The 144,179-nt window shown below is 40.9% G+C and overlaps 2 protein-coding genes across 4 annotated transcripts; one reads left to right on the top strand and one right to left on the bottom strand.

Annotated features, from left to right (window-relative positions):
- Positions 1-37,216: 37,216 nt before the first annotated feature.
- On the top strand, positions 37,217-58,568 carry LOC140196739 (hematopoietic prostaglandin D synthase-like). Of its 2 annotated transcripts, XR_011885802.1 has the most exons (7): positions 37,217-37,358; positions 40,007-40,147; positions 49,992-50,084; positions 50,181-50,290; positions 51,553-51,651; positions 55,024-55,250; positions 58,279-58,568. XR_011885802.1 is itself a non-coding variant. In XM_072256453.1 (6 exons), the coding sequence occupies exons 2-6, from the start codon at positions 40,015-40,017 to the stop codon at positions 55,183-55,185; spliced, it is 597 nt and encodes a 198-aa protein (XP_072112554.1). In that variant the 5' UTR covers positions 37,217-37,358; positions 40,007-40,014; the 3' UTR covers positions 55,186-58,568. The 2 variants fall into 2 exon arrangements, 1 of the variants encoding a protein (XP_072112554.1); XM_072256453.1 differs by having other exon boundaries at positions 55,024-58,568.
- On the bottom strand, positions 56,290-139,030 carry LOC140196737 (SWI/SNF-related matrix-associated actin-dependent regulator of chromatin subfamily A containing DEAD/H box 1-like). Of its 2 annotated transcripts, none has more exons than XM_072256436.1 (23): positions 138,666-139,030; positions 127,990-128,164; positions 122,093-122,264; positions 119,359-119,422; positions 111,387-111,490; positions 106,000-106,089; positions 103,468-103,552; positions 101,458-101,864; positions 92,294-92,496; positions 87,262-87,352; positions 85,683-85,782; positions 85,364-85,423; positions 84,058-84,133; positions 83,351-83,486; positions 82,949-83,086; positions 77,206-77,301; positions 76,270-76,387; positions 74,263-74,381; positions 64,336-64,524; positions 63,512-63,630; positions 62,514-62,696; positions 60,454-60,563; positions 56,290-59,462 (listed from the first exon to the last, which is right to left on the bottom strand). In XM_072256436.1, exons 1-23 carry the CDS (start codon positions 138,853-138,855, stop codon positions 59,401-59,403), a joined length of 3,087 nt encoding a protein of 1,028 aa, XP_072112537.1. In that variant the 5' UTR covers positions 138,856-139,030; the 3' UTR covers positions 56,290-59,400. The 2 variants fall into 2 exon arrangements, with proteins under 2 accessions (XP_072112537.1, XP_072112539.1); XM_072256438.1 differs by having other exon boundaries at positions 56,290-59,459; positions 138,666-139,029.
- Between the last annotated feature and the right edge of the window lie 5,149 nt (positions 139,031-144,179).

Below are 144,179 nucleotides of genomic sequence, written 5' to 3'. Positions count from 1 at the left end.
GCTTTGGACAATTCCTTCCTGCTGAGTATTCTGACTGGTTGCATCACAGTCTGCTCTGGTGGGGCTACTGACCCAGACTGAAGTAAACTGCTGAGAGCGCTATAATTAGTCAGCTCCATCATGGGTACCATCCTCCATAGTACAGCTTTCCCCCGCCATACGAAGGTAGAGCGTTCCTATGAAACGGTTCATAAGCCGGGACGTCGTAAAGTGAAGAAGCAATTACCATTTATTTATACGGAGAAATTTTGTGACCGTTCGCAGAACCAAAAATAACCTACCAAATCATGCCAAATAACACTTAAAACCTAAAATAACAGTAACATACAGTAAAAGCAGGAATGATATGATAAGTACACAGCCTATATAAAGTAGAAATGCTTTTCCACAATCATTGCCAGCACTGTTCTCCGTAGCGAAAATCTCACGCAAGCGCTCTTGTCAGAAAATCTTATGCAAGCGCTGTTGGCAAAAACACTCTCTCCAGTAACCTTTAAGCTGTGAAGCTGCCAAATCATACCAAATAACACATAAAAATACACAGCTGATATAAAGTAGAAATAATGTGTGTACAGTGTATATCACTTACCGGAATCGGGAACACAGCTCGCAGAGCACACCGATGATGGTGTGTTAGACTGAGTCGTCGGAGTTTGGATGGTGCAGTGGCCCCCACCCTCTGGGCAGCGAACCGATACCGATCCGCAAAGCATGCAGGGATACAGCAGTAGCTGGGAGGCACACAGCACATCTTTAAGAAAAAAGCCAAAACAAACATGCTAATTAATTAGGTGCCGCCCGGCAAGTAAATGTCGGCCCAGATCATAGGTGATTGCCGATTGCGTCACCTCTGATCTGGGCCGACAATTACGTGCCGGGTGGCACCTAATTAATTAGCATGTTCATTTCGGCTTTTTTCTTAAAGATGTGCTGTGTGCCTCCCGGCTACTGCTTCATTCTCTGCGAATCGGTATCTGTCCACAGCCTGGGGGTTGGGGTAGTGGGACACTGAGGTGTCATCTCATCATCGTCTGTTCCCATTAGGGCAGGCAGCTCATCTTCTCCTATGACTGCCCGCCTCTACGTCGAAGGTCAAGGTTCGTCGTCTGCTGTGGCTGATGTGGAAGGCTTGCTCGACTGCTGAGCCTCGCACATTTTTCTACCACACAGTTCTTTGTAAGGACTCAAACCATCCTGCAAATATGCCTTAAACCGATGTACCCTTTCAAAATTAAAGTCGTACTTTATCATTACTCATTCGGTTTCGATTGTTATCCTTTCCTCTTGCAATTGCTTCAGCTCTTCATCTGTTAGTTCTCGGTCATGGGATGCCAAAATCTCTTCAACATCATCTTCGTCATCTTCCACAAGCCAAACTCACTTTGTCCTTACTTCATTCACCGTGATCAAAATGCTTAATTATGTCTAGTTTTACGCTAAGTGTAACACCCTTACAAGCTCTTTTAGGCTTTTCCGATACCTTAGAACTCATCTTGCAAATGGATGCTCACAGGCACGTGTTTAAGCAATGCCAGCGAGAATGCCATTCCGAATTCTGGGGAGAGCGGCTGCTTGGGGCGTGCGCTGCTTTTTTTATTGCGCGCTGATTTTTTTTTGCGCGCTGCCTTTCTTCGTAACAGTGAAAACACCTTCTGTTAGTGAAAACAGGGAACTAATGCAGGTTTTTCATAACAGTGACGTTTTGTAACGCGAACGTTCGAAAAGCAGGGGACACCTGTATTCAAGACATCTTCAAGGAACAGACGTCAAAAAGTTTGGATCCATCATTAAGGATTCCCACCACCCAGGACATGCACTCTTCTCATTTTTTCCTTCCCTTCTTTATATCTGCTCATCCAGGACAGTAAAGATACCAGGCAGGATAGTTGAATGTTCATCTTGTGGGGAGTGGGAGGCAGAGTCCTCCAGTATCGTTGACCAGTACAACTATGAGAAGTGCATCCAGCTGCAGTTTCTAACAATCCATGTTAAAGAGTTGGAGCTGCAACTGGATTAACTGCAGATCATTTGAGAGGCTGAAGGGGTGATAGATAGGACATAGAGAGGGAGCTACACCTAAGGTGCAGGATGCAGGAAACTGTCACCCGGTTTGAATATGGCCCAAGCGTGGAGTGAGAGACACTGAAGCGGGTCGATTGTTAAAGGGAAAAGAAAACAATAAACACTAGGCCAAACAGGGCTGTTAACTAAAACTCTCAAATGGGAAACGAAGCCTACACAGCGGCTGCAAGGAATAACTAAATATAAAACAAATACCGCTAGTCTTCAGAGTCAGTTGACTGGACAGTCCAATTTCTCAGGCAAGGCCGAATGCAAACAGGCAGCAAAGCGCTCCTGTGCTGTGTCCAAGGCTTGACAAGCACTACGACAAAAAGAATGGAGTTAAATACTGTCAGAATGAAATAATAATTAGCTGACACCTGCATATTCACGAGTGTAATTGCTGTATCTGCTGTGCTACCAAATCCTTGGTTGTTACAGGGCCCTCCTCCCTTGGCACAGCCACTGAGGCGCCACAGACCTGTGTCCGCTGGAAGTCCCGGATCAGCAACTTGTCCAAGGTGTCCTTCGCTGGGATCCAAGTACGTTCTTCTGGATCATACCCTTCCCAGTCCACAAGGGACTGGACCTTACCACGTACCCAGCAAGATGCCAGGAGGCGTTGCAACGTATAGACAAGGACACCTATAGATTGCCTTTTCCACTACAAACTGTCCCACGTAGCGTGGTGCCAATTTCCAGCTCAAGACTTTCAGAAGAAGATCCCTTGATGCCAACCACACCTCCTCTCCTGGTTTGAATGGCCTTACCTGTCGACGGAGCCAATCAGTCTGTCGGGAATGCCATTTCTGGGCGTGCAGCAGAGAAGCCCTGGCTCGTCTCCAAGTGCACTCGTAGCGCTGGATCTGCTGTTCAGCAGCAGGAACTCCTACGTCGATCTCCTGATCAGGGAAGAGCGGGGGCTGGAATCCCTTCTGGCAGCCAAAGGGAGACATACAGGTGGAGGACAACTGGAGGTTATTGTGGGCGACCTCTGCCCAAACCAATTGGGATCTCCAGGACGTGGGGTTGGAAGAGGCAAGACAGCGCAGTGTAGTCTCCAACTCCTGGTTCACTCTCTCAGTCTGGCTATTGGATTGGGGGTGGAACCCAGATGAGAGGCTGGCGGTGGCTTCTAAAGCAGAAAGCTTTCCAAAAGCGGGAAGTGAGCTGTGGTCCACGATCAGACACTGTGTCTTGAGGAAACCCATGGAGACTGAACACATGTTGAACCATGAGTGTGGCAGTCTCCTGAACCGACGGGAGTTTGAGGAGGGCAATGAAGTGGGCAGCCTTGGAAAATTGATTCACAATGGCCAAAATGGTGGAGTTTCCATTAGACAGGGGCAGACCAGTGATGAAATCTACTGAGAGGTGGGACCAGGGGTGGTGGGGTACAGGCAATGGACATAACAGACCCACAGGATGCTGGTGTGATGTCTTGTTCCGAGCGCAGGTGCGACAGGCAGATACAAAGTCCTGGACATGCTGGGACATAGATGGCCACCAAAATTGTCTCTCTATAAACTCTTGAGCCCGTTGAATTCCTGGATGTCCAGCCAGACGGGAGGAGTGACCCCATTCCAACACTTTGGAATGCACCGCAGCAGGGACAAACAGCCGGTAGCGAGGTCCCCCATCTGGGCCTGGATCTGATTGTTGGGCAGCCCTCACCTCTGCCTCTATTCCCTAACATAGTCATTCTTCTCGACCAGGCTCAAGCAATGGGAAAGAAAGACACAAGGGTGCAGCCGGCTATCTGCAGAAGAGAGCTGAGAGAGGACTGCCCCAGTGCCTACATCAGATGCATCCACCTCGACAATGAATGGCTGAGATGGGTCTGGGTGTTGCAGCAGCGGGGCAGTGGTGAAACGTCGCTTTAGCTCTGAAAATGCTTGGTCAGCATTGTCTGTGCTGAGGTCTTCTTGGTGAATGCATTAATTGGAGCCGCGATAGAGCTGAAATTCCGGATGAGGCGGCGATAAAGGTTCGCAAACTCCATGAAGCGCCGTACCTGTTTTTCTGTAGACGGTTTGGGCCACGCTGCAACTGCCTGAACTTTACTAGGGTCTATTTGAACACTGGATGGGGTATGTATATAGCTCAAAAATGACACCTGGTCTTCATGGAATTCATTTTTTTTCAGGCTTGGCGTACAGGTTATTTTCAAGAAGTTGTCTGAGTACTCTCCGGACATGCTGGACGTGCCCCTGATGAGAGCGGGAATAGATAAGGATGTCATCTAAATACACAGATACAAACTGGTTCAACATGTCCCTGAGCACATTGTTAACCAAGGCCTGGAATACAGCAGGGACGTTGACCAGACCAAAAGGCATTACCAGGTACTCAATGGCCATTAAGAGGTGTTGAAAGCCACTTTCCACTCATCCCCTTCTCTTATACGAATCAGGCTGTAAGCATTGCGCAGATCAGTTTCGGAAAATCTGGTTGCTCCCTGGAGATGTTCAAACGCAGGTGCCAGCAAGGGAAGAGGGTAGCGGTTCTTCACAGTGATGTTGTTCAGGGGCTGATAGTCAATGCAGGGATGGAGCTTGCCATCTTTCTTGCTCACAAGAAAAGAAGCCCGCTCCTGCCAGCGAGATTGACGGACAGATAAACCCCATGCTCAATGCCTCCTTGATATATTCCTCCATGGTCACTATTTCAGGGTGAGAGAGGGAAAAGAGCCGGCCCCAGGCAGGACTAGTGCCAAGTAGGACGTCTATGGCACGGTCATAAGGCCTGTGTGGGGCAGGATAATGCTTTTCTTTTACTGAAAACCTCAAGGAGATCCGCATATTCAGCTGGAATCCCAAGCAGCTCCACATCTTTAGCTGATACAGGAAGGTATTCATGGAATGGAGCTTGAGCTGGAATGAGACAGGTATGCCGGTCCCCACTCTTGGAGTACCTTCAGTGACTCTCACTCCACACCTGGACCATATTTGAACCGGGTCACAGCAGAAATCTTCGGACACATAGACAACTCCCCACCAGTCAACCCCTTCTTCACATGGTGGAATAGCAATTTGGATCGATCCGCCTGATCGAACCTCCAAAAGCCACTTTCACTGCAGGCACAACAATGCTCATTCAGTGTCCAGATCATGTGTCTGAGGTCTGTATCATCTGACCTCCCATTTATCTCACCAGGCTGAGCATCACCTGTCAATCAAAGAGCTCCTCCCTCCTCTGTCTGCAAAGAAGTGCAAGCAGGCAACCTGTCCTTGAAAGTAACATCAACAATCTGCCTCTGGTCACCATAGCAACCTTCGAGCTGCTCGGTGCTGTCTCCAACTCCAAACTCAGTAAAAATCCAAAGTTCCTTCCAATGCCTTAAAGTGACAGTCCAACCATTAATCTTTTTCTTTTTCTTTTTCTTTTTTTTTCCTCCCTCTCTCTCTCTCTCTCTCCTTTCCAAACAAACCATCAATGATGAATGTCTCTCTCTGTCTCTCTTCAAACAGTTAATAGGGGCACTCCTGGATCCCCTCACAAAGTCTCGACAGGCACTATGATGAAAAGAATGGAGTTAAGTACTATCACAATGAAATAATAATTAGCTGACACGTGCATATTCATAAGCCCAATTGCTGTATCTACCGTGCTGCCGAATCCATGGTTGTGACAAACTGATTGACATTCAGGAAGGCGAAAGGGGTTAATGAACCAATGCAAAATATCCTTGTGGCCATCTTCCCCAACAACAGGTATATCACTTTGGATACGGCTGGGTAGTGTTTACCTAACAGAGGAAAGTCACAGTGGTCAGCCCTCTGGCATTGAGTCTGCCTTTGTGACTCAGAAGGGAATTGGGGGAGAAGGGGCATGTTGTGGTGATAGGAGTTTCGCTGGTTAGGGGAATGGACAGGAGCTTCTGTGGGCAAGAATGAGATTCCTAGATGGTATGTTGCCTCCTGGATGCCAGGGCCCAGGATATCTTGGATCAAGTCCTCAGCATTCTTAAGTGGGAGAGTGAACAGCCAGAAGTCATGGTCCTTGTAGATACCAATGACATTGGTGGAACAAGTGACAAGGCTTAACAAAGGGAATTCAGGGAGTTAGGTGCTAAGCTAAAGGGCAGGACCTCCAGGGTTGTGATCTCATCAGGATTGTAACCCAGGCCCGTGCTAGTGTGACCAGATCTAGGAAGATTATACAGTTTAATACGTGGCTAAGGAGTTGGTGTATGAGGGAGGGCATAAGATTTTTGGATCATTGGGCTTTCTTCCAGGGAAGGTGGGCCCTGTACAGAAGGGACAGTTTGCGCCTGAACTATAGGGGAACTAATATCCTAGCAGGAAGGTTTCTTAATGAGGCATGGTGGGGTTTAAACTCGAGTTGCAGGGGGATGGGAGCCAGAATGCCAGAACAGTTAGTGGAGAGATTGTGGAGGTCGATGTTGGTAAGACCTCAGACAAAATTAGGAACTGAAAGGTTGAGCATGGTGCAACTAGTGTCCTGAGCTGCGTATATTCCAATGCAAGAAGTATCGTAGGAAAGGCGGATGATAGTGCTCAAGATGAGGGAGCTGCTTTACAAACAGGGGCAATGTGTGGTGAGGGGAGGCTATTGATAAGGCAGAATTGCAGCCAACAGGATGAGTTACAATGTAAAAGGCTGACAAAATCAAAACAGGTGAATACAGGACTGAAGGTGTTATATTTCACCAGAAGGCACAGGATCTATACATCCCAAAGAGGAAGAAGTATTCTAAAGACAAGATGACACAACCAGGGCTAACAAGAGAAGGCAAAGCCAAAATAAAAGCCAAAGAGAAGGCATACAATAGAGCAAAAATTAGTGGGAAGTCAGAGGATTGGGAAGCTTTAAATAAGTTATAGACCAGTGAGTCTTGATTCAGTGGTTGGTAAGTTGATGGAAAAGATCCTGAGAGACAGGATTTATAAACATTTGGAGAGGCATAGTGTGATTAGGAATAGTCGGCATGGCGTTGTCAAAGGCAGATCATGTCTTACAAACCTGATTGAGTTTTTTGAGGATGTGACCAAACACGTTGATGAAGGTAGAGCAGTAGGTGCAGTGTATATGGATTTCAGCAAGGCATTTGATAAGGTACCCCATGCAAGGCTTATTGAGAAAGTAAGGAGGCATGGGATCCAAGGGGACATTGCTTTGTGGCTTGCCCACAGAAGGCAAAGGGTGGTTGTAGACGGGTCATATTCTGCATGGAGGTTGGTCACCAGTGGTGTACCTCAGGAATCTATTCTGGGACCCCTTATGTTTGTGATTTTTATAAATGACCTGGATGAGGAAGTGGAGGGATGGGTTAGTAAATCTGCTGATGACACAAAGGTTGGGGGTGTTGTGGATAGTGTGGAGGGCTGTCAGAGGTTACAACAGGACATTGATATGATGCAAAACTGGGCTAAGAAATGGCAGATGGAGTTCAACCCAGATAAGTGTGAGGTGGTTCATTTTGGTAGGTAAAATATGATGGTGGAATATAGTATTAATGGTAAGACTCTTGGCAATGTGGAGTATCAGAGGGATCTTGGGGTCTGAGTCCATAGGACACTCAAAGCTACTGCGCAGGTTGACTCTGTGGTGAAGAAGGCATATGGTGCATTGGTCTTCATTGACTGTGGGATTAAGTTTAAGAGCTGAGAGGTAATGTTACAGCTTTATTGGACCCTGGTCAGACCCCACTTGGAGTACTGTGCTCAGTTCTGGTCATCTCACTACAGGAAGGATTTGGAAACCATAGAAAGGGTGCAGAGGAGATTTTCAAGGATGTTGCCTGGATTGGGGAGCATACCTTATATAACCATATAACATATAACCATATAACAATTACAGCACGGAAACAGGCCATCTCGGCCCTTCTAGTCCATGTCAAACTCCTACTCTCACCTAGCTCCACCCACCTGCACTCGGTCCATAACCCTCCATTCCCTTCCTGTCCATATATCTATCCAATTTAACTTTTAACGACAACATCAAACCTGCCTCAACCATTTCTGCTGGAAGCTCGTTCCACACAGCTACCACTCTCTGAGTAAAAAAGTTCCCCCTCATGTTACCCCTAAACTCTTGCCCTTTAACTCTCAACTCATGTCCTCTTGTTTGAATCTCCCCCACTCTCAATGGAAAGAGCCTATCCAAGTCAACTCTAACAATCCCCCTCATAATTTTAAACACCTCTATCGTTCCCTCTCAACCTTCTACGCTCCAAAGAATAAAGACCTGTTCTTATGAGAACAGGTTGGATAAACTCACCTTTTTTTTCCTTGGAGCGGCGGAAAATGAGAGGTGACTTGATAGAGGGCTATAAGATGATGAGAGGCGTTGATCATGTGGATATTCAGAAGCTTTTTCCCAGGGCTGTAATGGCTAGCACAAGAGGGCACAGTTTTAAGGTGCTTGGAAGCAGGAACAGAGGAGCTGTCAGAGGTAATTTTTTTTATGCAGAGAGTGGTGAGTGCATGGAATGGGCTGCCGGCAACGGTGGTGGAGACGGATATGATAGGGTCATTCAAGAGACTCCTGGATAGGTACATGGAGCTTAGAAAAATAGAGGGCTATGGATAATCCTAGGTAATTTCTAAAGTAAGTACATGTTCGGCACAGCATTGTGGGCCGAAGGGCCTGTATTGTGCTGTAGGTTTTCTATGCTTCTGTGTTTCTATAAAACAACAGAAGGCAACTAAAAAAGTCATTAAGAAGGCGAAGATGGAATATGAAAGTAAGCTAGCCAATAATATTAGAGAAGATTCCAAAAGTTTCTTCAGATACATGAGGTGTAAAAGAGAGGTGTGAGTGGATATCTGACCGCTGGAACACAATGCTGGACAGGTAGTAATGGGGGACAAGGAAATGGTGGATGAGCTGAATAAATATTTTGCATCAGTTTTCACTGTAGAAGACACCAACAGTATGATGGAAGTTTCAGGTGTCAGGGGTCATGAAGTGTGTGAAGTTCCAATTACTAGAGATAACGTACATGCCTTATTTGCTACAGTTGATAGGCTCACACATCTCCTGTATCTGTAGCACCTGATCTTTTATTTACAAACATGTAATGACCTTGCGTTCTTTTTTACTGATAAAATTCAGAAGATTAAACATGTTGTTTGTGTCTCTGCATCAGGCCAGGAGTTAATGTCATCCTTTCACTCATTCAGAACTAATTTAGTTAAGATGACACAATTCAAACCAATTGACTATAAAACTCGAGAAGAAATTGTGCTACTCCTGAAATCAAAAGAGAAGAGGCCCTGGGATGGCCTTTTGTTCCTCCTGTTCCCTTGATATTTTACCTGCAACCTTTTTAAAAAATGTTTTAAATTGCATGGTGCCAGGCATTCTGCAAATAGTCAACACCTCTTCGGTCAGGGTGCTTCCCAAAAGCCCTAAAAACTGCAGTTATTCAGCCTCTTTTAAAAAAGAACAACCTAGATGCCTCAGAAATTAATAACTACAGGCCTATATCGAACTTACCATGTTTGAGTAAAACCATTGAAAAGGTTGTTTATCAGCAACTAACAGCTTTGTGGCATTAAGCAACTGTATGGATGTCTTCCAGTCTGAATTTCGACAACACCATAGCATTGAGACTGCTCTGATCAAGGTTTTAAATAGCATCCTCTTAAACCATGATGATGGTAAAATTTCAGTTTTGGTTTTACTGGATCTTAATGCTGCTTTTGATGTAGTTGATCATGGCATATTACTGAACAGACTGGTAAAATGAGTGAGACTTTCTGGTACAGTCCTGAAGTGGTTTTAATCGTATTTATGGAACGGGACTATTTTGTATTGATTGGTAGCTACATATATGACTGAACAAAAATATATGCGGTGTGTCTCAAAGGTTCATACCAGGGCCTCTTCTGTTTAACATACGGGGGGGGGGGGGGGGGTGATTGATAAGTTTGTGGCCTAAGGTAGAAGGAGTCAATTTTAGAAAACCTAGCACATTTATTTTTCAACATAGTCCCCTCCTCCATTTACACACTTAGTCCAGCAGTCGTGGAGCATACAGATCTTGGACCACCAGAAGGTGTCCACAGCACAGCCGGGGTGATTGATAAGTTCATGGCCTAAGGTAGAAGGAGATGAGTTATACAGCTCTCGTTAAATGCACATGCAGTTCAACTCTTTGAGTGGTTATGCAGAAAGTTTGAAGTTAATAACTCATTTCCTTCTACCTTAGGAGAAGGGATCCGTATACTCCACGACTGCTGGACTAAGTGTGTAAATGTAGTGGGGGGGGGGAATGAGGTTGAAAAATAAATGTACTAGGTTTTCTAAATTTGACTCCGTCTACCTTAGGCCACAAACTTATCAATTACCCCTCATATATATGCTCCCTCTAGCTCAAATCATTGTAAGCAACACTGTGTACATACATCTATTGATGCTTCTGGACACATCTTCAGTGATGTTCCTGGAATCATCGGGTGTTTTGGGTCTTTCAACATCATACAACCTCCTCCAGGTGACCCAGCCGGGGCTGATCAGACCCCAGCTTGTGTCCAGATGGCTAGCTACTTATGACTTCATGGCTCCCCTCTTTTGAGCCACAGCCATCTTGAGGCCCTCTCTGCCACATCGGTGGTACTGCGGATGGCTCTCCTCTTTCTCTCTCCCTCGATGCCCAAAATGCTGAAGGCTCTAACTAAAGAACGGGCTACGAATCCCCTACAACCAACCTCCACTGGGCTTGCAGCTTCCTATCAACCCCTCCCTTCGCTGTTGCCTCCAGAATTTGGTTAATATCTTCATCAAACTGCTTCCACAGTGAAGTCATTTTAGCTGCAGGCCATTTGATCCACCTTCATGTTCGAGGGATTAGTTTGCAACACTTGGAGGTTCCGGGCACTATGGGGTGACTCTGGGCCTGGCCCCTCCTTCGTCTCACCAGGTTGGACACCTGCGCGTTGTGCTGCTCCTGCTCCCGCCAAACACTTCATCCTCGCTTACCATAATTATGCAGATGACACATTTAAATTACTGTGTCATCAAGTGACTATGGTCGCACACAATCACTAAAAAGCTGTATTGAAAAGATCACTGATTAATGTGCCAAAATTTCTTCCAGTTAAACAAAGAGAAAACTTTTTTGGTGCCAAAAAAGAACGATTAAAGTCAATGCTCACTTAGTCAGTGCACTTGTCGTTACAGACCACAAACCAAGCCAGAAACCTTGGTGTCATGATGGGATCTGACTTAAATTTAACTGCAACATTAAGATAATAACAAAGTCAGCGTACTACCATCTTAAAAGTATAGCGAGAGTTGTCTCAGACCTAGAAAAACTCGTCCTCGTATTTATTTTTAGTAGGCTTGACTACTGTAATGGTGTTTTCACAGGTCTCTGTAAAAAATCCCTCAGACAGCTGCAGCTCATTCAAAACGCTGCTAAGACCAAGAAAGTAGAACACATCACTCCAGTTCTCTGATCACCACACTGGCTTCCTGTCCATCAGAGGATTGACGTTCAAATATTACCACTGGTTTATAAAGCACTGAATGGTCTGCAGCCAAAATATATCTCCGACCTCTTGCTGCATTATGAACCTTCCCAAGTGCTCAGGTTGTCTGGGATGGGTCTGCTAGCTGTCTCCAAGATCAAAACTGAAGTTGGTGAAGCAGCTTTTAGCTACTATGCTCTACATATCTGGAATAACCTTCCAAATGTTCTGAAGTCTGCCCCAACTTTAAGATTTTTTTAAATGAAGGCTTAAAACTTTTTTTTGCTGTAGCTTTTAATTAGAATCTCCTGCACTGTAGTTTTTATTTCTTTAATTTTACGTGTGATTTTAGTCTCTTTATATTGTCTGAAATTTGATGTTTGATTTTTATATCTTGCTCTATGTAAAGCACTTTGAACTGCCTGGTGTTTCAAAAGTGTTATACAAATAAACTTACCTTGCGTTGCCTTGCCTAGAGAGTAAGTTCTTGGGAGACTGAAAGGTCTGAAGGTAGATAAGTCACCTGGACCAGATGGTGTACACACCAGAGTACTGAAAGAGGTGGCTGAAAAGATTGTGGAGACATTATTAATAATCTTTCAAGAATCACTAGATTCTGGAATGGTTCCAGAAGACTGGAAAATTGGAAATGTTACTCCACTCTTCAAGAAGGGAGAGAGGCAAAAGAAAGGAAACTATCGGCCAGTTAGTCTGATCTAAATGGTTGGGAAGATTTTGGAGTCAATTATTAAGGATAACGTCTCAGAGTACTTGGAGGCACACAATAAAATAGGCAGTCCATAGTCAGCATGGTTTCCCCAAAGGAAAATTTTGTCTGACAAATCTATTGGAATTCTTTGAAGAAATAACAAGCAGTATAGGCAAAGGAGAACTGGTTAAAGTTGTGAACTTGGATTTTTAGAAGGCCTTTGACAAGGTGCCACACATGAGGCTGTTTTACAAGTTAAGACCCCTGGTATTATAGGAAAGATTCTAGTATGGATAAAGCAGTGGCTGATATCAGGAGGCAAAGAGTGGGAATAAAGGAAGCCTTTTCTGGATGGTGCTGGTGACAAATGGTGTTCCACAGAGGTCCGTGTTGGGACTGATTCTTTTTACGTTGTATATCAATGATTTGAATGATGGAATTGATGGCTTTGTTGCAGACAATATGAAGATAGATGAAGGGACAGGTAGTTTTGAGGAAGTAGAGACACTACAGAAGGACTTAGACAGATTAGGAGAATGGGCAAAAAAGTAGCAGATGGAATACCGTGTCTGGGAGTGTATGGTCATGCACTTTGGTAGAAGAAATGAGAGGGTAGACTATTTTCTAAATGGAGAAAAAAAAACAAAAAAAAAACTAGGCACAAAGGGACTTGAGAAACTTGTGCAGGATTCCCCAAAGGTTGAATCTGCGGTGAGGAAGGCAGACATGATGATAGTATTCATTTCAAGACTAGAATATAAAAGCAAGGATGTAATGTTAACGCAGTATAAAGCAATGGTGAGGCCTCACTTGGAGTACTGTGAGCATTTTTGGGTCCCCTCTCTGGGCCTGAACTCACTGGAATTCAGAGGAATGAGGGGTGACTTAATTGAAACTTATCGAATGGTGAAAGGCCTAGATAGAGTGGATGTGGAGAGGATGTTTCCTATGGTGGGAGAGTTTATGACCAGAGGATGCAGCCTCAAAATAGAGGGGCATACTTTTAGAATGGAGATGAGAAAGAATTTCTTTAGCCAGACAGTGGTGAATCCATATAATTCTTTGCCACAGGCAGCTGTGGGGGCCAAGTCTTTATGTTTATTTAAGGCAGAGGTTGATAGATTCTTGATTGGTCAGGGCATGAAAGAATACGGGGAGAAGACGAGATTGCGGCTAAGTGAAAAATTGAATCAGCCATGATGAAATGGCAGAGCAGACTCAATGGGCCAAGTGGCTTAGTTCTATTCCTGTTTGTTATGGCCTTATGGTCTTACTATCAGGAAGGAGGTACAGAAGCTCGAAGGCACACACTCGGCTATTCAGGGCCAGCTCCTTCCCCTGTGCCATCTGATTTCTAAGTGAACATTGAGCCCATATATGCCACCTCACTACTTTGTTTTACTTCTGTTTTTGCACTACTCATTTTAATTTAGCCATTTAATATGCGTACATATACTTATAGTAATTCAGTTTTTTTTTCTCTATATTTATCACATGTTGCATTATACTGCTGCTGCAAAGACAACAAATTTCACGACATATGCCAGTGATATTAAACCTGATTCTGATTCTGGTTGTGATTCCGCACAGATACTGCTTTACCTGCTCAGTTTCTCCACAGGATTGTTTGTCACCCCACATTCCAGCATCTGCATTCTCTAGTGTTGACATTTTGATCAGTTTTGGCTCCTTTGCCAATTGACAACTCACGCACTTCTGTTCTCTCTCCTTTCTTTCATTGAATGACTCAAGCGGCTTCATTTGTTTCATCTCATACCCTTTGCAAACACGGAGTCTATGTTCACATCATCTCAGTTAGGCACGGTTCCTCTGGAAATCTGTCCTAATTAAGACATGGCATTGAAAAGCATATATTCATTTAGTGGCTTCACATCTCAGCATCACTGTCTAAAGTGTTGCAAATTGCTTCTCATTTAAACAGTCAATAAAGGATATTTATTCATGAAGGGGACTACCTTGCCAAATAGCAATTTTAGTCTCACTTTCTCCATGGAGACAGCCCCTGGAATTCATGCCTCCCAACAATCTTTGTAACAACAAAGAGCGTCAGTCACATGTACCAACGGGTAATGCACATACTGTCCATGGAGCAACAGAACAGAGTTAAGGGTTTTTTGCACATTGTCTGAACAGGGAGCTAGGACCATGATTTAATGTCATATGAAAGACATCTTTTAAAATTTGGCACTCCTCAACACTGTGATTAAGGTACAGATCTGGATTACATGCACCAGTAAACTACAATACCAATTAAACTAAACAGCCTATAACGTAACTGGAGGCTCTGAGCAAGCTGAAACAAGAAATGCAATAGCTGTTGCCAAACAGATAGAACCCTAGGCATACAAAGTGGAGGAGACAATGAATTCACTGTGGCATTTAATCCCACAGAGCAATTTCTGCTCTACCCTCCCCCATGTTTGCATTTGACTCAGTAAAGGGGCTCATTTTGTTTCTGCGATTATGTTAATTGGTTTGTGAGGCTTTCCATAAATGCTCCCTGATCTGCTGAGCTCCTCCAGCACTTTCTGTGTGTTGTTCTGGGTCTCCAGCGTCAGCAGAATCTCTTGTGTTTATAAAAGGACTGTAAATCACTTCATTGTTAAATTATGCTCAAACTTCTTTAAAACGTTACTTCCTGCGGTTAACATTCCATAATCTCACATTCTCAGGACCCTCGCAGTGTAGATTTTCCATACTAATGGACATTACTGCTATTATGACCCAGGTACACTTCTATTTATGTTACCAAATAGTATAACAAATTTTCAGTGAACCTGGTGCGTTTCAATAGAGTAGGAAATGTAAAAATACTCCAGACCCTGGCTTCAACCTCTACTCACCTACGCTTGTGGCCCCTGATGTTCCTGACCCCAACGCTAACTCTGTTCGCACATGCAGCTTATAGTCCACACCCCGGCCACTCGATCTTCTGTCCTGTCCTGCAACTCACTTGCACTCTGGGTGCCAGGCTCGGGATCCGGAGTAACAAGGGAACCAAGTACAGGACCAACCGGCAGGATTTCACAAATGCTCTGCTGCCAGCTTACTGCTTTCCATTACCAGCAATCCCCAAACCATCTTTTTAAGTGAAGAACATTTCCCACAGCTTGTCAGGTGAAATTAGAAACTTCTCTTCACAATCTTGGCAAGGGAAACAGGCAACTACTGTGGGGAAGTACATCTCCAATGTACCTTAAACCAGTTAGCCACTCTTAACAACGCTGAAAATGCCTTTTGTCAGATAAATGTGGGCCTCTCTCTTCATAAAGACTTAGACTGATGCTTTGAGACAGTGACTGACTGGAAGCCCTCTGTGAGAGCTTACATCTTTAGTGTGAAATATTAGAACAATCCCTTTGAATGAACCCATGGCCATTTCCAATAAACATGATTGACAGTCCAGTCATAATGTTTTACATGAATTAAAGCAGTGACTGCACTTCAAAATTATTCATGAAGTGTAGGTAAAATTTGGCTGCATAATTGTGCTATCCTGTTACAAAACTAACATGTAGATGTAATTCTCTTTGATTTGTGCAATCTATCTCCCTGAGATCTGAGGTCAAGTTACACACCTGAACTCTGACCAGCTTCTCCTTAATTACCATTATGCAGACTTCTCCCCAGCCAGCAGCTCATAATTCACCGCTGCACGAAGAATGAGCAGGTCCTTCTTTGCCAAGTAGAGCAGGAATTAGCTACAACCTTTAACAAACCACCACCCCAATTAGAACGAAACATATCAGCGGATTTATATTTGTATATGTCATAGCCAGAAAGGAAACTAGCCATTAGAGATACATGCTCATGTACTACAATAAAGAATTAGTGTAACTGTCCCTCAGAAATCCTAATATTGGGAGATGCATAATTCTCTGGCCTATTTATTGTGAGGCTGTCAGAATTATTGACCATATAACCATTCAGTTACAAGCCACTTCAGTTAAGCCAACCAGAGTTACTGTGTGACTATCCTGCAGAACTAACAAGTTGAGTTGTATTAGCTTATTGTGTCAGATTTGATTAAAGTAGATGTGATAATTGATCTATGTTACAACTGTGTTTCCTGATGAAATCAACACTTCTTCCACAAGTGTTTTCTGTTTGTTCATTTTCTCCCTTATGTCCTTGTTGTCTTCTTCTCTTTTACTCTTGCCATCTGCCTCTCACATCATTTATTTTCATTCTGTTACCCTCCTCAATTACTGCCCCTCAGTGTTACACTCATTCTCCCTGTAATTGTTATTCATTTCTCAGCCCTCTCTATCAAGCACTCTCCCACATCTTCTGGAGGAACTCAGCAAGTCAGGTAGCCTCTGTGGAGGGAAATGAGCTGTTGATGTTCTGGGATAAATCTAGATCGCCAGACACAAAGCATCGTCTGTCCATTTGCCTCCTCAGATGCTGCCCGGCCCATTGGAATCACCTGGCGTTAGTCTCTTGCTCCTGATTCCAGCATCTGCTGTCTCTCGTATCCTCCTCCTACATCTGTCTCACTGTCACATTAACTCTCCCAGAATGTACACTTTGATAATGCTAATACTTGGCCAGAGTGTTTTCTAGACATTTGGAGGCTGCCTCACTAATTCCTGCTCTTTCATTGAACTTTGTAACATTTTTTCTGAGTAGTTAAATAGGTTTTCCAGTAAATTTACTGAATTTAAAGGGATTGGGGTATTCTCTGTGGAATAATAACAGCGGTCTGTACCGCGTACAGGACCTCTACCATGACATCTACGGGAGGGAAGGCCAGTGGCAGCAAAGGCATGGGCAACACCACACTGGAAGTTGCCCTCCAAGCCACACGCCATCCTGACCTGGAAGTATCCTGCCACTCCTTCAGCATCACAATTCTGAAACTCCCCTAGCAGCACTGTGGGTACGCCCACACCTCAAGGGCTGCAGTGGTTCAAGAAGGGAGCTGACCACCACCTTCTCAAGGGCAACTAGGGATAGGTAATTAAATGCTGGCTCAGCCAGCAAAGCCCACATCCCTTTAAATTAATAACAAAACTTTCTGTTTGTGGCCTTACAGTTCCTGACAACCTCCAATCCACAGGACTGTACCACAAAGATTGTCTCTCCTAGGCTGGTCTATGCCCTCTCATAACCTGTGCTGACTGGAGCCTTGTAGAAACAGTGGAATACATATAAGCAAGGAAAACAAAAATTACCAAAAACCAAAATATATATGAAAACATCTATTCAACGCATAGAAGTTAATTGAACATATTAAGCAGCTCTCCACTGGACTCCTCACCTCTGGCCACACACCCACTGGTATTCTGGATCTCTGGCTCACCTTTCAGAACACGGAGAAGCTAGATCCTGGACCATCATATTTCATGAACAATCGGATGTTGGATTACCGGACTGTCTCTGGCATCCTCAGAATACAGGGATGTTCTGAGGATAAAGGGATGAGGAGGAATTTGTTCGGCCAGAAGTTGGTGAATCTGTGGAATTCATTGCCCCAGAGGGCTGTGGAGGACAAGTCATTGGTGTGTTTAAGGCAGATTGAATGGTTCGTGATTGGTAAAGGGGTTAAAGGTTATAAGGGGAATGGGATAGTAGATAAAAATGAGCCATGATTAAATTGCGGGGCAGACCCATTGGCTGCTCCTTTATGTTATGGTCTATTCTCATTTGTTATCCTCTAGCACTCTTTCTTCCCTTTACTACTTACTTTCACACTTTCTACTCTGCCTTCTCTCTCTCCAAACCTCAACTTATTTTCTTCTCTGAAAATCACAAAAACACTGCTAGTACCTTCTAAAAGTAACCATTCTTCTGTGTAACCTGTGTGAACTCTGAGTAAATCACCAGCTTGTTAAGAAATGCTTAGATGTCTTCTGAATCCCACAAAGTAACAATTCCAATAAAAGCACCAAGGGAAGGGACAACTTCTATATTCAAACATCCTTTCTCTCTTCAAACATAGTTACAGCCAGTGTTTTTTATTTCTACACAATAGATCGGAACAAAATCCACATTGGCAATTGCCAAGATCCCATTGAGATACTTCCTTCAGTCTCTTCTGATCTATGTTTCCTTTTGTTCTCATGGCCGAATCTGAACTCTGCCTGTTTCTCCAGATAAACCATAATGATATAAATATTTCAAGGTCATATTTCCTTATGACATAGGAGGCGTAGACCATTCAGCTCCTTCAGACTGTTTTGTTTCACATTCTTCACATATTTTCTGTTGCTTATTTTCTCATGCTATGGCAAATGCTGTGCATGTGTTGGTGAGAAGCTGCAGGCAATTGTGGATACCGCTTAGCATGTCACAGTAACCATCCTCTCCTGCATGGACTCCATCTGCATGTCTTGCCTCCTCATAAAGAAACAACATAATCAAAATCTCATCCCACCCCAGGCATTCTCTCTTCTCTACCCTCCTATAGGTCTAAACTTATAAAAGCCAGAATGCAAGAATGGCGTAAAGCGAAGGAGCAATTACCATGAATTTATATGGGAAAAATTTTTGAGCATTCCCAAACCCCAAAAAAACCTACCAAATCATACCAAATAACATATAAGACCTCAAATAACACTAACATATAGCAAAAGCAGGAATGATATGATAAATATACAGCCTATATAAAGTAGAAATAACGTACGTATAGCATAGTTGGGAAGATTAAGCCAAAACCGATCTGTGGAAAAAAAAAATTGGCACGTACGCACATGCACATGTCACATATGCGCACGTCACGCATGCGCACACAGGTGCCCGTGCAAGGCTTCATGGTCATGGTAGTCTTTCTCGGGGTAAACACAAGTGTCCCGTTTTTGACTGCTACTTTTGTCCCTTATTTGGAAGTGAAAAAGTTGGCAACCCTAACTGTAAAAGACATGTTGAGGATGTTGAGGTGAATTTAACCCTACTTGAACACCCTTTCCCCCCGGTCGGCCGGTCCGCAAGAATATTGTCAATATTAAACCGGCCCGCAGTGCAAAAAAGGTTGGGGACCCCTGGTTTACATCATCTGGTCTACATGACTTATCTGCTTTCAGGCCCTGAGTTTCCCAAGAACTTTCTCCCTAGCAATGGCAACTTCACACAATTATGACCCTTGAAACTTTTAAACTTCCAGTGTCTTCCACAGTGAAAACTGATGCAAAATACTTACTTCTTTCATCTGTCATTTCCTTGTTCCCTATTACTACTTCCCTGGCATCATTTTCCAGCAGTCTGATAACCACTCTCACCTCTCTTTTACACTTAATGACTTTTTTACTTGCTTTTTGTTGGTTTTTAAAAAGCATCCCGATCCTCTAACTTCTCGTTAACTTTTGCTCTATTATATGCCCCCTCTTTGGCTTTTATGTTGGCTTTGACTTCTCTTGTTAGTCATGGTTGTGTCATCTTGCCTTTAGAATACATCTTCCTCTTTGGGATGTATAAACCCTGTGCCCTCCAAATTGCTTCCAGAGATTCCAGCCGTCGCTGCTCTGCCGTCATCCCTGCCAGTGTCCCCTTTCAATCAAATTTGGCCAACTCCTCTCATGCCTCTGTAATTCCCTTTACTCCACTGTAATACTGTTACATCTGACTTAAGCTTCTCCTTCTCAAATTGCAGAGTGAATTCTATCATTTTATGATCCTTTCTATTACCTCCTCAGTCTCCTGAATGAGCCGAAGGTCATCAAGCTGCAGCTCCACTTACTTATTATGTTCTCTTAGGAGCTGCAGGTGCATTTATCTTGGAGACTGGGATTCCCACATCTTGCACCCTGTACAAAATGCTGTCCCTGGAGCATGGCTGCATTGTATTGACGTTTCACACCTTGCACCACCCCCGGCCCCAGAGTAATGCTTCAGTAATACATTCAAGGCATCAGCAAAGGCAGAACATCGCCCCTTCTCCACAGTCTCAGACTCCTAATATACATTAGCCATGCATTTCCCACGTCTCCAGACTCGTTAACAGATGAGGATTGAACAATTAAAGAAAGAGCAACTTACAAGATACTTTGCTTCACCCAAGCCTGATCTCACCTAAGGCTGATGAGTCAAAGCCACTCTCAACACTGGTAACTCCAAGAGCAGCTGCTCTGCTTGCACTTGTGTTATTTTTATTCGCACTTTCCAATGAATCCTGCTCGGCGATTGATCAGAGTCGAACTCTGAGAAACTGGCGCAACGTTCTGCTTTTTTAAATCTTGATTGCAGACCTGATTGAAAACGTAGCTCTCTCTACAAACTCCCTCTTGATGACTGGTCACAGTCCATCCTGTTAAGGAAACCATGTTGAGTTTGGCCTATTTTATCATGTGCCTCCAAATATTCTGACACCTCATCCTTAATAATGAACTCCAACATCTTCCCAATTACTGAAGTCAGGCTAACTGCTCTAAAATTTCCTGTATTTTGCCTCCCTCCCTTCTTAAAGAGTGGAATGACATTTGCAATTTTCCAGTCCTCTGGGATTATTCCAGAATCTAGTGATTCTTGAAAGATCTTTACCAATGCCTCCACAATTTCTGCAGCCACCTCTTTCAGAATCCTGGCGTGTAGTCCATCTGGTTCAGGTGACTGATCTATCTTCAGACTATTCAGCTTATAAAGCACCACCTCCTTAGGAACAAGAACTACACTCACTTCTGCCCCCTGTCACTCTCAAATATCTAGCATACTGTTGGTGTGCTAGAACTACCACCAACATATCACCTATGGAACCTGAGGAACCAGCATACTTGACTACTGTTATACCCACCATCAAGAACGCTTATAATACCATCCCCGCCCACACTCGAGGGATAGCCATGGGCACCCACATGGGCCTCAGCTATGCCTGCCTCTTCTTTGACTACGTAGAACGGTCCATGTTCCAAGCCTTTCCCAGTAATGCTTCCCAAATCTTCCTCCATTACATTGACTATTGCATTAGTGCTGCTTCATGCACACATGCGGATCTCATCAATTTTATCAACTTGGTCTCTAACTTCCATCCTGTTCTTAAATTCACGGTTCATTTCTGACACTCTTTCCACTTTCTTGATATCTTTGTCTTCATATCCGGAGACAAACTGTTGACTGACATCTTTTATAAACCTATTGACTCCCATGGTTATATTGACTATATCTCTTCCAACCCTATCTCCTGTAAAAATACTATTCCCTTTTCTCAGTTCCTTCATCTCTGCTGCATCTGTTCCCAGGATGCGACTTTCTTTTCGGGACATCAGTAATGTCCTCCTTCTTCACCATTGATGCTGCCCTCATGCATATATCTTGCATTTCCCAAATATTTGCATTCGCCCCATCTTCCCACTAACTTAACAGTGATAAGTTCCTCTTGTCCTTACCTATCACCCTACGAGCCTCCGTGGTCTACACATCACTCTCTGCAACTTCCGCCACCTTCAAAGGGATCCTACCACCAAACTTATCATTGCCTTGCAGTTTGAGAGGGAGAAGGCAAAGTCAGATGTGTCAGTATTACAGTGGAGCAAAATTACAGAGGCTTGAGAGAGAAACTGGCCAAAGTTGATTGGAAGGGAACACCAGCAGGGATGATGAAAGAACAGTAATGGCTGGAGTTTTTGTGAGCAATTAGGAAGGCATAGGATAGATACATCCTAATGAAGCAGAAGTATTATAAAGGGAGGATGATGCAACTGTGGCTGACAAAGGAAGTCGAAGACAATATATAAGCAAAAGAAAGGGCATAGAATACAGGAAAAATCAATGGCAAGTTAGAGAGCTTTTAAAAACCACAAGAAGGCAATGAAAAATGCCATAAAGAGAGAAAAGATGAACCATGAAGGCAAGCTAGCCTATAATATAAAAAAGGATACAAAATGGTTTTCAGATACATAAAAAGTAAAAGAGAAACAAGAGTGGATATTAGACTGCTAGAAAATGATGCTGGAGAGGTATTAATGGAGGAGAAAGAAATGGCGGATAAACTTAATAAGTATTTGGGTCAGTCTTCACTGTGGACGACACTACCAGTATGCCAGAAATTTAAGAATGTCTTCTCTCAAGTGATGCTATGTCTTAGTTTGGAGAAAATTAGAAGTTGAACCTTTGAATCTTTATTTGATTTTGAGAAAAAATGGGGCTCATTTGCTTGTTATTATCATTTGAGTTAATTGATATCATTTCTCCATGATCTAATTGTAAATTTTTTTAGTATATTTTCTTTTCTTGCTGGCGGTTTGATGTTTATTTTAGAAGCTTTTTGTATGACGCATGGCTCCGGGGTTGTACGCTGAATGGGTTTTTTTTCTCACTTTTCTACTTTGTAGGTTTTTTTGTTATCACAAAATTTTTTTTCAATCTTTAAGATAATGTTCTTTTTGAGGCATTGTAAGTGTTACTTCGATGTACTCATGTTATTTTTCCTGTATATAACAATAAAAAGATTTGAAACGAAAGAAAAGAAAGAATGTCAGAGGGCAGAAGTGGGTCCAGTTGCTATTTCTAATGAGAAGATGCTTGGGAAGCAGAAAGGCCTGAAGGTAGATAAGCCACCTGGACCAGGTAAAGTAGGCAAAAGTCATCAGTTTTCTGCAGGGAAACCTGACAAACCCATTGGAATTACAGTACTTGAGAAATAGTAGGCAGAATAGACAAAGGAGAGTCAGTGGATGTTGTCGCTTGGATTTTCAGAAGGCCTTTGACAAGGCGCTGCCTAACAAGATAACAAGGCTGCTTAACAAGATAAAAGCCCGTGGTATTACAGGGAAGATTCTAGCATGGATAGAAGATTGGCTGACTGGCAGGAAGCCAAGAGTGAGAATAAAGGTGCTTTTTTCCGATTGGCTGCCACTGATTAGTAGTGTTCTGCAGGGGTTGGTGTTGGGACCCCTTTTTATGTTTTATGTCAAAGATTTGGATAATAGAATTAGAATCAGGTTTAATATTGCTGGTATATCATAGAATATGCTGTTTTGTGGCAGCAGTACATTGCAATACATAATAAAAAAAACTTTAAATTTGAATAAGATATCTATAATTAAATTAGTAGTGCAAAAAGAGAGCAAGTAAAGAAAAAAGTTAGTGAGGTACTATACTTGGGATTATTGTCCATTCAGAAATCTGATGGCAGTGGGGAAGAAGCCTGGCTTTGTGGCAAGTTTGAAGATGATACAAAGATAAGTGGAAGGGCAGTTAGTGTTGAGGCAGCAGGGAGTCTGCAGGAGGACTTAGATAAATTAGTAGAATAGGCAAAGAAAAAGCGAAAGGAATATAGTATAGGGGAAGTGTATGGTTATGTTGTTTGGTAGAAGAAATAAAGGCCTGGACTATTTTCTAAATGGAGGGAAAATTCAAATCTTAAAGGTGCAAAGGGTCTTGGGAGTCCTCATGCAAGATTCCCTAATGGTTAACTTGCAGGTTGAGTAGGTTGTAAGGAAGGCAAATGCAATTTTAGCATTTATTTTGAGAGAGCTGGAATATAAAACCAAGGATGTAATGCTGAGGCTTTATAAGGCATTGATCAGACTGTATGTGGAGTACTGTGAACAGTTTTGTGCACCTTATCCAAGAAGTGATATGCTAGTATTAGAGCGGATCCAGAGGAGGTTCATAATAATTACTCTGGGAATGAAAGTGTTAATGTATAAGGACCATTTAACGGCTCTGGGCCTGTCCTCACTAGAGTTTTGAAGAATGGGGTGGAGGGATCTCATTGAAATATGCCATGAGAGTGATTTATTTCTTTGACCAGAGGAGTGTTGAATCTGCGGAATTCATTGGGTATATTTAATGCAGAGGTTGAGAAGCTCTTGATTACTTAGGGCGTCAAAGTTTTGAGAAGATGGCACGAGGATGGGTTGAGAGGGATAATAGATCAGCCACAATGGAATGGCAGAGCAGATGCACTGGTCTGAATGGCCTAATTCTGCTTCCTTGTCTTATGGTCTTAAGCTGTAAAAAGTGGAGAAATTATTTAAAGGATGTTGACGGAGTCAGGAGACTGAGTTATAGAAGTTGGGCCAACTAGGACTTTATTCCTTGGGGTGTAGGAGACTGAGAGAGGATCTTATAGAGGTGTATAAAATCATGATGAATATTCACAGTCTTTTCCCCGGGATTGGGAATCAAGAACTGGAAGGCATGGGTTCAAGGTGAAAGGGGAAGATTTAATAGGAGGAAGGGGCAAATGTTTTTGCAGAGGGTGGTATGTCTGTGAAACAAGCTGCAGGAGAAGATGGTTGAGGAAGCTTCAACAACAATAGTTAAAAGGCAGTTGGACAGGTACGTGAAATGGAAGGTATTGAGTGTATTTGAGTGATTGTATTAAATGGAATTAGAAGGTATTGAGCCAAACATTGGCAATTTGGACTTGGTTGGAAGCTTATCTTGGTCAGCACAGACAAAATGGGCCGAAGGGACTGTTTCTGTCCTCCTGTAGCCTGTTTCTGAGCTCCCATTTGATGTCCCTGCAGAAGAACTTCGATTCAAGATTCAAAGTACATTTATTATCAAAGTACGTATGCAGTATACAACCCTGAAATTCATCTTCCCAAACAGACAGTCATGAAACAAAGAAGAACCATGGAACCAACTCGTTCAAAGAAAAATATCAAACATCAAACCTCCCCCTCTCTCATACACAAATAAAATTGCGCAAACTGCAACAAAACTGATCAAAAACACAGAATATAAATCACAAAATCAAAAGGCACGTTTCAGTTCAGTGTGCAATTGTGGTGAAAGTGAGTTAGGGGTTTAAAATCAGGATTACCTCTCGTAAACACAGGCGACTTACACAGCAGTTCTGAAATAAAACCATCCCTCTGCTCCCATGGGTGTTCTCGGTCCTCTTGATTTCCTTCAGCAGTTTGTTTCTTAGCTCCAGATTATAGGATTTGCAGTCTCTCATATCACCACAACTTACATTCTGTTCCTTACACTCTGAGAAATGCTCCCGAATAGCTTAGGTGGATCCTGCTGTGAGGCCATCTCCGTCTCTGCGTACCTTCCAGTCTCACCGCCTCCAAGGAAAGCTCCTCTTGGCTCACCTTCACTGCGAGTAACTGGCTTGTGCAGAATGATTGAGATATCTCTTGTGAAAAGTATGGAAGCAGATATGATAGAGGCATTCTAAGGGCACTTAGACAGGCATCTAAGCAAGCAAGGAATGGAGAGATATGGACCAGGTGCTGGCAGATGAGATTAGTCATGAAGTGACGTCATGTCAGCACAGAGATTATGGGCTGAAAAGCATGTTTCTCTGCTGTACTGTTCTATGTTCTACATTCATTCCGTGGAAAGGTGGAAGCCTGAAGACCCATAATAGCAGGTTCAAGAACTGCTTTAGTACTTCCCTTCAACCATACAATTCTTGAAACAACTTAATCATTGCAGTGTAGCAACACAATGACCACTTTGATCACTTGGCACTAAAATTATTTTTTGTTTTAATTGTGTTTTTGTAAAAAAAAATGTATAATTGGTGAATGCTGCATCTCTATTGCTGTGAGCCTGTGGTTCTGCTGCAAGTTTTCCAATGCACATTCATATACTTATGCAGGTAACAATAAACTTGACTTTGTCTTTGGAGACTTCAAATGCAAGAGGTTACAGAGAGTGTTGGGCTCAGCCAGTTCCATTATGGGTACAGCTCTCCCCACTGTTAGGGGCACCTCCTAGAGGCGATGTCTCAGGAAGGAAATTTCCATCATGAGGGATACTCGGTATGCTGCCATCAGAGAGCAGGTACAGGAGCCTGAACACTCACACTTCAAGGTTCTGTAACACCTTTTTCCCCACTGCCATCAAGTTCTTGAACCAACCTGAAAACTTCTAATGCTTCCAAGGACTATAGCATATATTTTGTGTATACCTCTCTCTCTCTCTCTCACAGTTTTGCACTTGTTTTGTTTACTTCGTTGATTATCTTACACATGTGCAATTTACATATATTCTGTATGTTAATCTAAGTGTATGTTAACTTTTGTTTGTCTTTTATTCTCAGTGCTTCTGGAAAAAGCTAATTTTCGTGGTATTTGCTCTATGAAGGCAAATCAATAACAACAATAAACTTGAGCTTAACTGCCAAGTTAAGTAGAGGCGTGTTAATAACGTCACTCTGCTTGTAGTTCTCTCTATGTTCAATCAATTCAACAGGAACATCACAACAAAGTGATTTGGAACATACATAAAATGCTGGAGGCAGTCAGCAGGTCAGGCAGGTCCAATGGAAATTAATAAATAGTTGATGTTTCAGCCAAGGCCGTTCTTCAGAACTTTAAAGGAAGGGGGAAGATGCCAGAATGAAACAGTGGCGGGGGGATGAAGGTAAAAGGTGAAGCCAGGTGGGTCAGAAAGTCTAGAGAGGAAGGAATGCGATAGGAGAGGAGAGTGGACCGTAGGAGAAAGGCGGTGGAGGGGGTGAGGAGGGGACCAAGGGGGAAGTGGCAGGCAAGTGAGAAGAGGTAAGAGGCCAGAGTGGGGAAGAGAAGAAGAGGGAAGGGGGAGGGAATTTTTTTTCATTGGAAGGAGAAATCAATATTAGCACAAGAGGAGGCCATGGACCGACATGTTGGAACAGGAATGGGATTTGGAATATTGTTTTGTAAGCATGTTACTGAAATAGGTATCTACAAGCCTTGATTAATATTGGCACAATGAACTCAAATCACAGATGTCTTTTGTCAAGTTAAAAACATAATTGCTCTCTGATATGAATCAACAAGGCATCCAGACGAATAGCTGTCAGAATTAGAATGTAAATTCCAATTTGCCTCACATTCTGCGAATGTTCAATGTCAGCATACTACACTCTGTGATTTGGCAACTTCAGTCTACCAGGAAAAATCTTGTATAATTCAGTAATGACAAAGCTACCAAACTTCTCCAGATTCTGGGCAAGTCCTGGTGGATTGGAAGAAGGCAAATATCATGCCACTATTCTAAAAAGGATGTAGGCAAGAGGCAGGTAATTATAGGTTAGTTAATTTAACATCTGTAGTAGGTTACATCAACAAATCAAGAATATCACTGGTAAAAAGCTCCTCTGTTCTTCAGGTGGCTGTTTGAAAGCAAAGGACGGTACCATTATCATGAAAAAAGATGGGATTATGAACAGATGGACTGAGTATATTCAGGAATTGTTTGAAGACGATCGAGGCGAAAAACCAGAAATTAAGAAAAACGTTGAAGGTCCAAGTATTTTAAAATCTGAAGTTCGTAATACAATAAATAAGATGAAGAAAGGAAAGGCAGCAGGTCCTGATGAACTAGTAATTATTGCCCTTGAAGATTATGGAATTGAAAAACTTACTGATTTAATCAATGACATTTATGAGACTGGAATAATACCAGAAGAGATGAAAAAATCAGTATTTCTCACTCTTCCTAAGAAAGCTGGAGCAATAGAATGTGAATTACATAGGACCATAAGTTTAATGAGTCATATCACCAAGATACTTCTAACAATTTTGATGACAAGAGCTAAAAGTAAGATACAAGCTGAAATGGGCAAAGAGCAATGTGGTTTGTGAAAGACAAAGGTACTGTTACATGCTCAAGGAGACCTGTTTTTTTTTGTGAGAAGGATGTAATGGTCTTTTGGAGGTCACCTGATGTGATTTTCCCGCCGTTGTGAGGTCACGTGATGACATGTGCCCCGTGACTATATAAGGGTCGACTCAGGTGACGCAGTAGGTTTTTGAGTTTGTAAATTTCCAGGTAGAACGTGTTGTGCCTCCGTTTCTGTTGCGTGTTTGTTTTTGTGACACAGTTTCATTTTTAAACGGAAGGTGCATTCTCTTACAAGATTTGTATTATTGAACTGGGAATTTGTGGCTGGAAGTGCCAATCTACTCAATTCCGACAGTTTTGAAGGGAGAGTGAAGAATTCGTCGAAGTGAAGGATCGAGAGAAGTCGGCATCGGTTGGCAGTTTAATAAAGGATCGACCTTATTGAGTCTTCGTTGAAGAGAAGCTGCATTGAGATAACTCTTGCAATAGAGCAATGAGTTCATGCAAAGGCTCTCTCTCTCTAAAAGGAATTTAAGGTCAGTTGATTTAAACAGTTTAGTTTTGGCATCGGGAATCCTGTGGACAGAACCGGCAGTAAAGGTGCGTCGGTGAAGAAATCCTTCTCCAGAGAAGTCTCTCCCAATTGAATGTGTAAAACTGTTGGAGTTTCGACGTTATCGCTTTAATAACTATATCTGACTGTATTGCTTTAAGAACTGTTTTCAGCATTTACCGCTTTAAGAACCAGAGCCGAGTGGAGTTGATGAACGGCTGCATACCTGTTTAACCTCCGGTCAAAGTTTCCCTTTGTTTTTTTTCCCTTATCGCTTTTAGGTGTGTAATAAATGTTTGGTTGTTTTTATAAACTCTGTCTCGATTAATATTCATTGTTGCCGGTTACGTAACAGTACAAGAAACACAATATTTAAGGATACTAGCAAGGAATTAAGGATAAAAACAAGGAGTTAAGGATACTATCAGAACGAGTTATTCAAGTGCAAAAAGATTTGTTTGTTTGTTTTATCGACTACACAAAAGCATTTGATAAAGTGAAGCACAATAAGTTATTTGAAATATTACAGAAAACTCTAGATCTAGATTCGAAAGACCTCCGCCTAATCAGAAACCTGTACTGGGAACAAGCTGCCACTGTAAAAATAGATGGAGAAGTGAATCAGTTTATGATGTTACGTACCCCATAACTGGGTTGCCAAACCAGCAGAAATGGAACGCTCGTTGGAGTCTGTGATTACTAGGAACTAATAAAGTTTTATTGAAGAAATAGTACAGGACACTAATCGCAAGGATATAACTGTAACAGGTTAGCAATGATAATACACATATATACACAGAAATAGGGTAATAGGAATCAACCAAGCTCTATTACAGTCTAGGGGTAAAATGATCAGTCTTAAGTGAAGCAGAGTTCAGTTCAGTCTAGTGCAGTTCGAAGTAATCGCTGTTGTTGTACCGTTGGGGGGTGGGAGAGAGAGAGAGAGCAAGAGAGAGAGAGAGAGAGAGAGAGAGATGCAGTTGGTTTCGGGCAGACCTTTTGATGTCTTCTGATCCCGCTGTGGTCACCGACTGTGACCCCTCTGTTCCAGATACGATCGTGCTTCCACTGTGAACCCGGCACCCAGGCAAGGGCGGACACACACCCCAGCTTCCCACCGATCGTACCTTTACACCCTGTGAGCCTCTGACCAATTCCTGCGAACCGGTCCTCCAAACTCCACCAACTTGTCGGGGCACACTGCTCTTTCCAGGGTCTCGTGGCATCTCGTGCCTTAACAAACCTGCTCTTTTTATCCCCCTACTTGGGTATCACCTGTCCATCAAACTTCAAACAGTTCAGGTTAAAAGCAAACGGTCTGTCAATATCTGAATTGTGTTTCTTTCTCGTTAATCTCTCTCTTCTCTCTTATTAGCATTTTGAATGTTTCTCCATTGTCTTCCGTTATCTCTCTCATTAGCATCATCCATCTGGTAGCTCTGCTTGGCGTCACACATGACAACGAAAATCAAGAGAAGCATTAGACAAGGCTGTGTTTTCTCCCCTAATTTATTTAATGTGTACAGTGAAACAATATTATAAAAAAAAAGACAAATCTTGAGAATCAAAGTTGGCGGTGAAAACATCAATAATTTCAGATACGCAGATGACGCTATGTTAATTGCAAGTACGGAGGAAGAATTACAAAACTTAATTGATATAATTGTTGAAGAAAGTGCAAAAATGGGTCTATCTATCAATTGCAAAAGACAGAATGTATGGTGATATCCAAAAAGTAGGAGAACCCTATCTGCAGGCTGAGCATAAATGGGGAAGACATAAAACAAGTAAAGAACTTCTGCTACTTCGGAAACTGGGTGACATCAGATGGCAGGTGCGACTTGGACATCAAAAGAAGAAGAAAGGTGGCAAAAGACACCTTTACGAGAATGAAGAGTATACTAACCAATACTAAACTAGGTATGACAACCTGCCTCAGAGTACTGAAATGTTACATTTATCCAGTTATGTTATATGGCTCAGAATGTTGGACAATAACTAGTAACATGAGGAAACGAATTGTAGCAACAGAAATGTGGTTTTTGAGGAGGATGCAAAGAACATCATGGACAACACGAATATCTAATGAGGATGTCATGAACAGAGCAAACACAAAAAGAGAACTAATGTATGATATCAAGAAAAGGCAATGTAACTTCATTGGACATGTGATTAGGAAAGAGGAGTTAGAATACACAGTAATTATGGGAAAGATTGAAGGGAAGAAAGCAAGAGGAAGACAAAGACAAGTGATGATGCAGACAGCAGCCAGAGAATTGGAAATGAATACCAATGAATTGATCCACTTGACCCGAAACAGGAGTGTGTGGGTCATGGCAGTCAAAGCTCAAAGTGGGCATGGCACCTGATGATGATGATGATGATGTAGTTGTGAAAATGCTTGGAGCTATCATTAAAGAAGAAATAGGGAGGCACCTGGAAGGAAACGGATCTATCGGGCAGACACAGCATGGATTTAGCAAAGGCAGGTCCTGGAGTTCTTTGAAGATATAATGAGCACAGTGGATAGAGGGGAACAGAAGGATGTTATTTACTTGGATTTCCAGTAGGCCAGATAAGATGCCACATAAAAGACTTAGCCATAAGGTAAAGATGCATAGAGTTGGGGGTGATATATTATCTTGGATAGAGGATTGGTTAACCAATAGAAAGCAGAGAGTTGAGAAACATGGGTGTTCCTCTGGTTGGCAATCAGTGGTGAGTGGTGTGCAGCAGGGGTTGGTGCTGGGCCCACAACTGTTCACAATATACAGTACATTAATGATCTAGAAGAGGGGACCAAGTGTAGTGTATCTAAGTTTGCTGATGACACTAAATTGAGTGGAAAAGCAAATTGTGTAGAAGATACAGAGGGTCTGCAGAGAGATATAGGTAGGTTAAGTGAGTGGGCAAGGGTCGGGCGGATGGAGTACAAAGTTGATAAATGTGAGGCCATCGACTTTGGAAAGAAAAGTGGAAGATGATATTATGATTTAAATGGTAAAAATGCAGCGTGCTGCTGTGCAGAGGGACTTGGGAGTGTTTGTGCATGAATCACAAAGGGTTGGTTTGCAGGTGTAGCAGGCTATCAAGAAAGCAAATGGAATGTTGGTCTTCATTGCCAGAGGGATTGAATTTAAGATCTGGGAGGTTATGCTGCAACTGTATAGGGTGCTGATGAGGCTGCATCGGGAGTGCTGCATACAGTTCTGGTTTCCTTACTTGAGAAAGGATATAGTGACTTTGGAGGCGGTGCAAGGGAGACTCACCAGGTTGTTTCCAGGGATGAGGGAGTTAGATTATGAGGAGAGATTGAGTCACCTGGGACTGTACTCGTTGGAATTCAGAAGAGTGAGAGGAGATCTTATAGAAACATTTAAAAATTATGAAAGGGATAGATAAGATAGAGGCAGTAAAGTTGTTTCCACTGGTAGGTGAGAATAGAACCAGGGGACATAGTGTCAAGATTCGGGGGAGAAAATTTAGGGCAGAGATGAGGAGGAACTGCTTTTCTACAAGAGTGGTGAATCTGTGGAATTCTCTGCCCAATGAAGTAATAGAGGCTACCTCAGTAAATATATTTAAGACAAGGTTGGAAATATTTTTGCATAGTAGGGGAATTAAGGGTTATGGGGAAAAGGTAGTTAGGTGGAGATGAATCCATGGCCAGATCAGCCATGATCTTATTGAATGAGATAATGGGCCAGATTGTCTATTCCTTCTCCTATTTCTTATGTTCTTATGAGAACGAAACTGACCAATTAGAATTGCTTAAGATAGAGCAGAATCAAAGCAAGTTTAGATAGTGCAGGTTCTCAGTTGAACCTTCCTGAGACATTGCTTCTCATAGATGCCCTTAATGGTGGGAACTGGCAGAATTCAGCAGTCCCTGCGGCCTCTTGCATTCCTGTGCATTGGGGCTTCCAAAGTTCATTATCAAAAGCACAAAACACATCGAACACAAATGCAATGAAAAACTTACTGGCGGCAGCAACTCAGGCAAATAGCATCGTAGGCACAACATTCACAAGTAAAACATACTCTAAACATCAATTATAACTTTTTTTTTTACAAGAAAGAACACGAATTAAAACAAAAAAAATCTTAGTGCAAAGTGATCAAAATGGTCATAGTGTTTCAACTCTAGTGATTATGGTTTTTCTGGCTGGTTCAAGGGAAGTAGCATTTTGTTGAACCTGGTTGTGTGGCACTTCAAGTGTCTTAATCTCCTACCCAATTGAGGTTGCGAGAAGATGGAGTGGTCTGGAGGTAGGAATCTTTGATGATGGGTTACAAACAACAGAAAATCTACAGGTGCTGGAAATCAAAGCAATACACACAAAATGCCGGAGGGCCTCAGTAGGCCAGGCGGCATCTCTGGAAAAGAATAAACAGTCATGAGAACTGTTTACTCTTTTCCAAAGAAGGGCAAGATCCTTCATCAGGACTCTTTTCCATAGATGCTGAGTTCCACCAGCAGCTGTGTGTGTGATCTCGACGATGGGTGTTGCCATTTTGTGGCACCGTTTCCTGTAGGCACTACTGATAGCAGAAACAACTAAACTGATAGAAGATTAGGACCTCTTTAGATAAATCATTTCAATTTGGTATGCTGGAAATAAGTTGTCTCCTAATACTGAAGGTGCATTTTGGGATTAAGCATGGGCATTAACTGGGCAAGACGTAAATCTGCATCCAGGCGCAGGGGTTCGCAAGGGCTATGAAGATGATGGAGTGCCTCTTAATGGTCTCTGGTACTCCCAGGTGTTCCTTGGGCAAGGACTAGCACCTGTCAGCCTCCCTTACCAGGGTTACGGTGAAGACACTGGCAGCAGGGTGTTGGATGACAACATTGGCGGAGGAACTCAGCAGGTCAATGGCAATAATGTCAACTTTGCAGGCGGAAGAATGCCATAATGACATCAACAGCCAGGCAATTTGGTCAGTGAGCGACCACTGCGCTGTGAGGAGGACGTGGGGGACCACTCATAAAATCCTCTTTCCTCCAAGACAACCACTTTCACTCAATGATAGAACCAATGAATGACAAAACCCTTTCCGTGGGCAGTGGGACCCGCAGGCTGTATCACGGTAACAATGCTACTGGGGAAGAGGCTGACGGCACTTCAAGTCCCTCTGGTCATAATGACGACTCTGGGGGAAATCCTTTTCCAGGAACCCCGGAATCTGACACAACCAGTGCTGGAACGAAGACCCCCAGACTTAACAAACATTATATCAATATTGGCTCTTGGAATGGTCGCACTCTAAGAAGCACAGGGAAATTTCACCCGTTCATCGATGAAATCGGCAGAATCGGCTGCGATATCATTGGAATAACAGAGATCAGCTTATCTGACAGAGGTCATTTTACAACAAAGGACAGCTACATAATGTACTACTCCGGATCTGAGAAAGGAGGAAGACCAGGTGTTGCATTCATCTTGAAGCAAGAAATAGCTAAAGCGGTACTAGGCTACAACCCATTGAACAAATGACTAATGTCCATCCGCACAATGCAAGCCTATCCCAATCACAGTCATTGTCAACTACTCACCAACTAGCAATGCAAAGGAGGAAGAGCTTGAGGGACACTACAACAACCTGCAAGGCCTCATTGATGATACTCTGAAAAATGACGTTGTGCTCATTTTAGGTGATTTCAATGCAAAAGTAGGTCAAACATCTCTGAATAAGGAAGTCACGGGAAACAACGGTTTAGGATCACCAAAGGAATGGGGGACATGGCTAGTTATATCCTCACCAACAAAAGATGGAGATAAATATTCTGAAATGCAGGACACATCTGGGAGCTGACTGACTGTGGTACTGATCATCATCTGCTGTTGGCAAAGATGAAGCTCAGGGTTAAGAACATAAAATGAGCAAAACCACCAGTCAGATATGATCTCTCAGACATACCATTCAGCATAGAGGTTTGAAACAGTTTTGAAGCCCTGCTGAACTTACAAGAACAGCTCGAACCAGAAGAACTTTGGAACTCAACAAGAGATGCATTTACAACAGCAGCAGAGAAACACATTCCAAAGTGACGCAAGCACAAAGGCACAGAATGAATCACAAATGAAATGCTGTATGCAGTAGAAGAGAAGAGGTTGGTGAAAGGTCAGACAGGAACAACAATTAAGGAATACAAGGAGCTGAAGCATGAAGTACGACGACACTGCAGGCTTGACAAAGAGGTATACCTACAATGCATCTGCTCCAACATGGAACATGAGGCCACCAAAGGCAACAGCAAGGTAGCTTATGCTGCTGTAAAAGAACTTACCGGCACCTTCACACCAAGAATTGGTGCAATCAAAAATGATGAAGGAAAAATTCTGACAGAAGATGCAGATGTGATGGAAAGGTGGCTCGAGTACACCAAGAAACTCCATGAAAATCACAAGAATGAAAACCATGACAAAGCCATTGACTGGACAACACTAGAACATGAACCAGAGCCACTACTGTCATAAGTAGAAAGAGCAATCAAGACGATTAAAAAGAATAAAGCATCTGGTCCAGACAACATACCAGCAGAACTACTGAAAGCAACAGGGACCTCAATGGCCCACATCTTGCACCGCATTGTCTGCGCCATCTGGAAGACTGGCAAATAGCCAACAGACTGGTGCAAATCTGTCTACATTCCAATTCCCAAGAAAGGAGACCTTCTGCAGTGCAGTAGTTACAGAATAATTGCACTGATATCACACGCCAGCAAGGTTCTACTCATAATCATCTCCGAGAGACTGAAGAACTATGCGGATAGAGAAACTGCACTCGAACAGGCTGGCTTCAGGAGTGGCCAAGGTACCAGGGACCAGGGACCAGCTCTTCAACATGCGCCTAAAAATGGAGAAAATGAGAGCGGTCAATACCCCCCTGTATGTCTGCTTCATAGACTATTCAAAGACACTTGACTGTGTCCAATACACCAAACTGTGGATGACAATGATTCAACTGGGCGTGGCACCACACCTTGTGGCTCTTCTAGAAACACTGTATGCTACGCAATCCTCCAGCCCTCGGACCACATCTGGTGAGACTGAATCATTCTGCAATGGGAAAGGAGTCCGCCAAGGCTGCATCCTTTCTCCACACCTTTTTAACATCTACACTGAGATGATCATGAGACTGGCAATTCCAGACAACACTGGCATTAAAATAGGAGAAAGAACCATCAGTAACTTGTGGCCCTGCTAGCCACAACAGAAAAAGACCTACAAGCACTACTCAATAATGTTGCAAAAGTCTCTGCTGAATTTGGATTGCTGATAAATGGCAAAAAGATCAAAGATATGATGATAAGCAAAACTGCAATTCAAGCTGACATCTACATCAGAAACCACAAGATCGAACAAGTGTCCTCCTTTATATACCTTGGTGCAGAACTAAATGACACAAATGAATGCAGCAAGGAAATAAGGCGAAGGCTAGCAATGGCAGGCACAAGCACTACCAAACTCTGGAACATCTGGAAAGATAGATCTGTGAGCACTGACACCAAGATACGCCTCCTCAGGAGTCTCGTCTGGCCAGTAACCCTACATGGCTGTGAAACATGAACACTAAAAGCAGTTGAACAGAAGTTGACAGCATTTGAGATGTGGACATACAGACAGATCCTTTGGGCATCATACATTGAAAGGAGATCCAACAATTTCATCCTAGAAAAGATTGGCATGAAACCAATACTTCTGGAAACAGTTATCCAAAGGAAACTTTGCTATTTTGGACACATCTCAAGAACTGATGACACACTGGAACGCACCGTGCTTGAATGCAGAGTAGAAGGAAGCCGCTCCCAAGACAGACAGAGGACAACCTGGATCGACAACATCAAGAGGTGGACCAGCTTCATCGCCAGAGATGCAAGAGGTTTGACTGCTGACAGATCGCAGTGGAGGAAAGTGGTTGCCGAGGCTCTGACAGAGTATGGCACATGATGATGATGATTAACTAAAAATTGCCTATTCTGTATCTGGTAAATGACAGCTGTATATTCTAACCCTTGTATCCTGCATCCGATGACATTTTGGATAGACCACAGTGTTCATAATGGTTAAGAAATGCACACTATGGATCCAAACTTTGGACCTATGATATAATTGATTTTAAGTTTCTCTTATAGACCTGGGTGCCCCTTCAGGCCAACATTTATGACCTATCCCTAGCTTCCCTTGAGAAGGTGGTGATGAGACCCGGTTTTGAAAAGCTGTGAGCTGTGTACAAAATGCACTCTATCAGAGCAAAATAGGAAGAAATTTTGACTCCAAAGGACAGAGCTATTTCCAAGTCTCAGGGTTGGAGAAGAGCACATAATACAAACAGGTCTGGAGATTGTTTAATCCATTGTGCCTGCATGGGCTTTTTGAAATTATCTAACTGATCCCATTTCCTGACTCTTTTCCTGAAGGAACTGATTTTCTTACTATTCAATTCATTTCAATTTCCAGGCTCATATAAACTCAAGGAATCCAATTTTTTTTTGTCAATTTTCTTTTCATCTGGCTAGTGACCTTGCCAACCATGGGTAAAGCTCACCCTAGAAAAATTGCTGGTAATTTTGGAAACTTTAATTAAATTTTCCCCAGAATTGCTTTTTCTTCGGGAAACAGTCCCAGCTTCTCTAGTTTCTCTGCTTATTGGGATTAACATGGTAAATGTGTCGTGTGCACCTGAGTGAGAAAGAACCAGTACAAGTATGTGGGTTGAATAACTATTTTTTTGTATAAGATTCTGAGAGCGGGAATGGTCTTAGATTTATTTTATAGCAAGTGTTGAAGCTGCAGTATTTTTCAATTAGATTGTAAATGATTTTCTCTTGTTTCTTTTACCTTAAGTTCATCCCATTCTCAGCTGCAGAACTCGGGTTTCAGATGAGTCCATCCTTGTTTTCACTCCACCCCTCCCCTGTAGAACTGCTGTGCTGCTTACGTCAGCTAACGAAAGTGTTTAAAGAGCCCTGGAGGATGGTAAGAGGCAGTATCAGACTGCCGGATGGTCCAGTTACACTGAAGTCCGCAACGTTACCTGATAGGCTTTGATTTCAGTACCATTCGATACAAAGGAACTGAGCACATCTCTAAGCAGCACCGAGATCAAAACAGCGTGGGTAAGTGTAACAATGAACTCTTTTGTTGTGAAATGAAAGTGGTCAGGTCTGAGCTGTTCAGATCTTTATTTGAAAGGTGATGATACATTTTTTAAAACGTTTAAAAATTTCATTACAAATAACGGATGGGGATAACCCCTCACGAAACAGTCTTTTCAAATACTTAAAACCCTCTAAACCCCTAAATCCCTCCCTAATTTTTATAGTTGCACCGTAGAAAGCATTCTTCTAGGGTGCATCACAACCTGGTATGGAAGTTGTCCTGTCCAAGACCGGAAGAAGCTGCGACCACGGCGAAGCACATCACACAAACCAATCTTCCGTCCTTAGACTCACTTTACACCGCACGCTGTCGGAGCAGGTCTGCCAGGATAATCAAGGACACGACCCACCCAGCCAACACACTTTTCGCCCCTCTTCCCTCCGGGAGAAGGCTCAGGAGCTTGAAGACTCGTACGGCCAGATTTGGGAACAGCTTCTTTCCCACTGTGATAAGACTGCTGAACGGATCCTGATCCGGATTTAGGCTGTACCCTCCAAATAACCGGACCCGACTCTAGGTTTTTTTTTTCACTACCTTACTTGAAAGTTGCCTCACAGGTAGATAGGGTAGTTAAGAAAACTTATGGGGTGTTAGCTTTCATAAGTCGAGGGATAGAGTTTAAGAGTCGCGATGTAATGATGCAGCTCTATAAAACTCTGGTTAGGCCACACGGTGTCCCGTTCTGGTCGCCTCACTATAGGAAGGATGTGGAAGCATTGGAAAGGGTACAGAGGAGATTTACCAGGATGCTGCCTGGTTTAGAGAGTATGCATTATGATCAGAGATTAAAGGAGCTAGGGCTTTACTCTTTGGCGAGAAGGAGGATGAGAGGAGACATGACAGAGGTGTACAAGATAATAAGAGGAATAGATAGTGGATAGCCAGCGCCTCTTCCCCAAGGCACCACTGCTCAATACAAAAGGACATGGCTTTAAGGTAAGGGGTGGGAAGTTCAAGGGGATATTAGAGGAAGGTTTCTTACTCAGAGAGTGGTTGGTGCGTGGAATGCACTGCCTGAGTCAGTGGTGGAAGCAGATACACTAGTGAAGTTTAAGAGACTACTAGACAGGTATATGAGGAATTTGAGGTGGGGGGTTATATGGGAGGCAGGGTTTGAGGGTTGGCACAACATTGTGGGCCGAAGGGCCTGTAATGTGCTGTAGTATTCTATGTCTATTTTCTTTGCTGCCCAACTTTCTGTGTTTCTAAGAGACAAAATTGAACATGTTCACTAGTGTTTTTGCAGCATCATTACCCAAGGAATGGTTAAACTGTTAACCTATTATGTGCTCTTAACTTCTGGCTTCTCTAGTACCTTTTAAAATAGTTTCTAACAATTAAACCCTACAAAAATCCTTTAAATGGCATCAACCCACCAGTTAAATAATTCTTGAAGCTTCCCTATAGAAAGAATGATAAACCAAGTATAACATAATTTACAACTTTGCATTTCTAGTCTCAAAAGCCTTGAAAATTCAGGAATAACTTAAGGTAATAAGAATCTTGTAATTCTCAAGTCAAGCCACCTGTATTGTCATTTTGACCATAACTGCTGGTACACTACACAGTAAAAATGAGACAACGTTTTTCAGGACCATGGTGTTACATGAATAATACAAAAACTACACTGAACTACATAAAACAACACAAAACTACACTAGACTACAGATCTACCCAGGACTGCATAAAGTGCACAAAACAGTGCTGGCATTACAATAAATAATAAACAAGACAATATGCACAGTAGAGGGCAGTAGGTTGCTGTCAGTCCAGGCTCTGGGTATGGAGGAGTCTGATGGCTTGGGGATACCAAAACAAAATCTTACTGGAATCCTTAAAGAGGGTTTTAGAAGCAAAGATGTACATCCTGTCTAGTTGCAGTGTTGTCAGATAACGGTTCCAGATCTGGTATCAAAGGCTTACTCATCAGGGTGTTTGTGCCACCTGATCTGTGCTTTCTTGTTCTCAAAAAAATGCATTGATATGACGCCTTTAGTAATAGCCAGAAGCTACTACTAGACAAAGAATTGTCCATGAGTTACTAAGGGAGATATTAGAACAAGTGAACAAAAGCTTGACCAACCTCAAAAAAAAAGTTAGCAGCAGAGGAGTGGAAAGATCTGGGAAGAAGTTCCAGAGATTAAGATCTGAGTAACTTAAGATACAACTGTCAGCAACAAAACCATAGAAAGGGAAGGTGCATAATAGACTCACAGGATGGAAATCAAGAGGAACACATGCAAAATAACTCAGCAGGTCAGGCAGCATCTATGGAAATAAATGATGTTTTGGGCAGCGACCTTTCATCTGGACTGGGTTACATAACTATAGGGGTGGAGGGATGCAAATATCTTGCAAGGAATACAATGGTTGGGAGGAATCCAAAAGAACAAATTATATCTATGGTTCATATTTAATGAAAGTCCCACTGTTCTTTCTACTTATTGGAGATTTTTAATATAACAATATTGCAGTTGAGTAGTATCTTTCAATGATCTCTAGTACCCATTGTTTGGTATAATATTTGCTTACACTGTCTTTTATTGGCAGAATATTAAAATTATGTTTTTGTTCATTTCACATTTCTTACTGTAATCCCTGATAGGTTTAAACATGCCAAACTATAAATTAACCTACTTCAAACTGAGAGGGAGAGCAGAAACAGCTCGATACATTTTTGCATACAGTGGAATAAATTATGAAGATGAAACAATTGAAAGATCTGTTTGGGACCATTTAAAATCAAGTAAGTAGTATGGATTACAAATTAGATTTGTCACATCTGAAACTGTTGGTGAAGGACTGGCATACATGTAATGTTTTGCATGATATTCTAAATTATTTCACAGTCAATTGGAATTGGATTTGGTTTATGGTAGTCCAATGTACCAGGGTAAATTTTTCCTTCATACCATTCACACCTATTTATATACTTAGCGACATAGAGCAGAGTAGGCCCTTCTGCCCTTTGAACCATGCTGCCCCAGCAACTCCTGACAAACCTGATTAGCTCTAACCTAATTACGGGACAATTTATAATGACAATTAACCTACTCAGTACTTCTTTGGACTGTGGGAGGAAACCAGAGAAAACCCATTCATTCCACTGGGAGGACATACAGACAATCGTCACAGAACGGCACCAGAATTGAACTCCAAACTCCAGAATGCCCTGAACTGTAACAGTGTCGTGCTAATCGCTGCACTACCTTGGCATTTGTTAGAGTGGAGCTTTGAGGTAGTACTTAAATAGCTGAATATAGAATAAAATGTTGCAGCTACAGAGAAAGTGCAGTGCAAGTAGACAATCAGGTGCAAGGCCATAATGCCGAGAGTCCATGGCATCATAGTATACTGAAGTACATCCTGAGGTTTAGTCACTTACGAAGTTGGAAATTGAGCAGTCAGTTTATACACAGATCATTGAAAAGCAAAAGAATATAAATACTAGAAATCTGAAATAAAAACAATAAAAAATGCTGTATATTCTCAGCAGATCAGGCAGCATCAATGAAGAGAGAAACATAGTTAGTCTATTAATCAATGACCCTTCATCAGAACTGGAAAAGTGGGAAAACAATTGTGTTTTAAGTTCCAGAGATGGGGTGGGAGAACACCTGGCATAAAGTGGGGACCAAGGTTGTCCAGGTGACATAATTACTTGTAGTGCTATCTAAGATGGCACCTTATCAAATGCCTTCTGGAAATCCAACTGTACACCATCTACCAGTTCTGCTTTATCCTCTGTGCTCATTAAATCCTCAAAGAACTCCAGTAATTTTGTCAACCTGGACCCACCCTTCATGAATGCATGCTCTATCTACCTAATGGAACCACTCCTATCCAGGTGTTTAGTTTCTCTTCCTTAATGATGTTACACTGATGTTGTTGCCTAGCTGGGTAATGAAACGTCTGCAAGCTAACAAGCCAGCTCAGCCAGCCACTCAACAACAATAGCTTCAAGCATTAAGCTAATTGGCCTATAGTTAGCCATTTTGCTTGCATTTTTTAAAACAGTGGTGTGAAATTTGCTGTCTTCCAATCTGTTGGGACTTCCCGGAGCCCAGAGTATTTTGGTAAATAATTGCAAACTCATCTAGTACAACTTCCGCCATTTCTTTCAGTATCCTGGGATGCATCCCATCAGGACCAGGGAACTTTTCTATCTTTAGGCCCATTAGTTTGCTTATCACTGCCTCTTTAGTGACAATGATTCCAACATGGTCCTCACCTCCCATCACATCCATAACATCTCTCTTTAGCATGTCATGCATGTCCTCCACAGTAAAGACCGACGCAAATTAGTCATGGCCATTTCCATGTTACCCAATATTACTTCCACCTTCCAAGGGATCTACTTTCACTTAAGCCATCCTTTTCCACTTTACATAATTACCAAAATATTTACTATCTGTTTTCATATTTTGTACTAGTTTGTTTTCACAATCTATCTTCCTTTTCCTTAGTGGTTCTTTGTTTTTTTTTAAGTTTACTGAATCTTCCAGTTTCTGTTACTTTTGACAATTTTGGATGCATGACCTTTTAGTTTGATGTCTTCTTTTATCTTCTTAGTTATCCAAGACTGGCTGTCTCCATCCTTACTAACCTCGCTTTTAATTGGAATATCTATATGTTGAGCACTGTGAAAAATCTTCTTGACTGTCTTCCATTGTTGTTAAACAGTCCCATCATATAGTCTGTGTTCCCAGTCTATGCTAGCCAGCTCCTCCCTCATCCCATTGTAGTTTAAAGTAAAATTATTATCAAAGCACATGTATGTCTCTATATACTACCCTGAGGTTCATTTCCTTGCAGGGATTCACAGTAGAAAACGGAAATACAATAGAATGAATGAAAACTACACAGAAAAAAAGACTGATAAACAACCAATGTGCAAAAGACTGACTGTGCAAGTACAAAAAAAACAGAAGTCTCCCTTGCTTAACGCACTGGATTTAGATCAAACTATTGCACCCTTCATTTGTATGAGAATTTTAGTCATACTGTGATCACTCTTTCCAAGAGGATTCCTAACAACAAGATCATTACTTTCATTGCACAGTATCAGATCAAATATAGCATCTCCCTTGTAGGTTCAGTAACATGCCATTCAAGAAAACTATCATGGATGCATTCGCTAATGTGATTTGCCCAATCAATGTGCATGTTCAAATCCCCCGTGAGAACTGAATCAGAAACAGAATCAGGTTTATTATCACTGATTAATGCCCTGAAATATGTTGTTTTGCGGCAACAGAACAGTGCAATATATAAAAATTGTTGTAAATTACAATAAGAATATATAAAAAAATTGAAAAAAGAGATTAAATAGTAATGTAGTGTTCATGGACTATTCATAAATCTGATGGTGGTGGAGAAGAAGTCGTTGCTAAAATGAGTGAGTGTGTATCTTCAGGCTTTTGTACCTCCAAAGACAATTGTACTGCTGCAAAGAGTACTATATTCTGTAATTCTTACCCTTGGCCATTAGGCTCTATAATGTGTCAACCTATAGCCGGGGAGGTCATGACTCCTCCTGTTAGACTGTTTAAGGTAGCTTATGTAGCCCCCCCGGCCACCCTCAAGGTCGCTTGGCTGGCTGTCGTCTAGGGAAACAGCCCTCGGCCCCGCCAAACTGGGTAATTAGTTTGTGTGGATGCTGTGTGATGTACCCCACCCCGCCAAATAACAGACAATACACCGGATACAATTAAATGATTTACAGTTTATAGATATTACTGGAACTATATCATTAATAGAGAATAAAATATAAAAGGAAAATAAAAGGCACCACACTTATCAAAGTTCAATCTCTCCGTGCACAAATAGTTGGAGCTCAGGACCCTTCTTCTTCACCCTGCGACCCCTTGGACCACCTCGACTGACCGCCTGGGATCAACAACAGTGGTCGACCAGACGCTCCACACGAGTCCGTCTCCATCTCCTCGCCGAATGCCCTCCTCAGGGGCCGACCCCATTAGCGGACATCACAGCACCTGGTCCATCCTCTGTCTCTCTCTCCCGCCTTCTGCCCCAAAACCCCGCGCATACAGTATCTTCAAATACACCAAAAACATAACTATCCCAATTGGTTCGTAATATATTCTTATCACACTCTAAACCAAAACAAGCTGATAGCGCAAAAACTTTCTTAGCGTTTAACATAACAAAGAAGCCTTCCCAAGTACAGTATAACATAACAAAGAAGCCATTTTAATTAGCCTATGCAGTAACATAAGAGACGAAACCCCCTTACACTCTGCCTCCACCAAATAAAGTCATGTCCTCATGCCCTCTAAATAACTTGCCAACCAGTCCTATAGACACATAACACACACATACACAGATACACACAGTGACAGTGCTCCCCAAACAGTGGACCTTACTCCCGTCCCATGGGCGCTACATAGGCCAACCAATCCGGGAGCTTCTTAACCCTCCGCGACCTCCGTACCCCTCACCTAAACCCAAAAGGCTCGGACACTACTGGAGATACCTCGGGCCTGCTTGCCAACCCCTCTCTCACTCAGGCCACCATTACAGCTCGGAGCCCCGTGGCCGGGGCCCCGCTTCTTTTCCTTCCTGGTCCTGCCGTAACTCAGACTGCCCACAGCTAGCCCTCCCCACTACACCTGACTCAGTGGGAGAAGGGCCAAAGGTCTCTTCCTCAATCACGGGGAAGTTAGGGAAGGGCAGCATGTACCACATGTGCAGCACGTCATCCTTCGAATCCGTATCCTTCCTCATTCCCTCAATCGGTAGCTGGTGTATAAGTTTCTCCAAACTGAAACATTTAGCCGGGGCTACCCCTTCAGCCTCCTGCAGTCGAGACGTCAGCTTCTTTGGGGACTCCTTCAACTCTCGCTACAGCCTCAGCAGTTCTGACTCAGGGTTCCTGGCAATCTCCATCTGGGACGCAGTTACCCCACCAGCTTCTTCCACCCTGACCTGAAAAGCAGCAGTTAAAGGATGTTCAGCCTCCAGTTTTTCCTTCCTGATGACGTCTTCCAGGTCAACTTTCAGTTTTTCAAACTTCATTTAAACTCGCAATAGTCTTCAGGTTCCTTTAAAGCTTCCGCCTCCCTCTTCCGAGATCTGTCCTCCATTTCTTCACCTCCTCGGGAGTGTAGTCAAACTCCCCTCCCTGGACTCTCGGTTTTCTGTTGGCCTTAGTCAGAACACTTCCTTGATCTTCCCCAACTTGCAAGTTTTCCAATCTTTTCTGAATCGACGTATTGAGTTTCTGCTGATCCCTTCGAAGGTGGGTATTTGTTTCTTCTCGCTGAATTAATTCATCAATACATGGCCGCAGTGTCGGCTTGGAATTCCGTTGCTCCTTCTCCACGTTGACGAGCGTGAATTCCAAGTCTGCAATGGTCGTCCCACAAGTGCGGCACTCAGTCTCCGGCCGGCATTTCTGAGCACTCAGTTCAGCGGTGCTAATCCTCTCTCTCCCCTGTGTCTCATTCAGATTGACGACCTGGGTTTCCATCACCAGGTCCACCACCGTCTGTTCCAACACCAGGAAGTTCAACTGGTATGTCGGGTCATTTTTCTCACATTACACCAGACTCCTCCGGCCAAAAATCCCTCCACATTTGACACTTCGCTTCTGTCGCCCGGGCTCAGCCACTCGCCTCGCTTCATAGTTCCCTCAGGCGAATCCAAGCTCTAGGCGGTCATCCATATACGGCAAAACTCCACACACCTTCACTTCCCCCATGGTCTTCCTCATGCCCCACGGGAAGGATGCAGGGGCTCCGGATATGCCCTTGGGCATCTTTTCAGATCGGAAGAATCCTAGGGAACTAGTAACGGCCGTCTTCTGCTCGACAGCCTCGACTGCTCGGATCCAGCACATTAAACGACGTCGCATAATCCACACACACGCTGCCTCCATCTTCCACGGCGCCAGGGTCCAGTTGCCGCGACCTCTCTCTTACTGAGGTGTCTTCAGCGGTCAACTCCCCTCCCTCATGGTAGTTCAGAGCCTCTACTAAGAGGGTCTCACCCTCAGCTAATTTCCTCAGGCCGTACCACCGCTGGGTCTTGCTTAAATTCGGTACCGGCTCAAGGCTCGACACGCTGGGTGCCCAGACAATGCCCCCATGAACTCCAGGGTCATTACCCAATCATCGTTTTCTGGATAACTACTGGCACTGGTACCCAAAATCTCTGGTGCCCTTGCGGTTGTTAAGGGTAAATGCTTCAGACACCGGTTGTAAAACGAACTGCACAACAACTTGAACTGCGCCCCGGGGTCGATGATGGCTTTAGCATCGCTTCCCTCTATCCATAACGACACCCTGGGGCGTGGTCCCTCTAAGTCTTCAGGAATAGGGTCTTTTCCTTGCGGAAGTTCATTGGTACATTGCTGGGAACGTGCTTCCCAAGAGACCCCAAGCCGTTCCCCCACTGGGCCTCCACGAAGTTTCCCGACACCTCTCTGATCAGCTGAAGAACTGAAGGAGGGGCTGACCCCCTGAAATGATCCCCTCTGGCCTTGCAAGCAATTTAACCGCCCTCCTAGCCAGAGAAGACGCACTCAAAACTCCCCCCCCCCTTCAAATAACTGACAGCTGTCACTACGGTGTAAGTGAACCTGACAGCTCTAACACCGTCACCAGCCCGCATAAAACTTTCAACCAATCCCTGTCGCTCTCCCTCAACCGAGCACTGCCACTTATCTAACAACTGAGAGATCCGCTCCGCCCACGTCTCACACGCCTCCGCCCCTCTTGGGGTGGACACTAGCCCAAGCGCCAGGCGGAGCCTGCTGGAGCTAGACTTATTTTTTATTTCTCTTCTAATATTTGTATAACTGCATACTTGTAATGATACTGTGACACTGTAATTTCCTTTGGGATCAATAAAGTATCTAGCCATCTGATGACAATAGTGAGAAGAGGGCACGTCCCAGATGGTGAGGGTCCTGAATGATGCATGTCACTTTCTTGAGGCATCACATTTTGAAGATGTCCTCAATGGTGGCGAGGCTAGTGTCCATGATGCAGCTAACTGAGCTTACAGCCCTCTGCAGGTTTTTCTGGTCTTGTGCATTGGCACTTCCATACCAGACAGTGATGCAACTGGTCAGAATACTCTCCATGGAACATCTGTAGAAATTTGCTAGTCTTTGGTGACATACCAAATCTCCTTGAGCTCCTAACAAAACATAGCTGCTGGCATGGCCTCCTTGTAATTGCATCAGATCTTCTGAAATGTTGACCTCTAGGAACTTAAAGCTTTTCACCCTTTCTTTCATCATGTGAAGTACAGGTACAATGAAAAAATTAGTTGCAACAGCAACATAAACATGCAGAGTCAGACAGAATGTAAGTTATATGTTAGTTATACAAGACAGTGAAGAGAAAAAAGATATGCAGAACAAAACATTGGTGCAAAAGAAATTCAATTAAAGACAAGTCCATGCTTGTGTTCCATTGCTGAGGTAGAGTAAGGGTAATGTAGGTCAGTTCAAGGACTTTATATTATAAAGATAAAGACTAGCTTTATTTGTCACATGTATATAGGGACATCGAAATATACAGTGAACTGCATCACTTGCATCAATGACCAACGCGTTCCAAGGACACCCACAGGTGTCGCCATGCTTTGGGTGCCAATGTAGCATGCCCACAACTTACTAGCCCTAAGCCATAGCTCTTTGGCATGTGGGAGGAAACCCACATGGTCACAGGGAGAATGTACAGACTCCTTGCAGACAGCATCAGGATTTGAACCCTGATCTTTCAATCTCTGCTAATCTAAAAGTTATGTTAAACACCACGCTACCATGTTCTTGAGAAACAGCTTTTTCTGAATCTGGTGGTGTGGGATTTCATGCTTCTGTACTTAAAGTAAATGGGAGAATTAGTTTAAAGTTAAAGCAGAAAGATTTACAAAAGGACCTGAGAGAGTGTTTTTTGGTTTTTACGGTGGGTGTGGGTATGGAATGAGCTGCCAGAGGAGGTAGTAGAGGTGGGTACAATTATACCGTTTAAAAGATATTTGTTCGGGCATGTGGATGGGAAAAGTTTAGGGAGATATGAGCCAAATGCAGCCACATGGAGTAGCTCAAATAGGCAACTTGATCAGCACAGGTGAGTTGTGTGAAAGGGGCTATTGCCATGCTCTGTGACTTTATGTGCTGATGAATGGGATTAGTGTAATTAATTAGTTGGAAGACCCATGGTGGATCTGGGTACTAGGATAGTAGGACTCTACCTATAGCTTTGAGTATAAACCACTTGTATAATCATGGTGAACAGTTTGCTTCTGTCCTGTATATTACACGCAGGTTTGAACCCAGAACTGAAAGTCATGAAATCCACATTTGAATTTGATGAAAAGTTAATTAAATACATAAGGGAGAAAGGAATAGGAGGACATGCTGACTATGCAACTTGAGAAGAGGCTTGTGTAGAGCATAAACACCATTGTGGGCCAATGGCAGACTGACAATCTGTGCTTTGATTCCTGAGAGGAATACGTTTATAGCCTGGACGCCAGACAATAGTAGTGGGTGTGGCTGAAAGACCTGAAATAGAGGAGAGCAATTGACCTGACAGCAAGGGTTACTAGTTTATTTTTTCCCCTCTTATTTCCAGTATTTGATATAGAGAGAGGAATCCTTTTCAGTAATACAATGTGGTGAATAGAAAACCTGCAAACACCAACTGTACTTTTAACCATAAATGCTGCCTGGCCTGCTGAGTTCCTCCAGCATTTTGTGTTTAGTAGCTTTGTATTGTACAGAGCCTCAATAGATGCCGACACAACTGTTTATTTGTTTAATACAAAAGCAAACTCTTGTAGAAATATGGATATCTGGATCAGAATGCCCAGAAACACCGTGGCCAGATAGTACAGAGAAAAAAGAGCTAATGTGTTTTTTTTAGCATTGGAAATAGCCATTGTTTTATGAGTTTTTGTAGGTTGATGGTGAGTGCTGTATTGCACGGAGGGGAGGACAGTATGCTGATAATTGGTGAGAGCTGTGTTGCACGGAGGGGAAGATGGTAGGCTGATAATTGGTAAGCGTTGTACTGGATGGAGGGGGAGGACAGGCTGATGAGGAGCGTGATGTCTGTTTCCTGAGCATTGAATGGACTTGCTGAATTTGGGTTGTGATGTCAGTCTCTCCCTCCCGAATTACCTCCCTCAACTTCTCCTTACACGCCGTCCACTGGTTTATGGGAGAGAACAAATTACCGGTGTAGTAGAAAATTGGAGGGAAATATTCATTCTAAAGACGGTCCAGTGTGGCGATTTTTGAAGAGGAGGTTTAAGATGGAAGAAGAGGATTCTAGGGCTAGGCCTACAGACAATTCTGATAAGGTAAATGATAAAGAATTACAATCTTCTGAGTCATTTCACTACACTAATGCAACAACGGACACACAAAAAAAAATCTGTCTTTACAATGAAAGCTACTTATCAATGGATTTTTCATGGACTGGTGATCCAAGTTGTCCTCTTCCATTGGGCCTAGTCTGTGGCAAACAACTTACAAATGCAGCAACGTTTCCAACAAAATTGCAAAGAAACGTAACTATCTGATAGATTGATAGATTGACAGAGCATAGATGTTCAGCAAAGCGGTCTCCCAGTCTGCGTCGGCTCACAGGTGAAGTGTTGCCTCACCTGGAAGGACTGTTTGGGGCCCTGAATGGTGGTAAGGGAGGAAGTGTAAGGGCATGTGTAGCACTTGTTCCGCTTACAAGGATAAGTGCCAGGAGGGAGATCAGTGGGGAGGGATGGGGGGGACGAATGGACAAGGGAGTTGTGTAGGGAGCGATCCCTGTGGAATGCAGAGGGGGGGGGGAGGGAAAGATGTGCTTAGTGGTGGGGTCCCGTTGGAGGTGGCGGAAGTTATGGAGAATAATATGTTGGACCCGGAGGCTGGTGGGGTGGTAGAACATCTACGCTCTGTCTGCCAGAGAAAGCAGGATCTCCCAGTGGCCACACATTTTAATTCCACATCCCATTCTGACATGTCTATCCACGGCCTCCTCTACTGTAAAGATGAAGCCACACTCAGGTTGGAGGAACAACACCTTATATTCCGTCTGGATAGCCTCCAACCTGATGGCATGAACATTGACTTCTCTAACTTCCGCTAAGGCCCCACCTCCCCCTCGTACCCCATCTGTTACTTATTTTAATGCACACATTCTTTCTCTCACTCTCCTTTTTCTCCCTCTGTCCCTCGGAATATACTTCTTGCCCATCCTCTGGGTCCCCCCCCCCCGCCTTGTCTTTCTTCCCGGACCTCCTGTCCCATGTTCCTCTCGTATCCCCTTTTGTCTATCACCTGTCCAGCTCTTGGCTCTATCCCTCCCCCTCCTGTCTTCTCTTATCATTTTGGATCTCCCCCTCCCCCTCCAACTTTCAAATCCCTTACTCACTCTTCCTTCAGTTAGTCCTGACGAAGGGTCTCGGCCTGAAACGTCGACTGCACCTCTTCCTACAGATGCTGCCTGGCCTGCTGCATTCACCAGCAACTTTGATGTGTGTTGCTTGAATTTCCAGCATCTGCAGAATTCCTGTTGTTTGTATTTAATTGGTCTGTATGGCTCCTGTTCTAGATCTGCTGTTTAAACAACTTCCGATTCTGAAAATTGATAATATTGAACTGAACCAGAGCACTGCTATTGCAAGGTACCTGGCTAGAGAAACAGGTAAGTTAATCATTATTGTTTCTTTCATATTGGGAGTTTAGTGTGATCTCATAACAATGATGCATTTATTCACATTACACATTTTTTTTTACCTAGGCTTAGCTGGGAAAAGCAGCATTGAACAAGCTCAAGTGGATGCCATTGTGGACACAATCAATGACTACATGAACCTATTTCCTTGGACCGAGAAGAATGAGGCTGTGAAAGTAAGACAGAGTTTTATGCTGATATTGTAGTATCAGTGACATTGATATCAAATTAGCAGGTAGCATTTTTACTCATATTTTGAAATGTTGGATTTTCAAATATATAGTGGGGTTGTAAGAATCTAGACTTGTTATATTTGCTTCCTTAAAAGCTGCTGATGTCACCCAAGAACTAGGAGTCTTACTGTTTATTATTGCTGCACCTACCTTTTTCAAGATCCTTGGAGACAGTCATTGAAAGAGAAGCTTTCGGTTTTAGACCCCATAACTTCCCCAGTACTTTCTCTTTTATGATGATCACCTTTTAGTCCCCTCTAGTCTTTTGACTCTCCCCCTTTTATGCTATGATGATAAACAGATGTATTTATTTAACATTTGTAGTTTCTTTATTCCCTATTATCAATTCATCTCTTTAATTCCTAGTTCAAAGTAGATTTAATATCAAAGTATCAATGTGCAAAAGACAAACTGAAAATAATAATCATAATAAAGAAATAATCCTGAGAACATGAGTTGTAGAGTTCTTGAAAGTGAGTCCACATGTTGAAGAACCAGTTCAGTGTTGATGAATGATGTTATCTATGCTGGTTCAGGAACCTGATGGTTGAAGGGTAATAACTTGGTGGTATGGGACCTAAGGCTGCGGTATCTCATTCCCAATGGCAGCAGCAAGGGTGTGGACTGGGTGGTCAGAGAGCAGTGGGGGTCCATGGTGATAGATGTTGGTTTCTTGAGGTAGTACTCTTTATAGATGTGCATGGTAGTGGGGGAGGTATTTCCTGGGAGGGACTGTACTCTATCTACTACTTTTCGCAGTAACCTAATTATCTTTATTGTTTCCTTTCTTTACGTAACCGCAGAATTTCTTATCCATTGAGATATACAGCACAGAAATGTGCCCATGTCCCTGTTTTGCCCCTCTACATTAATCCCTTTCCTTGCAATAGGACCCTATCCTTCTATGTCTTTACTGCTCAAGTGTCTAAAAGTTTCTTAATGCAATAATTGCATTTGATTCCAATACCCAAACTAAGATGGCCTTTCCCCTAGTAGGCTCAAGCACAAACTGCTCTAAAAAGCCATCTCATCGGCACTCAGAAAATTCCCCCTCCTGCAATCGGACACCAACCTGATTTTCACAATCCCCTTGCACATTGAATTCCCCCGTTACATTTGTGACGTCACCCTTCTTACCTGCCTTTTCCAGCTCTCTTTGCAATCTCAACCCAACATTGAGATTGTCTTAACATTCTTCTTTCCAGCAAAGGATGAATGAAGATATTGTCACCAATAAAATACCCATACTTCTGGAAGGCTTGACCAAACTCCTGGGGGACCGATCTTGGTTTGTTGGCGATTCAGTGAGTACAATTTAATGAGCTTTATCTTGATGACTAACTATAGCAAAATAAATAAGCACCACATGCAGCAGAATCCAGAGAGCTAGTTGACTTAGCATTCATTTTAGACTGACAGTCTGATACACTATATGTACTTAGAATTGATAATTGGTTTCTTACTGCACATGTACAGTGGAAGAACTTGTGTTTACATACATGCCATCCATACAGATCATTCCATTTGTTTTTATAAAGAGGTAGTACAAAAGGGAAATATACAGATTGTTGTGTTACAGTTAGAGAAAGTGCAGGCAACAAATAAAGTGTAAGGGTGGTGACAAAATAGATTGAGAAATTAAGAGTTCATCTTTATTGTGACAGAGGTTCATTCTGGAGTCTTATAATACCAGGATAGAAACTGCTCTTGAGACTTTGCGATATGTGTATTATAGTTAGCTAGTTTCCTTTGTAGAAGAACCTGCCGCTTAATTCCATCTGGCAAACGTAAAGTCAGCAAACACATTTGCTTACTCGTTTCCCCTCACCCAATCTAGTGGCTGCCGTTTCACCCAATGAGCAGAATTGCCACATAGAGCAGCCCAGATTCCACTTCCTAAACTACAGAACATAGAACAGTACAGGCCCTTCGGCCCACAATGTTGTGCCGACCCTTAAACCCTGCCTCCCATATAACCCCTCACCTTAAATTCCTCCATATACCTGTCTAGTATTCTCTTAAATTGCACTAGTGTATCTGCCTCCACCACTGACTCAGGCAGTGCATTCCACACACCAACCACTCTCTGAGTAAAAAACCTTCCTCTAATATCCCCCTTGAACTTCCCACCCCTTACCTTAAAGTCATACCTCAATGGTGCCCTGGGGAAGAGGCACTGACTATCCACTCTATCTATTTCTCTTAATATCTTGTATACCTCTATCATGTCTCCTCTCATCCTCCTCCTCTCCAAAGAGTAAAGCCCTAGCTCCCTTAATCTCTGATCATAATGCATACTCTCTAAACCAGGCAGCATCCTGGTAAATCTCCTTTGTATCCTTTCCAATGCTTCCACATCCTTCCTATAGTGAGGTGACCAGAACTGGACACAGTACTCCAAGTGTGGCCTAACCAGAGTTTTTATCTACCTGTGAGGCAACTTTCATGGATTTGTGGACATGTGTCCCCAGATCCCTCTGCTCCTCCACACTACCAAGTATCCTGCCATTTACTTTGTACTCTGCTTTGGAGTTTGTCCTTCCAAAGTGTACCACCTCACACTTCTCCGGGTTGAACTCCATCTGCCACTTCTCAGCCCACTTCTGCATCCTATCAACGTCTCTCTGCAATCTTCGACAATCCTGTACACTATCCACAACACCACCAACCTTCGTATCGTCTGCAATCCTGCCAACCCACCCTTCTACCCCCACATCCAGGTTGTTAATAAAAATCACGAAAAGTAGATGTCCCAGAACCGATCCTTGTGGGACACCACAAGGCACAACCCTCCAATCCGAATGTACTCCCTCCACCATGACCCTCTGCTTTCTGCAGGCAAGCCAATTCTGAATCCACCTGGCCAAACTTCCCTGGATCCCATGCCTTCTGAGTTTCTGAATAAGCCTACCATGTGGAACCTTGTCAAATGCCTTACTAAAATCCATGTAGATCACATCCACTGCACTACCCTCATCGATATGCCTGGTCATCTCCTCAAAGAACTCTATCAGGCTTGTTAGACACGATCTGCCCTTCACAAAGCCATGCTGACTGTCCCTGCCTGATCAGACTATGATTCTCTAAATGCCCATAGATCCTATCTCTCAGAAACTTTTCCAACAGCTTTCCCACCACAGACATAAGGCTCACTGGTCTATAACTACCCAGACTATCCCTACTACCTTTTTTGAACAAGGGGACAACATTCGCCTCCCTCCAATCCTCTGGTATCATTCCCGTGGACAACAAGGACATAAGGGTCCTATCCAGAGGCTCAGCAATCTCTTCCCTTGCCTCGTGGAGCAGCATGGAGAATATTCCATCAGGCCCCAGGGACTTATCTGTCCTAATGTATTTTTAACAACTCCAACACCTCCTCTCCCTTAGTATCTACATGCTCCAGAACATCAACCTCACTCATATTGTCCTCATCGTCATCAAGTTCCCTTTCATTGGTGAATACTGAAGAGAAGTATTCATTGAGGACCTCGCTCACTTCCACAGCCTCCAGGCACTTCTTCCCACCTTTATCTCTAATCGGTCCTATCTTCACCCCGTCATCCTTTTGTTCTTCACATAATTGAAGAATGCCTTGGGGTTTTCCTTTACTCTACTCGCCAAGGCCTTCTCATGCCTTCTTGCTCTCCTCAGCCCCTTCTTAAGCTCCTTTCTTGCTACCCTATATTCCTCAATAGACCCATCTGATCCTTGCTTCCTAAACCTCATATATGCTGCCTTCTTCCACCTGACTAGATTCTCCACCTCACTTGTCACCCATGGTTCCTTCACCCTACTGTTTTTTATCTTCCTCACCGGGACAAATTTATACCTATCCATCGACCACATGTCCATAGTACATTTCCCTGCAAAAACATCATCCCAATTCACACCCGCAAGTTCTAGCCTTATAGCCTCATAATTTGTCCTTCCCCAATTAAAAATTTTCCTGTCCTCTCTGATTCTATCCTTTTCCACGATAATGCTAAAGGCCAGGGAGCAGTGGTCACTGTCCCCCAGATGCTCACCCACAGAGATCTGTGACCTGACCCGGTTCATTACCTAACACTAGATCTAGTATGGCATTCCCCCTAGTCGGCCTGTCAACATACTGTGACAGGAATCCGTCCTGGACACACTTAACAAACTCTGCCCCGTCTAAACCATTGGAACTAATCAGGTGCCAATCAATATTAGGGAAGTTAAAGTCACCCATGATAACAACCCTGTTATTTCTGCACCTTTCCAAAATCTGCTCCTCAGTACCTCTGCTGCTACCAGGGGGCCTATAGAATGCTCCCAGTAGAGTAACCGCTCCCTTCCTCTTCCTGATTTCTACCCATACTGACTCAAAAGAGGATCCTGCTACATTACCCACCCTTTCTGTAGCTGTAATAGTATCGCTGACCAGTAATGCCACCCCTCCCCCCCCTTTCCATCCCTTTTAAAGCACTGAAAACCACTATATACATCTAAATCCCAGTCCAGATGAAGGGCCATGACCCGATACATTGACCGTCATTTACCTCTATAGATGCTGCCTGACTTGCTGAGCTTCTTTAGTAGCTCATATTTTTCGCTCCAATACCAGCCACTTTACTTTAACAATTATTAATGATTTTGTTTTTGACTTCAAATATAAAAAAAACTAACTTTAAAATCATTTTTGCTTCCAGGTTACCTGGGCAGATTTTCACTGGGCTGTCTGTTCGATCACTCTCATCAACCTAAATGCCAATCTGCTTAACTATCCCAGTTTGTTGGCTTTGAAAGAACGAATTGAAGCTCTCCCTCAAATTGCAAGCTGGATAGAACGGAGACCAAAGACTCCACTGTAAAGTTACAGCCTCAGTTCTCTGGAAAAGCTATTAGACTTAAAAGGATTTTACATTTCCAGACTAAAGTATGATTCACGCAGTATCTTCAAGTTGTAAATACTAGTCTTTATCTTGGAATAATTGCTATAAATTTCAGAGATTGAAGCTTTCAGTTTCTAATCTGTTAGGATGTTAAAGAGGCTCCAAAGACAAGGCTCATCCTAAATGGCTTAAGTTTGCAATATTAGGAAGCATTTCTTCATAAAAGGCAGTAGAAATCAATAACCTATTCTCACAAAAATAAATGGAGCTTTAGAGAGAATTCAGAACTGAGTGATAAATTGATATACAGTCGGATTAGGGATTGTGAGAAATGTAGTTAAGATACAGATTAAGCTCAGGGCTTGAATGGCATCCACCTACTCAGCACTTGGGATGAGATGGGGTAGTTGTCATTCTGGCCTGTTCTGAGACACCTGGTTATGTCTAAGCAACATTGTCTTCTTCTTGTCAGATTGAAATATTTAAATCAACAGTTCAGGCAATGAAATAATTAAAAATAATTTCAGATTTTAAAGATACTACCAAACTGGTTTAAGTAACACTGAGAAGGGTTGTGCCAGGTGACAAGATATTTATGAATTTGCAGAACAGCCATGCTGGGAAATAAGTTTCAGCAAGTGATATATTGCACTTCAGTTAGTTGAAAAGAATTGGCTTTGAAACAAACAAACCACTAAAAGTATTGGTGTAGACAGCTCAATTTTAGGAGTGGAACTGTGCAGATGTGTTAAACATTTATTTGCTATTGTTTAGATTACACTTGAATATTATATACAGTTTTGGTCGTCATTGTGCAAAGGAAAAGGGAAAAGATGACCAAGAATAGCAGCAAAAATGTAAGGTGAATGCTCCTGGAAAAGGGTAAACATGATGGTTACCATATTTCATCAAAAGAGAAGGTTTAGGGAAGAGGCCTTTATCACGATTAGATAATTTGATGGAACAAGGTAGTGAAGTATAAAACTAAAGGTCATTTATGAAAGTCCGGAAATTAAATAGGGAATTCAGAATAAATACCATGAGAAAAGCTGGAATATTCTTGAAGTTATCTTGTGAAATACACCTTCAACTTTAATAGATATGCACTGTAATATTCTATCAAGATTATAGTTGGCAATACAGCAATGGAGATGTTTAATAATCTAAGCAATTTAACATATGTAACTCAATTACTGTAAAGCAGCTTTACGTTTTTAGTTGTGGCTTTCTTAAACATGAATTACTGCACTTATCTGTACATATTATTAATCACTATGACAATCAAATTGCCTGTACTCTACCTGCAATATACATTTCAGCATGTGAATCAAATATATGTGATGCAAGTTAATCATATAGCACAGAAATCCTTTGGCTCACTGAGGTCGTGCCATGCACCCACCCACAATAACCCAACCTCCCCCCCGCCCATGTTTTCATCAACTTTTCCAGATTCTCCCATTCACCAACACACTGAGCAAATTAATGTAGCTGATTATTCTACCAAACCTCAGCTTTAGAATGGAGAAGGAAACTGGAGTACCCAGAGGAAACCTGTGTGGTCACAGGGAGAATGCAAATTCCACACAAGCAGCACGACAGCTCATAATTGAGTGTGGGTTATTGGAGCACAGGCAGCATCTCTATTTGCTGTGCCCCCCATTAAATGTCCCAGATTGGCAAAGGGGAGTTAAAAGTTCAGGACAGCATAAATTCAATACTGCATTCATAATGGTACAAAAGAACCATCTGTAAACAATATCTGAAGATAAATTCTGTGCGAGACTTGAAAAGTAATAATGAGAACAAGTTTTACTTGCTACAGTCTGCTCTGCACTGAGTAGCTTCTAGCAAACATGACTCTGAACTCTGGGCTCCACTGGGCAACAGCCATTAGTATTATTACTGTCACACCTACCAAAATATAGTGAAAAACTTTTGTTTGGCATGCCATCTAAACAGATCATTCCATACAAAAGTACAATTGAAATAACAAAAATGAAAACAGAATGCAAAAAACCAGTATTAAGTTAGAGAAAGTGCAGGATGGATAAACAAGTAATTTGCAAGGGCCAAGGCACATCACACCCTTGAACGTTCATATAAGCAGCTTTGCTTGAATATGATGGTACATGCTTTTCTATCTTTTACCTATTGGGAGAAGGGTGAAGAGGGAGGATCCTAGACCATGTTGGCTGCTTTTCCAAGGCACTGAGAAGTGGAGAATGATCACTGTGGGGACACTGCTGATGTGACATTTCAGATACTAATTGTGAGATTGGAAATTTTGCTCTATGTTCAAAAAGTATTTTAAATAAATTTTTAATTATAATAGCATAAAATTAATAGCCTTAGTAGTATTTATAATCCCAAGAAAATAATATCTTGAATCAACTTCATTAACTAGATCGTGGAAATTTCACATAGAGAATACATTTCAACTTTGGTAACAATTGAACCTAGGACCATTGTTAACATTTGTGGAAGTCATTGGCTTACAAGATAATTCAGGTATATTTTGTATTCCTTAACCTTTTGTGATAATTTGGCTAATAATATGCAGACTGAGCCAGAATTAGGATACAAAGCTGTTAGAAATTTCTTAGGTTCTACCTACAGGTCCTCCCAATTATGAACTCCCAACTTATACAAAAGAATGAGTGTTTGGGAAACTAGTAGGACGGCTGTTGTGGACTACAGATTTTTCTGCTGTGTGGAGCTTGGTCCACAACTAGTTTTCTGATCATCATAACCTGGGGATCACAAGTAATGACTTTTACCAGGAAATACAAATTTTCTAATATGCATCATGCTATTGCAAAAGTAAAGCAATACAAATGCAAATTGATTCATTATTGTACTTGTCTTCATATGTGCATTAAGACTGTTCTACTCGTCTTTATGTCCTGATACATTTTCTCCTCAACCCTCAGCTCTTGAGATTTGGAACATTTCCAATTGAGTAAAGTTCTGCATTACTAACATGCATGCAGTACAAAAGATCAATCCCACTTAATATTGTGAAACATGGACATTTAGATCCATTTATAATTCATACTAATTGTTTTGCAGATAAAATTGGCTGCCAAGTCTAATTGGACCTCATTAAGCTGAAATTGGTAGAATCAGGATACAGAGCTGACAGAAACTTCCTTGGTTCCACACATATTGTTCCCAGCTTGCAAACATCCAAATTATGGACAGCCCATTCATATCAAAGAGGATTCGGGAGACCTGCAGGATGGAACTGTTGGCTGCCACAGGGCTGCAGGCATTTTCAGCCATGGAAACTTGGTCCACAGCTATATCTTTCTGCCATTAGCTGCCAGCCTTTTCTGTCTAAGGCCAACATTAAAACCAGAAGTCCCATGTGTACTGTGTTTACTTGAAAACAGCAAAATCTTTATTTGCACTTATTTCTCCTTTCCACTTACTATGAGTATAAGAAATCAGATAAACAAATAGGAACTCATCAATGGTAATCAACACAATGCACATACAAAGAAACACTGAATATAAGAATTCTACTTATGACCAGCCGATGCCCAAAGAGTTTACTGTAGCTGAGGTAGGATGTCCACCGAAATATTAAAATAACCACAAATTGAGTGATTCTTTTTTCAATATGTTTTTAGGATGTAGAACTGGTGGGCTTAGAATATTTTCTTAGTAGGTTTACCATTTTAATAAGCACTGCAGTTCTCATCAGAGTTCAATGAAAGCCAACCTACAGAAATACATGGTCCAAACAGAATTCAGTATCAGAACAAAAATCACCTGCTCTGAGGAAGTTATTAAGTTACAGGCACATGGATAAAACAAGTACATAAAGAAATGAAATGTAATGCTGTAGTATCTATGCTTGCATTAGATGCGAACTTCCAATTACATTATGTTATTGAAAGTCTGTGTCTTAACTGTAGAACTACAGCAATACAGTAACAATACACATCTTTACTTTGCATCTGCTGTGTTTGGATGCAGCGAAAATCTGGATTGGTATCTCACAAAAATCGTTGTTCCTTTTCCTCATTTAAAAGCTACTCTGCTACATCACATTGGAACATACAGGATTTTGGTACTTGTTTCTTCAAATGGAGGAGAGTTTTGAAGCTCTCCGGTTTCTGTTCAACACAGAATCCAACATACTTATCGCAACAGTGCTTATGAAGCACAGGAAAGAAAAATTCATTGCTACAATCCTAATGAAGTCTTCAACAGAGTTGCTATGTTCACTGGAATGCTCCCCTCACCTGCTTAAAAAAAGTAAATATATATTAAAACAAATTTGGAATCACTGAGCTCCAAAACACATTCATTTAGAGGCAACGTAAAAATCTTAGAAGCACCTCTAAAAGGTATTTCACAACAATGAAAAGAACTTTGTATGAGCAGATGTGAAGCCTGCTTGATTTCATCTGATCTGCCTCAGCACCATCATAATAGGAAAACAGAAAGTTAATGTCCACGGATGTATGTTTTGAAGGAGCTTGAAGACCAGACCTCCACATCTACTGTGGATTGAGAATTCAAATGGTCACCATATCAAGTGAAGAATTTACTCTGAAATCTTAAACAGTCCGCCCTTTATTTGGAAATCTGGTACTCCAAGCCACAGAATACTCAGCCCAGGGAAAATATCTTGCCTACTTTTGGGTTTACAAGCCTTTTAAGAATTTTGAAGTAAACAAAGAGAAAGAATAGAAAGTGAGTTAATGGCAATATATGGTTAGTAAGCTGCCCTCCAGCTATTCAGTAATGAATTCTTGGGTTGATGTGCATTCTTTTGATTACTGCTGGGATAGTTATATGGGAATATATAATCTCTTGAGAAGAAATTAAATACATATATTGATAAAACTTTCCACATATAAAGAGGCTACTTTATTCTCCAAATGTATGTGGATTAGCACCTAAAGTATCAAACGGGAATGTGCACCAGCGAGACGAGTGCCTGGCTACCCTGGTGCTGCAGCTGGGAGAGAGGTTTGCAGGTGCTGTTTGGAGGATCAGATCCAGGAGCAAAAGCATAAGAGACTGGGTGAGGAAAGGGCAAAGATTCAGGGTACCTTGTTTGATTTGCAGACCAGATCAATTTGTGTTGAATGATCAGGAGTTGTTAAGTAGTTCAGACTCCATTGTCAAACATACACAGGCTTTTTGAAATAGTGATAATTGGTAGGCTAACACAAACAACTTTACTTGAGAGGATTTGGAAAATTATTCATATTCAACTGCATAACTCACCTGTTTCTGATGAGGTCATATCCTGTTCCAGTTTCAGCTTATGCTCCCCAATTTTAAGCATGGACTCCTCAATAGTGCCTTTGCTGATCAGTTTAACAATATGCACTATCCTATAAACAAAAAAAACAAAACAAAATGTGATATCCTTACAAACATTTCATTCTTTCACTACCAGTACAGAATCAATGGCCTTTTCAATGACCTCACTGGTTTGAATGGGAGCAGGGCATTTGCTAGCTAGTTGGTAACAAGGAAAAAGATCCTCTGCCCCATACTTCTCCATGCCGACCAAGATATATATCCAAGCTAATCCCATTTCCCAGAACTTGGCCTGTATCCCTCTAAACTCCAAATATTTATTAAATAATTTTAATATATCTGCCTTAACCACTTACTCTGGCAGCTGGTTGCATATATCGAACATCTGCAGTTATAAAAATGTTGTCTCCTGTGTTCCTATCAAACCGTTTACCTCTAATCTTAAAACTATATCCTCTTGTTTTCAATTTCCCAATTCTGGGCACTTACCTGTGCCTCTTGTAATTTTATACTCCTCTATGAAATCACTTCTCAGCCTCCTATACTCCAAGGAATAAATCTCTCTCTATAACTTGGAAAGTGAGGCAACTTTTAATGGTATGTGAAAAAATTTTATGCTAGATTTCAATGCAGTGCAAATACAAATATTAAGAACAAAAGCTCATGAGCACTGCTTCCAAGCATACAAATTTCTGCAAAAGAAACCACTGAAAACTTCCAAACAAACTGAAAGAATAGGAGATAACGTCAGGCTGGAACTGTAACCTTCAAAACTGATGACAATATACACATTTCAATCTCAAAACTTCTCTTCAGCAAAGCAATCATTCACTAAATCCCCAAAATTCTTCCAGAGATGAAGAATAATATAGTGTAAATGGTATTAATGCAAGTATCCATGAATTTAATAGCCAGATGTGAAAATATATCAAAACTGTAAGATAAAAGGAGCTACTGTGAAACAGAACATATTTGGCAAATGAATGGGTATCTTTAATAAAAACTTTTAGTAAAAGTATCCAGCAACTTGCCATGCTGTTATTCAAGTTTAAGTGATCGAAGAGGGCCTGTAACTTTGCAAAGGCTTAAGAAAGATCTGCGGGGTTTGACAGCAGCAAACAGTGGGGAACAAATGAATTCACACTGACGAAGCCAAGTAATTTTTTATATACAGTGCTTAATTTAGAATAAACAATCCCTGCCTCTTCTAATCTCTAGTGGTCTATCTAGCTGAGTTCAAAGAACATCTGAAATCTACTTAGAATCAGTATTACCCATTGAGCTTGTTATTTATCTCTTTCACCAAACAGAAAAAAATGGACGAAGACATTGATTGAAAGAGTGGTGGGTAACAGCACCAGTATTGATGGTAAAGGAAGAAATTAGATTGCAATATTGGGGAAGAACTTTTGTAAAATTGGCAGTACGAATTAGGTTTGGGTTGAACAAGGTAAGGGAAGAATAGCCAAACTAGATGGAAGAAAACTAATCTATTAAATAAATATTACATGAAGGAACTTCAAACCATGTTCTTTTCATTGTCTCCATTGATGGATATATTTACAGATTTTAAACGTCCAGCATAGGCACTGGTGATTTGCATCTGAATGGCCATCACACAAAAGGATAAGGATATTCCTGTTCTAATCAACTCCTAACAAAAATATTGTAACAACAGCAAAAAAGTGTAAAGGTTCTTTACAAAATTACCAAGGTACAAGAACTGTAGAATATTCTGATGAAAGAGCCTATTTTTCCACTTCATTCACAGTGACTCTTCTCAGAAAGCAGGCAACCAGATTCCAGGCATCCACCAATGTGGTGCCAAGCAACTACTGGAAAGCACTCAAGGTCCTCAGAACTAATGCTTTCATCTCTTGGACAGCACTCCTAGCATTGTCAGATTGCAACAATGACCTGACTTTAAAATGGACTGAGAGGAAAAAACACCCTGCTGCTGAGCCAGTTTAAAATAAATGCTTTTGATGGGCCAAGACTTTTAGACATAAATTTAATCTTACTTTTTCTGTCCTACTCGGTGACATCGGTCTTCTGCCTGTTTATCATTGTACGGATTGCAGTCAATATCATGGAGGATGACAACGTTGGCCGAGGTAAGGTTTATACCTAGGCCCCCGGCTTTGGTTGACAGGAGGAAAACAAAAATATCCATATCTGTGTTAAACTGATCTATCAAGTGGATTCTGAAAAAGAAAGTCAATTGAAAAGTCATTCATAAATCAGTGATATACAAACCCTCTTCATACAAAGAGGAATAAAAGAGGCACACACAGTAAAGGCACATAAAGGTCTGTTGAGCCGCTAATCATACATCCAGGCTGTCTGAGGTTGGGTATGCATGAGCACAAATGTTTTCCTGAAGTCACTCATAGTAATTTCTAAACAGAACAGAGGCAAAAACCATGGCATCACATGCTGGTATTTTACTGCATTAAAGAGCCCAATTTTTTTCCCAATTTCAGTAGAGGGTTAACTTCACTTCTGTGAAAAGACCTTCACAGAAACATAACTTTTAAGTTTTATGGAATATTTTGCTTAATGAGAGCTAATTGATATTACAATTACAAAATCAACATACGTTACAAAAATAAACAAGCCCCTAAAGAACTCAGTAGGTCAGGTAGCATCTGTGAAGGAAAATGGACATTCAATGGGTTGAGACCCTTTATCTGGACTGAAAGAGTATATAATCAGTATAAACAGATGAGTGGCTGGTATTGGGTCAGAGCAGGCACGTGGTAGGTGGATCCAGGTGAGGTGGTGTTGACTCCCAGATGGAGTAAGGTACGGGAGTGAAGAGTGGCGACAACAACAACTGAAGCTGTTTACAAAAAAAAAAAGAACTGAGGTCTGTCTGTAAAAAAAAATCACAATTTTGTTGTTTTTGTTTGATCATGTTGGTTTAAGCAATGTTTCTCATATTTGCTGCAAGATCTTGCGAGGTTACAAGATCTTTCATACAACCCAACATCTAAAGTATGCAAATACATAATATTACCTGTCAGAGATTTGGGTTTTGCCATCCAGTCGAAGGTACCTGTGCTTATGGTGCTTCAAGAATACTTCTATAATGTCCAACATCATAGTAAACTGGCTAAAAAGAACAACTCTGGAGCCCTGTTGAGAAGAAATTTCATTGTTTCACAAATGTAGCTACAACTGGGGCAAGAACTACGATGGGAAGCCACTTTAATATTATCTGTGAAGGCAGTGTGAAAGTGGATTCAAAATCGTGACAAATAGTATCAGAGGTTGTCGATCCTCAAAACACTTGCAATGAAGATCATCAACGTGAATGAAAATTAAAATGCAAATTTACATAGTTAATTAGCCTATAACCCATGAGTAAATAATAATCATAAAATACTCAGCCTGGTCCCAAGGAAAACTAAATCCTTTGGCTTTTAATAGAAAATATTACAGCAGAAATGAAAGTTAAATTAAATCTGGATAAAATTCTAACAAACGTAAAAAGAACAAAATGGATTAAATTCCTGCACCTCTAAATTGTCTTAAATATGCTTCAAAGACACTCATACACAGTATATTGTGTGGATTGCATTTCAACCATGGAACTTCTGTTCCAGCCAGAACATCATGGGGCACAGAGAAAAATTAAAGTATCTAGATTACATCAGCAAATGAGAATACATTCTTATGTAAACACCACTACATTCAAAAAAACATACTTGCTGTATGTAGATTCTACTTAATTTATATAAAAGTAATCACAGCAAGAGCAAATCTCAACTTATTTCAAACGTGGCTTCACACCATGTTTATCAACTAAGATTGCAAACTTTGATTTGTTTTAAATATTACCTCCTCTTTGAGCTCTGAAAGAATATTCTCCAATCTTTGGAACTTTCCTGAATCCAACAGCAAGTCCGTTTCTAATTGGAAGCTCCTTATGCTGCTGTACTCTTGACACAGGCGGTGCAACTCAAAATCAGTCATCACTTCCATGTCTTGAAAGATGAAATCAGGATTGGCATCTCTATGAGAGGGCTCCTAAAATGGAATACAAGTTGGCAGTAAAATGAGAATAAATAGATTACTAGCTTGCTGTATTTTAATCACATACTATACAAGCCCTGTTTAGTTTCATAGTTGCCAAGTTTTAAAGTGGTGATAACTTTGATAAAGTAGTATTTAATTTAGACCACATTTGAGAAAAGGTGTTAAGTCAATAGTGTTTAGCTAAGATTGCGCTGAGAAGTGGCAACTCTTTGCGTTAACTCCAATGGGAATCATCAAATATTCCCATTTAGGACCAACTAATACAGCTGAAATCCACAATCACAGCCACTAGGTATTTCAGTAAGCAATGTCGGTGTATCTTGGACTGCACACTTCGGTTGCAAGTGCAGTCCTCTAAGAAAATGAAAGTGTGGAAGCCGAGCTGGTCTGCAGATACTGTGGATACGCAGAGGTTTTACTGCCGACCATGCTGCTAGCAAATGTACAGTCTCTGGAAAATAAACTGAAGACCTCAAAGCAAGACTGAAGTACTAGAGGGACATCAGGGACTCCTGTGTACTTGCTTCACAGAAACATGGCTCACACCCTCCATTTCTGACTCAGTGCTGCAAGCTGATGGCTTCACTATGCTCCACAAAGACAGGTCAGTTGAGTCCCTAAGGTAGAGGAGGTGAAAAAGGCTTTATGAATAACTCATCATGGTACACTGATGTGGTGGTCTGTCTCAGTTTTGTGCACCAAACCTGGAACATCTAGTGGTCAAATGTCATCCATTTAATCTGCCGAGAGAATTTTCCTCCATTATCCTGGTAGTGGTGTACATTCCACCTCATGCCATGTCAAGCAGATACTGGAGGAGCCGAGCACTTCGATCAACAGTCACAAAATAGCATAACCAAATGCTTTCCTAATCATTGTGAGGAATTTCAACTTGAAGTAGTCTCTGAAAACTACCACCAACATTACTGGTGGAAATCAGAGGAGCAAACATGCTTGACTAGTTATACCATCAAGAGTGCTTACCGTGCCATCCCACCCCCACACAATGGAAAGTATGATCATCTCTGGTGTATAGTCTGGTGGACTGTACTACTCCCGGTGTATAGGCAGAAACTAAACACCACAGCAACAGTGGAGAGGACCAAGAAGGGATGGTTGAGGGAGGTGTAGGAGCACTTACAGGACTGTTTTGTGTAACAAAATACCAAGTTATCAGAAGATTGAGGCCGATAAGAAAGACAATGGGGGAACATTCAGAAATGTTAATGGGAGACGAGAGAGATCAACGAAAGGAGACACAGTTCCAAGTATTGTCAGAGACCGGTTGCTTTGAACCTGAACTGTTTGAAGTTTGATGGACAGGCGATACCCCAGCAGGGGGATAAAAGGAACAGGTTCGCTAAGGCAACTGACACACCACGACACCATGAGACAATGAGACCCTGGAAAAGCGGTGTGCCCCCACAATTTGGTGGAAGTTTTGGAGGTCTGCCCACGGGACCAACCATAGATGCACAGGGTGAGAAGGTACGATCGGCGGGAACCTGGTGTGTGTGTCCAACCCTTGCCTGGGTGCCGGGTTCACCGCAGAAGAACAATCGTATCCAGAACGGAGGGGTCACAGTCGGTGACCTCAGAAGACATTACAAAGGGCTCGCCCGAAAGCTAACTGCGAGGAACATCAAAGGTCTGTCTGAATCCGAATTTGCATATTCATTCTCTCTCTCTCCCCAACAGCACAACAGCAATTACTGCGAACTGAACTAAACTGAACTGAACTCTGTGTCACTTGAGACTGATCATTTTACCCCTAGACTGCGATAGAGCTTGATTGATCCTATTATTCTAGTTCTGTGTACATGTGTGTTTTATCATTGCTAACCTGTTGCATTTATATCCTTATGATTAGAGTACTGTGTTGCTTATTTCTTTAATAAAACTTTCTTAGTTCCAGTAATGTAGACTCTAACTAAGTGGTCCATTTCTGCTGGTTTGGCAACCCAGTTACTGGGTACGTAGCATAAGTGGGGTTCTCCTCCGCGATTTTGAACGCTAAATTTGGGACGGGGTAAATTGATTGGGTTAAAATTCCTGAAAGAAAGAAAAGACAAACAGCAGAAATGGAGATTGAGGAACTTCTAAAGGCACCGACCTTGGAGGCATTAGAGGATGCCAGAAGAGTAGAATTGGCAGCTGTGGCCAAACGGTTGAATCTTTTTAAGGGGAAGTTGACAATGAGGAGACAGGAGATGCACAGAGCTATCATAGAGCATTATGTGTCTAAAGGTGTGTTTCCCCAAGGGGAGCTGGAGGTGATATCTATGGGAAAACCTGGTGGAGACGCAGTACAGGTGCAGATGGAAAAATTGAGACTCGAGCACGAGTTCCGGGTCAGACAGCTGGAACACGAAGAGAAACAGTTAGAACGGCAAGAGAGAGAGAAGCAGTTAGAACGGCAGGAGAGAGAGAGGCAGTTGGAGCGAGAAGAGAGGGACAAACAGTTGGAGCGAGAAGAGAGGCAGTTGGAGAAACAGAGGGAAAGGGAATTTGAGCTGGAGAGGTTAAAGATGATGGCAGCGCAGGGGCCCATGCCGAACCAAGGTGGAGGGTTCAGGGCGACCCAGGAGGTTAGGCTGGTTCTCCCATTTGACGAGACCGATGTTGGTCGGTACTTTCTCCATTTTGAAAAAGTTGCTGCAAGTCAGGACTGGCCGAGGGATAAGTAGGCTGTTTTGCTTCAGAGTGTACTTAAAGGAAAAGCCCAACAAGCTTACTCGGCTTTGTCTGCAGAAGATGCCCAGAGGTATGAGGTGGTGAAAGAGGCCATACTCAGGATTTATGAGTTGGTCCTGGAGGCATACCGGCGGAGGTTCTGGAATGTGAGGAAGCAGTATTTAATAATTACGCACGTATTTAGAGTTTGCCCGTGAGCTGCAGACATATTGTGAGCGTTGGTGTGCCTCGAAAGGGGTCAATGGGGATTATGACAGACTGCTACAGCTAATCCTGATTGAGCAGTTTAAAGGTTGTGTCCCTGAAGGTATGAGACCCTACCTATATGAGAAAGAGGCAGACACTTTAGCCGCAACTGCTAAGTTAGCGGATGAGGATGCGTTGACACATAAAACGAAGTTTGCCCCGAGTAGTCAGGACGGCGGGGAGAGTCCGCCAAAAAAGTCAGAAAATAAGCCAGGGACTAGTGAGAAGGATAAGGTAGACTGGGAGCAGTTTGGTAGGAAGTCTCCTGGGGTTGTATGTTATAATTGTGGGAAAGTCGGACACTTTGCGTCCAGGTGCTTTGCTCCAAAGATGGAGACGGGGAAAGGAAAAACGGCGGTCCTGACTGGCTGTATTGAGCTGGTAAGCAAACCGCTAGGAGAGAAGAGGTCTGACAAAGTTCAGGAAGGGCGTGAGAGGTTTACCTCGGCCGGATTGGTGTCGGTGAAGGAGGGGTTAAACCCAGTTCCAGTAAGGATCTGGAGAGACACGGGAGCCTGTCAGTCATTGATATTAAAGAGTGTGTTAGACTTTAGTTCAGAGACCCAGACTGGGGAGGTCAGGGTCATCAAAGGCATTGGAAAAGGGACTGAAGCAGTACCTTTGCACCAGATACACCTAAAAGGCGACTTGGTCTCTGGACTGGTCACAATCGGGGTGAGGCATGAACTACCGGCGAAAGACGTGGAGGTCTTACTCGGTAATGACCTCGCCGGCGGAAATGTGTTCTCAGCAGTAAAACTGACAACCTAGCCTGCCAGCATTGAGGCCCCGCCCATGGACTCACAGGTTTATCCCGTTTGCACAGTGACTCGGCGTGTGTCCAGAAAGGCTGCCGAAGCTGATATAGCTTTAGCTGAGACTTTTCTACCAGCCTTGTACCAGGGGGAGGTAGAAAGTGAAAAGAAGGAGCGTAGTGGAACAGGAGGAAGTGAGGGAGCTGAGGCAGACTTAGCATTAGCCAGGAAGGAATTTGTACAGGCACAGGAGCGAGACGAGGAGCTGATGGTTTCGGCGGAGACAGCGCTCTCTCTGAAGCAGAATTAAAAAGGGAGCCAGTGGGCTATTGTGTGGAGGAGGGAGTACTAAGGAAGAAATGGAGACCAAGTACCGTGCCCGCAGATGAGGAATGGGGGGTGGTGCCAAAAATTTATGGGGATGAGATTCTTAACCTGGCCCACAAGATACCCCTCGGTGGACATTTTGGGGAGAGGAAAACAGTTGGCGGAATCATGAAAGAGTTCTACTGGCCACACAGGAGGAAGGATGTTATTGACTATTGTAGACATGAGTTAACACAGTTAGAGGCTTTTGATATGCTAACAGCTTGCCACGATAGGCGAACAAACCTAGTCGGTGTTATCACGAAAATTAATGAGGCTAGGGTGCCACCTGATAAGGGGAGGACCCATTTTGAAAAGGTAAGTGTGGTGCTGACCAGATGGGAGAACTCTATTGTGTTGACCAACTTTGCTGATGAGTTCTCTCACTTAATCTCCGATCAAAGCGACCCGCTAAGAGAGCTAATTAAACGGCACGCACAGAATCATTCTCGTGAATCTTCTCTGTACCCTCTCCAACGTCAGCATATCCTTTCTTAAATAAGGAGACCAAAACTGCCCACAGTACTCCAAGTCAGGTCTCACCAGCGCCTTATAGAGCCTCAACATCACATCCCTGCTCCTATACTCTATTCCTCTAGAAACGAATGCCAACATTGCATGCGCCTTCTTCACTACTGACTCAACCTGGAGGTTAACTTTAAGGGAATCCTGTATGAGGACTCCCAAGTCCCGTTGCATCTCAGAACTTTGAATTCTTTCCCCATTTAAATAATAGTCTGCCTGTTTATTTTTTCTGCCAAAGTGCATAACCATACACTTTCCAACATTGTACTTCATTTGCCACTTCTCTGCCCATTCTTCCAATCTATCCAAGTCTCTCTGCAGACTCTCCGTTTCCTCAGCACTACCGGCCCCTCCACCTATCTTCGTATCGTCAACAAACTTAGCCACAAAGCCATCTATTCCATAATCCAGATCGTTGATGTACAATGTAAAAAGAAGCGGCCCCAACACTGATCCCTGTGGAACACCACTGGTAACCGGCAGCCAACCAGAATAGGATCCCTTTATTCCCACTCTCTGTTTCCTGCCAATCAGCCAACCATCTATCCACGTATGTAACTTTCCCATAATTCCATGGGCTCTTATCTTGTTAAGTAGCCTCATGTGTGGCACCTTGTCAAACGCCTTCTGAAAATCCAAATATACAACATCCACTGCATCTCCCTTGTCTAGCCTACTGGTAATTTCCTCAAAAAATTGTAATAGGTTTGTCAGGCAGGATTTTCCTTTAAGGAATCCATGCTGAGTTCTGCCTATCTTGTCATATGCCTCCAGGTACTTTGTAACCTCATCCTTGACAATCGACTCCAACAACTTCCCAACCACCGACGTCAAGCTAACAGGTCTGTAATTTCCTTTTTGCTTCCTTGCCCCCTTCTTAAATAGCGGAGTGACATTTGCAATCTTCCAGTCTTCCGGAACCATGCCAGAATCTATCGACTTTTGAAAGATCATCGCTAATGCCTCCGCAATCTCCACAGCTACTTCCTTCAGAACACGAGGGTGCATTCCATCTGGTCCAGGAGATTTATCGACCTTTAGCCTATTCAGCTTCCTGAGTACTTTCTCTGTCGTAATTGTGACTGCGCACACTTCTCTTCCCTGCCACCCTTGAGTGTCCGGTATCCTGCTGTCTTCCTCAGTGAAGGCTGTTTAAACGGCTGTTTAAAGCCAGCCTGACAGTGAACCTCGCAAAAAGTGAATTCGGCCACAGAAAAATCACTTATCTGGGATTTGTGGTAAGACAGGAGCAGCTGGCTCCAATACAAGCTAAGGTGCAGGCTATCTCTGAAGTCCCCACTCCGACAGACAAGAGAGCCCTGAGAAGGTTCTTGGAGATGGTGGGGTACTATCGGAAGTTTTGCAAAAAAAACTTTGCGGATATTACCCACCCTCTTACTAAGCCCTTGCCAAAGAATGCTAAGTTGGTGAGGGACGACCCTTGTTATCTGTGTCCGGGATGAAAACCACTGAGAAGTTACACTGATCACAACTCATTAGTGTTATTGGCCACTATGAAAGATAAAAACAAAAGTTCGCTAAGTTGGAGCCTGGTTTTAGAGGATTATTAAAATAACACATATAAAAGGAACAGAAAATGTGATTGCTGACTGTCTGTCAATGTGTTGGCAACTTAAAATTCTCTGTATTAGCCAAATAGCTGATGACCATGTATATTTGTGTGTATCTAATAATGTATTCATGCCTATAATTTTTACCCCGGTAAAAATCCTTGAAGGATAGGGGTATGTGACAAAATACCAAGTTATCAGAAGATTGAGGCCGATAAGAAAGACAGTGGGGGAACATTCAGAAATGTTAATGGGAGACGAGAGAGATTAACGAAAGGAGAAACAGTTCCGAGTATTGTCAGAGACTGGTTGCTTTGAACCTGAACTGTTTGAAGTTTGATGGACAGGCGATACCCCAGCAGGAAGATAAAAGGAACAGGTTCGCTAAGGCAACTGACACATCACGACACCACGAGATAACGAGACCCTGGAAAAGTGGTGTGCCCCCACAAGTTGGTGGAAGTTTTGGAGGTCTGGTCGCGGGACCAACCATAAGCGCACAGGGTGAGAAGGTACGATCGGCGGGAACCTGGTGTGTGTGTCCAACCCTTGCCTGGTTGCCGGGTTCACCGCAGAAGAACGATCGTATCCGGAACGGAGGGGTCACAGTCGGTGACCTCAGAAGACATTACAAAGGGCTTGCCCGAAAGCTAACTGCGAGGAACATCAAAGGCCTGTCTGAATCCGAATTTGCATATTCATTCTCTCTCTCTCCCCAACGGCACAACAGCAATTACTGCGAACTGAACTAAACTGAACTCTGTGTCACTTGAGACTGATCATTTTACCCCTAGACTGTGATAGAGCTTGATTGATCCTATTATCCTAGTTCTGTGTACATGTCTGTTTTATCATCGCTAACCTGTTGCATTTATATCCTTATGATTAGAGTACTGTGTTGCTTATTTCTTTAATAAAACTTTCTTAGTTCCAGTAATCCAGACTCCAACTAAGTGGTCCATTTCTGCTGGTTTGGCAACCCAGTTACGGGGTACGTAACATTTGAGTCAGTGGACTGGACAATATTCAGGAGCTCATAACTGAATCCGAATGAATATGCCACAGTTGTCACTGTGGATGACTGAGTGCCTTTAAAAACATACCTGAAAACCCCAAACCAAAAGCTGTGGATAAACCAGGAGATTCATAGTCTGCTGAGGGCTACATCTGTGGCATTCAAGACTGGTAATCCTGACCTATACAAGTAGTCCAGGTATGAACTACTGAAGGCTATTTTAAGAGCAAGAAAACAATTCTGATTGAAGTTCGAGGAATCAGTTGCACATTAGCTCTGACGGGGTTTGCAGGTCATTACTTCCTACAAGGTGAAATCTAACATCATGAATGCCTGTGATGCTTCACTCCCAGATGAGCTCAACACCTTTAATGCATGCTTTAAAAAGAAAAAATTACACCTGTGTGAATCTCTACAGCATCTGGTGACCCTGTGATCTGTCTCTGAGGCCCACATCAGAACATCTTTCAAGAGGGTGAACCTTTGCATGGTGTCAGTTCCTGAGTGTGTATTTGATATGGCTCTGAAAACTTGTACCAATCAAAAGGCAGGAGTGCTCAAGGACATCTTTAATCTCTCACTGCTGCAGCTGGATGTTCCCACTGTTTCAAAAGGATGTCAATTATACTAGTGCCCTAGAAGAGCAGGGTGAGCTGCCTCAATGATAATTGCTCAGTGGCACTCACATTTACTGTGATGAAGTGCTTTGAGAGGTTGGTCATGGCAAGAATTAATTCCTGCCTAAGCAAGGACCCAGCCTTGCTGCAACTTGTCTACTGCCACAATAGGTCCACAGCTGTGCAATCTCACTGGCTCTCCACTTGGCTGTGGATCTCCTGTACAGTAGCAATACCTACATCAGGCTGCTGTTTATTGACTACAACTCAGTGGACTTCAGGAAGGGGAAGTAGAGGGAACACATACTAATCACCATTAATGGTTCAGAAGTGGAAGGGGTGAGCAGTTTCAAGTTATTGGGTGTCAACTTTTCTGAGGATCTATCGTGTGTCCAACATATTGATGCAATGACAAAGAAGGTCTGACAGCGGTTATATCTCATTAGGAGTTTGAGGAGATTTGGTAAAGCCACTCACAAATTCTACAGATTTATCATGGAGAGAATTCTAACTAATAGGTTGCATAACTGTCTGGTACAGAGGGGCTACTGCGTAGGATTGGAAAAAGCTGCAGAAAGTTGTAAATGCTCCAGCTCCAACATGGGCACTAACCTTCCCAGCATCCAGGACACCTTCAAAAGGCGACGCCTCAAAAAGGCAGCATCCATCATTAAGCACCCCCATCACCCAGGGCATGCCCTCTTCCATTGCTACCATCAAGGTGGTGGAACAGGAGCCTGAAGATACATGTTTAATGATTCAGGAACAGCTTCTTCCCTAGTCATCAGATTTCTGAATGTACAATGAACCCATGAACACTTCCTCAGTATATTTCCCCCACTCTTTTTGCACTACATTTTAATTTAAAATTTATTTATATATGTGCGCGTGCATGCATGCACACACACACACACACACACACACACACACACACACACACACACACACACACACACACACACACACAGAGTGCCTATAAAAAGTATCCACCCCCTTGAAAGGTTTCATGTTTTATTGTTTTGCAACATTGCATTACAATGTTTAATTTGGCATTTTTGACACTGCACACACACACAAACTTCCTATTGTAATTTAGTTTTCTCTATTATAGTATGTATTGCAATGTACTACTGCCTCAAAGCAACAAATTTCATGACATACTGTATGCCACGATATTAAACCTGACACCGACTCTGAAAATTCATTAACTTGAAATGTTAAGGTTCTCTCTTCATAGACTGCGTGACCTGCTGGGTTTCTCCAGTGTTTTACATTAGAGTCACAGGTCTACTTTTAAGAACATTCTTTATACGAAAGTATTTATTTGACTGTTAAATCGAAGTTTTATTTTTATTCCATTATCTGCACTTTGTGGTGAGCAGCTGGTTAAGTCCTATGGTAAAATACAACCTGCTGGAAGAACTCAGCAGGTCATGCAGCACCCGTGGGAGGAAAGAAATTGTCAGCATTTCACGACAGGACGCAGTAGATAGGCGAGATGGCTGGCATAGAAATAAAGGGAGTGACAAGAAAGGACTCAGGTAACTGGAGGACAGAGAAGAGGTGTAACACGACAGGCAGGTAGTACTAGGAAGAAGAGGTGAATGGGGATAAAGTTGGAAGACTGTGGCAGGTGAATTATTAATAGAAGCAAACGAAGCATGAAAAACAACAAATGGAGAAAGTGCGAGAAGTGAGTAAACAGATGGATGACATCTGCTGGAGAGAGATAAATAGGAACACAAGTGGAAGCAATAATGGGAACCATTAGAGAAGGGTGAGGTGAATGACAATTGGAACCTGATGGGAGCAGAGAACTTGTGTGTGAAGTTGGTGGACGGGGGGGCGAGGGGGTGCGGAGAAAGGAGACAAGGATAAGTGAGGGTGCTGGTTAAGTCCTAGAAGTCATGATAAAAGTTAGGAAATGCCACGAGCCTTACCTTCTTCATTAGCTTGGCCATTTTCTTAAGCTTTTCAGTGGTATAATATTGCCTATGAAGCAGTGGGTGGTTCGCCATCTTTCGAAGTTGCATCATCACATTACATAACTCATTTTTTTCTGCAGTATAAACATAAAAATTACAGTATAGCTTAAAAACAGTAGAATGTAGAAACATTAAGCATTCTTCGCAAAATATTTGAAAATAAAACCAACAGGTAGAAAGGTTGATATGGCTGTGTGGGCAGAGGACCCATTTCTGAGCTGTAAAAATCTGTAACTATGACTCGCTCTTATTTAAAATGAACCAAGCAGATAAAAGATTCACTTGGCAAAATGGGGCACCACAGCAGATTTACACTCAACCAAATCACGCTCCACTGCCCAACAACCATATTGTACAAAATATCCACAGGTTTAATAAGACAGGCACTTGAGAGTAATTTATGCTGTAGTATGCAAAAAAAGTTTATAATTAAATAGTTCATCTATTGCAAGGGATCATCTTTCAAAAGTTGTAATAGGTATTGACTAACTGAAGAATAAAAAGTTGCTCATTTCCAAAGCTTAAAAGTCACAAACACGTTTATTGTTCTAGCTGCAAAAGTCACATGACACCATGATCTTTGAGTTACTTGACAGTAAAAAAAAATACTTGTTCTTTCAAGACACTACTGCATTATGGACTTAAGCAGTAGATTACTCCATACAACTCTCAGTGGTGCTGGCTGTATCTAGTGAATATCAAGAGTGAACATTATACTGGCCATCCCTGGGTTACAAACACCTGACTTATGGACACCCCTACACATAAATGAGCACTTGTAATAATTAAATTCAAAGTCTGATGTACATACTTATGCTCATTCTGCAAATGGAAAAAGTAAAACCTCCCTCCATTTTTCGAGTGCTTAAAGTAATAATTCACATGGGTTCACATGTTTATTCACTATAATAATGAGTAAATAAAGCCTGCTACAATTTAACATACTAAATATTATAGTCATACAGCATGAAAACAGATCTTTCAACCAGGAGTCTGTGTGAAACACCTATTAACACCAATTTGGATTTTTTTCTCACCACATTCCCACCAACTGCTTTCAGATTCTACCACTCATCTGCACAATAGCGGTAAATTACAGTAGCCAATTAACTTTTCAAACTTCATGCCTCTGGACTATGGGAGGAAAGTGATGCACTTGGAGGAACTTAGCATATGATAATAGGGAGATCTTGGAGTTTCACACAGACAGCTCAAGAAGTTAGGATCATATACAGTTCACTGGAGTTGCCAGGCAGCAGATCTATCAGCTATGCTATCATATTGCCCTACATTGGTCTTGACAGTTGTTTATTATTTTTTCACGTACCAAGATACAGTGAAAAGCTTGCCTTCGATACCATTTACACAGATCAAGTTAGTGCACTGAGCTAAAGTAAAGTAAAACAAGAACAATGCAGAATAAAGTGTATAAGCTCAGAAAGAGCGCAATGTAGAAAAACAACAAAGTGCAAGAGGTAGATTTTGAGGCCAAGAGCCTATCGTATGGTATAAGAGGTCTTTTAACAGTGGGATTGAAACTGTCCTTGAGCCTGGTGGTATGTGTTTTCAGGCTTTTGCCTAATGGGAGAGGGGAGAACAGAGACCATTCAGGTTGGATGGAGTCTTTGATTACGTTGGCTGCTTTACTGAGGCAGCGACAGCATCCACAGAGGGAAGACTGGTTCCTGTGATGCACTGAGCTGTGTCCATAATTTTCTGCAGTATCTTGTGGTCATGTGCAGAGTAGCTGCTATACCGAGCAATTATGCATCAGATAGAATGCTTTCTATGGTGCATCTATAAATGTAGTTAAAGTAGTGATTGATTCAAATTGTGGTCTCAATCTAACAAAGGAGGAACAAATATTTTAAAGGATTTTAGATCTATAAAAACTGCTCAAGATAAATACAAAATGAAATTGAAAAAAGGCACACTAGATACCATTACAGGCACGAAACATACCATTACTGCTGATAGATTTCTTTAACTTCTTATAGAGGGCAGTATACGCCTGCTCTTGTTGATGTGACATTGCACACATCTCTATACGATCTTGTTTTGGTGGCAGTTGCTGCAAGACCTAAAATTATGGACAACAGATTGCAGGTAATTAAAAACAATTTAAATAAATAATCAGAGTTTTAAAAAAAAAGATACACTGGCTAATTTCAAATTTAGTAGCTTGCACAACAACTAAAACACCACAATATCAAAAGGATTTCAGCACTTTTACAACGAAAAGCTAACTTCCATAGCATTTATACACTGTGTACATATCTCTGCCTATCACAATAAACATGAACCTGTGAATTACCAGTGTCATTTTTGTTAAATTTATGATCAAGATGGTTGTCTGGCTACCTACCAAATGTCTATAAAAATGCATGCTTACATTATTATCCTCATTAATTTTTATTGATGCTGTTACTGACACCAAGATCTTGAACAAAAGGTAGCGTATCAGGCTTACCCTACTAGCTGAATCATAAAATTCAAACAGGGAAGACACAAAAATTGAAGTCCCAATAGGATAAATACAAAACATGCTGGAGGAACTCAGTAGGTCAGGGAGGGGAAAATGAACAGTTGACATTTTAGGTCAGATCCTTTTATCTGAACTGGTCAATAGGAAGTTGCTCATAGACTAGATTACAACAGAACTATGCTGTCATCAATGATAAGCCTTATTACAGATGCATGTTTCTGCTAATTGCAAACATAATACTGAGTCATTGATGATTGAGCATTGGTGATTGAATTTGCATATTCCCATTGACAGAGATCTGGACATTATGTTCTGACATTCTGCATAACATTAAGTGAGAACTAAAATGACTCTTAAATGTTTCACAAGTCAGAACCTGAAAGTTTACAGAGATTACAGGTAGAGCGGCTTACCTCACTCTTTACTCTCCTCAAGATAAACGGCTTCATGATTTTCTTAGCATGAACAATCCTCCCTTTCTCAAAAGTGCTTTGTTGCTCCAAGATTTTCTAGAGTACATGAAAGTATCAAGTCACAGACTGGTGAATATGCAAGATTTAATGCTAATCAAGTAAATTTGCTCTTGAATAAAGCCAGAAAAACACATGGAAACCATAATTTCAAAGAAAATTCACGTAGATAGTCATAGAGCACTACAGCATAGAAACCAGTCCTTTGACCAATCTAATCCATGCCAAAATATTATTCTGCCGAGTCCCATTGACCAACACTTAAGACCATAGCCTCCATACCCCTCCCCATCCAGGTACTCATCCAATTTTCTCTTACATGATGTGCTACTCAGATATTTACCAAAGTGTAAATCAAAAAAGTCAACTGTATACACTTGCTAATAAATAAACACGCACAACACGCTGGAGGAACTCAGCAGTTCGGGCAGCATCTGTGGAAACGAACAGTCAATGTTTCGGGTCAAGACCCTTCGTCAGGACCAAAACGTTGACTGTTCGTTTCCACGGATGCTGCCCGACCTGCTGAGTTCCTCCAGCGTGTTGCTTTGATGCCAGCATCTGCAGAGTATTTTGTGTTTGCTAATAAAGAAATTAGGCCACAACAGGCAAATCTGCATTATCTTGCAGCAATAACTTAAACAAAAAGTTTAGCTATTTCTAAACACAGGGTAACACTTGGTATTAAGTTATACCAATTAACACAAAAATAGTGATCAAGATCTAAAATACAGGTTAGTGGCTGGAATGGAGACACCAGGTCGATGCTACAGGTTTGACTACAGAATCATGAAGTTCAGAGATGCAAATACTTAACCAAGACTCACAAGTTGACAGGAGGATACTGAGAAGCCCCAGTATGATTTGATTTGGATAACTTGAGTGAATATATGAAATGCTTCAAAGATGCAGTATGACATTGCTAAATTCAAAGTTATCCACTTTGCTTATCAAAATAGAAAGACCCAAAATGATTTGAATGATAGATTAGGAAAATGAAAGATGCAATGATATCTGGTAGCCCTTTTATATCAGTCACAAAAACAGTATGCTCAAGCGGTTACGAAGGCAAAAGGACCGTTAACCTTTTTGCAAGAGAATTTGAGCAGAGGAACAAGGTGGTTTTGTGGAACTGTATTAGACCTTATCTGGAGTTTGTCTCCTCATCTAAACAGGTTCTTACCTTGGAGGCAGCAAGAAAATGTTTAACAGAATGAACCCTGAATGTGGAACTGACGTTTAGGGAAGTACTGGATCCATTAGGCCTATATTCATTTCAATTAGAAGAATGTTACGGAATTTTCTCGAAGCCTGAAGAAATTTCTAACTGAACTAAAGGATACTTCCAGTACTTAGGAGTTCTGAAACAGGGGCCACAGCTTTATGATACAAGATATACCATAGAAAAAAGAGATTATGAGCAATTTCATCACCTGAGAGTCACAGTGCTGATTTCACTAGAAAATTTTGTTTCTATGAAACATCTTTTCTCAGAAGTGTATTAAATTATGTGGGATACTAACAGAAATAATATTCAACAGTCTAGTACCAAAGTCGCAAGGGTGCTGGATTACCAGTTTTACTCAATTTCTTAATTCTAGAGGGATGAAGAGCTGTGGAGGGAATGCGAAAGTCAAATTCCCTCCTCAAGCTTCTATAGTCTGTTTACTATTTCCTAAAGAGGCTCTGATCGCACCTTTGAATCTTTTTCCTCAGTCTTCCACTGTTACACCACTAAGAGTGCTTAACATGCCATTCCAAACCCACACCTCAGAAAGTCTGATCATCCGGTTGTACTTCTACTTCCTGAATACAAACAGAGATTGAAGACTGCAGCACCAGTAGTGAGGACCAAGAAGGTATGCTCAAGGGAAACACAGAAGGATTTACACAACTGCTTTGAATCGGTGGATTGGACTGTATTCAGGGATTCATCTTCGAATCTGGATGTGCATGCCACAGTTGTACCAACCACAAAAACCAGCATGGAAGAGTGTGTGCCTATAAAAACTTGTTGTACATTCCTAAACCAAAAGCCATAGATGAACCAGGAGGTTTGTCTTCTGCTGAGGGCTAGATCAGTGGCATTTAAGTCTGGTGACCCAGGTCTGTACAAAAAAAACAGGTATGACTTGCGAAGGGCCATTTCAGGTGCGAAGAAACAATAGAGAGCAAGGTAGGAGCTGACATCAGAAGCAAGTCAACTCTGGCAGGGTTTGCAGGATATTATTTTCTACAAAGTGAATCCCAATAGCATGAGTGGCTACCAGATGAGCTCAATGCCTCTATGCCCATTTTGAAAGGCAGAATATCAGCTGTGAATATCCCTGTTGTACCTTGTGACCTTGTAATCTCTATCCCAGCAGTGATGCAAGGCTATTTTTCAGGAGACTGAACCCTCGCAAGACTGCAGGCCCTGATGGAGTACCTGGTAAGGCTCTGAAAACTTGTGCCAACCAGCTGGCGGGAGTACTCAAGGACGTTTTCAACGGTCGGAAGTTCGCACCTGCTTCAGAAGGGCAACAATTATACCAATGCCCAAAAAGAATAGTGTGAGCTGCCTTTTTGACAATTGTCCAGCAGCACTCACACCTACGGTGATGAAATGCTTTGAGAGGTTGGTCTTGGCTAAAATCAACTCCTGCTTCAGCAATGACCAGGACCCACTGCAATTTGCCTATCATCACAATAGGTCTATGGCAGATGCAATCTCAATGGCTCTTTGCATGACCTTAGATCACCTAGATAATACAAACACCTACGTCAAGATGCTGCTCACTGACTATAGCTCAGCATTTAACAACAACATACCCACAGTCCTGATCGATAAGCTGCAGAACCTGGGCATCTGTACCTCCCTATGCAATTGGATCCTTGACTCCCTAACCGGAAGATCACAATCTGTACAACCTCTTCCTTGCGGACGATCAACACTGGCACACCGCAGGAACATGTGCTTAGCCTGCTGTTCTACTCTCTCTATACCCATGACCGTGTGGCCAGGCATAGTTCAAGTGCCATCTATAACTCAGCTGATGATACACCTATGGTTGGCAGAATCTCGGATGGAGACAAGAGGGTGTATAGGAGCAAGATATCACCTAGTGGAGTGGTGTCGCAGCAACAACCTTTCGCTCAATGTCAGTAAGACCAAAGAGCTGATCGTGGACTTCAGGAAGGGTAAGACGAGGGAACACGAAACAATTCTCATAAAGGGATCAGAAGTGGAGAGAGTGAGCAACTTCAAGTTCCTTAGTGTCAAGATCTCTCAGGATCTAACCTGATCCCAACATATCGATGCAGTTATAAAGAAGGCAAGACAGTAGCTATATTTCATTAGGAGTGTGAGGAGATTTGGTTTGTCACCTAAAGCACTCAAAAATTTCCGTGGAGAGCATTTTGACACACTGCATCATTGTCTGTTGGGTTGGGGGGGGGGGGGGGCTCCTGCACAGGATTGAAAGCAGCTAAGAAAGTTGTAAAATTAGTCAGCAACACCTTGGGTACTAGTCTCCATAGTATCCAAGATAGCTTCAAGGAGCAATACCTCAGAAAGACAGGCTCCATTATTAAGGACCCCCCATCACCCAGGACATGTCCCCTTCTCATTGTTACTGTCAGGAAGGAGCTACAGAAGCCTGAAGGCACATACTCAGTGATTCAGGAACACCATCTTCCCCTCTGCCATCCAATTCCTAAATGAACATTGAACCCATGCACACTACCTCATTAAAAAAAAATCTGTTATTGTACTATTTTTAATTTAACTAATTAATACACATATATATTCACTGCAGCTGATTTACTCATTTTTCTACATTATCATGTATTGCATTGTACTGTTGCCAGTAAGTTAACAAATTTTACGACATGTGCCGGTGATATTAAACCTGATTCTGATTCAAAGCTTGGAATAGATGGGCTAATGTGGACTGTCAACTGTGAATTGTGATTGAATTGTCCCTCAGTACAAGAATAACTTCCTTTTCATTAACTAGGTGATGAAGTTGTAGCTGAGTAACTGGGAACAGACAGCATTCCTGTTGAAGTCCTAAAACCTGTTATGAGAAGCCCCATGTCTTGTTACAGAATTGGGATTATGGCTTTGATGATTTCTGGCAAGGCTGACCTGGTACAGGTCCGCATCAAGAGCCAAGCCAAGGCTGAATCACACTCTGGTTCTGTGGGGTGGGGCCTTGTGGATGGCACTTTCTATCAGAGCTGCTGAGCCTCCCGTGTCCTCTCCACACACACCTATTCTTTAGGGCCTGGGTTGCTGTCTTCAGTCACTTGTAATGCAGTTTCCTTTCGCTTGAAGAGAGACTGTCAAAACCCAGTAACACCTTACGCAGAGTTAATTAATTCCTTGATCTCTTGATTATTCTCAAACTGGCTAGGTTCTGCTTGTTCAGAGTTGAAGGCAGCTCATAAGCTGTAAATAGCACAGTGACTTTTCTGCATGTGGCTTGATGCTGCTGTTTTGATTCCAGGTTGATGGAGATAACACAATGGATTAGGGCAAGTGATATGGCTAGTTTTGTGGTGCCTTGCTTAGATGATATCAAACACCTTTCAGGCGCTGCTGTGGCGTGTTCATCAAGGACATTTATTAACTCTGAGAAAAGGTAGACTTCTTCTGATTTGTCCCTCCAGAAGACGGCTGACCCACCTATTAGTTCTTTAACATAGCCATTTCCAACTTGTATCAAAGAATATTAAGAGATGATAAATTGTTAATTGGAAAGTTACACACGATAGCATCACATTAGGAATGACAAGCTCAGCAGCTGAGTACAACCCTTTGTGTCAAGGATGACCTCTATCACGGTGGAAACAAACTGATTCCAATTCCAATCTCGACCAAGAGATCTTCCTGCAGAAATTATAGATGTTTCCATGCCAGAGAACGACCATTTTATTTGATTTATTTCCTTCCTAAGTCTGTTATTTTCAGTATCAAAAGGTGGCTCTAGCTCAGTGAAAATGAATCCTGTCCTCCAGGAAGTTTTGGCTTCACTGATATAATTAGTAGCTTGCTCTTTCTAGCCTATTATGTCAATTTTATCAAGGCGTGCCTTCAGTATGATTTTGCAGCTTTTCTTTTAATTGCCGAAAGATCTCTGGTCATGACCAAGCTGGATATGCAGACATATTTGAAAAGTAGTTTGAGAAAAATAGACTCAAGACAGAACCAGGAGTATATTCATTTCCACTGCAGGCTTATACACAGGCTCATTTTAAAACAACTTGCCTTGCACAGGAGCAATTAATTTGAAATCTTAACGCTGAGTTTAACAGTACAGAAGGCATTTAGTCCACTGTCTGAAATTCTTTTTAATAAAAACATAAAATACTAGAATTACTGAGCAGGTCAGGCCATGTCAGTGAGAAGAGAAATGGAGTTAAGGTTTTAGGTCAAAGACTTCATAATTCTTTACTGGATGTCAGCACATTTAACTACTACTGGAAATCTGGGGACTTCGAACACTTCAAATAACAAAGATTCCTTAAATTTAGAGCCTGTAGTAACTGCCTATCTATTCTTTAATTTTCAAAGCAACTGCACAGCTGCATGTTTTCTCTATTAGTCTAAACATAAAGCAAGACTGACTCAAATTCTGACATCACTATTGTTGGACTAGTGCTCCAATTTCTCAAAACGTTCTTTAAAACATCTCAAACTTACTGTTTTAGATGAAAACATCCTGCGGATTTCACTAGTACTACTGCTGAACATGTTCGGCATGACAAAATTCAAGAGAGACATTAATTCGAGAAGATTATTCTGCAGTGGCGTCCCAGTCAGCAGCAAGCGATGTTCAGCCTATTAAAAATACAAACCAGAATTTCACATTGAAGCAGATCAACATCCTCATCCAAGAGGGTCTTTATACAATTTCTTGGAAAAAATGTTAACAAAAAAAAGAGAAGAAAAGTGGAACACAATTATTTGAAGTAGTACCAAGGAGCACAAAACTGTCACCAATAAAACTCACAGTAATAAATAATGCTGATTTGGAATTACAGTGGACTTGCAAAGAAGACGGTGCATTAAAAAGGCATTTCAGTAACATAACTTATAACTTACATTGAATGTCATGAGATGCTGGTAGCGAATAGAACTCATATTCTTCAGCATGTGTCCTTCATCAAAAACCGCATAATGGAGCTTCAAGCGTCGAAAAAGTCCACGATCATCTGCATTACTGATTGCACAGTTATACCTGTTGATTAATTGAATGAATAAATATACTGAGTTAATGTACGAAGTGATGCAAATATATTCACAGCACATGTGCATGAAAAAAAACTTGTTCTAAAACAGAGCATTTTGCTGGGTTAGTGTCTATATTTCCCCCCTTCACTAACAATCAGCACAGCAATATTAAGTTAGAGCCTCACACATGAATGGAAATACATTAGATTTTCTGATATCAGGTAATATTTAGATGTTTGAGAAATGGACAGAGAAATTACATCAAAGTGGGATAATTTTGATTAGCACAAATCCCCAGTATCTAATTGAGATAGAACTCAACAGAGAGCAATCATGCAAAGGCTTTGCCACGAAGAAACTGGTATTATGGACTGTACTCTCTCTAGTAACATAGAGCATCAAAATTTATTCTTGCATTCTTAAGTTTTCCAACAGAACAGGCACCTTTATGCATTTCTGTACCTGCCTACACAGACAAGTTTTAACAAACACATCCAGAATTTGGCCATCTTCCCTTTATGCAACATTTAGTTTCTTCCAGTGTCTGTCACGTGTGTATTAAGAATCACAGAACTTACGTAGTTACTATTACATTGAAGTCCACACATTTGTGAAGGATGTCAGATCTGAGAACTCTCCGCTCTTCTAAAGATCCTAAACACCAAAAATATTAAATCTATATTAATAATTTTAGGATAAGCAAAGAACATTAAAAGCTAAAGCTGTAATTGGACCACAAGACATAGGAGCAGCATGTGATTTAGTGTTGTATGTTCTGTAAGTTACAAGAACTACAAGTTAGTCCAGTTTGCAGATAAGATATTACACTAAAGCTCCAATTGTCAATGCAAAAGGAAGTAAAATATACCAAAGTCCTCATTTTGAAGACAGGATAGTAGCTTCTTGCAGTCTGGCCTATATACACATAAAACAACACCAATGATGCATCATCTTTGCACAATATCTTAATCAGTTCAGATTCATAGAAATAAAGCCAGCAGTAGGGCACACAATGGAGATTCATCAGAATGATTCTTGGTATTAGTGGGATGATGGGAGCTGTGAAGAGCGAGCTTAGGCACTTCTGGGATGAAATACTGAGCAGAGGGCCTATATTCTCCAGAGTTTAAACACAAAGCACAGAATAGCACAGGACAGGAACTGACATTGGCCTATAATATCTATACTGACCATAATGCCCAATGAATCGACACATGACCCATATCATGTCATTCATTTCATGTTCTTATGTCTGCCTCAATGCTTCTTAAACTCTACTGCGTCCACCACCTCTTTAAGTCTTCCAGGTATGTACAAGTAAAAAAAATTGCTCTGCACATCTTTCAAATTTTCCCTCTAACAACTTAAAGCTATGCTCTCTAGTATTTGACAATTTTATTCTCAGGGAAATATCTGTCCGACCTATGTATCTAATAATTTTTTAATAAACTTCTATCTGATCTCCTCTCAGCCTCCAATACTCCAGAGAAAATCCAACTCCATCTAACTTCCCCCAATACCTAATACTCTAAACCAGGCAGCATCTTGGTGAGCCTCCTCTGTACTCTCACCAAAGCCTTCACACATTTCCTGTAATAACCAGAAATAAATGTAATATTCCAAATAGAGCCTAATCAAAAAGTTACCAGTAAAAGAGTTTGTATTGAAGCATACAAAACATGCCACTATTAATGTCTCACTTGAACAGGGGAAAAAAAGTATGCAGAAAACCTACTGCTGCTTACTTTAAGTAATGTTAAGGCAATATTATTATATCAAATTTACAGTACCAAATTTGTTGATATTTAGAAAATATATACTAAAGGATTATAGCTATACATTTATATCCTATCAGTTCCAAACTTTGAGACACACAAACCTTACCATAATATAGAAGAATCTTTAGATCAGGGCACCATTGCTTAAGCTCTCGGATCCAATTATCTGAAGAAAAAGTAAAAATGTTCATTTATATTTAGTACATGAATGAATCATTCCTACTTACTTCAGTTGATACATGCTGATGCTTCGTTTAAAAGACATTTCCTTAACTAGATACAAACATCTGTCAATGTCTTCATAATTTCAGGAATAAATCATTGGGAAGATAGCCAGAACTACTGCATGCTCTAAAAGAAAGACAAAAACTAGCAAATTATTGATAGAAAGCCTTTAAAATTGGCACTAAGTTTTAAAATGTTACCTAGGGTAGAGGCTGGTACAATGATAAGATGCGGTCCTTTATCTCCTTCTTGGAAAAGGTAGGCAAGAAATGATATGGCTTGCACAGTTTTCCCCAAGCCCTGAATGGAAGTAAGGCAGTACATTATTGAAACATAAAGGACCTACCAGTTCAAAGAGAAGTATTGGGATCCAAGACCAATTTGCATGCAGATCATTTTTATCTATCACATCAATATTTACTGTATGCAAAATATCCTTTGGGTAAAACCAAAAACAACACAACTTGCATTTAAAACAGTACAGTAATAGAGAGAGAAGAATCAAAGAAATGTTTTGCCTTTAACCCTCTGAAAATAAAATACTATTTTACAATCTTTGTACATCAGCTAAGAAGGGGTAATAATAGTATATCTGTAAACTGAGAACACAAGTTAGGATGAAGCAAGGTTGTCACGTTTAAGCCATGTGTTCTCTCTACCTCACTAGTAAGGCAATATTACATCCAATTTGCACACCAAATTAGTTAATTTGAATGTAAGCTCATTGAATGAGCTATAAGACTATAATTCAGAAATATATAGTACTGTGCAAAAATCTTTAGGCACATATATAGAGCTAGGGTGCCTAAAACTTTTGCACAGTACTGTATTCGTCAATGTGGAACAGAGAGCAAGTTTGTAAATCTGGAAGGAGTAAGGGTTATTGGGAATGGCGAGGGTAGAGTGGCACAGGAGGTAGGTGGGACAGGTGGCAGAGAAGTGCCGGAGTGGGGTGCATGCCTGAGACACCATGAAAAGATCATTTGATTCCAAACAATTGACCCATATCAGAATTGGTCATGACGTTTGGGTTTTGCAGCAGTAGTACAGTGCAATATATAAAATTACTTCAGTACTATGCAAAAGTTTTCGGCATAAATCTGTGCCCAAGACTTTTGTACAGTAATGCATACTAAAAGATTATAGCTATCCAATCACAGCACACCAGTTCCAAACTATCAGAGGCACACAAACCTTACAACAATACACAAAATCCTTTAGAACATGGAACCAAAGTATGGAGGTACAGATACAATGAAAAATTTGCCTGCAACATCACAGGCATACACAGTATATTCAGACAGGAACACAGAGTATACGAGTTACACAGAAATTATGTAAGACAGAGAAGATTGTGCAAAACGAGATATTAGTTCCAAAAAACAATAAAGGAAATGGAGACAAGTCTTTGGTTTGGCTTACATGTTCCCATTTACCATCCACAGGGACAAACTTCAATCCAGTTTATCAATTCACTTTTTAGCCTGAATAGTAGCCCTCAAATGGGAGTTAAGGTGACATATCCAAGTTGCTAAATGACAAGCTTGGAATTGAGTCACAGAAATGGAAACAGAAACATCTAGCCAGCACACTTCCCTTTTAATGTAAAAATGGAGGTTTATTAATTTTTCCAAATAAGCGTAATCAAGAAGACAAGTTAAAGAACAGGAAAATAAAATGTGCAAAGAATAATGAATTATTAGCACCTTGCCAGAGGATGAACAAACATGGGTCATCAAATGTAATGGGAAACATCACAAAAAAAATTATTGCACTTACCATTTCATCTGCTAATATTCCATTCACCCGGTGTTTATTCAGTAAAGCCAACCAATTTAATCCGATTATTTGATATGGTTTAAGTTCCAAACTACAGAAAAGAAAACAGACATCAACACGAAGTATGAACACTCCAAAAGTTAACTGCTTGCATATGTCATAAACTTTGAATAAGTGTTTCATTTGCTTTCTGTAGCTTTTTCAGTGAGGTTTTTTTGGGAACCAATATCTCTTTTGTATGAAGGACTGGCAGCTCAGTGTTCTGAGGTTCCATTTTTTTTCAGACATGACAGAGGGGGAGATATTAGATGGGGAGCGGTATTAAAGAGGGAGGGGAGGCATTACTTGTCATGGCAGTGCTCAGACAGCCCAGACTAGAGGGTTGGTCTACTGAAGCTGTAAGGGTGGAACTAAGAAATAAGGAAGGGATCACCATGTTATATCACAGATCTCCCAAGAGTCAGTGGGATTTAGAGGAACAAGTTTGTAGAGAAAGCTTGATAGTTGCAAGAAAAGAAAGATTGTGATATTAAGTAATTTTAAATTCCTACACATTGACTCGGACTCTCATACTGTACAAGGAATAGATGGAATAGTTTGTCAAATGCATTTAGGAAAGTTTCTTTAATCAATACGTAGAAGTCCCAACAAGCTCCTACAGGTCGATCTTCTATAATCCAGCACCACTGGGCAATAGCTAACCGCCTCATCATACCTTTAAAATATCAAAGGATTCAAAGGTTCATTTAATGTCAGAGAAATTTATACAATATACATCCTAAAATGCTTTTTGTTTGCAACCATCTACGAAAACAGGAGTGCCCCAAAGAATGAACATCAGTTAAATGTTAGAACCCCTAAGTTCCCCCTCCCGCAGTTCCCCACACTCCCGTGTGTAAGTGGCAGCAAGTAACAATCCCCCCTCCCCACCGGCAAAAAATAAAGCGCACCCACTACCAGCACTCAAGCATGAGCTAAGCGATAGCAAAGACACAGACTTGCAGTTACCCCAAAGACTACATTGCACTCGCAGTTACTGAGGGAATCCTCGTTAGTTTCTTTTCCTCTGCTTAGTAATATATTTAAATTCAGTGGGTCACCATGTCTGATCTGAAGTCGTAGGCAGAAGAGAACGGAGCACTGGCCGGGCGATGCCGGAAGGCAGTGTGTGACTGCCGGCAGGCGGACCAACCCAGTGCGTGCCAGCTCCCCCGCCGCTGGACGGTGAGACAGGCAGCCGCGCCGCACGCAAATAATATTAATAAATACAGGAAAACAAGCAGGAATCGCCTGTCTGCGCTTACAAGAGTGCGCCAACACTTGAACAGATCTAGCGTAACCAAAACAGTGCGCAGCAGATTGGTCAAGTCAAGTCATTTTTTATTGTCATTTCGACCATAACTGCTGGTACAGTACACAGTAAAAACGAGACAACATTTTTCAGGACTATGGTGCTACATGAACAATACAAAAACTACACTGAACTACGTAAAACAACACAAAACTACACTAGACTACAGACCTACCCAGGACTGCATAAAGTGCACAAAACAGTGCAGACATTACAATAAATAATAAACAAGACAATGCGCACAGTAGAGGGCAGTAGGTTGGTGTCAGTCCAGGCTCTGGGTATTGAGGAGTCTGATGGCTTGGGGGAAGAAACTGTTACATAGTCTGGTCATGAGAGCCCGAATACTTTGGTGCCTTTTGCCAGATGGCAGGAGGGAGAAGAGTTTGTATGAGGGGTGCTGTTTGCTTTACGGATGCAGCATGTGGTGTAAATGTCTGTAATGGCAGGAAGAGAGACCCCGATGATCTTCTCAGCTGACCTCACTATCCGCTGCAGGTTCTTGCGACCCGAGATGGTACAATTTCCGAACCAGGCAGTGATGCAGCTGTTCAGGATGCTCTCAATACAACCTCTGTAGAATGTGGTGAGGATGGGAGGCGGGAGATGGACTTTTCTCAGCCTTCGCAGAAAGTAGAGACACTGCTGGGCTTTCTTTGCTATGGAGCTGGTGTTGAGGGACCAGGCGAGATTCTCCGCCAGGTGAACACCAAGAAATTTGGTGCTCTTAATGATTTTTATGGAGGAGTCGTTGATGTTCAGTGGAGAGTGGATGTTCCGTGTCCTCCTGAAGCCAACAACCGACTCTTTTGTTTGGTACGGTGGCCCGGAAACTTTGAAATTACAGTTGTGTAGAAAATTTGAAATCAGTGCAGATTATCAAAGGAACTGGATTACAGGTAGTTGGATTAGTGAAGGTCGACCTGTATTAGGGAATGAGATAGGGCAGGTGACATTAGTGTATGAAGGGGAACACTTTGGATCCAGTGATTGCAATTCCATTAGTTTCAAAATAATTATGAAGGATAGGACTGGTTTTCAGGTTTAGATTCTGAATTGAAAAAAAGCTAATTTTGATAGAATCAGAAAAGATCTGGCAGGTCTGGATTGAGATAGGTTGTTTTGGGAAAAGATAATTGGTGACTGGGAGCTCTTCACAAATGAAATATCGAGTACACAGTTTGCACATTCTGTTAGGGTAAAAAGCAAGGCTAATAGGTTTAATGAAGCAAGGCTTCGAGGTATATTGAAGCCTTGGTTAAGAAGAAAAGGGAGATGCATAGTCGACATAGACAGCAAGAAACAAAGGTGGCGCTTGAGAAGTATAAGAAATGCAAGAGAGCACTTAGGAGGGAAATCACAAAGACAAAAAGGAGGCATGAGGTTGCTCTGGCAGACAAAGTGAAGGAGAATTCTAAGGGCTTCTACCCTTGATTGGTCCACTTGAAGAACAGTGTGGTCATCTATTCGAGCCAAAAGAGATGGGAGATGGACAGAGTCTAGGGATCTGAGGCAAAACAGTAGTGAGTTCATGGACCATATCTGGATTACAAAGTGCTTGTTTCTTTGAGGCAAAGTAGGGTGAATAAGTCCTCAGGGCTTGACAAAATGTTCTTTAGGACCTTGTAGGAAGCTAGTGCAGAAATTGCAGGGACCATGGCAGAGGTATTTAAAATGTCACCTAGTGCTTTGCTGGACTATGTCATTTGGCAGTTGAGAAGCAACCGCATTGGCAGAATGGTGGTGAGTGCTGGTGGAGGATCTCGAATTAAATGTAGGCCAGATAACTGCATGGATGACACAGCTCCTTTCATGGAGAATATCAACCAAAGTGGTTCTTTAACAATAAACTATTTGTTTACTTGGATTTAAATTTTGCTATTGCTGGCAAGGTGTGATTTTAAATTGTGTCACTAAATCTAAGAACTCTGCTACCATACCCATGAATTTTATGTAACAACTTTTGTACACTGGGATATATCACAGCATAATCAGTATATTCTGATTTAAAGGAGGAGGATAAAATTAACGTATCTCATGAAGACCCTGGTTAGGCTGAAGAAGTTAAGCCCAGAATTAGTGTTCAAGTGTGGTTGGTTCTGCAAGAAAGTAACTGAAGTTAGTATGGATTAGATAAATGAGAATTTTTCTATACTTCTCAAAACATAACCATGAGCTTCTATTTTGAGGAAAAGGAACAAAGAAATATAGTATAATCCAAATTGTAAAAAAACTATTGATATAAAAAATACTCTGTTCAATCACTGTAAAAGTACACGCATCCTCCACAGGGCGATCTTATATTACAGCTAAAGAGAGGAGGATGATAAAGACTGTTATCTCATACCTTTAAGAAACATTTTATCTAATGATATTTATTCTGTGATGTCAGATTTAAGAGTGCAATGACTGGCAGTATTTTGTTGATATTTGTTTACTTTTGATTTTAAGGTATATAAACTTTGTTCTTCAGGTGGAGACGAACAGCACTGTTTGTAGCATCTTAAAACTTGATTCCTTTGAGCTGCACTTCAAGTGAACAAAAGGAATTAAAAAGCACGAAGTTTAAGTATATGTAATTGTTTCTGAAATCAAAAGGTAACTTAATTACTGGCTGCAATAGATTCTGCTAGGTTTTCCCAATATATTTGCTAATTATTTGGCATTCATTAACAGTTTATTTTTCATCATGGTTTTTCTATCATGTTCTAAAGTGAAATTCTTTTGAGGCCATAGCTTCTCTTTTGAGATCTTAACTAAATCCAAATAGTTTACCTTAAAGGCATATGGTTGTAAGTTTTGCTCTGGTGGTGACAAGGCAATTCCAGTGATGGTTGCAGATTGATGAAGCATAATATTTCTCCCTTTATACTTTCCATAATGTTCATTTGTGAAAAAAATGATTTGCACACCAATAGGTCCCAACAAAATAATTCATATTCTTGTTTGCTGAACTCTTATCACACAAATTTATCTGTTGTTTTGCATTACCTCCTTATGATTCAAGAATACACCCAATATAAATACAGTGTAAAGAATTCAAAACTGAACTGTTGAGCAGTTTATCCACTTCCTCCAGCTCCCCTATAAATGACAGATCTAGATTTATCAAATATCTTATCAACCAAATTAATAGGAATCAGGAGCTTACATTCACAAAATTATGAATTCACAAAAATTCAGAACTTTACAGAAACACAAGAGATTTTGCAAATGCTGGAAATCTTAAGCAGCACACACAAAATGATGTTGAAACTCAGCCTCTATTGGGGGAAATGAAAAATCAATGTTTTGGACCAAGACCTTTGATCAAGATAGTAGCACCAAAGCAAATTTCATGTGTGGCACCAAAAAAACACAAGTCAATGACTTGCAGCCAATTCATTTGAAATTGGTAAAGTGCATCTCAGACAGTCCAAAATTTGTACTAATACTTTTCAACATTATGAACATACAAAATATCTACAGCCAAGAGCAATGGCGGAACTACTAACGATGTAGGAGTGAAGACACATTTTTAAAAAATAGATCGATTGATATGTACATAATGAAATCCATTTACTTCTTTAAATTCCTTTTTACAGATTGGAGGCGATATAAATGCAAGTTTCAAAACAAAGTAAGATATATTAATAAAATTTGCAGTGACAGTACAATCTCTTTTGTTAGCAACTTACTTACCTTTTATTAAGGATATCTGGCTGTTCAATGGTCCTGTGACATCCCCCATCCTCTGTTATTTCTGTCACTTGCTTTTCTAACCTTTGGGAAATTTCTGCGCACCTGTTCATAAGTAAAAGAACCACTTCCCGCTCCTTGATTACTGTTTTGCAGTTCCATATCAGGTCTTCAGACAAACCATGAGGCTTGTCAAACTTTTTAAACTGCAAGATTATAAAAAACATGATATCGTTAGTAATGCTAAGAATTTTGCTAAAGTACTAAAAGAATCTTTTTTGTTTCACTGATCTTTATATTCAGCAAGAAAGGAGATTCTCTCTGGTGTTGTAACAACTCAAGACGTTGTGATCATCATTATGCGTACACCTCTTCTTTAAGCAATAATGTCAGGTCCTACACATTTTTATTCATCTGTACCACATCGCACGTGGTTCTTTGATAATGTACCAAGTTCCACATCAGAACAGTGCGTTTTTAGGTCTTACTCAAGGCAGGAGGATAAAATCTATACTACATCGCACGTGGCTCTGTGATAAAGTACCAAGTTCCGCATCAGAACAGTGCATTTTTGGGTCTTACTTAAGGCAGGAGAATAAAATCTAGCTGACACCCTACTGCATGAAGTGCTTCAACGCTCTACGTGCCTTTTAAAACATTAAACCAAGGTCCTACCATGCATTAAATTTATCGTAAAAGGCGGTAACACTCATTTCAAGACATATCCAACTGTAGTGTAAACAGTTTGTACAAGTTCTGTATAAACCCTAAACAGGGCCATTGTTTTGTGCTTCCTTAATATTTGTTAAGTCACTTCCTCAAAAATAGAACAATGCGCCTTGGTATTATTCTCACGAGTTGATTTATCCTGTAATAAATAACGAAGTTGACATTTGCAACACAACACAGTGGTTGTTGCAGTACATAAATGCTCCCGATTGAAACGAATACTGTGCTGTCATTTTTTACAGAGCTCCGGCTTCACTTGGACATCCTACTAAGCAGCTTTCAAACCTGCCCAACTTGCAATTGAATACACTCTGGTTTCACAAGAACAAAAGGTACTTTCTGAGCTGCAGCAAAACTTTAATAACGCAGCAACGGTCATGATGTGAACATGTACATAAGTGCATATGCAATATAATACAAAACAAGACAAGAACTGCTCCAAAAAGCTTAATCTATTTAAAGCACAAACAAATTAAGCAACAAAATGGCTCCTACTAAATTTGCATTCAAAATTTCCCTGTTCCTGCAAGGTTAATCTCACATAAAAATTCAACCATGAATATAATGCAAACTCCTAATGTGTTCCAATGCTAAAAAAGGAATAAGAGGGGAAAGCTATGAAGTACTGAATAACATTTTTCTTTCTTGCTGCTAAGGTGGAGAATTTTCATGTGCCTTAGTAATAACTCTAATCAATTTATTTAACATTTAGAAGGGAGTTTCTGGATAATAAAAGGTATTTGCCTTAGGTGATAGTGATAGCAAAGTGTCAGGATGAGTACTGCAATATGCACTCCTGCACATCCCACCCTTAAAATGGGAACGGCTAGCATGGAATACAAAAATGCTATACAAGCTACTTTAGTGCACAATTGACTGAGTTGCTCAAATTTGCCTTAAATCGTAGGTATTTTCTTTAAGTTCTTATTATGGAGAATAAAGCTGGTAGATTAAAAATAACAAAATTTACCTTTACTTAGAAACAAAGAGCACATTTGTAAGCAACTGCAGTTAGCACATCAGATTGAAAGAGGTTGAATGATCCTCCCCCTTTCTAGAAGGTTCTACAATTCTGCAAATTCTTGAAAAGTTGTGGTTAATTTTACAGTATGCTTGAAAATACAATATTTGCATCTTGCACCTACTATCAGGAGCTGTCACACACAATTACCAACTTAATCTTGTACTTGCTTATTCTATAGAAGATACCTCAATTGGCATATACAAAATTTGAAAAGGATATAACAAGGTACTCATTATAAATGAGACCAACTTAGATGCCACAGTGCTTATCATTATAATGTACATGAGTTTTTTTTTTAGTCTTATTGAGGGCTATTTCTTTGGGATAATAGTTATTAAATAACTATTCCTTATTTTATTTGGTGTCAACAATACAGCCATTAAGACATTACACAATTTCTTATGGCAATGAACAGACAATAAACCAAATACTTAGAAAGCTTCTACTTCTTTCTTATACTCTGCTTATGATGAACTTTGTCATATTGAAATCAGTTCAAAAAGGCAATTGGTATAAGGTTATCCAAATAAACCTTTTGTCCACTAGTATCAGATGAATTGCTTCCCAAAACTGTAGTTAGCCATAGTTTTCTACATATCAACAACTTGTGTACTTGCAGCCTGTCTGATCATTTGGAGACAATTACAAATCCAAATGAAGACAATCTTGACAACAATGGAATTGATTTCAAAGAATCCAAAGGAGAAAATCAGCATGGATTAATTGATATAGCTGATGAACACCATCATTTTTATGATCACTTTCTCTTATCAGGTCTGATTCATTCACTCCATCTGTCTTATTAGTCCAGGGACAACTGGTAGTCAAACACACGTGGGAATATGGCCACAACAGTGCCAGGCTGGGTGAGGAAGGCAGATTTTCTACAATGGACATTACTAATCCAGAGAGGTTTTTAATAACAATTCAATAGCTTCCTGATTAACATAACTTACATTACTGCAATTAACTTATTAAACTGAATTAACAGTTCCCCAAGTCTTTGGAGGGTGGAGACACATCTCTGCCAAAGGAGATGTAAGGCGCTATTTCCCTCTGCTAGCTTTGGTCACCTTGGATAAGGTGTGGCACCTGCTTGGACCCCAATAAGGGTCATGTGAAGCCATGGGAACAGGTGCTAGATGGTCGTACGAGTAGCTGGAGCATATCACATGTCCTAGTTATGCGAACGCTGACGCCATGCAGGCAATATCTGAAGAATATTGATAATGGCTGAGGTCACCCGTCTTGTAAAGACACTGCTCAGAAGGCGGCAATGGCAAACCCTTCTGTCGAAAAATTTGCCACAAACAACCATAGTTACGGAAAGACCATGATCACCTATGTCAGACAACCCCAATAAGTGGACCGCGGGCCAAGTACGGACCCCAAGAACCAAATGTCTGGACCGCGCCGACCCATTGGCACTTACGTGAACGCACCTGTCATAAAGCGCGCACTGCTCTAGTTTATTTTAACCTCATCCCACACCGTACACTTGACCTGCGTGCTCTCTACGGTCCTCGACTAGACAGCAGCACGCACCAGCTACTCGCCTGTCATCTAAGAAGTGAATCTGTCATCTAAGTGAATTGTAAGTCACGGATCCTAAACCAAGAACAACATGGCCCGCACGAAAAAGCCCAAAGTCAACCAGGAAAACCGTCAGTTCAAATCTGACTGGACTGATCAGTTTTGTTTCATTTTACCAGACCATGTCAATGCTAAACCGACATACTTAATATGCATGCAGTGCGTAGCTGTCTGCAAATCAGAAAATCTAAAGCCGCACTTCAACACTATGCATGCTGCCAGTTTTAATTCCAACTACCCTGCAAAATCAGATCAACAGAAACAAAAAGCTGCAAATATGATATCATACAAGCACTCTGTTTCTACTATCTGTAAGTCAACAACTGCACAAGAGGGCGCAACAGCTGCATCATTGCATGCGTCATGGAATCTTGCCAAAGCTAAGAAGCCATTTGCTGATGCCGAGTTGATTAAAACGTGTGCAATTGATATGGTTGGCAAAGTTTTAAGTCATGATGAGAAAACCAAGGAAACGGTTGTGGAGCTATTAAAGACGGTGTCATTGTCAGCTAACACGGCAACAAGAAGAGTAGAAGTTTTAGCAGAGGAGTGTTTTTCCAATCTACTCACTGATTTGGTGAAAGCAGAAGCCATATCACTAGCCATAGACTTGTCCTGTGACCGAACAGATATGGAAGAGCTATCTGTGTTCACAAGATTTTTTGATGGGAAGACCTTTCGGGAAGAGCTACCTTGTTTGCTTCCTCTGCCTGGGCACACAACTGGGGGAAATAATTTTTACCAAATTGACACAGTTCCTTGAGAAGAATGTGAGCAAAATTGTGTCCATTGTCACCGATGGGGCTCCGTCGATGGTGGGACAACACAAGGGCTTGGTACGCAGGTTTGCCGCTGTTAACCCAGCACTCTTGGCATTTCATTGCATTATTCACAAATCAGTGTTGTGCGCTAAACTGTGTGGGGAAATGAAAGAGGCGATGGATACTATGACGAGACTGGTAAATTTCGTTCGTGAGAGTTCTGGTCTGCAACATCGCCTTTTCAGAGTATTGCTGGAGGAAATGTCAGTGGAACACAAAGATCCTTTGCTGCATAATGATGTTCGCTGGCTGAGCAAAGGCTGTATGTTGGAGAGGGTGTGCGACCTGCGCGATCAGCCTGTGTCATTTTTATCCAGCCTGCAGAGCCAAAAAGCCCAAGGATTTAAGAGGTTTTTAAAGTGACAACAAGGTGATGGCACATGTTCTTTTACTGTGTGACATCATGTCTCATCTAAATCAACTTGATCTGCAATTACAAGGCAACAACCACACTGTTGTGGGCATGTACGAGTCGATTGAAGCTTTCCGGTCAAAGCTGAACCTTTTGGAGAGAGACATTCACGGAAGAAAGTTGTACTTTCCACGTCTGCTGGAGCATTGCGAGAAGAATGAAATGCGGGAGGATCGAGTGATGAAGGATTTCGTGACGAGCCTGGCAGAAAACTTCAGGGAACGATTTGAAAGCTCCCCTAAACTCTCAGGTGACATGCTCCTCTTCCATTCTCCATTTTGGCTGATGGCCAGTGGACTGCAGAGGCCAAAAGGCTGGTGCCTTCCATAGATGAGGCAACTCTTCAGATGGAGGTCTTGGAAATGGGAACATCTGATTTGCTCAAAGCACAACACAAGGACATTGGGGTGAGTGACTTTTGGATCAACGTGGTTCCCCAAGCTCAATTCAAAAACACGAGAGCTATTGCAATGGTCCTACTTACACTGTTCCCCTCCACGTGCATCGTTTTCCTCAATGAACACTATCAAGAACCAGGACGGAAACAGACTCTCCAATGCACATCTTGGCCAGTGCCTTAGGATTGCCACAACAGAGTACAGGCCCGACATCAGAAGGATTGCCTCATTCTGTCGCTGTCACTTCTCTCACTGATTTATTTTTGTCCATTTGTCAATCTTATTGTGGTATAATAACAATAATACTGACAACTTCAACTTCATACTTCAAATGCTACATAGCTTAATTAAAAAGAACAAATAGATCAAATGAGAGAACAGAAACAGTGGAAAAAGCAGTACTACTAAAACTTTGTGTGGATGAGAAGTGGTGAAGACTACCATGTTTAGCGTGAGTGTATGTGTGTGTGTATTTTAAGTGCCAGGTGAGTTCTCAATGTGACAGCTGACAGTTGTGATAGCTAGAATCATAATTATAAGGTTGGTTTTGGACTTATTTTGCTTCAAGAGTGCATTTTTTTTCTTGTGTGACCCACACACAGGCTTTGAGAATCCCAGGCCTAAGTTATTACTACTACCACTACTACTACTAATAATAATGGTAATAGCAGCAACAACATCTGCCCATAAAACAACTTACTGGCGCAATGAAAAAAACCCTGGATGTTTTGGCCCTTGACTTGGCATGCTTGACATAATTTGGCCCTTGTGGAAAACTAATTGGGGAACCCTTACCTATGTCATACAACATGGCACATAATGAACAAACAAATATCTTTGGATCAATAATTTAGGCCTCTGGACATTAGTGCAGTAACATAATAATGCAAAATATAATTGTATTTTTAAGAAAGATTAAATGCTTAAAATTGACAGGTTATTACTTAATTAAAAATACACAATTTTAATTGAAGAAAGCGTGAACTAATTTACAATGCAATGGCTGTAATTGAGCCATAATCCAACTTCACATTTTTGCACAAGAGCCAACCAGCTGTCCTTGGCAATTTCCATATTTCAAGTCAAGTCAAGACACTTTTTATTGTCATTTCAACCATAACTACTGGTACAGTACACAGTAAAACGAGACAGCGTTTTTCAGGACCATGGTGCTACATGAAACAATACAAAAACTACACTGAACTACGTAAAACAACACAAAAACTACACTACACTACAGACCATCTACAAGGAAAAAAGGTAAGAGTAAACTTGCTCAGCCTGCCTTACTATTACACTACTTCAAATACAGAGTATCCAACATAAATGAGTTACAGGAGCAGTGAGACAGCAGCTCCAATTGCTGTACTGCCATGCTGCCCTCTAGGGGTTCTGGTGAGAATGTTGCTTGTAATGTAAATAAAGTGAAGAGCACAGAGTAACTCACGTAAAAGTTGCTGGTGAACGCAGCAGGCCTGGCAGCATCTCTAGGAAGAGGTACAGTCGATGTTTCGGGCCAAGACCCTTCATCAGGACTAACTACAAGTTTTTTTGTAGGACCAGGCAGTCTAGCAAGACTTACATTTTACTGCTCGTTTAATTGGCCTTGAAAGTGGTGAGTGAGTAAGGTGATGAGTAAGTGACATATCTTTTGGAATATGGAAAGGAGGGAAGGCATCTCTGGTGGTGACTTTCACCCTGGAGATCAAAGACATGGTAGAAGATTATCCATTAAACACGGAAGCTAGTAAGTAGAAGCTGAAGATGAGAGGAAGTCTTTCATGATTTGCTGGGTTGGGAAAAGGATGAGTGCAAGTACAGCAATAGACAAATTGAGGATCCTGTTACCTACCATGGAGTGGCATATTTGGAAAAATAACATGAAAAGAAATGAGAGAATCTGGGAAGATGGATTTAAATCCCTCACCAGCAGCATAATGGGAGGAAGTGCAATATAGCTTGGGTTTTCAACTCATTGGATTTGGTTCCATTGCCAATATCATGAAAAAGAATATTTTTTAAAGTGCTGAAAATCTTTAAACATAACAATGGATGCAATACTCTCCACTTCTCTAGATAAGTACAGTACTAATAACTCTCAAGATGCTTGACACTATGCAGTGCAAAGCAGCCCACTTGGTTGGCACCCTTCTACCAATCAACATTAATTTCCTCCAACACTAGCACACATTGCACACCACCTATAAAGTGCATACCGTGAACAACGTTTTCTACAATCAAGCACAAGGACAGAAAATGCATAGGACTTGTAGGTTCCCCTCCAAGTGACACACTATCCTAACTTGGAAATAAGTTATCAGTCTTTTGTTGTCTCTGTGTCTATTTCTTGGAACTTCTATCAGCAAAAGAATAGCAGGTCATCACTAGCTTCAAGAACAATTAGACGAGTAATAAAGGCCACCCTTGCCAGCAACTGCCTGGTCCCCTCAGAAATTAAAATAATATACTTAGTTATAGAATACTCATTTGAGCTTTGTTTATTTTTAAATTCTGTATTACATTTAGTTTCCTTATCTAGATCACCAATATTCTTCTGGAAAAGAAATCTTCCACCTTCTCTCTTCTGGTCTTACATTAATGTGATTGACTCAACAGACACCTGAAATGACTTCACAACCCACACAGTAGTGTCCATTTAATGCAAGACAATAAACATTGACTTTTCGACCAATACAAAACATAGCAAACAATGCATATGAATTCACAGCTCCTGCATATAGGTAATAAATTCTCACATACCAGTTACACAATGTTAAATACGCCACACTGATAACTCAACACTTGGAATCTTTTAAAAAAAATCCAAGGTTGAAATCAACTGATAAACGAACCCCATTCAGATCCTGTTGTTCATACTTTTATACCCTTCCACCCCGAAGAGGTCTAAGCAGATTTGTTGGTGTCCTTGTTGCTTCAAATTTATAAAAGGTATTTCAGGAATAGCTTTGAACTCACATGAGCATTGATTGTTAATAGTAAAAAGCAAACACAAAATATCTCAATTACATCCAAAGTAATAAACACCTTGTGAATAGAAATAAATTGTCCAAATTTCGTTCACATAGTTAATGATCATTGCCAAAGACACAAGAAATGTGCACATCATTTTTGCTGAGATAAACATCAGATAAGAATAGGCTTTGCACAGAGGAGCTTTGAATATACTTTGGTGTCAACAACTGCTAAACACTAAGCAATAACCATGTTAATGTACAAGAGGTATGTTGCAACATTACATACTAAAAAAAGCTGGGTAAGGCTACTAACTTTGAAATCAAACAGAACCAGTAGATTTTCAAATGGTCCGTTTACAATCTTGGAACCATCACAGGAAAAACTTGGGTTGAAACAAGTCTGAAACGAACTGTTTGTTCAGCATGTGATTTCTACTTTACACAGAGCTTAAGAAACATTTTCAATTAAAAAGTTGATAGAAGTGCGCTAAATATTTGCTGTGTGAAACAGAAGTGAAGTATAAACTACTGGACTTCTTTTAAAATTAGTCAGATAAAGAATAATTTAATATTCAGCATTACAGTATACTTTTGATGGCTGAATTATACACTATGTGACATTATTGCTTTGCATAGTCTCATATGAATTCAAAAGAATGTACCCCAAAGGCTGAATTGCCATCACAAGGCAAAAAAGCTACTCACCATCAAAATACTATCCTCTAAAAGCTGACACCTCAAACAGTTTTATAAAAGCTGCAATGTAACTGTAAGAAAGCCCCCTTAATCAAATAATTAATATTCTAACAAAATAAACTAGAATGGATCGCAAGCCATGGTGTTCCTATTCTACTCATTTTCAAATTCTTTAAACAATGCTCCATTATTTTTTTAGAAGATGAAACAGAAAAAAATTGACTGACAGTTAACTTGTATCCAAATACAAACTCTTTTACCTAGCTGTCACAAAATTCAAGATTCTATACCACTAGAATGATTCATAGAACTATGAGCCAATCTGCTTTGATTATAAAGGTAAAATCACATCAGTTTGTAAAGCATGGACATATAACACTTATTCTAAATGTTATTGGCTCAGGATGATCCCAGGACTTGAAACTACTATAATCACAAAAGGCCATGCAGTAACGGTCAATATGCTCAATAACTGTTGCTTGTGCATGCTTCTAGGTTTATTAAATAAAGTAATCTCACCAGTGCCTCCCAACTGTTGAATGGCCGGAGTTCAAAGATCTTCTGAGCTTTTTTCAAAGAACACTGAGGTATGAGAGTAAGCTCATCTACTGTAGCATCTTGCAGGAAACTGATAATTTTAGTCCGATATTCATCTTCCACTTCTTCACCTCCACTACTGTAGTCTTCATCAAGCGAACTCTCACCACCTGAAGCAATGGACGTGACGTCTTCAGAATCACTACTTTCCCTCCGAATTATTCTGCTACCTTTTTGTCCTTTGTCGTGTTTTTTACTTTTAACATTCTGTTCTTTTCTTGCTTCAGTTTCTTTCAGTTGAACTGATCTCTCTTTTGGCTGTGTTTTAAGATTTGAAATGGCGTCTTTTCCGTTTATGGTTTCAGGTTCTGGCACACAAGGCACCTCATCTATTTGCATAAAGAAATACATTTCAGTTTGAATGGTTATTGTAGAGGGAAAGTCTAAGTGAAAATGAAATGTCACCTCCAAATTTTTAAAAAAACTCTTCATTTGAAGTACTGTCTTAAGGTAAGCCAAGATAAAAATGTCAATATTATTCCACGATTAAGCTGACAAGAACAAAGCTTTTATTAAAATATAGAGATTAAACAAGAGGAAGAGGAGGCCATTTTCCTCTTTAGGTTGTACTATCATTTATTATAACAATGACTGATCGCCCACTTCAGTGCCCTGTTGCAGCCTTCTTCTCATATTCCTTGTATATTTTAATGCTGAAGGGATCATCTCCTAAAGTAAATGTTTTGACATGGCCTCCACTGCCGTCTGTGATACTGAATTTAGCAGATTCAACCACCTCTGGTTGAATTACTCCCTGTCTGCTCTCAATCACATACCTCAATTCCTGATGCTATCACCACTAGTTCTGCACTGTTCCATCATTAAAAACATCCTCCCTGTATCTAGTCAGTCACACTAGTAAAACTTTATAGGTTAATGAGATCCCTTCCCATTCTTCAGTGAATATATGTCTAATCAACCCACTCTCTTCTTGTACATTAGCCCTGCTGCACTAGGTACATGGCAAGAGCACCCTTCCTCTGACAGGGAAACAAGAACTCCAGATGCGGTCTCACCAAAGAACTGAACAGATGACCAATCTTTGTAATTAAAAATCATATCAATATACTTTGATTATACTTTATAGTGCACCTACTTTATGCCATTTCCAGTGGATACGGCAAACCCAATTCCCCAAAATTGCTCAAAAATTAGAGACAGTCTGAAGCTGTCAAAGCTGATTAGGACTTTTCTTCATTGCTATTTTACCAAAATAATTTACCACCATGAAAGGCAAAGTCACTCAAGTTCAAATTTTCTTTCTAATTTAAATATATGACCACAGAGCATAATTGAGTACCACGATAGTTTAGTGATCAGTGCTACACTATCGCAGCTCGGAGCATTCTGGAGTTCAATTCTGGCTCCGTTCTGTAACGAGCCTCTGTACGTCTTCCCCATGGAATGTGTAGGATTTCTCCGGGTCCTCTGGTTTCTTCCCACAGTCCAAAGACATACTGGGTAGTTAATTGATCATTGTAAATTGTCCTGTGACTAGGTTAGCGATAATCAGGTTTGTTATTGGCTGCTGGGGTACAGTAGCTCGAAGGGCCACTCTACGCTGGGATGGAGGGAAGGTGGAAGGCATGAATGGATGTATAAACTAATAATTATATGAATATATAAAAGTAATTCTGAAAAAATCCTGAATAAATTAGAACTTAATAGTTAATTTCTACCTTATAATACCTGCTTTCAACTGCTATGGAATGTTGTGCACTTGATGTAATTTCTCCTCAAAGTAATTTTTGAGGAAAATGTACTCCATCTTGGATGATCTTGAAGCACGAACTCACCTGAGCACAGCATACTGTAATTTAACTGCTTGAAAGTGTAGAAGAAAATATTCTACATTTGCATAATTTCACTCAAGTCCTATTTTCGAAAAACCTTTCAGCTGACTTTAAATAAAAGAACAAAAATAGAGCTAACCTGAATCTTGATTGGCAAACACCTGCAAAGCTTCTAAGGCCTCCCAATAGGACCAGTCATGTTCTTTCAAAACTTCTCTAAGCTCCTAATAAAGAAAGAATGAATTGCAGAGGCAACAATTATAAAATGAAGCATATTCTGAAGCTACATTCAATTATGCTTATGCAACTATGTAGATTGTGATGACCAATTTCTCTCACAATGTATTTGAGGGTATTGCATAGTTACAGTGCAATAACACTTAGGTTAACAGTGTACCAGAAACACCAATACTACAGCTATTTGGTATCCATATTTAAATAACAAGCATGTTTTAGAATGGACCATGCGTAAAATTATTCATTAGCATTGTTTGAGGCCTTATTCCATTTTTGGAATATAAATTCTGTAAGTTATTAATTACGGAAAGATAAGTACTTCTGATTTTTTATTATTTTATATTTAAGTAATTATTTCCTCTCTCGGCCCAATAACCACACACAGGTCTCAAGGACTGAAAGTGATTGAAGCACAAATAAAAATAAATATATTTACTCTGTGACTAAATTGCCTTACTGGTATGAATAAAATCAAACAGAGAAATCAATGAAATAAAATTTTCAGTGTCAACCATATTTCAGATGATGTGTAAAATGGGACTCCTAATTTAGATTTTTGTAATCTAATTTTCTCCTGAAAGTGATTTGAAGGAAGTCTGCAATAGGATTTGGTCTAAAGTATTCAAAATGACACAACATGGCAAATGATCACTATTCCCAGAGCAGATAAAAATAGGAAGCGTTGAAAGGACTCTCAAATCTGTCTATATACAAGGAAGCAAACTAGAAAAAGAATATCTACAAATATCAAAACATAATCTAATGCAAGTGTTTTTACTCTATTTAACTGCATAACTCACTGCTGTTCCTAACATTCCATATGGCTGTCATTCAAAAATACACAATTTTTTCATACAATTGTATTAAAACCAATTAAGAGATGTGCAAAGTAATAACAAATGACATCAACTCTTCCATCGTGGAAATATAACACAAGAGTGGTTCATAGAAAATTTGAAATTGAAATCTTGCCCATGTGTTGAATACAAAAACAGAAAAATGTCTTTAAGACATAATAACCTACTCAGACAAAATTTATTTTACAAATCCTTCTAGCAATTGAAGGATTACTTTTGGTTTCAGAGCACCATAAAGCTGACAGCAGCTGCACAACTTGCCCAAATGCACAATAAACATGGTCAGTGTCAGCTCCCCATTTTATCCAGGAAGTCATTGCAAGTTTTCACAGAATCACAGAATTGTAAAGCACAACAACTTGCCCTTCAGTCACCTCTTCCAGCTGACCGTGCCTCCTCTTCTTCCACAATGTGGCTACTCTCATCGATATTCATGGCATTAGGTTGGAGACTACACATCATGATCCGTCTAGGTAGCCTCCAACCTAATTGCATGAATATTGATTTCTCCTTCCGGTAATTTATTTTCTTTTTTCCACCTCTTCTATTCCCCAATCTGTCTTCTTATGTCTTCTCCTTACCTGCCTATCACCTTCCCCTTGGGCCCCTCCTCCCTCCTTTTCTCCCATGGTCCACTTTCCTCTCCTGTCAGACTCCTTTTCTCCAGCCCTATACCTTTCTTTCCCTCCTGGCTTCACTCATCACCTCCCTTCCTGCTTCCTTTTTATTCTGGCGTCTTCCCCCTTTCTTCTGGACCTGAAGGGCCTCAGCCCAAAACCCTGATTGTTTGTTCCTGATCTGCCGCGTTCCTCCAGTATTTTGTGTGTATTACCCGAGTCCATAAATAATGTCCTTTGCTCTCTGCTCTGTACCCTGCCTATTAATGCTACACTGCCTGGTACCCTTACTCAGACATATATACAATTTGATCCATATATACATTCACTATCAATATAAAAAAAAATAATGTACAGGCAAAAGAAATACGTGTAATTTGTCTGTCACCTTAGGTGAAAAATTTGTTTCACAATGACTATACACCTTGGCCTTTCTCAGTTTCCTCTTGTTTTGATGACATAGATATGGCTGCATTCAATTCTCACACACAGGGAGACGGAGGACCAAAAACCAATAACATGGAATGGAATCTACTGTCAGTGTGAACTTCTGTCAACTTCATCAGCAATGCATTGTAAACTCCTTTCAAATCATCTGCAAGCTAGGCATTTCAATAAAACAGATATGTCCCCCATCACCTTAAAACTGATCTGCTGCTCACAACTGTTGTGATCTAATAACATCTTGCGACACATGAAGTTTTTGTGTAAAGTCAACAGAATTGCAAATCAATTCAGTTCTAACCTGTAGTTCACTTTGAAGAATAAGATCGTGCATAATAGGAATTCACACAAAACTGCAAAAACTGATTTCACAAGAAGTTATTAAAACAACCATCTCAGTCTTTCAGTCTATTTCTGACTAGGTATGCAACCCAATCAACTATGTTTGAAATAGTTCAAATATATCCCTTAAAAGTAAATAATGCTTACAATAATTTTTGGAAGAAGTTAACTTACCTCTTTATCTAAATCTGGAAACTTATTGTGAAGCTTTCTCAATAGAGAGTCTTTTCTTTCATAATCTTCTATGGAGTCTTGTGACGCGAGCTAAATTAAATGGAAAGACATTACACATATCGTTCCTTAAGTATCAAAACTGGACATGTTAATATAATCATGGTTCTGAGACACACAAAACTATCTATATTCTTACTTTATTCCTGCATAGCAACATCTCCAATGTTTACAGATTCATTTAAACACTCAAGTGCAACATTACTCTTTATCCCAAAAAGCAATCACAACTTTTCTCTCTCTCCAGTAGCCTTAATTCTGCGCGTGGGAATGAGTATTAGTAGATGATCAAAATTTTAAACTGCTACAGAAGAACAGCAATAAGAACCACCTAAATTTCAGAAGGGAACATTTCTTAGTACAGGTCGACCTTCTATAATCCGGCACCATTGGGACCTGAGGAGTGCCGGATTAGTGTAAATGATGAATTACAGAAGGATCACATTAAGCAATAGCTAACCACCTCATCATACGTTTAAAATATCAAAGGATTCAAAGGTTCATTTAATGTCAGAGAAATGTATACAATATACATCCTGAAATGCCTTTTTTCCCCGCAAATATCTACGAAAACAGAGGAGTGCCCCAAAGAATGAACGACAGTTAAATGTTAGAACCCCTAAGTTCCCCCCCGTTCCCCTCCCTCCCACTACCAGCACTCAAGCGTGAGCTAAGCGATAGCAAAGACACAGACTTGCAGTTACCCCAAAGACAACATTGTTCACCCGATAGTTCGACATGCTGCAGGCTCTCTCTCTCTCTCTCTCTCCCCTAATAAGGGAGAAAGTGGTGACTCATGTAAATCAGTACAAGTTAGATAATAATGAAACAGAAATATTAAATGAGTAGCAAGTGGAATTTTAATAAAGTAATATACTGTACAGGCACAGATAAAATAAAGAGTACAGGTAAATATACAGGAATTAATTTATACAGAACAGTTGAGCTTCTGCTTCTAAAGTGAGACGTTTAATATATCTTCAGGCAGAGTTACATGTCTTCAAGTGTGGACTTCTGCAAAAGCAGAAGTAGGAAAAAGGAGGTCTTCTAGACGCCACATTTCATGCGACTGCCAGGCGGCCGGGGATTCGGTGCTGGGCTCTTCCCTCTTAAATTCCGCAGGTCACCACGTCTGATCTAAGGTCGCAGGCAGAAGAGAACGGAGCACCGGTCGGGCAATGGTGGAGGGCAATGCGTGACTGCCGGCAGGTGGACCGACCCAGTGCGCGCCAGCTCCCCCGCTGCTGGGGGGTGAGACGGGTGGGTACCAGCGGCTGCGCCTCACGCAAATGATATTAATAAATGCAGGAGAACAAGCAGGAATCGCCTTGTCTATGCTTACAAGAGCACGCCAACACGTGAACAGATCTAGTGCAACCAAAACAATGTGCAGCAGATTGGTACGGTGGCCCGGAAAATTTGAAATTACAGTTGCACGGAAAATCTGAAATCAGTGCGGATTATCGAAGGAACCGGATTACAGGTAGTTGGATTAGTGAAGGTCGACCTGTAGTGTGATATTTTTGTATAATCAGGAGTCTTAAAATTAAAAACATCTCAGCGGTTAGAACAGCTGATACCAGTGGTGTAATCCAAAGAAGCTAATGATGTAGATAAACTGAAGAATGTTAGTAAAATGAACCATCAATCCAATTTCTCATCACATGATATTCAGGGGACTATTGACAGTATATGTATATATACTGAGTGTCAGCTATGATGTCAAAATTTAAGAAAATTGGTAAACGTTCTTCTTTTCAATAACTATGACATTGTAAAACCATAATCTTTACCACACTCTTAATGCCTGACCTTGCTGGATTTGGATCTCATTAATATTCACAGCAATGGTAATTGGTCAAATGGTAAATAGCAGGCATTCTTATAATTCTGCACTTTGGGGAAGAAAAACTGGGCCAAGGTCAGGGTCAAGTTGTGCTATTACTGGAGGAATACTATGATATAAACTCTTATCCCTTCCTCTTGATAACTTCTAGACTATAGATATTGAAGTGTTGTCATTAGATTGCTGAAAACTGTTAGGAAATGGCTTTGCAGCTGCTTACTAAACTCATTCCTCAGGAAGATAAACAAAGGCAGGTGAAAGAATTCTTTCTTCACTAAGGAAAAAATTAATGTTTTGCAGTTTAGGGCTTCTTTCTAAACCAAAACACACAAATAAAACTAAGCTGGTGTATACAACTCAGAATACAGACTATGAAAAAATTGCCCAGCAGGGCGTAAAGGCCAGAAACATCTTAAAAATTGCCACAGTAATTTTAGAAATGTATCACAACTTTTACACGGACAATATTTTGATTTCTCCTGAGCCTACTTAATATAGTTAAAATATCCAAACAGATGTTGGGGGAGGGGGTAAGAATCACATTTTTAATGGCAATATGTACCTTCAAATCTTCCCAAATTAAGATTCCCAAATTACTTTAAACAGTGTTTTATGTGTTTAAGTTAATACTTATTTTAACATTATTGTAACAATGAGAAAATAGAGCACACCATTATTAATGGACAAAACTTGCACATTCTCTGGCATCATCATATCTAAAAATATAGAAATTAGTAAATTGTCAATAGTGACATGCTGCTTCTTCACAGGTTCCAAAGCTGCTCCTTTTTTGTGTGTGCAATGAAGTATTTCACTGTCCAAACCCTGAAAACCTAATGCTCTATTGAATGAAAATTAATTGACTTTTAAAAGTTATGATTAACCTTGAGCAATTTTTAAATGCGTGGAGAATTATTCACTCAAAAATGATTTTTTTAAAAAGTTGATTATTTCAACTATTTAATTCTTACAATTACTTCCCAATCTTTATTGTACTTTCTCCAAACTGACTTCTTTTTAAGTCAAGCTTTTTACTTCCTTACAGTGAAAATTCTTTAATCTGTTTGGTTGATCAATCAATGACAATCCAACTCTGTTGTCTGCCACAGATTCAGTATAATACACCCAGTCTTCAGGTCAAATTGAGATACAGAAGCCCGTATCTGTTCAATCCAAGGGCAACATTTTCTCAGTAAAGAGGCATGTATTACCTCTTTACCACTGACCACATTGGCAACAAAATCCATTGCCTCATATCCTCCAGATGGAATGAGTAACTTATATGGGATTATTTGTTGGTTTAAAAAACATTGCATGGAAAACAGTGTCAGATTGCAAACAGGCTTGACAAATTGAATTTATTCATAATCTTAACTTCAGCGATAAATCAATATCTTCAGCTAACTTTAAAATAAAGGGTACTCGTCAATATTGCAATAACAATGCAGAGATGGTATTTGAATCTCAGACACCATTTCCCAAACCACAACAACACACACACAATGCTGGAGAAACTCAGCAAATCAGACAGCATCTATGGAAATAAATGAACAGTAGATGTTTCAAACTGAGACTCTTAATCAGGACTGGAAAGGAAGGGGAAAGACATCAGAATAAAACGGTAGTGGGCGGGGGGGACAGCGGAAGGAGGACAAACTAGCAGGTGATAGGTGAAGCCGGGGGGTGGAGAAGAGGGAAGCAAAGGACCAATTAGATCGCTCTATACTGTAACATTCATATAATTCATTTCAATCTAGTCAAAACAGAGCTGGTTAAACCAGAAACTTTCAAAGATTACATCCCTACTGCTGAAGCAGCCCAAATAAATAACACAGAACTATCTGACAACCTGGCATGGAAGAGAGTGTTTAGAAATTAACTCTTTGGTAGTTCCTTATTAACTTTGTTATCCATAGTCTCCCAGCCAAACGTAACAGATTCATAATGTTACTTGGTCTTATATATTACTTGCAAAAACTCCTGGTGATGCCATGGTTTTATAATGGCATTTAAAGCAAACAAAAAAAACTCGCACAACAAAAGATAAACATTACAGTTTAAGTCATTTATTCAGAATATGCACAAATCTGTATATAGCCAGAGTTTAAGAAAACTTCCAAGCCAGCAGTAAATTAGGAAATTCCAGACAAGGTGTTGGCTACAACAATTTACAAAATACATTAAAGTTGCTGGTGAATGCAGCAGGCCAGGCAGCATCTCTAGGAAGAGGTACAGTCGACGTTTCAGGCCCAGACCCCTCGTCAAGACTAACTGAAGGAAGAGTTAGTAAGAGATTTGAAAGTGGGAGGGGGAGGGGGAGATCCAAAATGAAAGGAGAAGACAGGAGGGGGAGGGACGGAGCCAAGAGCTGGACAGGTGATTGGCAAAGGGGATATGAGAGGATCATGGGACAGGAGGCCCGGGGAGAAAGACAAGACAAGTGGGGGGGGGGGACCCACAGGATGGGCAAGGGGTATAGTCAGAGGGACAGAGGGAGAAAAAGGAGAGTGAGAGAAAGAATGTGTGTATAAAAATAAATAACGGATGGGGTACGAGGGGGAGGTGGGGCATTAGTGGAAGTTAGAGAAGTCAATGTTCATGCCATCAGGTTGGAGGCTACCCAGACGGAATATAAGATGTTGTTCCTCCAACCTGAGTGTGGCTTCATCTTTACAGTAGAGGAGGCCGTGGATAGACATGTCAGAATGGGAATGGGATGTGGAATTAAAATGTGTGGCCACTGGGAGATCCTGCTTTCTCTGGCGGACAGAGCGTAGGTGTTCAGCAAAGGTCTCCCAGTCTGCGTCAGGTCTCGGGCAACACCTTATATTCCGCCCAGGTAGCCTCCAACCTGATGGCATGAACATTGACTTCTCTAACTTCTGCTAATGCCCCACCTCCCCCTTGTACCCCATTTATTTTTATACACACATTCTTTCTCTCACTCTCCTTTTTCTCCCTCTGTCCCTCTGACTATACCCCTTGCTCATCCTCTGGGCTCCCCCCTCCCTTGTCTTTCTCCCTGGGCCTCTTGTCCCCTGATCCTCTCATATCCCCTTTGCCAATCACCTGTCCAGCTCTTGGCTCCATCCCTCCCCCTCCTGTCTTCTCCTATCATCTTGGATCTCCCCCTCCCCCTTTCAAATCTCTAATTCTTCCTTCAGTTAGTCCTGACGAAGGGTCTCGGCCTGAAACGTCGACTGTACCTCTTCCTAGAGGTGCTGCCTGGCCTGCTGCGTTCACCAGCAACTTTGATATGTGTTGCTTGAATTTCCAGCATCTGCAGAATTCCCGTTTACAATTTACAAAATACCTGGTATCTCCTGCATAAGTAGTTATGAACGCTGAGGCACTCCATCTTTAGCACTGGCAGTAGGATATAGCTTAATTAGTTTTATAATCCTCATTTAAATATTTTGCTGAACATTTGCAAATGTAAATAAAATTTAGGAAATAATTTAGGTAGTTCTAATTGAAAACCTACTCGATTAGGTTTCTTCTTCTTTGTGGTGATGGAAATGGGGAGATCATCACTTTCGTCAGAGCTGTTATTCTGGAATGCTTCAAGTTTCCTTTTCCGAGGAGTGGCTGAAAAGATAAAGACAAGCTTTCAAGTTGCTCCTTGTTCATTATCTGTCCATAGATTATCATATATTTTATGCTAATGGGTGAATGCAAAACCAAGAACAAGTAATAATTTTTAGATATATTTTGAAGGACCCCTTTTATAGCTCATTTCTTAAAAGTACACAAGGCACAGTGGTGAGCACCTTCTTTGATTTGCAGTTTTTAAAAGGACCACTCCCATCATTGGCATTCTCTTCTCTAGGCCTCCTATTGGGCAGACAATCCAAAAGCCTAAAAGATCACACCACCTAGCTCAAGGAGAGCTTCCACCCCAATGTTTTAAAACCAATGAACAGACATCTTGTACAACATAATGGACTCTTAATCTCACAATCTACCTTTGACGTGACCTTGCATGCCTCCGTAACTGTGACACTATATACTGCATTCTGTAACTATTTTGTGCTCAATGTCCTGATGCGATGAAATAATCCATATGCATTGCCTGCAAAACAACATTTTTCACTGTACGTTGGTTCATGTGGCAATAATAAACCAATTTAATTTACCAACACTAAAGTTACTAAGTTTAATAAAACTGGTATGCAGAACACCGATCCTCAAGAACAAAAGGTGGTGGATACAGCCCAGTCAACCACACAAAAGGCCTTCACTACCACTGAGCACATCTCTAAGGAGTAATGACATAGAAAGCAACATTCTCATCAAGGACCCTCACCACCCAGGCCATGCTCTCTTCTCACAGTTGCCACCGAGAAAGAGGTACAGGAGCCTTAGATTCGACTCCACTAGTCTAAGGAACAGTTATTTCCCCACAACCATTGGGCTCCTGAACCATTGTGGATAATTTCACTCACAATACTGAACTAATCAGTAAACACAAGCCATGGATTCACTTTCAAGGACTCTATTCAGTATTATTTATTTATTTTTGTGTATTCACACAGTTTGTCTTCTTCTGCACATTGGCTGAATGTCACAGTGTGCAGTTTTACATTGATTCTATTGTATTTCTTTGTTCAACTGTAAATGCCTGCAAGAAAATGAATCTCAGGGTAGTACATGGTTACATACACATACTTCAATAACAACTTTAAACTAGCTCAATAGTTTTAATTTTGATCAACTGTGAAGGTCTATACATCCCTTTAATGCAAAGTGACCATTACACTACTGAGTAATTGTCTTTAAAAACACCATTTTTAAAAATTATAAAAATACCATCTAGGTTTTGTAGAGAATCAGCAACTGGGGTTTCATTCAGTATCTAATATTTTTGAGGAAATAGGAGGGCAGAAGCAACATGCAGAATGAAGACAAATCGTCCCTACATTATACTTGTTATCAGTTACAAAATATATACAGTATTAAGACAATAGTTTACAAGTTCAGTTTACAATGGCCAGATCATTTCAGGAAGGTGTCAACAAATTTTGACATCATACACACTATGGGAATGAAAAAGAGTGTAAACATGAAAACATAACAAAATGTTAAAACTTTACCAACAGGATGGTACTTTCTTGTCATGGTAAAAGTTCAGCCTTTTTTTCAATGAACAGTAAAACTGCAATTAAGAGCAAAATGTATACATCCTATAGGTGAGAAAAGATGGAATTTTTTTGAGAGTCCCATATGTGATACAATTTCAAAACAGTGGCATACTTCATTGGTGCAGATGGAAGTCCTCATCACTAAATGAAGAGAAAAATATCTTTCCCTGAACAAAAGAAAATCTGCAGATGCTGGAAATCAACATGCAAAATGCTGGAGGAACTCAGCAGGTTTTATGGCCTACTGTGTTCCTCCAGCATTTTGTGTGTATTACTTTTATTTCTCTTTTATGTAAACATGTGTATATACTATAGTGTTTGTACATTCTATTTTATTTTAATATATAGCTACAGTAAAAGGTTCATCAAGATAAGCTTAAGAATTTATCAGTTTAGACTGGGAAGTTAACTAGTATGTTAACTGAAGGAAGAACACAGCGCCTTGTAAAACTATTCGGCCCCCAATCCTTTGTTCACAAAAATGAGTATTACAACCAGGGATTTTCATCAATTTAATTGAGAATTTTCATTTGTGAATCACATGCTCCTTTTTCACAGTAGAGCCCAAAAACAGAAAATTATAAAGAATGAAATACTAAGAAATCAAAACCTGAAATGTCAGCAGTTCAAAAGTATTCATCCCTCTTTGCTCAGTACTTAGTTGAACCACCTCTTGCAGGTACTACAGATAGTAGTCTCTTTGGATAAATCTCTAATAGCTTTACACAACATGATGGATCAAGATTTGTCCATTCCATTCAAAATTCCCCAAGCTGTGCCAAGTTAGTTAGGGGGTGGTGGTGGACAGCAATCTTGAGGTCTTGCCAGAGATCAGAATCAGAATTGTTTAATATCACCAAAATACAACATATGCAATAAATTTGTTAACTAAGCGGCAGCAGTATAATGCAATACATGATAAATATAGAAAAGTACATAAAACTATATATATTTATTTAATCCCTCCCTCCCCCCCCCTTTTCATGCTGGACTACACTAAGCTCAGATGTGCCTTTGAGATGGTCATGCACCCTTCCCCAGATTTGTGCTTCCCGATTATCCTTTCCCTGACTTGTCTTGAATGCTTTTTTTTGTCTTCATTTTGATTTGGTCTGTTGAAAATTTACCATATTGTTCGACCTTTCAGACAGAGGGGTATTTATTGTTATGAATTCACTGAAAACAGGTGATGCTCTAATTTTCTACATCATCAAATCAGGTGAGTTGGTAAAATAATATAGTATATTGCATCTGAGGAAAGTTAGAAACCATAGAAAAACTACAGCACAGAAACAGGCCTTTTGGCCCTTTTTGGCTGTGCCGAACCATTTTCTGCCTAGTCCCACTGACCTGCACACATAGAAACCATAGAAAAACTACAGCACAGAAACAGGCAAAGCTAGTGTAGAAATTACAAAGGAGATTAATGTTTTCAGCTTCACAAACTTGGTTTTAATTTTTTAGTAACTTATTGCCAGACTTTGAAATTTTCCTTTTGATTTGACATGATGCACAATGTTTTGTAGATTAGCTCAAAAATCCTACTTCAATACATTTTAAATTTAGAAACTGAGAAAGTAAAATGTGACAATAGTTGTGGGGACTGAATACTTTTTCAAGGCTCTGTATCTTAAATGTGATCATGCTGAGAAGTTACAAAATAATGGTTGCAATTTACATTGGATGCTTACTTATGAAGTATTCAAATTCCCGTCCTTCAAAAACTCAAACTTTTTAGCATTCACTCAATTACAGTTAGTCATCAACAAGCAGCCTGTTTTTTGATCTTGTATTGATCAGAAAGCTGGAAACTCAATTCAATACCTGGTCAGTGTAATGGTATAAGACTATTTTTTGTTATCAGAGTTGAACTGTGACTGAGCAATTGCCCACATCATCAATATTTTTAAACTTTGCAGTCTCAGAAAGTATAGATTTCATCACTTCCAAAGTTTAATGAAAAAAGTGACAATAATAAACCAGAAACTGTACAACAGAAAAGTCCCAGACAAATCACAGCAATATCAACCAAGATCTGATACACAGCCACATAAGGAAATAAAAATTGTAGAAGATGAGCAATTGCTCAAGTACATCCTGTTCTCAAAGGACAGGGAAAATCCAATATGACTACTACCCAATTAATTTGCACCCTAATACAGGTGTCCCCCGCTTTTCGAACATTCGCTCTATGAAACCTTGCTGTTACAAAAGACCTACATTAGTTCCCTGTTTTCGCTAACAGAAGGTGTTTTCACTGTTACGAAAAAAGGCAGCGCACGATAAAGGCAGCGCGCTCCCCGAGCAGCCAAGCTCCTCCCCCAGAACTGCATTCTAGCCAGCATTGCTTAAACACATGCCTGTGAGCAGCCATTAGCAAGATGAGTTCTAAGGTATTGGAAAAGCCTGAAAGAGCTCATAAGGGTGTTACACTTAGCTTAAAACTAGACATAATTAAGCTCTTTGATCATGGTGAACGAAGTACGGACAAAGTGAGTTTGGCTTGTGGAAGTTGACGAAGATGATGTTCAAGATGTTTTGGCATCCCATGACCAAGAACTGATAGATGAAGAGCTGGTGCAACTGGAAGAGGAAAGGGTAACAATCGAAACCGAATGCAGCAGCGAACGGACCGGAAGTGAAGTCATCCAGGAACTGAATGTGAAGTAACTGTGTGAGATTTTCGCTGCAATTATTGCAGAAAAGTACAACTTTAATTTTGAAAGAGTACGTAGGTTTAGGGCATATTTGCAAGATGGTTTGAGTGCTTACAAAGAACTGTGTGATAGAAAAACGCACGAGGCTAGCAGTCAAGCACACTGTCATTTTTCAAGCCTTCCACATCAGCCACAGCAGACGATGAACCTCGACCTTCGACATCAGGCAGGCAGACATAGAAGAAGATGACTTGCCTGCCCTGATGGAAACAGACGATGATGAGATGACACCCCAGTGTCCCACCACCCCAACCCCCGGACCGATACATTGCCGCGGAGAATGCAGCGGTAGCCAGGACGCACCCAGCACACCTTTAAGAAAAAAGCTGAAATAAACAAGCTAATTAATTAGGTAATGTCGGCCCAGATCAGAGGCGATTGCACAAAAAAAAAAGGTTGTTGGAATTCAATCATCCTAAACTCAGGACATTGTCAATGAGCTTCTTTGCATTGTAAGGTCAGAAGTGGGGATATTTGCTGATTGCTCAAATTGGCTACAGGTGCCTGTGCTGTAACTGTCCTGCAACTGTTTGGTAAGAATAACTATACTATAACCTTTGATGTAACTGATGCTCTCAACCCTTTCTTAATATCATATAGGGTAAATCAAACAGGCTGAAGTAATGTTGTGATCAGATTCAGGATTCAAGATTCAAAAAACTTTATTGTCATTCTAACCGTACATCAGCTCTGCAGGGCAGAATGAGACAGCGTTTCTCAGGAGCAGTGCAATCATAACATAACGAACGCAACACTAAGTAATAAACATAACAATAAATAGTAAATCACAACAGCCATATGTCAGTTAAAATCAAGTTATAAGTGTCCAGTGCAAGTTAAAAACGTCCAAAGCAGAGTCAGGTAGAGCAGCTATTTTGCAGTCTGACTGCCTGTGGGAGGAAGCCGTTTAGTAGCCTTGTGGTTTTAGTTTTGAAGCTCCTGTAACGTTTGCCTGATGGCAGAATAACAAACAGTTCATCAAGGTGGTGTGAGGTGTCTTTAATGGTTGACTTGAACCAAACCTGACATTCAATTGCGCTACGTCTTCACTCCTAACAGAGCACTTTTTTTGTTCTTCATTCCATAACATAGTCAGTACAGTTCAGCACAGCAACATAACCAGCTGGCCTAGCTTAATTCTTGTGATGATATAAATATGATCAGAACCAGGCACTGCTGGGTCTCATCAGACCAAGTGAGTTATCCAGACTCTAAGCCGAAGGCTGCATTCTATGGTAGTGGTGATCTCACTTGCCACACTATCAGGTTATTACCTACAGTCATCAGGCTCCTGAACTAGCGTGGATAACTTCACCACTACTCTGAACTGATTCTACAACCTATAAACTCACTTTCAAGAACTCTTTCCAACTCATGCTCTCAATTTTCTTTGCATAATCTGTCTTCTTTTGCACACTGGTTGTTTGTCAGTCTTTGTGGGCTTATATATCATTTTGCATAAAATTCTATTGTATTTCTTTTTTCCTGTAAATGCCTGCAAGAAAATGAATCTCAAGGCAGAATATGGTAACATATATGTACCTTGATAAATTTTACTTTGAACTTTGCCATGGTTGGATAGAGATCATCTGAACAGTCATAATTCCTGTATTCTTAAGGTGCCCTAATTACATAATGAAGGCTCCATTCTGAAATCTGGCTCATTTTAAGCCAATGGAACAGAATTTTAGAAGTGAAGTACAACATGCACAACTTTTACAGTGACCTATTTAGGCCACGTGACAAGAGGACAAACTATTTTTATTCCTATTGTGCAAACAATTTAAAATGTGTCCCTCACACGTATGGGGAAAAAAAAAGCTGACTTTAATACAGACTGGTAGTACACCTAATAAACAGAAAAGTACTCTAATGCCAAACTCTGGGCCTTATCCACACATTTGACCCATGTAATCCACTATTTAAATTGCGTAACAAGATTTCTACCTAAACTCATTACATCCTTTTAGAGCTCATGGATAAACTTTCTCTGCAATAAACTACTTAAATTCCTCAGTGCTATAATACATTCAGGAGTTTATCTTCAAGTCTAAACAATTTACTTAAATAGGACCAGCAAAAAATATTCACTGCCCACATTAAGGATGTTCTTTCCAAAAGGTAAAGGAACCAAGAATTATTTGGAAAATCTGGGTCATGCATGCTAGACTAAAAAACTTGCACTTCAAACAGAGATTTTTGCTTAGCAGGGGAAAGGACAGGTGGGTGGAGCTGAGTCCACGGCCAGATCAGCCATGATCTTATTGAATGTCGGAACAAGCTTAATGTGCCAGATGGTCTACTCCTATTTCTTATGCTGTTATGTACAACAAAACAGAACCTTTATGATATTTCAGGAGGAGTTCAGTTTAGTAGCAAGTTTACCATTTCCAGATTTTAGTCGCTGTCCTAATTATATTATGGTGTACCTCGGCACAACAACAGAAATAGCTGCTTACCCCCCAAACCAACTAAAGGAAAACAGAAGCAAAAATGAGGACTTTACTCCTTCATCTCCTTTAATAAAAGCTTTCGGAGTATGCTTAATACAATTGTTTCCTGTTAATTCAAAAGAAAGTCTTTTTTTTAATATGGAACAAGGCTCACAACCCCTTAGCGTGAAGGCATACTACATAGTATTTCCGTCACTGCTACTACAACTAAGTTTAATGGAGAACGACTGCCAGTACATTCATATAAAATGTAATGAAACACAACGAACACACCAAGTTAAACTTGCCTATTTTTTCAGTTAGTCCTTGTCAATACATACATCTACAAAAGCAAACTAGCTCTTTAAATGAACTCTACAGATGTAAATTTACATCTGTAGTAGCTAAAGCAGCTGTCATTTGGCACATGCTCTTTTAAAGTTTGTAAAAGTGGACATGTTACAGCAATGCATGAACATGCTTAATGCTGATCACTATACATACAACAGGTCAATATTTTGTACTTTTAAATTTAACATATTACAGATTATAAAGCCACATTAAAGTTTGTTTTGGCAAGATGTTATTTACTATTTGCTGTAATTTTGTTAAGAGATCAAATTCATTACCTTTACTCTCTGAATGAGACAAAGGAGGGCAATAGTTTCAAAATATATTGCACAACGTTCAATATTTGACAAAGTTAACCGATAGAAATTCTTTCAACTTTTAAGATCTTCAGACAATGGAGTTATAAAAGACATTAATCACATAGCACTAATTCAATTTCCACAGCTTGAAAGCAGGCTGTTCTTTTGAAGTAGAAGTTAACTATTTTAATTTGAAAGTCTTCTAATGAATATAATCAAAATAACAAACTAGAACACTCTCAACCTTACATGGTTTCTACATCGGCAAGACTGATTTTGCACAGAATGTCAAAAAAAGAATCCAGTGCAGGACAGGAAGTCAGATGCACCAAACTTTAATGTCTGTTCAAAGTAATTTGAGTTATGTCAAGCACACAACCGGCAGTTGCATATTTAATTCCTAGCTGCTAGTCAGCTCTATTTAGTCCATATTTTATGGCATAGATTCAAACCAAATCACCTTTTTTGTATATTTTATTAATACATTCTATTTTAATCTATAAAAAGTGGCCTTACCTTCTTTAAATAAGATTAATCCTGAAGCGATAGCTCCATCTAATGTACTTGTTGATTCAATTACCTTAGTGAGGAGGAAAATAAGAGGGAGAGGTTAAAAATCTACCTTGCTGAAAACAGTGTATTCATTGTAATTTAATTCTAATTAATTTTAAACAGATTTAATCTTGAGACCGTCTCTTAATCCCCATGTTTATGCCGCAAGGAATAGAACCATTCATACTTTGAAGGACCTAAAATTGATAACAGATCCATACTGAGTGAGATAATTTCTGTAGGGCTCAGTCAACTTCTGGATTTCTTATTCTGGTCCAACCCTACTAGAATTGATTACATAATCAGAATTAAACAAATCCAGGATTCAAAAATTGATCTTAGTAATGTGTAAAGACTGGAACGTAATTTAAAAGTAATTCTTGCTCAAATGTCCTTCAGGGAAAGAAGTTTACTATTCTTTCCCACTCTGGTTATCTCAACACCCAATCAATGTGATTGGCTTTACTACTTCCTCAGTTCAGGGAGGATTAAGATGCATAACAAATAGAAGGATTTCCAGTGATGCCCAAATCCAATGAACAAATAAATAGAAGAACACAATATTCAGAAGATTAGTGTTTGGGTTGTGGTATTCTTCACGGTTGAGCAAATATTGACATTTAACCAGAAATGCTCATGCTCTTAATATCGATCACCTCAGGTACCTCCCTTAAACTGTCTATGGAACCATGTCTGACTGAGTTAATCATATCAAAAGGAAAATGGCAAACAAAATGAGAAAATCGAAACTCTAAATTAATAAAGTAAAAATTGTATTATTTTACATTGCTTTCCCATCATTATTCATTTTGTGATTTATAGTACTTTTATGTCTTTGCTTTGTACTGCCGCTTTCATGTCACAAGGCAGTTAATAATCCTGATTCTAATTCTCAATTAAAATGTTTAATAACTTTACCAACCATAATTTGTCACTGCCTCTGCTGGCTAAAACAATTTATTTTGCCTTCTTTGTGAAATAAGACAAGCTTTAGATTAATTAGAGCTTGCCTTTATATGTCCATGATAAACAAACCCTATTTCCATGCAATTTTTTATCAAGTAAATCATGAAGACATCACAAGTTTTAAGGAATAAACTTTGATGTGTAGAAGGTTACACTAGCTACAATGTCACAGTTCCCTCCAACTCAGACTCCTGGTGCTTCCCCATACCGGTCTCCTAGCTCCCAACTTAATTCTTCCTGCAGTAAGGAATAAAAATATTAGGCAATATCTTCCTGCCTTACTGAAGACCAGCACATCAGCCTAGAGAACTGGAGCTACTGTCAGCTGATCTGTGGAATTGTATCTCAGCTAGAAGGAGCAATTCAAAATAGAATAGATTTTTTTTTTGTCCAAGAGACTCATAATCCATCCACTGCGGAGATGAGTTCCACTACATGCAGTTCCTTACTGAACAATAATCAGCAGAGAGGAAGTGGAGATGGCAGAAAATCTAAGGTCTAGTCGGCAAAGCAAGGAATTGGGACATGACAGATTTGGTTTAAATCCTTAAGCTGGTATGATCAGCTGCCTTCTCTCCTGCCATGCTTTCCAAGAGCACTCCCTCCATGTAACCTCTCAGCACTCAGAGGCAAAATGTTTTAACTTTGCACCACTTAAAAATATCTGCCTTTCATTTTTATTGAAAGTCCAAATCTATTTTAAATTGTTAGTATTTGGAACACTATGATTTTCTATTGCAAAATTTAAAATATGTACCAGCTCTCATACTTGCATGTATTTTCTTTTTGCAGAAATGTTAACTTTACCAGTAACATCTTAATATACTGATTGCTTGCAAAGATCTATCACTTCATACTCCTCTATAATGACTACACCCACCATACCTCTCATTTATCAACCAATGCTCTCCCCACACTTTCCAAGTGCAAGTTTGCTAAGATTTCCCCCCCATTCTTTGGACCATGGATTCATAGCATGGCTTGCATCTAGTTATAACAAGAATACAGTGGCACTGTTATGAAAAACGCTTTTCTGGGTCACCTTGGGGGTAGTTAATATTCAGTTATGGGGCTGCAATCATGTACTCACCCAAATGTGTCACTGTATCCTCAAATTATCAGAACCAGACGATGGCTGTTAATATCTCAGTAACTTAGTTTTAAACCCTGCCCTTCTCTCCACAGACTAGAGAAATATTTTTATTGCTACAGAAAATTACCTCCTATGCTTGTGTTGACTAATCCTTCATTTAAGTTCATCCCTTTAGCAATTCTAAAATAGTGACATTCCAGGTTTCATCATATCATGCTGTACCACAAAACTTGAAATTAAAAAAAGTGCTATTTCCATGTGATTGAATATCAATCTGTGAAAATTACTTTCTCTTTCAATCACTTTTGCCTTCTATTATTCTATGAAAATGGTTATTCTCTCCATACAAGCACATGCAAGATAGTAACCTCTCAGACTGGCTGCTCTACATATTATAAAGGAAGCTGGACCTGTCTTGATTGCACTTTGTTAAACCAGCAAACCTCTGGATAACAAGCTGCTTTCTTTTCCTCCCTCAACTCTCAGAAACCATTACCCTGGTTAATGCCAGCACAAACCAAGAATCAAAACTTGTTTTGCTCCTAATGTATGGGTTCAATTACCTGAGCACATCAGTAAAACAGCTGGATTTTAAGTTTCACAGTTTCTTAATTTTAAAAATTATATAAATCTACTTACTTGCATTAGCTCATCAACAGTTCTATTTGGAAATATTTCTGTCAGTTTTTGTAATTTTGTGTCTGTACTGATCTCCAAATCAGTGTTAAAATGAGAAGAGTTGCTGCAGTTTAAGGATGACCCATTTGCTTCTGGCAAAACATTTTCAGACGGAAAGTCATCAGCACCATTTCTGAAAGTTAAATGGTGTACATAAGTGAATAAATTTTATACAGGTTTGTACAATAACGATAAAGAGACACAGAGGCTCTCCATTATCATACATCAACTCAATTTTCCTGCCCTACCTTCAAACGTTTTACTTCACTTCGTACTAAACAACAGGTCTCAATGTGAAATGCACTCAACGAACAAACAGCCTACTGGCGCAGAAAGTCAGACAAACAAATAAACATGTTTCTAAAATCAGTAAGCTTTTTTTTGGAAATGGAGAAAATGAGTCCACATGAATTATTACTGAGTTTAATCTGGTAGAATACCTGTCCCTGGCATGTGGATGTACCTTAGAACTTCACAAGGAGGGGAATGGTAATTTTGAATTGGGATACTAGCAGACAGCTAATCTATCCCTAACCTAGTGCCAACTGTATCTTGCAGTGTTTCAGTGCGAGTCTCTTCTGTCAAATCGATGGATGGAAACCAATGTATAAATCATTTACAGTACAGTAAAATGAAAACTTTCTAACCTCTCAACGAGCATAATTCAGTAAACAGTTTCACAAAATACTATTTCTCCTACATTTACCCTAAAAGAGCGGCATGGTAGCATAGTGGTTAGCACAATACAGTATAGGTGCCCTGGGTTCAACTTCCACCGCTGCCTGTAAGGAGTTTGTACATTCTCCCCGTGGGTTTCCGCTTGGTGCTCCGGTTTCCTCCCAGTCAAAAGACGTACCAGTTGGTAGGGTAATTAGTCATTGTAAATTTTCCCATGATTAGGTTAGGATTAAATCAGGGGATTGCTGGGCGATGCGGCTCAAAGGACCACTATATCTCAATAAGTAAATAAAATGGATTACCATCTGCTGCCATGAGTTTAACATTTAAATGATCAGTACCATCATTAAAAATCAAAACCAAATCACACCTTGAACCCTAATCAAAATATAACACCAAATACTTGCTCACCATGAAGTCAATTTAGTAGTTTATAAATTTCAATACATATCTAGCTATCCCAACTTTTACCATGCATTTATAATATCAATATAATATTTGTGAAGGAAGATAATATAAGGAAGTATAGTGCAACATGATACTATAAAATCTATTTTTTCCCATGACTACCATTTGATTACTAAAGGAACCCTTGTAAATGTGTATGGCTTAATCTTTAGGCTTTCATATTATTACTTAAATATTAGTTTACCTTTTTTCCTATCACAGTACAACCATGTATTTACCAAGATCCTTATTCTTTAATAACCTTCTTCACTAATCACTTAAAAATAATTTATGTACATTAGACAGTAATTATATTCAGATTCCCCATCCAATCAAATGGAAACTGTGGATATTCCGTTCCCTGTTCTCTCTTCTAGCAGTTGTTTGCACAAGTAGAATTAGCTGACACCATCAAATCAAAAACACATGACTACATAAACACATAGTTCAAAAGAACTAGGTCAAGAAAGCCACATGGCTCTTCAAACCTGCAGCATCATTCAATAAGATTATGGCTGAATTTACCTTGAGACCTAGTTTACCTGGACTAAAGACCATATTTAACCCTCCAGTGCTTTCAAAGATTCACAATCCTCAAAATAAAATCATCAATTTTTAATATACATTAACAACCTAAGGGGATCGACTGTAGTGTATCTAAGTTTGCTGATGACACTAAATCGAGTGGAAAAGCAAATTGTGCTGAGGACATGGAGAGTCTGCAGAGAGATATAGGTAGGTTAAGTGAGTGGACAAGGGTCTGGCAGATGGAGTACAATGTCGGTAAATGCGAGGTTATCCACTTTGGAAGGAAAAATGGAAGATCAGATTATTATTTAAATGGTAAAAAATTGCAGCATTCTGCTATGTAGAAGGACTTGGAAGTGTTTATACCTGAATCGCAAAAGGTTGGTCTGCAGGTGCAGCAGGCTATCAAAAAGGCAAATGGAATGTTGGCCTTCATTACTGGAGGGATTGAATTTAAGAGCAGGGAGGTAATGCTGCAACTGTAGAGGGTACTGGTGAGGCTGCGCCTGGAGTACCGCATGCAGTTCTGGTCTCCTTACTTGATGAAAGATATACTGTCTTTGGAGGCAGTGCAGAGGAGTTTCTTTCTTTCTTTTCTTTTTAAATCATTTTATTGAATAAGTATACAAAAAGGTAAGCCATAAAGGCACTAATACATTGTTAGAATATAATAAAATTACAGGAGATATTAATACAAAAAAAATGATACAAACAATGTAATTTTATTTATATATATATATATATATATATACACCAATAGAGAAAAGGAAAAAAAAACCCACCGTGCAACTAAACTAAAAAGCAAAGCAAAGCAATGGGCTAACTTGGAACCAAGCAGAGTTAAAAAACTTAAAATCACGTCCTCAATCCCGACCTCCATTAAAAACAGTAAAAAAAACAAGAAGGGTATATAAATATGGAGCAAAAAAAGAGGAGAAAAAAAAAATTACATTAAATAAAAATATTGAATAAAAGATCTCCAGGTCTGTTCAAATTTAAGTGAGGAATCATAAAGATTGCTTCTAATTTTCTCCAAATTCAAGCATAATATCGTCTGAGAAAACCAAAAAAAGGTAGTTGGAGCATTAAGCTCTTTCCAATGTTGTAAGATACATCTTTTCGCCATTAAGGTAAGAAATGCAATCATTCTACGGGCTGAAGGAGAAAGATTACTGGAAATTTTAGGTAGTCCAAAGATAGCAGTAATAGGGTGAGGAGAGATATCTGTATTCAATACCTTGGAGATAATATTAAAAATGTCTCTCCAAAAAGTTTCCAGAGTAGGGCAAGACCAGAACATATAAGTTAAAGAGGCTATCTGCCCCGGACATCTATCACAAAAAGGATTAATATGAGAATAAAAGCGAGCTAATTTATCTTTGGACATATGTGCTCTATGAACAACTTTAAATTGAATTAGGGAATGTTTAGCACAAATAGAGGAAGTATCGACTAATTGTAAAATCTGCCCCCAGTCATCCACGGAAATGATAGACCCCAATTCCTGTTCCCAATCTACCCTAGGCTTATCAAATGGAGCTTTCCTAAGTTTCATAATAATATTATAAATCATAGCCGATGCATCTTTCTGACATGGATTAAGGTTAATTATAATATCTAAAATGTATGTAGGAGGAAGCATTGGAAAAGAAGGAAGTATAGTACTTAGGAAATTTCTAACTTGTAGATATCTAAAAAAATGTATTCTTGATAAATTATATTTATTAGATAATTGTTCAAAAGACATAAGGGAACCATCTAAAAATAAATCCAAAAACCGTGAAATACCCTTAATCTTCCAAATTTGAAAAGCACGATCCGTAAAAGAGGGAGGAAAAAATATGTTACCTAAAATAGGAATCGCTAGCCCAAATTGGTTAAGACCAAAAAATTTTCTGAATTGAAACCAAATACATAAGGTATATTTAACTATCGGGTTGATACCTGTTTGAGGCGTTTCAAATCAAAAGGAAGAGAGGAACCTAAAATAGAGCCAAGTGTATAGCCCTGAACAGATTGTAATTCCAATGCTACCCATTTAGGAATGGATAGTATATCCTGGTCAAGTAACCAAAATTTCATATGTCGAATATTAATTGCCCAATAATAAAATCTAAAGTTGGGTAATGCTAAACCTCCATCTCTCTTAGCTTTCTGTAAATGTATTTTACCCAGTCTCGGGTTTTTATTTTGCCAAATAAATGAAGAAATTTTTGAGTCAACTTTATCAAAAAAATATTTTGGAACAAAGATTGGTAATGCCTGAAATATATATAGAAATTTTGGCAAAAAAAAATCTTAACTGCATTAATACGACCAATCAAAGTTAAATATAAAGGAAAGCATTTAGATGAAAGTTGAGTAATATGGTCAATTAAGGGTAAAAAGTTAATCTTAAATAAATCTTGGTATTTACAAGTAATTTTAATCCCAGGATATGAAAAATAATTATTAATCAATTTAAATGGAAAGTTATGATATAAGGAAAGTTGTTTATTAATCAGGAGCAGAGGAGTTTCACCAGGTTGATTCAAGAGATGAGGGGGTTAGACTTTGAGGAGAGATTGAATCACCTGGGACTGTACTCACTAGGATTCAGAAGGTTGAGAGGAGATCTTATAGAAATACATAAAATTATAAAAGGGATAGATAAGAGGCAGGAAAGCTGTTTCCACTGGTAGGTGAGACTAGAACTACAGGATATAGCCTCAAGATTCGGGGGAGTAAACTTAGGACAGAGATGAGGAGGAACTGCTTTTCCCAAAGAGTGGTGAATCTATGGAATTCTCTGGCCAGTGAAGCAGTGGAAGTTACCTCAGTAAATATATTTAAGACAAGGTTGGATAGATTTTTACATAGTAGGGAAATTAAGGGTTATGGGGAAAAGGCAGGTAGGAGGAAATGAGCCCATGGTCACATCAGCCACAATCTTATTGAATGGCGGAGCAGGCTCAACGGGCCAGATGGCCTACTCCTGCTCCTATTTCTTATGTTCTTAATCTAGAGTTACACAATCCACAAGTTGTCAGCATCAACCCCACTTTCATAATCTTACATTTTACTAAAATCTCTTATTTAGAAAAAAAAAGCTCCAATTAAGCACAGCATAACATTTTCTTGTAAATGAACCAACTGAAGCACCTATAACTACTACCTGAGTGACCATTCACTGAATTGCCTTAAAGGAAAGTACATGGGGTTCCAGGCATGATTCAACCAATGTCCTGTACGATGTTAGGTATACTTTTTATTTCTTTTGTATTTTGGTATTAGGAGGCATTGGGTTTTAACCAGTGCAAAATGACTAATTTTGCAGATGGTTGTCTTGGTAATTCTTTCTCTCCTCTGCGTCCAGCTGAATACTAGTCTGTACGTTTTACTATGGCAATGGCTGACACTAGGCAAACATTTCAGAGTCAACTCATCACATACTCACAACAAACTCACTCTAAAAAGAAAATCCCCACTGTTAAATGTCTTCAGAAAGTTGCGGTTCTTGGCCTGCTTCACAATTTTTAATCATGTAATAATTACGTAAACAGAGAGGAAAAGGAGTACATTTTCCACACATTGTCTTTTATGTCTCTCAGACTGCATCAGTATATTTATTATATCGCTCAAGACATGTATAATTTATATTATTTTACCTTAAGTTTGTAACAGAGTGTCCTGTTTATGATACAGATTTTATCAAGGAACAATATGAAGTCAATAAGACAAAAAAAAACTCCAATTGCTGGAATCATACCTTTCACAAAACTTATTTCATTCTCAACAACTTAACTAATTTATTTATTTATTTATTTCACCCCATGTTGCACAAAGCATGTTATTCAGTGGCCTACCCAGGATAAAAATGCTTTGGTAGCTTTAAAAATAGAGGGAAAGGGAGAAAGAAAACCATAATGATGTTTAATGCTGCTTAAAATGTACAAGCAAATAAAAATTGTAAAGGTTGATGAAATTTTTAAACTTCTAAGATTGAAACACACAACTGTGATTCACAAAGAGCAATATGTATTTAAAATACTGAAAATTTGATAGAGCAGTAAAAACCCAAAATGAAACACAAGATGATAAAATTGAAATTAGTTGATTTACCACAAATTGCTAATCACCCTATATCACTAGTACAAATTTCAGGTAAATATGAAAACCAAATAATGATACAATGTATGTTATTTACTTATAAAAATATTCCTTACATTTTTTCAATGCAATCCTTTGGCCTTCCACTCACTTCTGAATAGGATGAACTGTTTTTAATGGGCTCTTCATTTTCAGAATCAGAGTCTAGAAAAAGAACTCCTTTTCCATTTCTCTTGAAATGTGATACAACATTCTTCTGGTTTCGTTCTGGTGTCTCTGGTATAGTCGTCACTAAACAAATTAAAAAAAAAAGAAAATATTTTTAAAGCTACTTAAAAGATGTGTTAATGCTTATGCTAGCTAATTATCAACCAGTCTAATTTCAGTCATCAGCAAAACAATGGGGGTATTGACCATTCTATCAAGCAGCACCTACTCACTCACCAACAATCCATTCACTGATATCTACTTGGCATTTTCAGAGGATCACTCTACGCTGGACCTTACCATGGCTTGGAGCAAGCAAGAACTTGAGGCAGAGTGACAGCCCATGACATCAGGACAGCATTTGACCAAGAGTGGTATTAAGGAATAATATGAAGTCAATAGGCTAAAGAGGGGTAAAAAAAAAATCTCCATTTGATCGGTATATATACCTTTCACAATAGAAGAGTGGTTGCTAAGGCTTCACAGCCCTAGGGCATCAATGCAGTTTCCCAGCCCAGATGTGTAAGCCCAATTACTGACAGCTGCTACATTAATGACTTCATTTCATAAAGACAGAGGTGGGAATGCTTGCTAGTTTATGGAATAATGTTTTATTCCATTTGCTATTCTTCAGCAAATGTAACAATCAGAATCCAGTTTAATATCATTGTCGTACGTCATGGAATTTGTTGTTTTGCAGCAGCAGCACGTTGCAATACAGAGTACTTACTATAAATTAAAATAAGTAGTACACATAAAAAAAGAAAATTAAATTAGTAGTGCAAAAAGAGAGTGGAAAAAATAGTGAGGCAGTGTTCATGAGTTTATAGTCCATTCAGAAATCTGATGGTGAAGGGGAAGAAGCTGTTCCTCAAACATTGAGTGTGTGCCTTCAGGGTCCTATAAATCCTCTTTGATGGTAGCAAAAAGAGAGCATGTCCTGGGTGGTGGGGGTCCTTAATTATGGATGCTGCCTTTTTGAAGCTGTTCTGGATGCTGGGGAGGCTAGTGCCCATGAAGAAGCTGGGTGAGTTTACAATTTCCTGCAGCTTTTTCCAATCACAAGACCATTAAACAAAGGAGAAGAATAAGGCTATTCAGCCCATCAAGTCTGCTCCGCCATTCCATCATGGCTGATCCTAGATCCCACTCAACCCCATACACTTGCCTTCTTGCTATATCCTTTGATGCCCTGATTGATCAGGAAACGATCAACTTCTGCCTTAAATATACACACGGACTTGGCCTCCAACCGTAGTCTGTGGCAGAGCATTTCGCAGGTTCACTACTTTGATGAAAAAAATTCCTCCTTACCCCTGTTCTAAAAAGTCACCCCTCAATTTTGAGGCTGTGCCCTCTAGTTCTGGATACCCCCACTATAGGAAACAGCCCCTCCACATCCACCCTATCTAGTCCTTTCAACAATCGGTAAGTTTCAATGAGATCCCCATGCATTTTTCCAAATTCCAGTGAGCACAGGTCCAAAGCTGCCAAACGCTCCTCATATGTTAACTCCTTCATTCCCAGAACCATCCTGATGAACTTCCTCTGGACTCTCTCCAATGGTAAGACATTCTTTCTGAGATATAGGACCCAAAACTGTTGGCAATACTCCAAGTACAGCCTGACTGGTGTCTTTATAAAGGCTCAGCATGTGCCTTTGTAACCCTCGGTCTTAAACTAGCAGCTTAATCTAGGGGAAGACAGCCCCCAGCCCAGGAAAACTTAAGAAATCTTGTTCGGGTGGATGCTGCGTGATATGTTCCTGGTTACAAATCAGTATCACAAAATAACAAATAGTACACAATATGCCATTAAACGACCGAGCTTTATAATTCTTAATTTGACTATATGGTCAAATAAAGGGCCCATTCTCATAAAACAGTCCAATGTGCAATGTTGGAGAGCCTGGTTCCGTCCATTTGTTCCCTGTTGACCTCCTCCGAGGGTAGCTGACCCTCAGATACTCGCTCCAAGTCCACACCGAACAGTGGTCTACCAACTCTCTCTCCATTTGCGTCTTCCCTCTTCATCTCTCCCTGACAAAAGGCCGCTAAATCCCTGCTCCCAGACCCACAAGAACTACATACCTCTCATTGGATAGCACACATTCCAAAGACCCCGTTATCTCTAGTCATAACCCAAACATTGCTGCTACAGAGAAGCCATTACCTTAGCAGTAAAACCTTACAGCACGTTACACTCTCCCCCCCACCAAATTTAGTCATGCCCTCATGACGTTGAGATAATTTGCCAAGCTTTCCTGCAAAACACAGAAGTCCAATTCAGGTGTAAAAGGTAGTGACATAGCTCCCCAAAACGTTAGGTGTCATACTCTGTTCCCCTGGTGCTAGATAGGCCAGCCTATCCAGTCGTCTCCTAATTCTCTGAGACCTCCGTGCCCCCTCACATAACTCTTCAGGTTCAGACACTACTGGGGATACTTCTGGTCTACCTGGCGAGGCCTCCGCGCCCCCCCCCCCCCCGGAGGTATCACTTGTGGCCACCTGCAACTCAGACCTTTCTGTCCTGTGGCCAAGCCCCGCTTCATCCCTTGCAGAGTCCCGCTGCAACCCATGCTGTCCACAGATAGTCTCCCCCCACTTGACCTGACTCAGCAGGAGAAGGGCTGGAAGTCTTTTCCTCAAACAATGGGGAGTTAGCATAAGGCAATATATACCATACATCCAGGTCCTCATCCTCTGAATCAGTATCCCTCTCAGGGGTGGGGGCCAGCCTAACCTCTCCTGCCATGGGCCCTGCAGTCACCGTGTTTCTGCAGTCCTCTTACCGGTGTAGTCTCCAAATCGGGGTCTGGGTCTACCAGCACCTTTTGTCCCAAGTGCAGCAAGTGGTTCCATTGGAGAATCTTGACAGGCCCATTCCCATCCTCTGGTTTCACCTGGAAAACTGGTAGGTTTGGCATTTGACTCTCCACCACATAGGGCTTAGCCGCCCAGCGGTCCGCCAATTTATGTTTCCCAGGTAGCCCCAAATTCGTGATGATGACCCGGTCTCCCAGCAGGAGTTGGGAGAACCTTACCTTTTGATCATACCTCCTCTTATTTCCTTGATTCTGCTTGGCAACCATGACCCCCACTGATTCATAAGCCCTTTTCAGCTCTCTTCTCCTGTCAGACACATACTTCAGACAAGGCTTCGGTGGTAAGTCACCCTTGTCAGTCCCAAAATAAAGGTCAATGGGAACCTCGCCTAGTGCCCAAATATCAGATAATATGGCGAGTGCCCAATAGCTTCATTTTGAGTACAGTTGTAACTGTGAACCAGATGTCCAATATGTTAACTCCCTGTGCTCTTCTTGCTAATCTCCAGGGTCCCGAGCGTGTCTAGCAAGGTCCGATTAAGCCTCTCAGGCTGGGGATTGCCCTTTGGGTGATGGGGCGTGGTGCTCGACTTCTTAACTCCAAGCATGCCCAGTAACTCATGGATGAGTCTGCTCTCAAAATCCTGTCCCCGATCATTATGAATCCGCCGGGGAAGGGCACAACAAATGAAATACTTCAGATGCCCTCTGGTCCTTGGTAGGAAAAGCCTGCGCATATCTGGTGTAGTGGTCCATGACGACCAAGACATTCGCCGTGTTGCTGACTTCGGGTTCTATTGACAGAAATCCAAACACACCAGGTCCAGAGGCCCTGCACTCTGCAAGTGGGACAAAGGAGCTGCCCGCATAGGAAGTGTCTTCCGCCATATGCATCGAATGTACGACTTGCGGTATTCTCCGACCTCCTACTTCATCTGGGGCCAGTAAAACTGGTCTCTGAGCAATTGATAGGTCTTTTCCACCCTCAAATGCCCAGGATCGTCATGAAGTGACTTCAACGCAATCTTCCAATACTTTTCCGGCACAACCAGCTGGCAACGCCGAGGTCGGTCGTGGGGGGTGGGGGGGGGGGGGTGGGGGAGGTGACATGACATGATCTGGTATAAGATCTGGTTCTGCAACTCCAACCGAGGCCATTCTCTCAGTAAAGGAGGCACCAACGCATGTTTCCTTTTCTCCGCCTGTGCCATGTCTCCCTTTTCAACTGCTGGCCAAATGAAACCGATGTCTGGATCATCTCGCTGAGCAGCTGCCACATCCTGAGAAGTCAATTCTGGCAGCTGATTTGTCTTCAGAGCGGTCAGGTTACAGTAAACTTGGGGAATGGCGTCATCAGAAGCTCCCAAATGATCCACCGCTCGATCCTGCCCCTCACTCCTCAGAAACGATAAAACCCTTTCTTTAAAATCTCCGCCCCCAGCTACCTCTATGTCAACGCTGGTCTGCATTAAAATGAGAGCTGCGCCCGCCATTTTATCAAACCTCTGCCCCGCAATCGCAACTTTAACAGTACTTAACAGGCAAATTAACAATTCATCCAGAGTACGAGTACTGTATCTACTCCACTGGTTCAATGCTCAGGGTAATCACACAGCATCCAATGAAATCAATCCTGGACGAGCCCCCACAATTGTAACCCTTGGTTTGGCTAGCGGCTTAACCTTGGGGAAGGCAGCCCCCGGCCCAGCCAAGCTTAAGAAATCTTGTTTGGGTGGATGCTGCGTGGTGTGTTCCCCATTACAAATCAGTACCACAAAATAACAAACAGTACACAGCATGCAATTAAACAATTAAGCTTTATAATTCTTAATTTGACTATATGGTCAGTAAAGAGACAAAAAAAAGTGCCCATTCTCATGAAATAGTTTAATGCACAACGTTGGAGCTCACAGTTCCGTCCATTTGTTTCCTGTCGATTTCGTCCGAGCGTAGCTGACCCTCAGACCCTCGCTCCGAAGTCCACTCCATCCGGCGGTCTACCAACTCCCTCCATTCACGTCTTTTCTCTTCATTTCTCCCCAACAAAAGACTGCGAAATCCCTGCTCCCAGACCCACAAGAAAGAGCAACATGCCTCTCATTGGATAGCACACATTCCAAAGCCCCGTTATCTCTAGTCATAACCCAACATTGCTGCTACAGAGAAGCCATTACCTTAGCAGTGAAACCTTACAGTGTGTTACACCTCCTTTACCACAGACTCAACCTGTAAATTAACCTTCTGAGAGTCTTGCAGGACTCCCAAGTCTCTCTGCACCTCTGATTTTGAACCTTCTCCCCCATTTAGTCCATACTACTGTTCCTTTTACCAAAATGTTTTATTATACATTTCCCAACACTGGTTTCCATCTGCCACTTTTTTCTAATCCATTCTTCCAATTTGTCTAAGTCCTGACACAAATCACATTGCTTCCTCAGTACAACCCACCCCTCCACCAATCTTCGTATCATCCGCAAACTTTGCCACAAAGCCATCAATACATGTGCAGTGGTCCCTCCACTCCAGATGGTAATGCAACCCATTAGTATGCTCTTAATGGGACACGTATAGAAATTTGAGAGTGTGTTTGGTGACATTCCAGTTCTCCTCAAATTCCTATTGAAATATAACCACTGTGGCTTCATGTTTGTAATTGCATCAATCCACGTAGTCTGGGCCTAGCCAAAATTTAGGCACACAAGTCATGGCATTTGACTGGTAATACTAAAGCCACAAAAGTGCCAGGCACTGACCATCTCCAAAAAGAGAGTCAAGTCACTAACCCTTGACTTTCAACAGAATTTCATTACAGTCATAGAACACTGCTGCAAAGAAGCAGGCCCTTCAGCCCATCTAGTCAGTGCTGAACTATTAATCCACCTAGTGCCATTGAACTGCACATGGACCAAGCCCTCCATACCCCTCCCATCCATGTACACATCCAAATTTCTCTTAAATGTTGAAATGGAACTTGCTTCCACCGGCAACTCATTTCACACTCCCACTGCTCTCTGAGTGAAGAAATTCCTGTTCATGTTCCCCTTAAATATTTTACCTTTCATCCTTAACCCATGATTTCTAGTTCTAGTCTCACCTAAGCTCAGTGGAAAAAGCTTGCTTGCATTTACTCTATCCAAACCTCTCATAATTTTGCATAGCTCTATCAAATTTCTAATCATTCTTCTATACTCTAGCGAATAAAGTCCTAACCTATTCAACCCTTCCTTATAACTCAGGTCCTCAAGTCATGGTAATATCTTTGTAAATTTTCTCTGCACTCTTTCAATTTTATTTACATCTTTCCTGTAGGTAGGTGACCAAAACTGTACATAATGCTCCAAATTAGACCTCAGCAACATCTTATACAACTTCAAAACATCCTGTATTCGGTATTTTGACTTATAAAGGCCAATATGCCAAAAGTCCGTACTAACCTGGATCAACCCCTATAAGTACGATGGCTACAACAGAAGTTCAAAGGTCAGGTATGATGTAATGATACCTCCGGGTGGGTGGGTAGGAGGGAAGAAGGGGACTTGTTTTGCTGTTGTTTTGTTGCTGCTGCTGAACACTGCGGGTATGCTATGCTGGTGCCAGAATGTGTGACAAAACTTATGGGCTGCCCCCAGAATATCCTTATGTTGTGGTTTTTAACTCAAACAATGCATTTTACTCTATGTTTTGATGCACGTGACAAATAAAATGAATCAGAATCTGAATGAGCCATTTGCCTCCTGACATCTCAGTCAGAATCAGATTCATTATCAGATATGGGGTGAAATTTGTGCCGTTTTGCAGCAGCAGCAGTGTAATACCTAAACATTACTAAGTTACAGAAATCAATACATAGTGCAAATGAGGAATAAAATGGTAGCATACATGGTCATTCAGAAATCTGATTGCAGTGGGGAAGAAGCTGTTCCTAAAATGTTGTAGTAATGAGAAGAGGGGATGACCTGGATGGTGAGGGTCGATCAACTACAAGGCACATATCAAAAGTGTGATGAAATATTCTCCTTGCTAAAACCTTCAAAATGTTTCAACACTAATACTGAGTAGAACAAATGAATGGCACCTCATCCACCACTATAAACATCCATTCCCTCCACTATCACCACACAGTACTTTCAAAATCTGCAAACGTTGCATACAGCTTCATCACTTGCAGACCCCAGTTAGTACAGACTGGCAACAACATCTTCTCCACTGGACTGGTGCACCATGAGACTGTGTGTTTAGCCCCCTGTTCTACTCACTGCTTGTGTGAAGTACTGCTCAATGCCTTATTTAAGTTCGCTGATGATACAACTATTGTTGGCCAAATCAAAAGTAGTGACGAATCAGCACATACAGTTGTAAGAAAAAGTTTGTGACCCTTTGCAATTATCTGGTTTTCTGCATTAAGTACTCATAAAATGTGGCCCGATCTTCATCTAAGTCACAATAATAGACACACAATCTGCCTAAACTAGTAACACACAAACAATTGTACTTTTCATGTCTTTACTGCACACACTGTTTAATCAATCACAGACCAGACTGGAAAAAGTATGTGAACCCTTATATTTAATAACTGGTAGAACCTCCTTTAGCAGCAATAACCTTCATCAAATGTTTCCTGTAGCTGCTGATCAGACTTGCACAACAGCGAGGAGGAATTTTAGATCATTCCTCCATACAAAACTGTTTCAGCTCATCAATATTTCTGGGATACCTTGCCAGTCATGCCACAACATTTCAATTGAGCTATGGTCTGGACTCTGACTTGGCCACTCTAAAACACAAATTTTCTTCTTTTTAAATCATTCTGTTGTTGATTTACTCTTGTGTTTCAGATCATTGTCTTGTTGCATCATCCAACTTCTATTAAGCTTCAGGTGACAGACCACTACCCTGACATTCTCCTGTAAAATAGCTTGATACAATTTTGAATTCATTGTTCCCTAACAATTACAAGCTGTCAGGGCTCTGAGGCAGCTAAGCAGTCCCAAACCATGATGCTCCTTCCACTATTCTTCACAGTTGGGATGAGGTTTTGGTGTTGGTATACAGTGCCCTTTTTCCTCCAAATAGAGCAGTGTGCATTTCTGCCAAAAAGTTCAATTTTTGTCTCATCTGTCCACAGAACATTGTCCCAGACGTGTTGTGGAACATCCAGGTGGTCTTCTGCAAACTTGAGACATGCATCAATTTTTTTCTTGAAGAGCAGTGATTTCCTCTGCGGTGTCCTTCCATGAACACCATTCTTGTTCAGTGTTTTTCTTATACTGGATACTTGAACAAGTTCTAGATATTTCTGTTGTTTTTTGCTGTTAGCCTTGGGTTCTTTTTCATCTCCTTTGGCACTGCACATTGTGCTTTTGGTGTGATCTTTGCAGGACGCCCACTTGTAGGGAGAATAGCAACAATACTGAATTTCTTCCATTTGTAGACAATTTCTCTTGCTGTGGACTGATGAACACTCAGGTCTTTAGGAATGGCTTTGTCATCTTTTGAACTACATGCATCTCTACAGTTCTTCTAAGGTCCTCTGAAAGTTGTTTTGATTGAAGCATGGTGCACATAAGCAGATCTTTCTTGACAAGAGCAGACTGTCAGTAACCTGACTGTGTGTGCGTTTTTACAGGGCAGGGCACTTCTACAATCCATACCTCCAATCTCATCTCATTGATTGGAACGCCCGACTCCAAACAGCTTTTGTAGAAGGCATTACCCCAGAGGTTAACGTACTTTTTGAACCTAGATTGTGATTGTTTAAATGGTGTACTCAGCATTAACGAGAAGTACAATTGTTTGTGTGTTATTAGTTTAGGCAGGTTGCATGTCTGTTATTGTAACTAAGATGAAGATCAGGCCACATTTTATGAATATTAATGCAGAAAACCAGGTAATTGCAAAGGGTTCACAAACTTTTTCTTGCAACCGTAGGAGGGCAATTGAACATCTGGTGAATGGTGCCACAACAGCAACGTTTCACTCAACTTCAGTAAAACCAAAGAACTGATTATTGACAACAGGAGGAAGAAGATGGCAGCCCAGGAGCTAGTCCTCATGAGGGACCTCATTAGGTGGAGAGAGTCAGTACCTTAAAATTCCTTGGCATAAACATGTAAGAGTATCTGTCCTGGGACCAGCACACAAGTGCCATTGCAAAGAAGGCACAGCAGTGCCTCTACTTTATTAGAAGTTTCCATAGATTCAACATGACACCAAACACTTCGACAAATTTCTACCAATGTACAACAGAGAGTATCCTAACTGGTTGCATCACAACTGGTTTGGAAACATCAATATCCAGCTATGGAACAGTCTAGCCCAGTCCAGCAAAGTCCTCCCCACCATTCAGCATATTGATATGGAGTGCTACCACAAGAACGCAGCAAACATGAAAGCCCACCATTATCCAGGCTACATTCTCTTCCCACTACTACAATCGGGCAGGAGGTACAGGAGCTTTGGGTTCTACACTGCAAGGTTCAGGAACAATTACTGGACAACCATTTGAACATGGTTCAAACTTGAAACTGGCGTAGTAACGTCACTAATTCCACAACCTAGATTCACTTTCAAGGGCTCAACAACTCGTTCTCAGGATTTTCTTTTTTTTATTTGCATAATTTCTCTTCTTTTGCACATTAGTTGCTTGTCAGGCTTAATGTATAGTTCTATTGTAAATGTCATTTTATTTTGATGTTTGACTTGACTTTGGGTAGCAATTTTAGAGGGAAGTTATGCAAGAATCTTTTCCACCCAGAGGAAGCTCAAACCTAGAATAATAGGGGCTGTGGAGGCAGGTTTCTCAAAACATCTAAGTATTTGGATGAGCACTTGAAATAACATCTAGCTATTCACTCCAGTAAGGCCAACAAAAAGGAATTAGTATGTGATGGCCAGCACAGACAGAGTAGGCCAAAAGGCTAGCTCTGACATCTTTGCATTAGTTGATTAAAAACTTGCCTGGATATTCAAGAAGGTAGTACTTTTGATCAGTTATGTCTGATTTTGCTGAAAAGTAGCTGAGTTTTGAGAAGTGGTCTTCATTTTCCAGAGTTTTGTACTACACAATATCACAGCATACCAGATGCAAGATTCATTCTCTTGTATGCCTGTCTGAAATGACTTGGGAACATCAAATACTTCACCTCTAAGTATGCTCAAACACAATCATCTCCATCCTGCACGGTTATCAGAGCTTTTTGTGACATTAATCTTGGAATATAGTTGCAATGACCTAAAAAAAAATTTCAATGAGCTCTTTAGTTTGAGAAAAGATATGACGATGGAATGTGCCTTTGACCACAGAGCCTAGAGTTTAAAATTGTTTTACAATCTGCAATGTTCACTTGGCAATCAGAATTTAATTTAATAGCTACCCAAACACCAAATACATCAAATTAAATTAAACAGGGCATGGGAGAAGGGAAGAATTATAGTATAGGGGATGGGGTTTAGGGAACCGATCCTACCCCGGGAGAAAGACAGCACGGGGGATAATATTGTTGGGAGGGGGAAGGTGTGGAGAAGGGTTCGTTTCATGGGGAATGTTGTGGAGGGGCTGGGAGGTGAAAGGAAACATAATTAGGGGAAGCCGTGTAGGACAGTTTGGGGAGAACTCCACTCGTGGGGAGAGCAGAGACATGCGGTGGAGCTGATGTTGGGTGGAAGTAGGTTTGGGAGATGCCACACGCAAGCGCGTCCGCCTCTTCCACCAACGCTTCTGCCTTGTCTGTGTTCCGTATGGATCCCCCACCCCGTCCTCACCTGCCGACTCCGGATTCTCTGTACCGGACGGACTCCCCAACCCACCACCGCCGCCGCCGCCTTTCTTCTGGTAACGGAAACGATCGAGATTGAAGCCGCTCATGGATATGGAGCCGGGCCCGGCCGTCGAATTGAACCCAGCGCTAGAACGTGACGCCGTTAATACGGGTACCCGCCGGCCAGCCGGCATCAAGCGTGGGGCGACAGAGACGGCAAAACACCACAGTCCTCAGACCCCCTTCTCGCCCCCACTCCGGGTCAGACTTTCCCGCGAAGCATGCCGACCGACCGGCCACCAGTGAACCCCCGTCCGATTGGGCGAGCAAGGAGGCCGAGCAACCAATTAGCGAGTGAGATGAATCCGACTGAGCGGTGCGAGAAGTCGTGACGTATGAGGTCAGGAAGAGAGTGACGGGAGCAGAGGTGAGGTCTCTGATTGTCACTCGCTGCTCTGCGGCTAGGTCGCCATTGCTCCGTTAGTTCGGAAGATGCACGGTGTTCTGGGAGGAATTAATCCCTTTCCCTGCCTTCGGTGGATCGCCTCTTATTCTGACACTGTGCTGCTGGTTCTGGATAGGGAGGACTGGTGGAGTAGAGGAACACTGGTTGTGGAGTAAAGGGGGAGTAGAGGGTGGAAGGGGAAAGGGATGAGGGTGTTTGAAGGAGGGGGTGGGGCACAGGAGGAGGATTGAGTAAGGAGGTGGAGGAGGGCATGAGATGCAGGGGTGGACAGAGGAGGAGGAGATGGATTGGGGGAACGGAGGGAGAGGAGAGCACAGTGAAGGCAGGATGCCATTGGGAAGTGAAGGGGGGCATGAGGCAGGGTGGGGGTTGAGGTTGAACAGGGCAGCTACAGGTAAGGATGAGGGAGAGAGTAGGGGGCCGTGGGGGAGGGGTTGCAGGTGTGGAGGAGGGGGGTCTGGGGATGGTATGTGAGGAGGAGACTGGTCACTGGTTCTGAGGAAAAGGAGGAGTGGTTTTGTGGGTGAGGAAGAAGGAAGGGTTGCTGAAGGGGAGAAGAAGGGGGTGGGTGGCGAGTAGAAGGAGAGACATTGGGTACGTTGGTGAATTTGTGTGTTGTGAAGTTGAGGGTAGGTGAAAAATGGAAGTAATGGGGGCAAGTTTTGATAACTGCATGGATTTCTTCTCACATTCTAAGGGGTCTTGTGTTGGTAGGTTAATTGAATTTTCTTTGAGTATGTGAGGATTCAGGGAGATAGGTACTTGACGGTGCATGTACTTGATGTGCAGAAAGCCCTGTTTCTGTTCTCTATGATTCTATTATTATCTGTTGTGTGAACAGTTGTGAATCCTGAATTGACCCTGACCATTCTGCTAAAGTGCACATCAAGGTTTATTGAAAATGCACGTGGGCTCATCCTGACACAAAGAAAATTCAAGTGCTCATGCTAATATCATGGCTTTTTTCTTATTTTCACAACCCTAGTTGAAACTGTGAAGTCATTTTTCAATTCTAGCTGAGCTATTTCTTAAGCTATACTCTGGATTTCCAATTGTCCAATATTATTAAGTTCTTCTGCAAATCCAAGCACATTATAGTGACTGTCTAGCCATTACACATCATCTGAATTCTACATAATAATATAGTTGGTCCTTGGTATTAAAATATATATTATGACATTTGTTCATCAACCACATGGGAGCAGTTTAAATAGAAACAAACTATAGTTTTCAGCATCATACAGGAAAAGATGAAAAAGATTAAGTGTTTGCCACACACTAGGTCTTGCACTTACGATATTAGAACAGGAAGTAAATCAAAAGTATTCATTTTCTTCATTGCCATTTTGTTTACACTTAATTTGTGCTTGTGTTGTGAATGTTACTTTTATGATTGTATGTGCTATAATGCTGCTGTAAATACGTTTGTCATTGCACCTCTGCTTACAGATAATGTTACTATGACAATTAACTTGATTTTGACTGTGTATGCTATGGTCTTTGTGTTTGCAGACTCCGTTCCCTTGGCTGTTTCTGGAGGTGAACTTTATGATTCGGCTTTCACTTTTTTTTGGTCAATGCCTGTGACATAAAGATTTTTTTCATGACTACTTTGATAAAACTCCAAACACTTTGTCACAGAATTCTGACATGATTAAGAGCCTTGTACAAATCCAAATGGCTTACAGCAAATGAGGCAGCTTTCATGAAGAAAGCATTTGGTTTAGGTGGTGTACCTGGTCATAGAAACATAGAAAATAGATGTAGGAGTAGGCCATTCGGCCCTTGGAGCCTGCACTGCCATTCAGTATGATCATGGCTGATCATCCAACTCAGAACCCTGTACCTGCCTTCTCTCCATACCCCCGATCCCTTTAGCCACAAGGGCCATATCTAACTCCCTCTTAAGTATAGCCAATGAACTGGCCTCGACTGTTTCCTGTGGCGGAGAATTCCACAGATTCACCACTCTCTGTGTGAAGAAGTTTTTCCTCATCTTGGTCCTAAAAGGTTTCCCCTTTATCCTTAAACTGTGACCCCTCATTCTGGATTTCCCCAACATAGGGAACAATCTTCCTGCATCTAGCCTGTCCAATCCCTTTAGAATTTTATACGTTTCAATCAGATCCCCCCTCAATCTTCTAAATTCTAATAAGTATAAGCAAACTGGTCTTGGATATACTGTACTTCATAGTCCTCTCAGTTTTACATTTACTAAGTGCTTTTACCTTTTATGGTAGTTTTAGAATTTTTCTTTATGTTTAACCTTTGAAAATAAGATAATTAGTTTTGTGCCAGGGCCTCCTTGGATCAGCTGGCAGGGGAAATGGTCAACATTTTTAACCCTTTCCCTGTTTCAGTCTGTGGTTCCCTCTGGCTTTAAGAAGACCGCTATCATCTCAGTACCCAAGAAAAACACGTAACCATCCAGTGGTTCTGATATCTCATCATGAAATGCATTGAGAGACACATCAGCTCCAGCCTGCCTGGCAACCTCAACCCACTGTAAATTTGTCTCCTGCCAAAATAGGTCTAAAGCAAATGCTATTTCCCTGGCCCTTCACTCACCTCTGGAGCATCTGGACAGTAAAGACACCTATGCCAAACTGACATTATTGTCTGCAACTCTGCCTTCAATGTCATAATTTCAGGCAAACTCATCACTGATCTCTGGACCCTGGACCCTGCCTCTGCAACAAGATTCTTGACTTCCTAAAAATACAGAACACAATGGTTCAAATATAAGCAGTAACACCTCTGCCATGATTATTCTAAACACTGCTGCTCCCAAAGGTTGTGTCCTCAGCCCCTTACTCCCTGTTCACTCATGACTGCGTGGCTAGATTTTGCTGTAACAAATTTGTAGATGATCGTGGGCCATATCCCAAATAATAAGTTGCTTCATGATGTGCAATGACAACAACCTTTCCCTCAATGTCAATGTGGAAAAAAGAACTGGCCATTTATTCCTATCATTGTACTTGTCAAGATGCCTTTTAAATGATGTAATTCTACCCTCCTCTACCACTTCTGCAGGCAGCTTGTTCCACATACAGTACTCACCACTCTCTGTAGAAAATGCTGCCCCTCAAGTCCCCTTTAAATCAAAGTTCAAAGTCAATTTATTATCAAAGTACATTTATGTCACCATATACAAATCTGAGATTACTGTAATTTTTTTTGTGGGCATCCTCAATAAGTCCAATAACCATAATAGAATCATTGAAAGACTTCCAACAGGCGGTCAACTGGTGTGCAAAAGACAACAAACTGTACAAATACAAAAAGAGAAGAAACAAAAAGGAAATAATAATAAATATTGGGAACATGAGATGAACAGTCCTTGAAAGTGAATCCAAAGTTTGTGGGAACAGTTCAATTTTGGGGCAAGTGAAGTTGAGTGAATTTAATTCAGAGCGTGGTGGTAACGCATTTGCTCCTATCTACACTGGTGGTGTTGATACCAATGACAGCAATCAGGATCATCAACAGTTTGAAGCAAGACACCAACAGTCTGTTCTGATGTCGTGGCTAAGAAACTTCACTAACACTTCTACTTCCTCAAGAGATTACAGAATAGGTGCATCACAGCTAGTTATAGCAACTGCTCTGCATATTACTGCAAGAAACTGCAGAGTTGTGGACACAGCTCAGCTCAGCACATCACAGAAACCAGCCTCCCCACTATGGGCTTTTTATATACTAGCTGCTTCGGTAAAGCAGGCTGCATAATCAGAGACCACACCACCCAGGACATTCTCTCTTCCCTCTCTCATTGGGCAGAAGCTACAAAAGCCTGAAAGCGCATATCATGGATCAAGAACATGTTCAATCGCACTGTTCCAAACTTTTGAACAAACCTTTTGTATGATAACTTAGACTAATAACCTCACAATCTACCTTATTGTGATCTTGCAATTTAATGTTAACCTGCATGACACTTTCTATAGAGCCTTCTGTATTGTTTTTGTTATACCTTTTTCTGCCTCAATGCATCGTATAATGATCTGGATGAACAGTATGCAGGTCAAGCTTTTCATTGTACTTTGGTACATGTGATAATAAACCAATACCATTACCAATCAGATAAAGTCTAAGTATACTGTTTCATTAATGTTTGGTAAAGTAACACAATAGTTTAGCTGCGATTCTGTTGGGGGCTGGGGTTGCAACAGTTCAACTGCGAATCTTTTGGGATCTTCCATTGTATCCAGTGCTCCCGATGTGGTGAGACCCGACGTAAATTGGGGGACCTCTTTGTCAAGCACCTCTACTCCACCCACCAAAAGCAGAAATTCCCCTGGCCAACCATTTTAATTCCTATCCACGTTTCCATTCCGACTCATTGGCCACTCTCAGGGTGGAATAGCAACACTTCATATTCTGTCTAGATAGCCTCCAACCTGATAGAATGAACATTGTTTTCTTCTTCTGGTAAAATATTTTCCCTCTCCCTTCTCTCTTCAACTCCGCTCTCTAGCCTCTTACCTCTAATCCTCACCTGAGTGCCCCTCCTTCTTCCCTTTCTCCCATTTTCCATTCTCCTTTGCTATTAGATTCCTTCTTCCCACCCACCTGGCTTCACACATCATCTAGCTGGTTTCCTTCCCCGTCCACACCTTTCTATTCTGGTGTCCTCCCCCTTTCTTTCCAGTCGCGAGGAAGGGTTTTGGCCCAAAACGTCAACTGTTTATTAATTTCTATAGATGTTGCCTGACCTGATTTCCTCCAGTATTTTGTGTGTGTTACTCTAAAATTCCAATTTTCTATTTGTTTTCGCTTCTCAACATATAGCATGTATGAGTTTGTTTGAAAGGGAGCTGTATCTGTAAGGTCATATAGTTTGCATTAAGTTGAGTTTGTTGTCATCTGCACAAGTATGGTGAGGTACAATGGAAAACATGACTGAAGCTGCATCACAGGCACATAAGTACAGACACAATATAAATTGTACCGTACATTGAAGGAAAAAAGACTGTGCAAAAGCAAGAACTTTGCAGAAAAGAACAAAACCGAGTCCATGGTAGTTCAAGAGGGGGTCTGTCTAGTTCT

Source organism: Mobula birostris, chromosome 4 (genome assembly GCF_030028105.1).
Source record: "Mobula birostris isolate sMobBir1 chromosome 4, sMobBir1.hap1, whole genome shotgun sequence".
NCBI classification, from domain to species: Eukaryota; Metazoa; Chordata; class Chondrichthyes; order Myliobatiformes; family Myliobatidae; genus Mobula; species Mobula birostris.
This window is presented reverse-complemented; position numbering and strand designations above follow the sequence as displayed.

Bases quoted from the DNA above. Each gene is read 5' to 3' on its own strand.
- LOC140196739 (XM_072256453.1), top strand. From the start codon at position 40,015: ATGCCAAACTATAAATTAACCTACTTCAAACTGAGAGGGAGAGCAGAA. The intron at 40,148-49,991 runs GTAAGTAGTATG...CTCCTGTTCTAG, and splicing joins TTGGGACCATTTAAAATCAA to ATCTGCTGTTTAAACAACTT. The intron at 50,085-50,180 runs GTAAGTTAATCA...TTTTTTACCTAG, and splicing joins GTACCTGGCTAGAGAAACAG to GCTTAGCTGGGAAAAGCAGC.
- LOC140196737 (XM_072256436.1), bottom strand. From the start codon at position 138,855: ATGCCGGCTGGCCGGCGGGTACCCGTATTAACGGCGTCACGTTCTAGC. The intron at 111,491-119,358 runs GTAAGGCCACTT...TTATCTTTTCAG, and splicing joins ATTAATCTTATTTAAAGAAG to CCACTCCTCGGAAAAGGAAA. The intron at 62,697-63,511 runs GTAATATTATGT...TTTCTTTTTCAG, and splicing joins AAAACCCAAATCTCTGACAG to AATCCACTTGATAGATCAGT.